The sequence below is a fragment of the Artemia franciscana genome, unplaced genomic scaffold (genome assembly GCF_032884065.1).
Source record: "Artemia franciscana unplaced genomic scaffold, ASM3288406v1 Scaffold_289, whole genome shotgun sequence".
Taxonomy (NCBI): Eukaryota; Metazoa; Arthropoda; class Branchiopoda; order Anostraca; family Artemiidae; genus Artemia; species Artemia franciscana.
Window position 1 is genome coordinate 521107 of NW_027063627.1, and position 144179 is coordinate 665285.

At 35.4% G+C, this 144179-nt stretch overlaps 4 protein-coding genes and 1 long non-coding RNA gene across 6 annotated transcripts in view; 3 read left to right on the top strand and 2 right to left on the bottom strand.

The window, feature by feature from the left end:
• Positions 1–393: 393 nt before the first annotated feature.
• On the bottom strand, positions 394–47864 carry LOC136043072 (U3 small nucleolar RNA-associated protein 14 homolog A-like). The gene is made up of 9 exons (XM_065727994.1): positions 47687–47864; positions 21795–21987; positions 16663–16893; positions 10271–10416; positions 7150–7351; positions 5586–6141; positions 2496–2667; positions 1048–1264; positions 394–631 (listed from the first exon to the last, which is right to left on the bottom strand). The coding sequence occupies exons 1-9, from the start codon at positions 47821–47823 to the stop codon at positions 413–415; spliced, it is 2073 nt and encodes a 690-aa protein (XP_065584066.1). The 5' UTR covers positions 47824–47864; the 3' UTR covers positions 394–412.
• Positions 47865–55413: 7549 nt separating this feature from the next.
• Positions 55414–74243, top strand: LOC136043079 (uncharacterized). The gene is made up of 2 exons (XR_010621545.1): positions 55414–55565; positions 73748–74243. It is a non-coding gene; the product is annotated as an uncharacterized LOC136043079 (long non-coding RNA).
• Positions 74244–85979: 11736 nt separating this feature from the next.
• On the top strand, positions 85980–113193 carry LOC136043073 (uncharacterized). Its single transcript, XM_065727995.1, has 5 exons — positions 85980–86118; positions 97589–97789; positions 105831–108014; positions 110409–110530; positions 112924–113193. Exons 1-5 carry the CDS (start codon positions 86091–86093, stop codon positions 113104–113106), a joined length of 2718 nt encoding a protein of 905 aa, XP_065584067.1. The 5' UTR covers positions 85980–86090; the 3' UTR covers positions 113107–113193.
• Positions 113194–125438: 12245 nt separating this feature from the next.
• LOC136043075 (probable serine hydrolase) lies at positions 125439–140955 on the bottom strand. 2 transcript variants are annotated; one of them, XM_065727998.1, is made up of 2 exons: positions 140767–140955; positions 125439–130911 (listed from the first exon to the last, which is right to left on the bottom strand). In XM_065727998.1, exons 1-2 carry the CDS (start codon positions 140879–140881, stop codon positions 130064–130066), a joined length of 963 nt encoding a protein of 320 aa, XP_065584070.1. In that variant the 5' UTR covers positions 140882–140955; the 3' UTR covers positions 125439–130063. The 2 variants fall into 2 exon arrangements, with proteins under 2 accessions (XP_065584070.1, XP_065584071.1); XM_065727999.1 differs by lacking the exon at positions 140767–140955 and adding an exon at positions 139606–139669.
• Positions 140855–144179, top strand: part of LOC136043077 (solute carrier family 25 member 35-like) — a 20425-nt gene continuing 17100 nt past the window's right edge. The window contains exon 1 of the mRNA XM_065728000.1: positions 140855–141061. Coding sequence (XP_065584072.1) covers positions 140897–141061 — 165 coding nt within the window. The 5' untranslated portion in view covers positions 140855–140896. The remainder of the gene's footprint in view (positions 141062–144179) is intronic.

Genomic DNA, 144179 nt, shown 5'->3' on the forward strand with positions numbered 1-144179 from the left:
CATGGGGGTGATTGGCCCTACTCAAGTACTTTTTTCTCGTTTTGAGTTTGACCCGGTTACTTATTGTAATTTCTGTCGGTTTTGGGTTTCATTTATTTATCTATGGTGATTTGTGATAATTTTACGCTTGGAAGATTATTTGACTTTATTTTTGCTCATTATCGGCTTAATGGAGATCTTTATTTTTTTAAACTTGTTTTGTGGAAAGTTTTTGTCCTAGAAAATTGGAATATGGCTCATTCAAACAAAAAATAAAGTTCTAGTTCCCTTTCAAAGTGACCAAAAATACTCGAGGACAAGTAGCCACTCTTCCATGCCCCTTTTTCTCCATAAACATGTCAAGACATGTTACTGTCAAGAAACTTTTGAAAGAGTAAATATGTATAGAGCAAGTAACAATATAACTTTATTCTTATTCATTACTAAAGTCAATATCCTTCTTTTTCACTTTTTTGTTCTTTGGTAAAGACCGTTCGTCCATTGGCTTGATGACACTTCCTAGTTTTGTCACAACCTTGGGCTCAATCAGTTTCTTATGAGCTGTCTCAGGAACAAAAGTTCTGGTGATTGGTGCTCGAATACTGGATTCAAAATCTTCAACGTTAGTATACGGGAAGGGTAGCTCGTTTACCTATAAAGCATACAAATTTCCGTAGTTTCAAGTAATTTAAAGAGGAGAAAAGAGAAAGAGATAACAATATAAAGGGCGAGGGAGAGAGAGTGCAAGAGAGAGAGAGAGAGAGAGAGAGAGAGAGAGAGAGAGAGAGAGAGAGAGAGAGAGGAGAGAGAGAGAGAGAGAGAGAGAGAGAGAGAGGAGAGAGAGAGAGAGAGAGAGAGAGAGAGAGAGAGAGAGAGAGAGAGAGAGAGAGAGAGATTCTTAAAAATCCAAGATTCAACCTTGGCTTCTATTGAGACTTATAAGGACTTACTTCATGAGTTAATCAAGTATCTGGAATTAGACATGGACATTATTCGATACAGCTTGAAAGAGAGACACGACACGTAAACAGACACAACCAAAAAAAAGAAGAAGAAATGCTTATTTACCTGGTGTGAACGAACACTATCATTCTTCTCTTCGTTGATTATTAAATTTCCTGTATTGTGATCCTTTCTTGGAGGAGCAGGAGGGGCTTTGATCATGTAACGTTTCCGCTTCCGTTGGTTGATCTTTATACCCTTGCCTCCCCAATTCCCCCAGCCAGGAAGAAATAAATCAATATTCTTTGATTTTGAAGAACTAAGAGCATCCTTTTTTTCCTCACTAGAAACAAAAATGTTTTAATTACTATCACATGTGTAAACTTCATTCTATTAAATATGGAGGCTAACCATTTTCTCTCAATTCAATTTACTTTAGAAGACAATAAATTAATCTTCAGCTATCAAAAGTATCCCCAGAGAATACAAAAAAAAAAAAAAAAAAAAAAGTCCAGGCCAGTGTCAAATCCCCGTATTTCCCAATAAAAGAAAATCATTTGCTTTATAAGTAAAACGAAGAAGTAATTAGATTTTATTAATCCTCTTGAATTCAAATAAAAAAAAAAAAAAAAAAAAAAAAAAAAAAAAAAAGAGTTCGGCAGCTAATTATAATTCTTTTCAATACACAAGGCAGTGCAACGATTGTTGAAGCCCTTTGAGAATAAAAGTTTGCACAAAAGCTGTTCTGATACGAGTTCCAAACTCCAATAAATAAACCATTCTTTCAAAAAATAACTAATTCAAAAATAAAAAAAAAAGTATTTTTTTCTAATTTTTACTATTTCTTTTTATTTTATCTTAAGCAGGAAAGTTTACATCTTTTCATAGACAGTGCAATAGCGCTACCTATGTAAAGAGCGAAGTGGGTACAACGTATTAATATATAATTTTTTTTTTTACCAAGGCACTTCGCATACAAAGAGTTTTGATAGAAACTTCGGAAGGAGCTCATTCGATTGGAAATTGAACGTTCTAGTTCCCTTTTTCAGAGTCAAAATGCCGCACCTATCAACTCCCCAAACACATCCAATCGAAATTTTTAGATAGCCATTTTGTTTAACATTTCAATAATCAGGCAATCCCCAAAATCTGACAAAATGACACTTTGGCTCAGAAGAAGCATAGCCAAACCTGGAAACCAAACATGCATCCACCTCTCGGACAGCCTACCAAAACGGAGGAAAAAGTGCACTTTAAAGTAAATGTTGTTTCTATGTTATAAAGATATTCAGACAAATTTAAGTGAGGGGAGGGGGATCTACCTCCTTGAATGCAGGAGTGGATACAGATGGGTATTTTTTATATTATTCATCCTGTTGTGAGAAAATTAATAGAAGCAATTACCTGCGGTATGGCATTTGTGTGTATTTTGATTCTCAGAATCCGTCCACCCCTCCCCTCTAACTAGGCCAATAGAGATAATTACAGGAATGTATACAACTTCAAAAGCACAAAATTTGACATGCGTTAATTGCCAGGAAAATTCAGTTTAGAAAAGATGAAATATATACTACCTAAACTCAGCAATAACATCATCGTCTGCAAATGCTTCAGCTATTGTCATTCGTTGATCACCCATACCAATTTCCTCCTCGTCTTCTCCATCTTCTAGAGTTATATTTACTGAAGATTTAATCTTTTTAGACTCAATGACTATGAACTTACTTGGGTCTATTTCAACTGGTCCTAGAAAAAGAAAGAAAACATTAGTTGCAAGATCATAGTTGAGCATAAACTAATATTATTAGAAAAACATTACATTCTGGATTGGGATGATCAGAATCAGTACTCCCCATCTACAGATCTAGTCATAATGCAAATCAATTTGACAACTATAAAAAATACGACAATTATAAAAAAAAGTAAAAAGGCAATGCCATTTTGGTGAAATATCGTTAAATAAGGTATTTTGCGGTAGAGGCAACTATATACAATTTTAAAGCAAGCCCACGTTGTCCTCCTAACGAGGCATTCAGCCCCCACCCCAAAGAATAGGTAGCTTCTATCTGCTCGTAACTTTGTCGAGAAAATTTTCACTGTCGAAAAAGTTACTTTCCAGTAGCTCTCAAAGAGGGGATTGAAATTAGTTTTCAGACGAAATTACATAACCTATTATGAATCACCAAAACAAATCTTCGAATCCTATGAGAGACACACATCAACAAGAGACTTTTTTTTCGCCCAATGCTTGGTTTACTAAATGTCAAATATTTTTACTTTACAGAATACACCATGCCTTTTAGGTAGTAGAAATTTCGTAATATGCCAGTTTAAAAGTTATCACTTAGTATAAACAGTTAAGCAAAGGCTTTAATATCTCCTAGTGTAAAAAAAAAAAAAAACAGCAGACTGGTTTAGCTTAGTCTCCTCTCCCATAAAGATGGAACTACACAACACCGTATCCTGAGCATTTTGACCCCAACTATAGACCTCAGCTGATATCTCCCTTTTGCCCTAAAAAAAAAGAAAAAAAAAGAAAAGAAAAAAAAAGTTCAAAGTATTCATTTAGATTTTATACCCTGAAAATCATCTGTTCTCTATTCAACCAGATTCCACCAGGTTTAATTAAAAAATAATCAGGAAATAAAAAATATAAAATACACTGCCTTGGGACAAAACATGTAAATGCATGCATTAGTTTCTTAATGACGCTATGGTCACAAGAGAATTTCCATTCCATAGCCTGGATGTGCTGTAGAAAGGAGAGGTTCTAGTCCAGTCATATACCCAGATGCCTCATAAAACCTGCTCTGACCGCCTGATCGTTCCTATGGCCCTAATTGTAATGATTTCTGGATGAAGGTGATTTACGGACGCGATTTGTCAATATTTATAGCAAAATCATTTTTTTGGGGGGGATGGAATAATCCTGCCACAATAAAAATGAAAAGGTTTCAGGAGCCAATGCTCTACTACAGCGGTATAATGTTGCTCTCCGTGCCAACTAAACTGTTTCCAATGACTCTCCACAAATGTGCTCCAACATACTACGGAGAAATCGAAGAAATGAAAAAGCGAGATTCATGCCAGGCCGTTTCAAAAGCAAATAGGTATTAACTCTCTGGAAAGTAATGGAACTGACAAGGAAGGTTTGACAGAAGCCTTTCATAGCCTTCGTCGACTTCAAAGCCGCTTTTGACTCTGTGGACAGGAAGTCACTGCTGTTCATACTCAGGACAATTGATCTGCCCCAGATGTACTGCTCTGTCTTCAGGAAACTATATGAACAAACGACAAGCTGTGACAACGTCAACAGAAAGTCTAGACTTTCCTCTAGATATTCGATGTTTGCGCAGGAGTTCGGTGATCATTTGCCGTTGCTCCCAAATTATTTAACATACACTTGTAGGCTCAGTCCCAGCATACAGCTCAGAAACTAGACCAACAGGCCTTTAAAAGGTAAAGGGACTCGACTGGTATGGCATTATCAGCAACCCCATTTTCTTTAATCGTACGGTGCAGTTTCAATTTTCCCTCCAAGCAGAATTGCGAACGCTTAGATGGCACAGCCATCTCCACCGAAGAAACCACCTGTCGCAACGTTTAACATTTGAGCCTCGTGGCCACCATGTGGATACAACAATATAGCCGTTCAAGGATGAGATGGCCTGATAGCCCCTAATCAAGGCATAGAGGCAATAGGCATTGAAGGCCTGAGCCTCGACCCACTGATACTTAGGTCCCTCTCCTAATAATAATAAGCAACACAGGAATCAGACCTGAAGATGTACCATGGGCCTCTAACCCCATAAGAGTTAGAAGACGGAGGATAGCAGAAAAGAACCCAAGGGGAGGCTGATGGTCCTCCAGTAGCTTTCAGCCTTTAAAAATGGCACTAAAACTTTCAGTTTGCAATCTAATTAGCCCCTCTTAAGTTTTTAAGATAGCCGTTTCTATTTGATGATGATGGAAAAAAGTTTTTGGCACCTTTGTGGCATTTTTTTGCGTTGTCTTTTTGAGGGAATCAATATTTTTGTTTATTTTCCTTCTGCATTGAGTCCCCTTACCCTAAGGTTTTATACAAGTTTCAGGTAAATCACAAAATTTCGGTTCTTTCTTGAAGCCCTTTTGTTAGAGGATGGACAAATTTTTAAAGAATCAATCCTTTGAATGATTTTTTTCTACACTAGTCCCGAAATTTGGACTACACTTGGCCCAGAAATTTACTGCTATAAATTCCAAACTGATCAGATATAAAAATCTTGCAGAAATAGGAAAAAATAAATAAAACAAAAATTCATAAATGAATACTATAGGTATTCTACACCTATATTTGGAATGGAATTTGATTATTCTAAAATTACTTTTCTTTTCTTCATCATTTTTATTTGTCATACTTTCATACGGGGGAGGGAAGGAGAGGAATTTCCAGGGAAAATAACCAGGAACCCAGCGTAAACTGAACGGAATTTATTTATAACCCATTGTAAACACAATACCAAACAGAGTATAAGAGAAGAAAAGAAAAATAAAGAAAACAGAAAAGAGAAAGACCGAAATTAATTATGGCTGAAGCAGAAATAGAAATTGAACCCCAGGTAAATCCTCGTTTCCGAAATCTTTTCTACAACTAGCATTTAAAACAGCAGAAAAAACGGGCTTACCAGTTTTTTGGTCGTGCGGTTGTTCCAAACTCTTAGACAAGGTCTTTGGGATTCTTGATTCTTTAATAAGACTTTCCTTCTGGCCAGCTTGCTCGTCAAGTTCTTCATTACTCCGTATCCTTACATATTTTCCATCACCACGAAGAGGTCGAATAACATCTGCATCCCCAAACTTAGCTTCAGCTTGTGCCTCTACAAATTCTTCTTCCTTTTCACTTGAGCTACTTTCGTCTCTTTCTATCTCATCCTTCATTGGGGCCTCATCGTCACTTAGGCTTACTTTTTCAGTGTCTTCGGTTGCTTTAGCCTTTTCTCTTTCGGCATTGACCTTAGCCCAAAATTTTCTATAATTCGGAGTGTCTTCTCCCTCTTCTATTTCCAGAGCAATGGTGGGTTTTGCTTGTACTAGCCATGGGTTCTTCGATTCTCGGAATTTAGAGCCGGCTGCAAACAAAATTGGAGCTTCTTCCTCTTCCTCTGATGAAAAATCACTTTCTTTTACCTTTTCTTTCAATCGACGCCCAATTTCAAGCTGCTCAGATAGAGCCTGTTTTGCCTAAAAAAGGAAGCAATCGGGCTTTCTAGCTTCTACTGGAAACACAAAAAAATACTGACACCCATTAAATTATTCTAAGCTTGGGGGGGGGGGAGAATGGGAACCTTGCATGAATCTCTAGAGCGGAAAATTTTTCTAAAACACATTTTTCGCCAAAAAAGAGCATCTTCTTTCATGAGCTACAACAAATTATAGTTTTTGTGAGTTTTTAATCCCCCAAGAAAAGAGAAGGGACAACTCTCACCTTTGCAATTACCATTGAAAATAGCTGACACTACAAATAAAGAATATATATTATACTTCCTAACAAAATATTAGCAAAAAACTATAACGCATATTGCTAAGCCTTGAAGGGATTCATAAAAAGGTTTCTTATGTCCACTGATGAGTCGCTAACAACTATTTAGCTTTAAAGACTAAGGATTAAATATATATATACTTATGGTATGCTCAGAATCTCGCAGATTTGCGCTTATGTATTAATTTAACTGAAAATCAAATTAAACACACAGTCACGCCGACAAGAAAAACAAAGACCCCAACAGACACACACAGAAACACATAGATATGTCTGTTTTATCACTATTTAAGCGACCACCAAGAATAGATATAAAGCCAAAAATAGGGCCCACAACAATATCTCGTAGTTTCTACTTCCAATCCTTGCCTATCTGTAATTCTTAGACAATTCATCGAAGATGAATCGTCCTTATGACAATTTAAAATTTTCTCTCAGAATTCAGTACAAGTTGTGCAAGTCCAGATTACCAAAGCCTTCGGTCCTGAAAACCTGAGAATCTAAACAAAGTTCTATATTTTTAAGGCTAGCAAGTAGGGAGGAGTTGTGTAAAAAGTTAAAACACCTTACCAGGAACCAGTTTGACTAGTAACTGCAGATACATTCATGAGGTTTCACTGACCTGAAACAACTGGAACATTATCTCGAAATGCCCTATACCTTCAATAACTAAGAAAGAAAAAGAACAGAATGAAAGAAAAATGCCCTACCTCAGTATTATATTTTGAACGAATCGCCTGAGTTTTCGCCCATTTCCCGCTGTTTTTGTGCCGAAGATTAGCTCTTTCTTCGATTCTTTGAAGTTCCATTTCCTGTAATTTCTCCAGAGCAGCACCTGGGTTTGTTTTTTGGAGCTCTTCAAATTCCTTTAGCTGCTTTTTCAATTTTTCCCTTTTTAAGAGTCGATGATACCTTGGAAGAAACATTATTTACAGTCAAGCGAATGCTATTACTACAACCCGTTGAACTTTCACTCTTTCTAACAAGTCCCAGGAGAAAATGGTTTCACTAGTTCTAATTTCTTTTCATTTAACTGACGCTCAATTGAACTAATAGACATAAAGAAAAAGTCTTACAACTGGTAGGAGAAACATTGTGATATGTTATTGAGGCTGTGCTCATCAAAATCAAAAGCGTAATGCTTTTCACGGTGATTACAGGGATGTAAGACTTATTAAACCAAAAATTACTCGTCAAAAGCTATTATCCTTGGAAAATAAGCGTTCAGAAAAAGGGATAAAACTCTTCTAAAAAATGGAGGAGATCTTGAAGAAAATTATATCTTTAAATTTGGCATGTCGAAAATAAACTTAAGCAGAAATTTCTATTACCTATGCACAGTTCAATTACAAAAAAAAAAAAATTTCAATGAAAGTAAACAAAAAAAGACAAAGGTGAAACGTATTTTTAAATTGTTAGTGGTTAAGTTCAAGTTCCTTTTATTGTCGATATCCATCCATTAATAAACAAAAATATCCCAAAGTGCTCAATGACCCTTTGACCTGTACGTAAGGAGCGGCTTGTGCTAATGATAACAGAAAATCTAAGAAGAACAAAATTTGGTAACAAAATATGCATAAAAAGAAATTCTCCTTTTATGGTGATTCTAAAAATATAAAATTTAAGTTACCCACCAAAGTTACGAGCCCATTTTTTTATCTGGTTTTGAAAAAAGAGCAAAATATCCGCAAAGGGGCGAGTGATCTAGATAAAAGTTGCACAATCAGATTCAGCATTGAAAACAGCCTTTTTGAAGAAGTTTGAAGCCTCTATCTATAGATATGCGAAACTTATCACAGAGCTACGAATTGGTTTCCTGTTTTTTTTTCGAAGGGGTGATAGTACCGACTCAATGGTCCTAGAGAATAGGGAGAGGGTCCTAAAATAACAGAAAAGAGGAACTAGCGAAACTCAAATTTCTAGATCCCTTTTTAAGCAGCAAAATTTTTTTAGTCATAACGAAGTGTAATTTTGTGGCAAAAAGCAATGATTTTGCTTCAAAGATAGAGAAAAAGCCATCGAATGAAAACCCCTAAACAGTAAATCGATACAAAATTATCAGAGTTATATATGAAGCATCCCAGTTTCAGACATATTAATGGCGTGCGGTGGCACACTCGCTCTTTAAGACACGTTTCGTCCACAAAAAATAAACGGTTTGTATAGATGTTAATTTCAAAGTTAGCTTCATTTAAATAACTTGGTTCATTTGAAGCTAGATAAAATTACGAACAGTGACGTATTATAGCAAATCAGCTATTACTGAGAAGCGCTAGTGGATCCTTGTATAGGGGGGGGGGGGGCACTGAGATATGGTATTCCTAAAGCCTAACAGAGTATTTTTATGTTTAAATTTCTTAAATCTTCATGGAACATCAGATAAAAGCAGGAGAGCCTTTTTCTAAGGGGGGGAAGGGGGAAATAATATCTCTTCGATTACAGGAATACGTTTGGATTAGGCCTGTAATATTGGTGCTGTGGGCAGATAGATCCTATGTTATTGAGGAAGTTTCTTTTTCTTTGCAACATAAGAGACAAGATTCTTATACTTAACCGCAAAAGGGCGAAGAGGCAGATGGAGGAGGGATGAGCGCCGCCAGGATATTTCACTAAATGTCTTCTTGTTGCCCAGGAGATACTATTCTCTCCCATACCAATATCAATGGAGCACACAGCAGTAAAAAAAAAGAAAAAAGTTAAGACTTTTAGGCCACTAGCTACCAATCTGGCCATATTCAAATTAGTAGTGACACACTTCTTAAGACGCGTTTTGTTCAAACAAAATAACGATTAGTATAGATATTAATTTTGAAGTTACCTTCATTTAACAAACTTGGTTCATTTGAACCTCGACAAAATTCCGAACAGTGACGTATTATTGTAAATTAATTATTACCGAGAAGCGCCAGTGGTTCCTTGTATAGGGGAAGGGGGCATTGGGATATGGTTTTACCAAATTTAACCAAATCAAATACCAAATTAAATTTAATTAAATAAAAATAATGTAAGTGTTTTCAAGCTGTCAAAGAGCGTAGACGGATTTTTTTGCGAATGAAATCAAGTTTTCTATATATAATCAACTAGAGGAGGTTTGAAACTAAATTAAGCACTACTATTTGTGTGAAGATTTTTGAAAGTTTGTATATTGCTAAAAATTACTGAAAAATTTTCTCTAGCAAATAAATAGCACGACAAACTATAACGTCTTAAAAAACGAAAAGATATATACTATTATTTTCTTTTTCCCTGAAAAGACTATGTCAATATAAACAAAAAGAAATTAATTAAAAAAAAATTTCCACGAAATATGTTTTTCAAAGAAAAGTAAAGAATTCCATTATCAAAAATGAGCAAGAATAAAATCAAATAATCTACCAAGCGTAAAACTACCACAAGTCAGCATCGATGAAGCCAAAACGAACAGAAATTACAACAAATAACCGAGTCGAACTCAAGAGGAGCAGAAATTAATATGAGCAGGGCTCAAAACCCCTATGCCTTCCCAAGACCGGAACATAATTTGCAATTTACTCAAAAACAAATTAAATGTTTTTACTTTTATAACTTTAATAAATCAAATATTATTTGCATTTTGATTAATAAATATCAGTATATGTACATTAAACTGATAAAGCATATTTATTTGTATTTAAACAGTAAAGTGCAAATTATGTTCTGGCCTTGGGGGATTTGTCCTCCTCCAAAAAGAAAAAGGAAAATAGACCCAACAATATTATAAAGAATTCAATTCTTGGTATTAATCTATTATTAAAACATATTCCTATTCGTACCAACAAGGTATCTCCTCCAGCTGTGAACTACAATACTTACTTTTTGCTTTTAATTTTATTTTGTCTCCTAGCCTTAGCTTCCTGATGAGCTTGGAGGGCACGAATTCTTCCGAGTTCACGACGTCGTTCTAAAGCTTCCTTAAGAGACATAGAAGAAAGAGCTAGTTTCTCAGCTTCTGTCAATTCCTGTAATTTGAAGCAAACGTTAAAAACAATCACAACTGACAGACATACAGTATGATTGCTAAGAGATTTGTAATAATACTGAACAAAATGAAGAGCAAGTTGTGTAACCAAACAATTATTTTACTCACGGCCAAACTCGCCTTGAGATGAGGCAAATATGCAGAATAAGGTGTCTTTTATTCTTCATTTCCTGTATTAAAAAGAAAAAGAAAAAAAAAGAAATGACAAACACCGAACAATTTATTTTTAAAGACTTTATTAAATTGCAATACAAAGTACGGTGAATCTTTATGTATGTCAAGAAAATAAAAATTATGAATAAATTCAGTCTTTTGAATGTATTTCAAAATGTATTCAAAAGAATATGTCTTTAAGAATATGTCAGTATTTCTACATAGATTGCAAAGAGTTGAAGTGAATCTCTATTTATTTTCCTTGCTTCAGGATTTTGGTTAGTAAATCATTCTGGGAAACCAAACGTTCTCCAATTTACGTCATACTTCATTAAAAAAAAAAAAAAAAAAAAAAAAAAAAAAAAAAAAAAAAAAAAAAAAAAAAAAAAAAAAAAAAATTAGTAATTAATTTCACAAATCATATGAAATTATTTTTACTTACTATTTAGTACAATTTTTAAAGCATTGAAATATAGATTTCTGAAACGATTTTTTTGCGGTTTAGTTAACTTTATTTGAACTTTTTGTTTTTTATGTTTTACATTCTTAGTCGCAATAGACTGGAAATAATTTTTCAAAAAGCGGCGTAGCTTATTAATAATACAAATTTTATTTGTTCACGGGTATAAAACGAACATAGTGTATGAGGGGGAAACTATATAGGGTCAGGTGCTTTTCATTCTTCATCTTCTGCATTGCGGTAAAACTTGTAAAAAGCAGCAACAAACAAACAAACAAACAAAAATTTTTTGATCAGAACTTCATCAAATGACGCCTAAAGCTTCAACTAATTTATTGACTTTCGTGAAAATAATTATTAACAGATACGGTCTTGTCGATGAACTTTTTTCCAAAGTTGGAACGAATTGGGGCGCATTGCTTTTCGTATTCCCGTCATATCGATTATAGTTGGTCAATCCTGCTGGGAAACCCATTGTTTTCCAGTTTATGTAGCATATATTAAAATAATAAATAAAGCCTATCAAGCTATTATTTTAATAAACCATGCAAAAATTAATTTTTCAGCGTAACTTTAACACCCTGAAATATAGGCTTTTAACCTCAATTGTGTGTTTTTAGTTAACTTTATTTGTACCTTTGCTTATGTTTTATCTTCATAGTCATACAAAACTTGACACTAGATAGATGTTGGAAGCACAACGCGAAATGCTGCAATTTTTGGTTACCAAAACCGACAAAATGTTGCAAGAACAACACTTTGATTTCGTTTCTTCGCCATGGACTAAAAAACAAAGTTCAAAACCCCTTAAAAATCTAAAATATTATATCCATAGAAGTATTTATTTTTAAGGAAAATAATGATACGTAGCCTAAAGACCGTCTAAAAATCCACCATTCCACAAAATCAACTTGATTCTCTACTTTCAGACATCCAGTCAATGGTGTTAGTTCTAAAATGCACCATCTACACAAGCTAATGCTTTATCACTCTTCTCCAAAACACAAGACAAAACACAATTTATGTTGTTATTTCTAAAATTATAGCATCTAAAAACTAAGGCCACGTTACTGTGCCTCCGGTTACAACACAAGTTAATCGTTTCCTATGTGCTTTATGATAAAACGATTCGATGCTATTTCTATCACCAAGCGATTACCATATGAATATTTTACTAATAATTATAAACCTATGTGGATGCGTCGCAACATCATTCATAATCATAAAGTATCCAATCAAATAAAGACAACTTTTCCAACCCTAAAATGTATTAGGAACCAACAAGATGTAAGACCCATTAACAGAAGTATTTAATCCCTTGTCCTTGAAAACGAACCACTTTTAAGATTCTTTTCTGCAAGTCACAGTGGAAATGGAGCTGAAATCCCCAAAGAACTAAGCTTTGAAGCTTGCTAGTGCCTGAGCTTTAAAGTTTATAATGTCCCATTTCTTGATTAACGTCTCCTTGGCTGTAGATGCCCTCCAACTGATTTTCCAAAACATCCAGAAACTTTGAGAGGAAGGTAGATGAAGCTCATAAAGTGTGAACATTTCTGAATATCCCTCCGTACTGTTTATTTATTTCAAAATTACTTGCCACATAAATTTAGAGTGGATAGGAGGTCATAGAAACAGAATACGCCACTGGAAATTATCACCCTTAACTCCCATTTCTCCAGGGTATTTCCCAGTGAATTTCAACTCAATTGGTGAATAAAAAAAATCACTGTTTCCGCTGAGAAAAAAGTAATAGGAGGTAGTCTTCCACTTAGTGCCTCAAATCATATAAATAGAAAATTCTTGCATGATTCCACTTCAAAACAGGGCGCAACATGCCTAATTTTCAACTCAAAAGCCAGTGGTGACAGACTTTTCGAGAGGCCGTGGCACCACTAATTTCCTAAATTCGAATATTTTGAAAATCAAAGCACAGTTTCGATTCAATTAAAAGTTGGAGCTGGGAGAACCAGGTGGAGGGTGGGGGACTGTCTTACTTTGCTTCTTTAATCATATGGATCAAAAGCCCCTGTGTGATTTCAGTTCAAACAAGGTGCACCGTGCATAAAGTTCTGCTAAAAATTCAAATAAAGTGCAATGCGTCTACTTTACTGCTAAAGAGCTGATTGCAAGTTTCAGCGTGATTCTGCATTAGACAGGGCTCAATATTTAGGCTAAGAATTAGGTGGGAGTATTTGAAGGAATTTCCAGTCCCTCGAAATTGTATTTCTTTCAGCTTAAAGTTTGATTTTCTTGCCGTGGGCTAAATTTTAAAGATAACTAGTAACAAAGGAGCAAATATAAGCTTCTAATTTTTTTAGCAATAAAAGAACTATCAAATTTAGGCAACATATGTGGCAACATCCTCTGCCTCAGTCTGAACCACACAAATGAATGAATGAATGAATGAATGAACTTTATTACCCGTAAAGTATAAAAAAACACAAAGTACGGAGTATTATAAATAAATATAAATAAATAAACAAAAACAAATACGATAAACAGTGAAGAAAAACAAAATTCAAACTAACAAAAGACAATATGGACTAATCAACCAGTATCAATATGGAACAAAGGCTGCAGAGGGTCATAAACGTGAATAAAGTTGACAGTCTTTTTACATAAATCATCACTGGAAGACCGAATCCGAGAAGGCAGATCTACTAAACCAAATCGAGCAATTATTTTTTTGTTTCGGTGCCATCTAGGAAGCCGGAGGAGGAATTTGCAATATCTGAAATAAGCCGTACGTAGAGTATGTCGATCTTTCTTACGGAACAGATGAGCCATGCCTGATAAAAACAAAAGCACAGGGGCGCAATAAGCGTTATAAATCATGCACAAACCGTTGCGGTTGTAACGGCTTTTGTTTGGGGATATTTTTCCGTAAGCGACGCGTAGGTTTTTCACGGCTTGATTCACTAGGGATGAACAGGTAGCGGAAAGTGTTGGGCCGAAACACAGACCAAGCCAACTAACTAAAGAAGAACATGGTAGAACTGCAGTCCCAGTAACGAATGGAGCGACCGCATAAGGGCTATTAAAACAAATAAACTCGCATTTAGACGCATTAACTGACAGTCCAATCTTAGGTAGTTCATTGGTTAATATAGTAAAATTAGAAAGCAATCCACGGCGAGTCCGGGCAACAAAAAGAACGTCATCTGCATATGCAATAGAAGACAAACCAGTATTACCGTAAAAAACAGAACTTCTAAGGGGACGCAGGCACGATGCAAGCACGCATTTAAATATACTAGGAGACAATACGGCACCTTGCCGAACTCCCTTATTAATTTTTACCGGGTCAGATATTTGGCCATTCCAGGTAACTTGAATTTTAGACTTTGAATACCAAGAAGACAATAAACTTAGTACGGAAGGATTAACACCTGAAGACGCAAGGGAAAATAGAGCCTGAGAGTGCACAATATTGTCGAAAGCTCCAGAAATATCAACAGTAAGACAGTATAAAGACATTTTAGCTTTTACGGCATCTTTCATGAGTCGGCTTAAAACATGATGTGCATGGGAGCAACCGAAACTTTTCCGAAAACCAAATTGAAAAGGCGTAAAATCACAATTCGACTCAATTTCTGGTAGTAACAAATGTTCAAGCAACTTACTTAAGAAACACGATACTATAATGGGACGATAATTCACACATGATGTGGGGTCCTTGCCCCGCTTTTGAATAGACGTTACACGGCCACAAAGGAAACTATCAGGAACAAGCGACTGTGCTAAGCAAGACTGGAAAAATATTTGTAGATGGTTAAGTAGAGCAGGACAATCATAAGCAAAAAATCGGTAAGAAAGGCCGTCACCATCAAGGCTATTTGAACGCTTAATTTTTCTTAAAGCCCGGGGAATTTCAGATATTGCTACAGGCTGGACATGAACCTGCAGGAGACGGTATGGTAAAAGCGGTTTAAGCAACTTATAATAAAAAGACTGAAGAAAACTATTAAATACACTGAACACACGCTTATAATGATCAACAAAATTAACTAGCTGGAGACAAGATAGGGTAGATGGGGAACATTTCTCACTATTAATAACCTTATTCCAGGAGGCCTTATCGGTGGGGACATCAGTTTGACAATGAAATGTCAAACTTGACCTAAATCACAAAAAGAGATAGATTTATAAAAGTAGATTATACCACTTTTGGAGCCACAAGGAAATGATCCTTTTTGTAAATGTGGAACTTGTTCTATTTATTGTTCTAAGAATATATTTTATCAACGGGGCCAGGGAATCATTGCGTATCTTATGACCTTTTAATTATTAGTTTAACTTCAATTTGAAACTGCTGATGTTATTTAACAACTTAAATGGAGTTTTGCATAGAGAACCAGAAACATAGCTTGAAGAAACAGAAGCTTAGTAGAACAATTTGATATAGTATCTTCTGGTACAGACTACACCATTCATATTGTGGGTAAGGGTAAGTGAAAACCCTTTTTTTAGCCACAAGTATCAGTTATATGCAGTTTTTCAAATTATACAGTCATATTCATCACCCAGCTTCAGCTCCACACTTATTCATAAGAACACGGAAGTTATATCCTTATCCCTTTCAAACATGACAAGACCAAAGTATTAGTCCGGCGACACCACTATCGTCTCCAAAAAGATTTGAATTGCATTATGATTCATAGTATCCCTTTCTACACTAATCCTTCTATCGCAAAGATTTTTCTAAAGTGTTCAAGAACTACATTTCTTTTTTACTATAGCTAAAGGATAAATTAAATGTTGCCTTCCACTTTTTAATGAAACTTAAATATTCAATGTGTTAGCAAATAGGATGGCTAGGTAAAAAAAAATTATGTCACCAATGCCCAAAAATCCAAATTATAGGGTCTTGGGCCTCTAAAAATTTCTTTTCCATTCAAGAGGATTCCGCATGGGGTTATTAGCCTGTTGATTTACTACTATTAATTCCTGTTGATACTTAGTTAATTAAAAAAAAAAAAAAATTAGGAAGCAATTTATTTCACTTTCTTCCAAAGTCTATTTGAAAGAGTGTGCATATAACAACATACTTCAAATGGTTATCTACAAAGAATTGTTGCGCTTAAACAATATTTCGATATGGCGTCAAAATCTTCAACAAGCACATCCCTCACCTCACATCATTGAGCTGTCTATCTTTCTACAACCGTCTAACAAGCCCGAAAGACAATCACACAGCTCCTGCAGAAGTAATTGCCTATGGCCTGCAGAAGTAATTGGCTAGGACTAAGTACTTACAGGAATACTTTAATTGATCTGGAGGAGCTTCCCTGATGGTAATGTAATATACATGTAAAATCTATTTTTCAAGTTCTTGTTTAAGGACTCATAACAGTAAAAGTAGCACATAGCTAAATACAAATTCCCTTCTATACGCTTCTAGTTTCTCACTTATCATTTTATTTATCTTACTACATAAATTATGCAATAAACTAGAAGTTGATCCTCAGATACTCAAAGGACATCACTCGTCTTTCTCCCTCTTCCAGCAGACGACTGGAATTCACAGGGTTATTGTTTAAACGCTCAAATAATTAAAAGACACAAGGAATGTTAAGATTATACTAAGAAACTGAAAACTATGAAACAACTCACCTCTCCGTTTTTCATAACGTTCTTGCTTCCATGCAGAAGTGCAGTGATTTGCTCTTCTAAGGGAGTTTTAGGCTTAAATTTCTTGGCAAACGCGTTGCCATCTATGAGCCTACTGTCTGGCTGATAAAGGGGAAACTCTTGGACAGCAGTCCCCAGTCTGTTCTGGTATACAACAGGATCCCATTTACCCACTTCGTTCTTTGCTTTGTCATAGGCAGCAACACGAATTATCTTAAATAAGAAACAAGTGGCACATTTGAAATAAGACCCTATAAAATCCCTTCACATGCCAAACTAATAAACTTTTCCTTTAAAATTTTTTCTAACCTTAGCATCAAAGCAACTGAATGACACTTAACTCTACATATTGGCATGGGAATTATCAAAACAGCAGGATCGATACCTACAGTAGCGAAGAATATTCATGCTGTACAATAAGACCTAAGTTTCTTACAGCAAGTATGACCAGCTCCATCCAAAAATCCACTTAAAAGCAGGAGCTTCAACCATCCCAAAAGAATCTCCTGCAAAAATATCTCAAACATGGCTGCATAATAATTATGCTACCTTAGCTATACCTAAATTTCCTGCAACTTTTCAGAAGTCAAATGCTAGCGATTCCACAATTTATGGAATAGGTTCAAATGTTCAAGCATTATAAAAATAAGATTTCCAGGTTCCATCAGATCCACTGAAAACTTCTCAAATCAGAATAAGATTAATAATAGTAAGATAAGTCTAAGATTTCCAATCCACATAAAACAGAACAAGATCAAATACACCAAAAGAAAAGTAAAAAATAGATGGGAAAACAGAAAACATAACACAGATTTTAAAAACAACATCATAGCAAGGAAATATATTAAATGACTAAATAACAAAAACATAACACAAACAAATTAAAAACAAAGATCAAGACAAACTACAATTACTTGCCTTTAGAGTTGACTAACACTAGTACTTTTTGAAGTGGCTCCTCAAGAGTCAGGTTATTCTTTTGCAACTGACCTCAAATAAAAACAAAAGTAACTGCTAATTAATAGCAACTGAATAGCGATTTTAATTAGTTGTAATTGCAAGATAAATCCTGAGGATTATGGATATGACTTTGGATTTAGAAGAACTTCAATTAAAATGCTTTATAAGAAAGATGATAAGAGTGAGTGTGGTAATAACAGAGGCATTAGCTGGATTTCTGTAGGAAGCAAATTAGGTACCTTGATACTTATTAGACTAAGAGCGACTGTAGACAAAAGTCGCGTCAAAAGAAGTGTCTGAGTCATCAGACCCCTTTAGTTCTCAGTTTTATGAATTGTGGAGAGGCGCTTGAATCAGTATAGAAACGCTTTGGTGAAGGTCCTTTGCTTCTATGATATACCAGGCGAGTACATTACAGAGACTAATGCTATGTGTAACAGCAATATTGCTGTGTTAAGGTAGGAAGTGAGGTTAGAAGCTGGTTTTCTGTTGAATCAGGAGTTGAGTAAATTTGTATTATTTTGAACGTCTTTCTCCTAAGGAGCACAGCAAAGGCTATCGGAGAGTGAGAAGTCATGTAAGACGCAAAAATTCTCCTAGACTAAGATTTTGCAGATGGTTGGAGGAAGAAAATTTTGAGAGTTCAAAGTACAAAAACAGACAAAAAAATTAACGTTAAGACGACTAAGTTGCTTAGACTAGGAATAAATGAAGGTGGGGAGATAATGATGGGTAATGAGAAGATTGATCAAGTCAATAGATTTACTTATTTGGGTAGTAAGACCTGGGTTAACTTAGAGTGATAACCTACAAAGACCAAGACTCATGGGTTTTTTTCACAATTGAAAAAAGTTGGAATAATAGGAAGGTAAGTCTCCAAACCCAGATTCGAATATCTGAAGCTATGTTAATGACAGTAATCAAGAATAGTTCACAGGTATGGGCGCTTTAACAGACAGAGGAAGATATATTAAATGTTTTTCAGAAAAGTTGTAAGCTTATTTTTATTGATCCATTTGACTAACCATATACAAAACAGCATACTGTATGAAAAAAACGTGGTTCAACCCCACTTTCTAAGACTATAACAAAAAGAAGGTTGAGATGACTCTGACATGATTTACAAATAAATGATGACAGATTGAATAAGACTGTGCTTTTTGGTCAGCATCATCTCATTAATCATAGGCAGCGCAATAGTGCTGCCTAAGCGAAGAGCAATGTAGGCAAAATGTATTATTTATATATATTTTTTAGCCCAGGGCACTTTGTATACAAGTTGTCGTAGAAACTTTGAAAGGGGCTCAATCGATAGACAACTGAAAGTTCAAGTGCTCTTTTTAATATTGCTTGTTTTGGGGGATGTCGAACTAACCAAAAGAAAATAACTGCATCCTAATGCTACTACTTCTACTCGTACTGCTGCTACTGCTACTATTATAACTAGTTCTACTACTACTACTGACACTTAAGATAAAGCTACTGTTATTAATTCTATTCCTACTACTACTACTGCTATTGCTAAAACTAAGGGTATTAAGGGAACAAATTTGGAGAATATTAAAACTGTATGGAATTAAATGAAAACACACTATGCCCACACAGGTTGTCAGTAGGACTTACCAGAAAAGTTTCAGAAATGGTTGATGGTATGAAGCTTAAACTTTCAGTGTGTGTTGAAGGGGATGTTGATGAGGTGCTATGTGCATACTGCCACTAATGCTACAACAACTACTGCTACAATGAAAGCTAAGGGTATTAATGTGAAGTTTTCAAGGAATATTTAGGTGGATGTCAAACTAATTCAAAAAGTTCCGCTGCCCTTTTTAAGAGTCAAAAAGACATTGGAGGGCAAGCAGCCCTCCTTCCAAACAGATTTATTTTTCAAACACATTCTGTCAAAATTTTGAGACAGCCATTTTGTTCAGAATAGAATAATGGTCCAGTAGCTACGTCTCTACCAATACTGAATATGTTAACCCCACACAATTATGTAATTAGCCCATAATACTTTAAAACTAAATCAAAATGCAAAGTGTGCATAGTTGCCAATACAACACCTCAGCAATATATAAAAAATGACTAGGGGTGTTAATTTGAACTTTCAGGGATGCTACTATTACTACTTCTGCTCTTTCAATTTAGATAAATCAAAAGAATGTAAGTGTATCCAGGGTGTCAAATAGCTTAGAAAGATTTTTTTGGAAACAATGTAATGTTTTCAGGTCAACTTGAGGAGGTATAAAATTCAATCATACAATACTATTTCTGTCAGGATTAAACATTGGTGAAAAAACTTCTACAACATACAAATAGCAAGGCAAATTACAGATTCTCATAGACAAAAACCAATAAGATATAAACTAATTTTGTTCCATGAAAGACTATGTCAATGAAAAACGAAGAGAAATTATATAAATCACTTTTTCACAAAACAAGATTTCCAAAGAAAAGTAAAAAGCTCCATTAAACCATTTTTATTATTTTTTTTTTTTTTAGACCAGGAAACTTCATATAGGAATTGTCATAGACACTTTGAAAGGGGGTCATTCAATTGAAACTTGCAAGTTTTAGTGCCCTTTTTAATAGTCAGAATTGGTTGGAGGTTGAACAGCCCCCCCATGCCCATCATTTCCCCAAACAAATCTAGTCAAAATTTTCAGATGGCCATTTTGTGCAGCGCAGTTGAAAGGTCCAGTAATTATGTCTTTAAGGATGATATCCCCCCCACACACACAGCCCTCAGGCCAAAGGTTGCAAGTTATGCCCTGGGGAAATACAAGGTTTTTGTGGAAAGGATGGTTGTATAAACTTTAGAGATGACTCATTAGATTGGAAAGCAGAAGTTCTAGTACCCTTTTTAAGAGTCAAAGTGATGAGAGGGCAATTGACCCCCTGCCCCCAATGTCCCATTTTCCCCAAATACATCAAACAGAAATTTTGAGATAGCCATTCGTTCAAAAACAGCCTGAAGATCACACTACAAAACATTTCGGGCTGACAAAACCCCCATCATCTAGGGACAAGCTTTGTAAGTTATGCCACAGTGGCATAATAATATTTTTTTACGGAGGGGTGGTTGTGTGAACTTTAGAGAAGGCTCATTTGATTTGAAATTAAAATTCTAGTTTCCTTTCAAAAGTCGACAGTGATGGAGTGAAATTAGCCTCCCCCCTCTCCTGGCAGCCTCTTTTCTCTAAACATTTCAAATCAAAATTGCGAGATAGCCATTTTGTTCACAATAGTCCAAAAAGCATATAACAATACCTTAAGGTTGGACATAACCCCCAGAGCCCAAAAACAAGGGTTGTAAGTTATGCCTTGGGGTATAGAAGGTTTTTCAAGGGACAAGTGGTCATTTAAACTTTGGATCAGATGGGGATCATGTGATTGGAAGTCAGAAGTTCTAGTGCCCTTTTTAAGAATCAATAGTGAATGCAAGGCAGCCAGCCTCTCTGCCACAAACCTATCATTCCATGAAACATGTGCAATCAAAATCTTAAGAGCTATCCTGTTCAGTACTGTTGAAAGGTCCAGTAATTATGTTTTTGGAGATGTCAACATCCCCACAGTCCTCAGGGTAGCAAGTTTGGCAATTTTTCCATTGTTTTTATATAGTAAATGTTACTAAGAAAGGTATGCAATATTGACATAAAGGCACTTTACTGATAAAGAAACAACAAATGAATGTGGACTGTCAGTTTAATATACATATACTAATTTTTGTTCCTTAATGTTTTATTTGTTTTTATTTACTAAAGCAAAAAAGTGAGAACGTTTAAAATGTATTTTGTTTTCAGTTAATTGAAAATTATGTTAAAACCTTGAGAAGGCATGGGGGCTGTCAGCCCTACTCATGTTAATCTTTGCCTACTTGTTTTGAGTCTGACTTGGTTATTTATTGTAATTTCTTTATTGTAATTTGCGTTTATTTTTGGTTGAATGGATCTCTTCACTTTTCTCTAAAAAAATTGCTTTATGGAGAAATTTTTTTCAAGTTAATTGTAATAATAAAACTGATATCCAAACCTATGCTAAACACTATCCGCCTAATTTTGGGCTGCGTTGAACACAGGTACTATCAAAAATAATAGCAGGACAAAAGGAGCATGATACACCATAAAAACTGTGGTAGGAAAGGAACTTTGACTTACCTTTTCACTTTGAGGTCTTTCCAAGGGTGCAGGCAAAGTTTTAAAATGTTTTGTATCCTTTGAAACAGCCTTTTTTATATTAGCATGCAGAGCTTTGTCTGTCAGAGTTTTCAGAAGGTTGCCAACAGTAACAGCCTTTGCATTGCTAGAAACCACATGTTCAGTTGCAGTTTTTACTGGTATGATGTTTTTTCTAGAAAAGCAAAAAAGAAAAAATCAGAATAGCTGACAAGATATTGCTGGGGGATTTTCTGCCTTTAGACAGGAGTACAGTGCATGGTTGGTGACAAATCATCCAAAACTTCCCATCCCCCACCCCAAATTTCTGCAGGTACCCATTTAGAGCTAGGTTAACTCTGACTGAGCTTACATATTCACGCCATTGACCCCTGGATCTTGGATATGGCTCCAAAACAAAAAGCACAATCCCAGTTTTATTTGTAGCTATTGGTAGGAGGGTAGCTCTATATTCTGTCAGTTGTTTCGATCTCCTTGTTTTCCACTTTCGTTGGATTTGAACAACAATTGACAATTTTTAAATTTTTTTGAACAAATGAACAATGTCAGCTGGATCAGATATTTCTCACAACAATCACATAAGTGAAAAAAAAGTTATTTTAAGCCTAGGCAAAAATATGGACTCGAATCTCTTTTTTTTTAATTTTGGACCAATGTTACTCCATAGAACAAAAGTAACCCTATTCTATAGTATTGCAAATCTATTGATAAAAATCATTTTTCATATTTGAAAGCTCTGTTCTGTATAAAATCAAGTGAAATTGCATTATAACAAAATGATTAAGAAACATGGTAGTCAGAACATATTTTATCAACAGGCTAAATAGCCAGATTGGAACCTGATTTCATCAATTATGTTCTGTTTGTTGTCTGCTAGAACCGCCAAGACGCACAGTGGACTAAAATTTCTGTACCAGTAGGCATCTGGATGTAACATTTCTATAGTACAAACATTTTTTTGGAGAAACATTTAATTACCACAGGGCATTGAACACATTTATGCATTTAGCATTTAATATACAGTAAGGAAGCTAAAGGTTTGATTCTAATCCATTACCTAAATTGTAAAAGTAAAATTTGAATAGTGTAATATGTATTTTCCTTTCAATGTTGTAATAACTGGAAAAAAATATTTGAAATATAATTCGCTTTCAGTGAAGAACCAATGATACAGTAGGCTTTAGATTTTTAAAGTTAGGAAAGGAGGCAGTAGCTAAATTCTTGTTTGTAGTGAAACTAAATTTGTTGTGAGTGGTCTTGGGAAGAAATAAGGTTAAACTAAATATTTGATATATAATGATGTGAACTGATGAAAAGCCAATCATTCCAAAATTCAATTTTACTGAAATTTAATTTTTATTTTCAATGTTGTAATAAGTATGTAAGAAAGTGTTTGTAATAAAGCACCATTTTCAGTAAAGCTCTAATGACACAGTAGGTTTTAGACTTTTACAGATAGGGAAGGAGGCAGTACCCATATTCTTCTTTGAATTGATTTTTGTTTGTTTCAATCTTGATTCGCATATTTAATTAAACCTTTATTTGTTTTAAGGTTTATTTATTCATTTATGTTAGCACATGTTATATGTTTGTTTGCTATGACTGTTAAATTAGTTTCTGTTTGTTTTGGGCTTCATTTATGCTATAGTAGTAAATATTTCTGTTCGTTTTTAGCTTGATTTGCATATAAAATTTTAGCTGAACTCGTTTTAAGATTTATTAATTCATTTATATTAGTACAACAAAAGAACAAAACGAAAGCAATACAAAACCAGAAGAATCGAACAACAAGAACAGTGCAAGAAGAGATAAGAAAACTAGAAACAATATAAAAAAAAGAAAAGCAAAAACAATTGACCCCCCTCCCACACAAAAAATTAAATCAAATGTTTTTAAGCAATTCCGACCCCATCCAGGTAAAAGACTCCATCCTAATGCAGGTTAGATTTTAATTACTTTTAGTTTTATTGACAAGTAATTCTGATTTCCCCTTGTCTTCTTCACTTGATCAGTAGCAATCCATTTTTCTTATTATTAGACATTGCTGTTCTTTTCTGGTTTTTATCGATACTGAGGATGCCTCATTTGACACATCTGAAGATATTAGCAGTCTTTTTTATCTTTCCTTGTCCTTTTTCAGTGGGCGGTGTTTACCCCCTCCCCTGGAAAATACACCCCGCGGATAATACCCCCCCCAGAAAAAACACAAAAAATAGCCACAGCATTGAATTAGAGCCACGCCAACTTCTTTTCATGTCTCAACTGAAGGAGAAGTCTTCATCAATCAGAAAATCAAGTTTGCTAACTGTCATGCAGAAGAAAACCAGACAATTCTTTTCTACATGTGGAAGATTGGTTCCAGTTCAGATGTCTTCCTTTCTTCACTTCTGGATTTTCAGAAATTTTAATCAAAAATATCCTGGCTAAAATATTTCTATCAATTTCATTGAAAATGATGGGAAGTCCCTATACATGAAGAATGTTTACACAATACATGCAATACTTTAAAAAATTGTCCTTACAATAAACTTTCTTTGCTTCAGTTTGCACCAGAGTCTGTTGTAATCAGTTTGGTGATAGGTGGAGCTACAGATTATATGAATAGTTTTTGAAGCTTTGGAATAGAGCACTCTTTCAAAACGCTCATAAAGCACTTTTGAGAGGATTTGGTCTCTAGATGCCCAACTAGGGAAATCTCTATTAATAAGGACGCTTATGACGATTTCCTTAACATGTTGCATATAGCCAACAATCAACACCTGTTCCCAGAAATTTCCTAAAGCCTGATGTAGATATTAGAAAATGGATAGTCCAGGACATAGACAAATTTATCAAAAATATTATCAAGCCAAAAGAAAACGCCAGATGAGTGAACAAGGACACTAAAGTGTAACAAGTCATAGAATTTGTCAAAGAGGAAAACTAAGACCTTGAAAAGGTTTGGGATGTCCTTCTTCTTCCATGTGAGGAAATACAATACAGATTGTGGATGAATTTGGATCAGAAAAAGTGGCTACCATCAGAAGCATGAACTTTCCAAAAAATCATTAGGAATCATTAGCATCAAGGTTTGGCAATACATATATTTCATTCACCCAGGTGCTCTTGATCCTCAGTACTAAGATTTAAGTCCAATTCCTTTGACTTGGGGGACAACCAGAGTGGAGATTTGCTCTTATTTAAAAGACAGAAAAGGTGATAAGGTGCAAAATAATGGATGGCTCAATATTCAATGAACTCTGATTGCCATATGTGTCTATTTTAATATGTTTATTGCACCATATATGCAAGTATTACTCTGCACTTGCTATTTTTATTGTAGAAAAATTTTTAATTTTTTTTTAAAAATTTTTCCATAAAAATTTTAAATGGATGATTTGTTCTTTAGATGTAGGATAGTTTGGATGCATAGAGAAACTCCATGGGTAAATTCCAACCCTTAACCGCAGTGAGGTCAACCTTGGTTCTCACTGCAGTTCTGTTAAAGGGATAAACAGACCCAATCACTAAAGGTTAATGCATGAATATAAGGTTAACAAATGTTGCCTTCTTACTTTAAAATTTTAATTGTTATTAATCATTTATTTACACACTAATTTATTAATATTGTTTCTATATTCATATTCTAATAATATTTATATTAGAAAATTATCTATTATAACAATATTATTGCATAAACATTACATATAATATTATTATCTTTATACTATTATGCAAAAATTGATTATTTACCATACTATTTAGAGATTTGTTTAAGGATCTGATCACACTTATGTAGAGAAACAGAACTCACAAGAATGTTATTTAAATTAATAAGAAAAAATATAGCAACAACAACAGTCAACAGTTTGTGGTAACAAACTGTCAGTAAGGAGGAACTTGGCTCAATAGTAACCAAAACTCTAAAAAATGGATTTTTAATATCAGTAGATACATCAAAAGAATCAAATTATTATGCTGATTTCAGATATATAAGATTCAAAAAGTTTTAGTGTTATCCATCAAAAATTACAGGCCTGAGGAAATTTACCAAATTTTTGAAATAGGTGGGGAATAGCTCCAAAAATTCAAGGATCCTTAATGAAAATCACACCATCAGATTCAGGATATCAGAGAACCCTACTGTAGAAGTTTCAAGGTCCTATCTGTAACAAGAGCTAAGAGCTCATATGGAACCTGTGATGAGGTTGAAGGAGCCAAGAGCTCATATGGCATGAGCTCTAGCAAGTTTCTAAGAATCAATAGATTGATTTAAAAGGAAAATCAGAGGCTTAATACCAGTCGAGATTTAAAATAAGAGCTTTGAGACACGAGATCCTTCTAAATATCAAAACTCATTAAGATCTGATCACCCACTCGTAAGTAAAAAATACTTCATTTTTTTCTAATTTTTCCTCTCCCTTCAGTGCTCCAGATGGTTGAATCGGAAAAAAAAAATTCATCAAGTCAATTTGTGCAGGTCTCTGACACACCTACAAATTTTCATCGTCCTAGCACGTCCAGAAGCACAAAACTCGCCAAAGCACTGACCCCCCTACCTGGAGAGTGGATCCAGTCCGTTAACGTCAATCACATATCTACGACACTTGCTAATTCTACACACCAAGTTTCATCCCGATCTCTCCACTCTAAGCGTTTTCCAAGATTTCCAGTTTCCCCCTCCAGCTCCCCCCAATGTCACCAGATCTGGTCGGAATTTAAAGTAAAAGCTCTGAGACATGAGTTCCTTCTAAACATCAAATTTCATTAAGATACGATAATCAATTCTTAAGTTAAAAAACATCAATTTTTCTGAATTAACACCCCCCAACTCCCCCAAAGAGCCTGCATTCACTCCAGTTATGTCAATCACGTACCTGAGACTGTTATGATCCCAATCTCTCCAATCTAAGCGTTTTCCAAGATTTTCTGTTTCCCCCTCCAACTCCCCCAATATCACCAGATACGTCAGGATTCAAAATAAGAGCTCTGAGACACAAGGTCCTTCTAAATATCAAATTTCATTAAGATCTGATCACCCATTCATAAGTTAAAAATACCTCAAATTTTTTTCAATTTTTCCTCCAGCCCCCCAGCCCCCCCAGATGGTCGAAGCAGGGAAACGAGTGTTATCAAGTCAATTTTTGCAGGTCCCTGACATGCCTACCAATTTTCAATGTCCTAGCATGTCCAGAAGCACCGAACTCGCCAAAGCACTGGAAATCCCCCTGAACTCCCCCAAAGAGTGGATCCATTCTAATTATATCTGAGACATAAGATATTTCTATATAACAAGTTTCATTAAGATCTGATCAGCCATTTGTAAGAAAAGGATACCTTAATGTTCACGTTTTCCAAGATTTCCGGTTTCCCCCTCCAACTCCCCCCCCCCTACGTCACCAGTCGGGATTTAAAATGAGAGCTCTAAAGCACAAGATCCTTCCAAATATTAAATTTCATTAAAATCTGATCACCTGTTTGTAAGTTACAAACACCTTGTTTTTTCTAATTTTTCCCAATTACTCCCCCCAACTCCCCCAAAGAGAGCAGATCCCGTCTTGTTATGTCAGTCACACATCTTGGACTTGTGCTTATTCTTCCCGCCAAGTTTTATCCTGATCTGTCTGCTTTAAGCATTTTCCAAGATTCCTCCCCCCCCCCAACTCCCCATGATGACACTGGATCCAGTCAGGATTTAAAATAAGAGATCTGAATTAGGAGGTTCTTCTAAATATGGAATTTCATTAAGATCTGATCACTCTTTTGTAAGTTAAAAATACCTCATTTTTTAATTTTTCAGAATTAAGCCTCCCCCCAACTCCCCCAAAGAGAGCGGATCCGTTCCAGTTATGTCAGTCATGTATCTAGGACTTCTGCTTATTTTTCCCACCAATCTTCATCCTGATCCCTCCACTCTGAGCATTTTCCAAGATTTTAGGTTCCCCCCAACCCCCCTCCCCCCAATGTCATTGGATCCAATCGAGATTTAAGATAAGAGCTCTGAGACACAATATTAATCTAACTATCGAATTTCATTAACATCCAATCATCTGTTCATTAAGTTAAAAATACTTCATTTTTTCTAATTTTTCTGAATTAACCCCCCCCCCCAGATGGTCAAATTGGGATAACGACTATTTCTAACTTAATCAAGTCTGGTCCCTGATATGCCTGCCAAATTTCATTGTCCTAGCTTATCTGGAAGTTCCTAAACCAGCAAAACCAGGACAGACAGACCAACAGAACTTGCAATTGCTATATGTCACTTGGTAAATATCAAGTGCCATAAAAACGTGGAATTTTGCTATTTTGCCAGAAGACAGACCACAGATGGCTGTTTATTTATTGTTTTTTTTTTCAGGGGCATTGCATTGAAATAATGGTCCTAGAAGATTGGGAGAGGGTTTTCAAGACCAGTTGAATACTAAACTAAAGAGTTTAAAATCTGAAATGGCGGAAGACAGATGGAATAATTCTTAAAGAGCATTTACTGAGACCCAAGGGCCACTTGATTAGAATAGGAAGCTTTTTAAAAGTGCTAACAGCTTTAACACAAAAAACAAGGTAATAAGGAGGGGGCAAAAATTTTGTTTTAAATTTTCCTGTATGGTGAGCCAAATTTGAACCAGCATTAGTTGAAAAGTGTTGAGAAATTAAATTAAAAAAACAAGTTTTTGTACTGATAGTAAGGAGTGACATTAAAACTGAAAATGAACAGAAATTATTCTGTATATAAAAGGGGCTGTCCCCTCCTCAATACCTTGCTCTTTATGCTAAAGTTTTCATTGTTTTAAAAAAGAAGTTGTGACAAAGAGTCAAGCTATAGTGTAAAGAGCAAGACATTGAGGAGAAAACAACCCCTATCATATACAGAATAATTTCTGTCTGCTTAAGTTTTAGTATTGCTCCTTACCTTCATTTAAAAAAACTTGTTTTTTATTTAATTCAAAAAAGAAAAGTCTATTGCTTATTGCTTATGCATAGCACTCATTATTGGGAAGTAAACAGACATTTTTTGGAGAGGCAAATTTTCTCTGGGGGAATTTTCAGTGGTGGGATATAAAGAATGCCCCCTCCTAAATACTTTGCTCTTTATACTAAAGTATGACTTTGTATCCCAATCCTTTACAAACAACAAGTGAAACACAAGGTCCATTAAATTGGAATGAGATGCTTTTTGAAAATTCTAAATAACTTTAGCATGAAGTGCAAGATATTGCAGAGGGAGTATCTTCCTCACAGTTTTAGGCATTCCCCCCCTCCCCTGCAGAAAATTCCCCTAAAAAACACCAGTCCCCATGGAAACAAGGCTTTCCAAATTTGAAAACTTTATTTGAGTTTTCTTTTTTTCTGTAGGGGGAAGGATTCTTGGTACTTGTGTATTATGTGCCACTCACTCAGGTACACTGTGTAAAATTTGAGAACAAACCTGTGTCTTTGTTAGTTCCTTTTAGCTTGGCACAAGACAAGACAAAGACAAGTAACAATAGATGGGAAATATACAATTTGGGCTATATATTTGCACATGAGGGGGGGGGAGTATTTGGACAATTGAAGTCAGAAACATATTCTTACTTTATAACATGCAGAATAATTGTGCCTAACACATTTTGCATGGAGACCCACTATACTTTACCCCCCCCCTCTAATGTGCAACATTAGATAGCCAACATTTTTCAAAGGTCTCAGGCAGTTTTTAGCTGCAATGAGTTGTGAGTAGTAGTAGTAGCAGCATTGAATACTATAATAACAAACATTGAATTATTGTAAACACCAGTTCCAGCCCATAAGCATTATGGTTTCTGCCAATTTTTCATGTAGAGATGTTTGGGCAGAATTATCCAGAGGCTATTTTCTGTGTGTTTTGATTTCCAGGAAATAATTTTCACAGAAGGGGGCATTTCTGGAATGATTAAAAAACCAATTAGAGATTAAAGTCTTATTTAAATGAAAGAATGCTAAGGAGAACTTTTCAGGCTGAATTGTCTGCAAGCACTTTTACAGGGAGGGGGATTCTCAGCAAGTAAGGAACTGTCTGGAGGGAATTTGACAGGAAATTTCACCAAAGGAGATTTCTGTGTGGGGAGGGTTGGCCCCTCCATATATGAAATGTGTCTCCCTTGTTAATACTTTGCCCTTTAGGCTGAAAAATTTGACTGTGTGTCCTAATTTTTTTAGAGCATTTACTGAAAAACCAGGGCTTTTAAATTAGAATAGGAAATTTTTCTAAAAATACTAAAAGTTTTAGCATAAACAGTAAGGTAATGAGGAGGGGGCAGCCCTCCATATAAGGAATAAATATTCCAAAATTAATTTGCAAATTTGGTTTTAATTTTCCAAATTTGAACATGCATAAGTTGAAAAACAATCAGAAATTAAATACAAAAAACAAGTTTTTTTTAACTGAAAGTGAGGAACAGCATTAAAATTAAAAACAAACAGAAATATTTCCATATATCAAAAAGGGTTGTCCCCTCCTCACACCTAACTCTTTATAAAGTTTTTATTGTTTAAAGAGTAGAGTCATAACAAAGAGTCAAACTCAAGTGTAAAGAGCAAGGCATTGAGAAGGGAACATCACCTTTCATATATGGAATAATTTCTGTTTGTTTTAAATTTTAGTGTCATTCCTTACTTTCAGTTAAAAACCTTGTTTTGTTTCATTTAATTCAAAAATGAAAAGTCTATTCCCTATTGCTTACAAATAGCATTTGCTATTGGGATGTAAACAGACCTTTTTCGGGTGGCAAATTTTCAGTGGTGGGATGTGGGGGGTGACTCCTCTTAAATACTTTGCTCTTTATGCTAAAGCATTATTTTGTATCCCAATCCTTTACAAACAAAAAGTGAAACACAATGTTTGTTAAATTATAATAAGATAACTCCTGAACATTTTAAATAATGTTAGCATGAAGAGTGAGGAACTGTGGAGGGGCTATCTTCTCTATATTGTAATAATTTCTGTTCAATGTTGATCCTTACCTTCAGTTGAAAAAACCTGTTTTTTGTTTAATCACTCAAAGGTACAAACAATTCTCATGGGAAAACAATGAAATGCTGCCTATTTCATGCTTTGGATGCATGAGCTAATTGCATATAGTCAGCTAGATTGCCTTTGCATTTCCTTTGTCAACATAGCATTAATCAGCTATGCAAGAGTGGAATGTGACATAAAATATGCAAATAAGGTACAAAATTTTCCTGGGTTTTAACCATAGGGTAAACCCACCGGTTGTCGGTCACAGACTAAATCCCGGGCAGAATCTTTGATTGGATTGCAACATGCCCAATACTCGGTCTCTCGAGCACCCGATACTCGGTCTCTCAAGTCAGAGACTTGCTTTTTCTGAGTCACTTCCGAAAAACCTGTTTAGATATTCTTTGCTGAGATCTATGACTCAGGCTCTTTGTCTGGTTATTAGACATTTTAATGTCTTGAAATTTGTTATTTTAAATTCGATTTTCAGAGAGAAAATAGTGGATCCAGGATTTTCTTTGGGGGAGGGCATAATGGGTTGCTTAGATAAACTTGCAAACAAAAAAATGCCCGCAAAATAAAGGGAACCTCAACAATTATGCGTTGTAGGGTAGAGGAAATAGTCTAAAGTATTAAAGAGTTTGGCCTTTATTTTAATGTTTTAAGATGAACAGAGGAGGTGATATGTTGTATAATGCGGAGCTTTGATTAGATGAAAATAGGCAGTAAAGTGGCCATCATTTCTCACAAAAACTTAAATTTATAAATTTTGCGCTTCTCATGCATTTATTTTCTATTATACAAATTCGCTAAAAAAAACTACTAGGCTGTGTTGTAAAAGCCATCCCTCTTTGCAAAACAAGCAAACCCAAAAAACCAAAACAGACTACCAAAAAAGTAATGATAGGCCTATCAATTTCTTTGCCTTAGTGCCATAGCAAGACAGACTCAAAAACAAATTTTTGACAGTAAAAAGAAGTTATGATTTTAATTTCTCCTCCTTGTTACTACAAAATGAAGATCTTCGCCTTGCAGTTGGCTTTTGCAGTAATACGGACAGATTCCGTTGATAAACCTAAATTTAATTAAATAATTTTTGGCGGTATGCGACATTAGTAAAACTTAACAAAGACTGCACAAAGTGACTAAAATCTTCTTTCAAACTGGTTTACAAAAAAAAACAGTCTTAATATTGAAAAATTTATGAAAAACTCAACTATTAAAAATCAATTACAAAGAAAAATTACTTTCGTCCAGGCCCAAACCAGAGCAAGCTGTCCCAACCAAAAATACAACATCATGTCATGGGAGGGGTGCTCCCGTGCCCTCCTTGGATCCGCCCCTTTTCTGAATGAAAGATTTAGCTGTCATTTGAAGACTGGGCTGCTTTGAGGTGAAGACGCTCACATGAGTGAATTTCAAATGCTTAAAACAAATTTAATCAAACAGTTTATGGTAACAAATTGTAGTAAGGAGCGACCCGGCTCAATAATAACCGAAACTCTTAAAAACGGAATTTTATATAGCAGTAGTTACAACGAAATAATCGAATTTTAATGCTGATTTTAAATATATAAGTTTCATCAAATTTAGTTATACCCATCAAAAGTTACGAGACTGAGAAAATTTGCCTTATTTTAGAAAATAGGGGAAAACACCCCTTAAGAGTGATAGAATCTTAACAAAAATCACACCATCAGATTCAACGTATCAGAGAACCCTATAGTAGAAGTTTCAAGCTACTATCTACAAAAATGTTGAATTTCGTTTTTTTTTTTGCCGTATTTTTTCCAGGGGTGATCGTATCGACCCAGTGGTCCGAGAATGTCGCCAGAGGACTCATTCTGACGGAAATTAAAAGTTCTAGGGCCTTTTTTAAGTGACCAAAAAAATGGAGGGCACCTAGGCCTCCTCCCACGCTCATTTTTTTCCTAAATTCACCGCATCAAAATTCTGAGATAGCCATTTTATCCAACTTAGTCGAAAAACCTAATAACTATGTCTTTGAGGACGACTTACTCCCCCATAGTCCCCGTGGGAGGGACTGTAAGTTACAAACTTTGACCAGTGTTTACATGTAGTAATGGTTTTTGGGAAGTGTATTGATGCTTTCAGGTGAATTTTTTGGTTGGGGGAGGTTGAGCGATTGTGGGGAAAAGTTTCCATGGGGGAAGAGAATTTCCATGAAGGGGGCGCAGAATTTTCCAGCGTTTAAAAAATATGAAAAACTTTTCAACTGAAAGTAATGAGGAGCATTAAAACTTAAAACGAACAGAAATTATTACGCATATGAGGGGTTCACTTCCTTCTAATACCCCGCTCTTTACGCTAAAGTATTTTTAGTATTTTCAACTATTTATTCTACGGTCTTTGTGATTCAGGGGCCATTCTTAAGGAATTGGGACACAATATAAGCTTTAGTATGAAGAGCGAGGTATTCACGAGGGGGCGAACCCCCTCATATAAGTAGTAAAGACATAAGAATATAGAAGTTCGTTACGTAAGTTACAAAAACGTTCGTAAATAATTAAAAGTTCTAGTTGCCTTTTTAAGTAGCCGCAAATTGGAGGGTAACTAGGCCTCCTCTGCTCCTTTTTCTCTAAAATTATCCGATCAAAACTATGAGAAAAACATTTAGCCAAAAAAAAAAATATAGGCAAATTTCGTTTTAATTATTCCAGTGTGGAGAGCCAAAATCAAAACATGCTTTAATTCAAAAACGTTCAGAAATTAAATAAATAAAAAACAAGTTTTTTTAACCAAAAGTAAGGAGCGACATTAAAACTTAAAACGGACAGAAATTACTCCGTATATGAAAGGGGCTGTTCTCTCTTCAACACCCCGCTCTTTACGCTAAAGTTTTTTAATGTTTTAAAAAATGGAGTGGAGAGAAAGCGTCAAACTTTAGCGTAAAGAGCGGGATATTGAAGAGAGAACCCTTTCATATATGGAGTAATTTCTGTTCGTTTTAAGTTTTAATGTCGCTCCTTACTTTCAGTAAAAAAAAATGTTTTTTTATTTAATATATCTTAAAACCATATAACAAATGTATCTTCACAAATTTAGGAAACATCCAATGCGCTAATTCAGCCACATCAAGGAGTTCTCACCACCTGCCAATGATCTATCTTGAAGATGCAATTAAAGAGATTTAAACGAGAAATAAAACCTAGTAAGAGCTGGCTCGACAACTTATGGTTGATAGTATATCTTCCAACTTAAAAAGAACAGAAAATATTCTGTATATGAAAGGGATTGTCCCTCCCTCATCGCCCTGCTTTTTACGGTAAAACTTCGTATAAGAATTCTAGCAAATTCCCTTGGTGTTAAATTTCTCCTGAAAATTTCACCCCCTAGAAACTTCCCTCTCATTGGAAATTCTCCCCGTGAAAAATTTTACTAGCAGAAAATCTCCCCCACTCATAAAATGTATGTATACTTCCCTATAAAAGACTACGTAAGCAACAGACAAAATGTATGACTTAGACATATTCCCAGGAGGATCGTGGTGTTACGGCAAAACTTCGTGTAAGAATTCTAGCAAATTCCCCTGGTGTAAAATTTGTCATGAGAAATTTACCCCCTAGTAACTTACCTGCCATGGGAAATTCTCCTCGTAAAAAATTTCACTTGCAGAAAATACTCCCGCATTCAAAAAATGTATGTATACTTCCCTGTAATAGGCTACGTAAGCGACGGGCAAATTTAATAACTTAGACCTATTCCCAGAAGGATCGTGGTATCTCGAAAGGTATAATTGTTCGGCCTTTCAACTATTCTGAACAAAAAAATACTTCTACTACTAACAAATTACTGCAGCACCAAGCCCTCTGAGGCCAACACGGCTAAGCTCAGTCCTCTTCCAATTCAATATATTCAAAACTTCCCTCTTTACACTCTCCCAGAAAATTCCCCTTTCATTTAAAGCTTTCTTTATGAAATCCTCCCACCCCAACCGTGGATGACCAGCTTTCTGCTTAGCCCTAGACCGCCGGTCAAAAAGGACAATCGTCGGTAATCTGTCATCCTTCATCCGCAAAGCGTGCCCTAGCCATCTTAACCTTTCTCTCATTAGAGCCATAGAAAGCAGGATGCTATCTCAAAATTTTTATTGGACTATTCAGATAAAAAAAATTCTAGTTGTGGATTCCTTCCAGAATTCTTTTTGCATAGGCTACGAATCCACCTCAAAAATAGCCTACTTATATTTGAAGAAAGATCTGTTTTCACTCAAGTTAATTACCCTATTTATTTATCTGACGGTTCAATGAGAGCTGGGATGTTTTGACATTAAAATGCACTGTTGTGAATCATCTTCCTGTCTAAGTACGAAACAATCAGATAACTAATCGCCTCGCGGGTGATATGCTATTGAATATTTTAAACCCAACAAGGAACCAAATAATTGCACATGAAACGACAACAGTAGCTTGTTGTCATTTCCTAGGTTAATTGAAATTCATTTGTTTAGCCTGAAACTTTGTGAAATTTTTAATTTCCCAATGGTTTCTTAGGATTTCTGGCAAAAATAGGAGGTTTATTAAGAATTAGATACATTTGTGAAGCCTTTTTTGGGGGATTTTACAGCATGCAATTATCCGGTCAAGTCACTGCCCAATTATTAATACGTTTTCTGTCCAACTTTTTACCCTCTTTGAAGTAATTAGCAATTGTACTGTTGTTGTTTTTTTGTAAAGAGAGTTTGCTTTCCTCGGCAAAATAGAATTATCCTTGATACTAGGGCGTTTATCCCCCCTTTTCAGGATAAAGTACAGCTTTTATGGATCAATTTTGGAAACTATTATTTTTCATTAAAATCTACGTTTTTGCATTAGGAGAACTACCCCCTGCAACACCCATATCGCACTGTTAACCCTAAAATTTCCCTTTCAGTGGGATATAATAGATTAATCACTGATTCTATATCGCTATGAACACAACCTGAGCCTAAAACGTACTTTTGAGGCTCCAGTCTTCTTCCCCCATCCGCTACAATACTACAAATTAAAGTTAATCTGTATTTTCCGATATACGTGCTTTTTGCATTACTAAATAAAAAATTGCTACTTTATATCTGCTGTTTCGAGGTTCCTCCCCCCGAAAAAAAATTTCTTGCGTACGTGCCTGCTATATATATATATATATATATATATATATATATATATATATATATATATATATATATATATATATATATATATATATATATATATATATATATATATATATATATATATATATATATAATCCTCCCCATATTCTCCATGAATCCCCATATTTCTTCATGAAATCCTCCCACACCAACCGCGGATGATCAGCTTTCTGTTTAGCCCTAGACGGCCAGCCAAAAAGGACTGTATTTGGTAATAATTCATCCTTTTTCCACAAAGCCTGCCCTAGCCATCTTAACCTTTCTCTCATTACAGCCATAGAAAGCAGGATGCTATCTCAAATTTTGGATTGAAACATTCTGATAAAAAAAAATCTAGCTGTTAATTCCTTCCATATTTTTTTTTGCATAGGCTACGATTCCAACTCAAACATAGGCTACTCTTGTAGCATACTTATATTTGAAGAAAGATCTGTTTTCACTTAAGTTGTGATCCTTTTTAAGATCATGAGGGATCCCAACGTGCGACAAATATTTTCGGGAAATCGGAAAATCAGAAAATCCGATATATATATAAATATATATATATGTATATTTTTCTATTCATTTTTACAAGCTAGAAACAAAAATTTCTTAGAAAAACAAGTTAGAAAAACAGTCCCCTCCCCCCAAAAATTTCTCCAACACAAAGACGTTTAAAGTATAAAACGTGTGAGATCCAACGTTTAATGTATAAAAAATTTTATGGTCAGGGGAAGTGGGATACGTGAGAGGATGTTTCTATGGGTGAATTTACCACAGGGAAGAGCATTTTCATGAAGAGTTGCTGGATTTTACAGCATTATTTAAAAAAAAAAACATTTTTGGTTACTTTTTAAGTAACCAAAAAAAAATCGGAGGGAATCTAGGCCCCCTTCCACGCTCATTTTTCTCCCAAAGTCAACGGATAAAAATTTTGAGATAGCCATTTTGTTCCGCATAGTCGAAAACCATAATAACTATGTCTTTGGGGATGACTTACCATATCTACGTCTTTGGGGAGGGGCTGCAAGTTACAAACTTTGACCAATGTTTACATACAGTAATGGTTATTGGGAAGTGTACCGACATTTTCAGGGGAATTTTTTTGGTTTGGGTGTGGGGTTCAGGGGAGGGGGCTATATAGGAGGATCTTTCCTTGGAGGAATATTTCATTGGGGAAGAAAGATTCAATGAAAATGGCGCATTATTCTCTAGCATTACTATTAAAAAAAAACAACAATGAAAATATAAACATGAAAATTTTTTTTCAATTGAAAGTAAGGAGAAGCATTAAAACTTAAAACGAACAGAGATTATTACGCATATTAGGGGTTCTAAAAATACTTTAGCACAAAGAGCGAGGTATTTAGGAGGAGATAAATACTTCGCTCTTTATGCTAAATTATTTTTAGTAATTTCAACTATTTATTCTACGGCCTTTCTGATTCAGGGGTTATTCTTAAAGAATTGGGACAAAACTTAAGATTTAGAGTGAAGAGCGAGGTATTAACGAGGGGACACATCCCCTCATATATATAATCAAAAATATAAGAATATAAAAGTTTGTTACGTAAGTTAATTTTTAAGTTACGTATATGTTCTACAAATAAAAACGTTCGTTAAAAATTAAAAGTTCTAGTTGCCTTTTTAAGTAACCGAAAAATTGGAGGGCAACTAGGCCTCCTTCCCCATCCCTCATTTCTCAAAATCGTCTGATCAAAACTAAGAGAAAGCCATTTAGCAAAAAAAAAAAATTAATATGCAAATTATATTTTAATAATTTATGTATGGAGAGCCAAATTCAGACATGCATCAATTCAAAACTTTCAGAAATTAAATAAAAAAAAATAAGTTTTTTGAAATGAAAGTAAGGAGCGACATTAAAACTTAAAACGAACAGAAATTACTCCGTATATGAAAGGGACTTTTCCTCCTCAACGCCCCGCTCTTTACGCTAAGGTTTCTTACTGTTTTAAAAAGTAGAGTTAAGAGAAAGGGTCAAACTTCAGCGTAAAGAGCGAGGCATTGAGGAGAAAAAGCCCTTTCATATGCGGAGTAATTTCTGTTCGTTTTAAGTTTTAATGTCGCTCCTTACTTACCGTTACAATAAACTTTTTTTTTTTTTAATTTAATATTCAATGAGATCCCAGTGGTCGATTCTTCTCGGCGAGTTTATTTATATTTGGTTATATTGATGTTAATGATAGTCGAAGATCACCCCTTTTCACAATGTCAAGTCTATTGCGATCTTTTGATAACATTTGAGAAACACGACTAAATGCCGCTTCAACAAGATAAGACGTAGGAAAAGCAATAACGTAGAACTGCGCTTTATCCCAGAGCAAAGGGTACTTTGTAGCAATGTCGGTTGTTTTCCATATATTGTACTTTTCACCTTTGAATTTTGCATGCATTATTTCATCACTTTGTATTTCGTTGAGGGGCTCATGCAAAGATATGTCTATAAGGAGCAGCATTAAAACCTCGTTATACCTCACTCTTTCCGCTAAAGTATTTTTAGTAATTTCAACTATTTATTCTACGGCCTTTGTGTTTCAGAGGTCATTCTTAAGGAATTGGGACACAATCTAAGCTTTAGTGTAAAGAGCGAGGTATCGACGAGTGTTGAACCCCCTCATATACGCAATTAAAACATACGAATATAGAAGTTTGTTACGTAAGTTAATTCGCAAGTTACGTATATTTTTTACCAATTAAAACGTTTGTAAAAAATTAAAAGTTCTAGTTGCTTTTTTGAGTAGTCAAAAACTTGGAGGGCAACTAGGCCTTCTCCAACGCTCATTTTTTCCCCAAAGTCAACGGATCAAAATTTTGAGATAGCCAATTCGATCAGCATAGTCGAAAACCTTAATAAATATGTCTTTGGGATGACTTACTCCCCCTCAGTCCCCAGGAGAGGGGCTGCAAGTTACAAACTTTGACCAGTGTTTATACACAGTAATGGTTATTGGGAAGTGTACAGTTTTTCAGGGGGACTATTTTGGGTTGGGGGGAGGTCGAGGGGAGGGGGATATGCGAGAGGATCTTTCTTTGGAGGAATATGTCACAGGGGAAGAGAAATTCAATGAAGGGGGCGCAGGATTTTCTAGCATTATTATAAAAAATCAATGAAAAAATAAATATGAAGAAGTTTTTTCAACTGAAAGTAAGGGATAGCATTAAAACTTAAAACGAACAGAGATTATTACATATATGAGGGGTTCATCTCCTCCTAGATACCTCGCTCTTTACGCTAAAGTATTTTTAGTAATTCCAACTATTTATTTTACGGCCTTTCTGATTCAGGGGTCATTCTTAAAGAGTTGGGACAAAATTTAAGCTTTAGTGTAAAGAGTGAGGTATTAACGAAGGGATAAACCCCCTCATATACGGAATAAAAATATAAGAATATAAAAGTTCATTATGCAAGTTAATTCTTAAGTTACGTATATTTTTTACTAATAAAAATGTTCGATAAAAATTAAAAGTTCTAGTTGCCAAAAAATTGGAGGGTAATTAGGCCTCCTCCCCCACCCCTTATTTCTCAAAATTGTCTGATCAAAACTAAGAGAAAGCCATTTAGCCAAAAAAAGAATTAATATGCAAATTTCATTTTCATAATTTATGTGCGGAGAGCCAAAATCAAACATGCATTAATTCAAAAATGTTCAGAAATTAAATATAAAAAACTAGTTTGTTCCCTTCTCAACGCCCCGCTCTTTACGCTAAAGTTTTTTACTGTTTAATAAAGCAGAATTGAGAGAAAGAGTCAAACTTTAGCGTAAAGAGCGGGGCGTTGAGAAGGGAACAGCCCCTGTTATTCACGGACTAATTTCTGCTCGTTTTAACTTTTAATGTGGCTCCTTACTTTCAGTTACTAAAAAATAGTTTTTTTTAATTTAATTAACTTGCAATTCAAATCAAAATATGGCTCATTCTTTTTTATATTTTTTTGGCAGGCCACACGACTCTACGCAACTGCTCATTTATTTCATTTAACTGCATAATTACACCATGTGCATCTTTTTCATTGTCCTCTAACGCTTTCAACTTATTTTTTACATGCGATTCCAAGAGCTCTCTTTTAAATGCCTCAATATCTTATCTGTTAAATAATTTCTAATTCGTTTTTCTAAACCTACTTTTCTAAACCCCACATTGTAGAAATTTCTTACTCGTGGGACGCGGTCCTGAAACTGCCCAACCTTCAGCTGAAGCTTAATAGCTCTACGATCAGATCTAACTAAAGCTAATGTTCCCATATTAATTGATTCAGGTACAAATTGCGTTTTAATTAGCGCATAATCTACAACACTAGGAGTTGGTCCCGAAAGGCAAGTAATCATCAGATCATGTTCCCCACAAAGCGCCAGGAGCTTTCTTCACCATATATTTATTTTTGTTTTTTCATCCTTGTTACTTCGTGGTATTCTACAACAAACTGGGACAAAATCACCTAAATCTGGGATCAACACATCTAAGATCTCAGCCTCCATACCGGTATTCGCATTAAAATCCCCCATCAACACGCACTCCAGATCTCTCTAACTTTCTTGTATTAACGATAATTTTTCTTCAATAATTTCCCTAGTATTTTCTCGACTGTACGAACTATTCCGTGCACGTAAATTAATTGCTTTGGGAGTAAACCCAAAATTAATTGCTTCCCATATTCAAAACAATTACACAGTCAAAGCGTTTTCAGATCTACTATTAATTCTCTCACAACTTTCAATAGCAGGTGCTTTGACCAAACCCGAAATGCCACCCTAATATTTATTATTTCTTGATACATTACGCACAAACTTTATTCGTTATCTTTCCGGTCTTGTCGGTTTAAAACCATAACCTGTCATCGGATCTCAAAATGCAATTTAGAAGTCTATTAAAAGTTTAAAAAAAAACTTGGGTTGGTTTATTTTAACTTTAATACCATTTAAGGCTTGCTGGGGGGAGGGGTTGCAAAAAGAAACCTTAAAAAACAAATGTATTTTTAATACGTCTCTAAATAGTAGCCGAAACTAAAAAACTGAATTTTTATAACAATAGTTACATCAAAAGAATTGCATTTTAATGCTGATTTTAAATACATAAGTTTTATCAAGTTTAGACTTACCCATCAAAAGTTACGAGTTTGAGAAAATTTACTTTATTTTAGAAAATAGGGGGAAGTACCACTTAAAAGTCATAGAATCTTAACGAAAATCAAACCATCAGATTTAGCGTATCAGAAAACCCTACAGAAGAAGTTTCAAGCTCCTACCTACAAAATGTGGAATTTTGTATATTTTGCCACAAGACAGATCACGGACGCGTGTTTCTCTTTTTTTTTCTTTTTTTTCCCCAGGGGTGATCGTATCGACCCAGAAGTCCTAGAATGTTGCGAGAGGGCTCATTCTAACGGAAATTAAATTCTAACGGAATTAAGTGACCAAAAATATCGGAGGACACCTAGGCTCCCTCCCACGCGAACTTACCTTGGAGTAATTTTTCATGGTGGAAGAAAATTTCCATGAAGGAATTTTTGCATTAAAAAAGAAAAAATAAATATGAAAAAGTTGTTTCAACTGAAAGTAAGGACCAGCATTAAAACTTAAAATGTTTATGTTAAATTGTAAATGTAAATGTAAAATTGTAAAATTAATTACTTCAAAATAATGTAAAATTAATTAATGTCTTAAAATGTAAAATTATTACGCACATGAGGGGTTCACTTTCTCCTAATACCTTGCTCTTTACGCTAAAGTAATCAACTATTTATTCTACGGCCTTTGTGACTCAGGGGTCATTCTTAAGGAATTGGGACAAAATTTAAGCTTTAGTGTAAAGAGAGAGGTATTGACGAGTGGGCGAACGCCCTCATATACGTATACGAATATAGAAGCTCGTTTCGTAAGTTAATTCGTAAGTTACGAATATTTTTACTAATAAAAATGTTCGTAAAATTAAAAGTTCTAGTTGCCTTTTTAAGTAACCTAAAAACTGGAGGGTAACTAGGTGTACTCCCCCGCTCCTTTCTTCTCAGAATAGTCCAATCAAAACTATGAGAAAATCATTTAGCCAAAAATAAAAATTAATATGCAAATTTGTTCTAATTATTCATGTGCGGAGAGCCAAAACCAAAACATGCATTAATTCAAAAACGTTCAGAAATTAAATAAAAAATAAGTTATTTTTAACTGAAAGTAAGGAGCGACATTAAAACTTAAAACGAATAGAAATTACTCCGTACATGAAAGGGGCTGTTCCCTGCTCAACACCCCACTCTTTACGTTAAAGTTTTTTTTTACTGTTTTAAAAAATGGAGCTGAGAGAAAGTCAAACTTCTGAAGTTTATTCATGTAAGCCTCCTCGCCTCAAAGCTGCTCAGTCTTCAAATGAGAGCTATATCTTTCAATCTGAACAGGGGCGGATCCAAGGAGGTTACGGGGGTGCAACCCCCATGCCATGGTGTTGGATCTGTGGTTGGAACTGCTTGCTCTAGTTTGGATCTGGACGAAAGTGATTTTTTTTTTGAAATTGATTTTTAATAGTTGAGTTTTTCATAAATTTGTCAATATTAAGACTGTTTCTTTTTGCAAACAAGTTTGAAACAAGATATTAATCACTTTGTATGGTCTCTGTTAGATTTCACTATTGTTGTATACCCTCAAAAAGTCTTTAATTAAATTTGCGGGTTTTGCGTATTACCGCAAAACCCAACTGCGAGGCAAAAATCTTCATTTCGTAATAACAAGGAGAAATTTAAAATCCTAACTTCTTTAGGCTGTCAAAATGATATTTCAGGATTGTGCTGTCACAACGGGACTGAAAAGCAAAATATTTTCTTCTTTTTATTGTCAAAAATTTGTTTTCGAGTCTTGCTATGGCACTGAGGCAAAGAAATTGATAGGCCTATCATTACTTTTTTGGCAGTCTGTTTTGGATTTTTGGGTTTGCTTTCGTGTGAAGTGTGGTGGCTTTTAAAACAGAGCCTAGTTGTTTTTTAGGGGATTTGTATAATAGAAAGTAAATGCATGAGAAGTACAAAAATTATTAATTTTAGTTTTGGATTTTTGTGAGGAAATGGTGGCCACTTTACTGCCTATTTTCATCCAATTAAAGATCTGCATTATATGACATATTACCTCCTCTGTTCATCCTAAAACATTAAAATAAAGGCGAAACTCGTTTAGCACTTCAGACCATTTCCAATACCTACGACGCATAATTGTCGAGGTTCGCTTTAAATTGCGAGTATTTCTTTGTTCGCAAGTTTATCTAAGTGATCGTAGACCTCTTGAAATGAAACAGATTAACAATAGCTCGTTGTCATTCCCGTTCATTCTACTGAGTTATAGATCTTATTATAAATTCATTTGTTTTGCTGGCTAGCAACTGAAAACAATCTTTTTTAATTTTAGTGTTGTCTGAGTAATTAATTAAATTTTAGTGATTGCAATTCAAACTTACAATTTGAAAGAGAGAACGGAGAACAATTTTTTCAAAAGGAAGTAAGGACCAACATTGGATTTTAAAACGAACATATATTAGCATATTATGTGAGGGGGGTTGCTCCAAATTGCTCCCTTATAGGGGGGTTGCTCCTAATAGGCTAATAAGCCTAAGCGTTTCTGAAAGTGTTTAAACAATGATTCTATTTTCTGTTCGGGGGGGGGGGGGAGTATTTACACCCAGAAATTACTTCCATGACTCATAGATCTCCAATCACTTTTGACTTTGTTCTTCATAAAATTTTCAATAGAGAAAATTTCTGTGAGAGAAATTTTTCATTGGGGAGAGGGGGATTTCCCGAAAATATTTGCCACACATTGGGGTCCCTCGTGATCTTAAAAAGGGTCATAACTTAAGTGAAAACAGGTATTTCTTCAAATATAAGTATGCAAAAGGAGTAGGCTATTTTGAGGTGGAATCGTAGCTTATGCAAAAAAAAAATTCTGGAAGAAATCCAACCCTAGAATTTTTTTTATAAGAATGGTCCAATCAAAATTTCGAGAATATTATCCTGCTTTCTATGGCTGTAATGAAAGATTAAGATGGCTAGGGCACGCTTTGCGGAAGAAGGATGACATATTACCGAAGATTGTTATTTTTGACCGACCGTCTAGGGCTAAACAGAAAGCTGGTCATCTGCGGGTGGGATGGGAGATTTCATAAAGACATATTTAAATGAAATGGGAATTTTCTGGGAGAGTGTAAAGAGGGAAGGTTTGAATAGATTGGGATGGAAGAGGACTGAGCTTAGGCGTGTCGACCTAAGGCGGCTTGGTGCTGCGGTAATTTGTTAGTAATAGAAGTATTATTCTGTTCAGAATAGTTGAAAAGCCAAACAATTATACCTTTCAAGATACCCCGATCCTCCTGGGAATTGGTCTAAGTTACAAAATTTGCCTTTTTGCCTACGTTGTCTATTATAGGGAAGTATACATACATTTTTTGAGTAGGGAGATTTTCTGCTAGTGAAATTTTTCACGGGGAGAATTTCCCATGTGAGGCAAGTTTCTAGGGGGTAAATTTCTCATGAGAAATTTATTTGCTAGAATTCTCATACAAAGTTTAACCATAAAGAGCGGGGCGTTGAGGGAGGGACAATCCCTTTCATATACATGTTATATGGTTTTAAGATATATTAATTTTGTTTTAAGCATCTGAAATTCATTCATGTAAGCATCTTCACCTCAAAGCAGCCCAGTCTTCAAATAACAGCTAGATTTTTCAATCTGAACAGGGGCGGATCCAATAAGGGCGAGGGGCGCACCCCCATGACATGGTGTTGAATTTGTGGTTGGGACTGCTTGCTCTGGTTTTGGTCAGGACGAAAGTAAATTTTCTTTGTAATTGATTTTTAATAGTTGAGTTTTTCACAAATTTTTCAATATTAAGACCGTTTCTTTTTGAAAAAAAGTTTGAAACAAAACTTTAGTCACTTTTTGTGGTCTTTGTTAGATTCTACTAATGTCACATACCGCCAAAAAGTATTTAATTAAATTTAGGTTTATCAACAGAATCTGTTCCTATTACCGCAAAAGCCAACTGCAAGGCGAAAATCTTCATTTCATAATAACAAGGAGGAGAAATCTAAAATCCTAACTTCTTTAGGCTGTCAAAATGATATTTCAGGATTGTGCTGTCACAATGGGACTGAAAAGGAAAATATTTAGTTCTTTTTACTGTCAAAAAATTTTGTTTTTGAGTCTTGGCACTGAGAAAAAGAAATTGATAGGCCTATCATTACTTTTTTGGCAGTCTGTTTTGGTTTTTTGTGTTGCTTTTTTTTTTGCCAAGAGGGGTGGCTTTTACAACATAACCTAGTTGTTTTTAGGGGATTTGTATAATAGAAAGTAATTGTATGAGAAGTGCAAAAATTATTAATTTAAGTTTTGAATTTTTGTGAGGAAATGGTGGCCACTTTACTGCCTATTTTCATCCAATTAAAGCCCTGCATTATATGACATATCACCTCCTCTTTTCATCCTAAAACATTAAAATAAAGGCGAAACTCTTTAGTACTTTAGACCATTTCCACTACCTACCTACAACGCATAATTGTCGATGTTATTTTTAAATTGTGGGTATTTCTTTGTATGCAAGTTTATCCAAGCAACCTATTATGCGCCCCCTCCCCCTCCAAAGAAAATCCTGGATCCACTATTTTTTCTCGGAAAATCCAATTTTAAATAGCAAATTTCAAGACATGAAAATGTCTAATCAAACAGTTTGCGGTAACGAACTGTAGTAAGGAGCGACCCGGCTCAATAGAAACCAAAACTCTAAAAAATGCAATTTTGATACCAATAGCTACATCAAAAGAATCGCATTTTAATACTGATTTTAAATATTAACGAGACAAAGAGCCTGAGTCATAGCCAAGATAACAGCGGGGACTGACAGGACGAGAATATGTATTATTGCATAATAACTTTGTCACTAATTTTTCGTATCAACATTTTTATACCATCTTACTTTCAACAGATTTATTTGAACTTTATCCCTCACCCGATTTTAGATTAAATTTACGACCATTTCCACTGCCTACCACAACTCACAATTGTTGAGGCTCCCTTTAAATTGAGGGTATTTCTTTGGGTAGTACCTTTCTTTGTTTATCCAAGCAGCCTATTATGCGCCCCCCCGCCCCAAAAAAAATTTCCTGAATCCACTATTTTTTCTCTAAAAATCCAATTTAAAATAACATATTTCTCAAATTTATCCAAAAATAATTAACCTTTTAAAAATTAATATGTATTGAGACAAAGAGCTGATGCATTGAGCAGTTTGAACGGTTTGTATTAAATAATGTATTAAATATAACCGGTTGTATTAAAATAAAGGCCAAACTCCTTACCACTTTAGACCATTTCCACTACCTAGGCCTATGTATGACGCATAATTGTCAAGATTCCCTTTTAATTGCAGGTATTTCTTTGTTCGCAAGTTTATCAAAGCACCTATTATGTGCCCCATCCCCCCAAAGAAAATCCTGGATCCACTATTTTCGCTCTGAAAATCCAATTTGAAATAACAAATTTCAAAACATTAAAATGTCTAATAACGAGACAAAGGGCCTGAGTCATAGATCTCAGCAAAGAATGTCTAAACGGGTTTTTTGGAAGTGACCAAGAAATAGCAAGGCTCTGACTTAGATACTGTATTATTGCGTAATATCTTTGTCAATAGGAGAAACTATATGACGAGTATTAGCTGAACTGATAGCTTTTGCTAAATTCAAAAATATGTAGCGCTGTATAAGCAAAACTATTCAAATTAATGACCTACTTGTTCAAAAAACAGAGACAATTGTAACTGTAGAAAAATCAAATTTCTAGGTGGTATAATAAAGTAGTTATAGTAGATTGAATGTCAAAAAGTGTGAAGAGTGAACAAAGTGACCGAGTACCGGTCGTCTTACCCTAGCTGATGGATGAAAAACTAAGAAAGAATGTTTATGTAACCTAACTACCCAAAACTTGCTTTATATGATAGCCTAACATAAAAGTTCTATTACTCAAGATCTTGTATTTACCTGAGGCTATGAGTGGGACCATTAGGTGGAGGGGAGGATGAATTGTCAAAAATACAATTGTAAATGTTAGATATAGCATAATAGGCCCTATCAGAAGAAATCCTACTGTTCTTTAGGTTCTCAATGTTTCCTTCAAAAGAGCCCCTCTACTCTGGTGTCCCCTAGGCTAATGAATAATAAATCTTTTCAAGGCAAAAAAAGTGCAAAAATTGGCTTGGAACCAGAATGTAAGAAGTTCCTGGGACCATCAGTTGAATGGAGGCATTGTGTCTCTATCAGGTAGGCATAGGCTATCTTAGTCACCACCTGGTATTCTATGCTTGGCAATGATATTCCATCACCTAGGGTTGATGTCTTATACAAGCAATCTTAAGCTTGTTACCTATGACTCATTATTAGATTAATGTCAACATTATACTACAATGTGGAGGCAGTCTATAATAGGCTAGGTGACATAGATAGGAAGAGGTTATTTTAGCTTAACAAGCCAACCAAAAAAATAAAACCCAGAAAAGAATATCCTTTGGGCTAATTCATATCTAGTGCTATAGGCCTAATTTCTAGCCTGCTGACAATAATTTCCAACCTAAATTCTCTCCTATAGCTTACTTTTGATTTACAGAGAAATCTTGCACTAACATTACCTCTAACTCTATGATAGCATCTGATCAATTTATTTTTGCAAAAAGAAAGTTTGACCAAGGCCTACAAGCCTCAGCCTGCTTCATAGCAGCTTGATTATAGGCCTAGACTCTATAACTTACTTTGATTTGCTTTTCTCTTTACCAATGTTTGCAATAGCTGACAGTAGTTTGGAATGTCTGTTATCATCATCTTCATTTTCACTTTCTTCTTCAAAGTTATCTTCAAGGAACTCCACACCTTCTGTTTGCATGTCCATTGCATTAAAGTTTCTGCCAGATAATTTCTTCCTCTAGAAAATATTTGCAATGTAAGGCTGCTATATAGTAATTTTCGGAGCGAGCAAAAATTGACCCCTAAAGAGAGAATTAAAAGGAATGGTAAAGCGGAAACAAGCATGTTTTTTTTTGTTCTCAAGCTGGTGTCTAGTCCTAGCTGGATATTTTTCTACCAGATGCCTTTTTGTTTCCACAGTGGCCATCTCGCATTTCGTGCGTAATAGGGATTCGCCCCTCCTTATTCGGGAGAGATATAACCGAAATTTCCAATCCCTATTAGGGCTTCTGTAACCATTCTCGTCTCGGACAATTCTCGACGTATAGGAAATCAGAATTTCTAGTGTCTTTTTCAAAATTTGGAAGCGATCAGAGGGCTAACAGCCCCCACGCCCATTATTCCACAAATGAATTTGATCACAATTTTCAGATAGCCATTTTGTTCAAAATTATTCAAAATTTAAATAACTATGTCTCTGGGGTTGAAAAAAACTTAAAAAGATCCTGGGGCAAGGGCTTTATGTTATGCCAGTTGTCTTTTCTTAGCGCATAAGGTTTCAACGGAAGGGGTGGTCGTATAAACTTTGGAGAAGGCTCATTCGATTGAAAATCAGAATTTCTGGTTCCTTTTTTAAGAGCCAAAAGAAATTGGAAGGCAACCTCTGCACTTTTCCCCCGAATACATTTCATAAAAACTTTAAGATTGCTATTTTGTACAAAAAGTGCAAAAATCAAATAAAGATACCTCCTAGGTTGAAAAAAACTCCGCAGACCCTGGTGTAAAGTCTGTAAGTTATGCAAGTTGTCCATTGTCAGAATGTTTTTTGTAGAAGGGGTGGTCATATAAAAACTTTGGAGGGAATAAAATCAGGTGAAAATCGAAAGTTCCAGTACCCTTTTTAGGAGTCAAGAGTAATCGGAAGACCGCCCAAGCCCTTTTACCCCAAATGTATCCAATCAGAAGTTGAACATTTTTAATATATAAGGATCTATTTCGGAAAAGAGAGCCCGTTTGATCATTGGTCTTCAAATAAGCCTGGAATATTAAGTTGAGACTTCAAGGAAATGTTGAAAGGGATTTTTAATACCATCAAAACACAATGAGCTTGCTGTCTGTGAAAAGGGAACATCAGCATTATCTAAAGAACCACTGCGGGTATTAAGTTGAAACTTTCAAGGTATGTTGAGAAAATGATAAAGAGAGTTTGTAGGGCAGCCAGCCTTACCCCATTTATATCTCTTTCTTCTAAACACTGATTGAAATTTTGAAAACGTCCAATAGATATACTTCCACGGAGCTAAGCCCCCCCCCATAGCCCCGGAGCAAGGATTCTAATGTAGTGCCATTTACCTGTTGTTTGCATGCAATACATACCATTAATGCAGGGGAAATTTATGATTCTAGGTGTATCCAAAAGGGCCAAATTTATTAAGGTGAAACTTTGGAAAATGTCGAGGAGAATGTTATACTAAGTCAAAAGGCACTATGTGTATCCATTTTTTTCAAAAGGATGAAATGCAATATTTTAGGAACGTCTGAAGATGTTAAGTTAAAACCTTATGGACATGTTAAGAAAGATGTTGAAAATTGTTGGTAGGACTGACAGCCCCTCTTCTGCCCATTTCAGTTGCCCTCCCTCCAAAAGGATTTGATTAAAATTTTACAATAGACTTGTTGTTCAAAATAGTCTTATGCTGAAATAACCATGTCTATGGGGATGATAAAACCTCCCCCCCTCATGACTTTGGAGAGGGGTGCAGGACACAATAAAACGCATTATGTGCTTGGTAGTTGTCAGAAGGGCGTATCATCAATATCGAATGAAAAACAGAGGACAATAAATTGAAATTATCAATGAAAATATTGAGGGGGATGTTGAATGGCTATCAGAGGGCAACTCTGATCTGAGAACACTGTTCATTTACATGCCTCCTTCACTTATCATTGATAAAAATTTCTAAGAAGTGACTTATTCTAATCAGCCAAAAGATCTAGCCTCCAGGGATGCAATCCCCCTACAGTCCCAGGGTACAAATCTTAATTTATACAATTTGCCCTTTTCTATATGCCAGATTTATTATAAGGAAAACAGAGGATGTTTGATTTTAGGTATGGTTCAAAAGGTATTAAGGTAAAAGTTCGGGGATTGCGGCGCATGTTAAACTAAATAAAAAGATAACATACGCCTCTAGTTTATCAACAAAAAGTAAAGTAAATAAGACGGGTCGACTCTGGCTGAGCTTACAGAGTCACGCCACTGACCCCCATCCCAAACTAAATGGCTTGGTACAATTGGGACTGAACCCATGCCCCTTGGGCACAGTAGTCCTACGCGAGCACGCCAACCACTCAGCCAGGACGGCTTCATCAACAAGGCGTATTTGCAATATCCCAAGAGTGGTTGAGGGCATTAAGTTTAAACATTCAGATCAGTTTAAGGAGGATTTAAAAAGGCGCTGGGGAGCAACCAATTCCCCTATCGTCCTTCTTTTAGGTGCCCTCCCTCCAAAGATATCCGATCAAAATTTTTGAATAGCTATTCCAATGGTTATTTATTGGAATAGACATGTTGAGACGGATGTTAAACAATGAACGAAGGGCAACCAGCCTACTTTCCAACCAGTTTTAACTTTCCGTTAAAAATGGTGGAGATTTTATAGCGCCATTTTATTCAAAATAGTCACGCCTCTGGGGATGTCAAGTCCCCAAAGTTCTGGGAAAAAAAATGTAAATTATACAATTTGTTTATTTTTCACAAGCAACAACTATGATTGGGAAAGGACAAATGAAATATCTTCTATTATATTTACAGTGGAAAACAGGGCAGTAGCTGTGGTGTTTTTATTGGTGGGCAAGAGGGGTCCACATCCGGACAGTTAATGGGCATGGGCTATCCTTCGTGTGAAAGCAGTGGTGTTTCTGGCCTCTTCAATTTGCTTATGCTTACAGTAAGCATTATGTATTATTATATAAGTATTAAAGTTTACTGCCAACTACAATCACTACATCATTTTAATAAAGGTAAACTACAAAGTAATAAACTACAAAATAATACTATATTTTAGACTATTTATTTTTAGTTTGTACCCCTAAAAGTTACGAATGGGGTGAGTGCCCCGCCAACCTCACTTCTCTAAAACCACTTGTGGGGGAAAAGGTGTTAGAAAACACGTGAAAAACACAAGCCTAAATGTTTTTTAAAGATTCTGAAAATTCTGATGATTCTTTTCCGAAAATTCTTCCGTTAGTCTAAGGGAAATTCAAGTCTCTGTGTTGCTAGGGGCCATTACAAATATGAGCCAAAGCCAAGGTAACAGGAATAATCCTTACCGTATCTGTGTCAATTTTTTTTAGCTGGTTAAAAGTAATATTTAGAAAACTAAAGGTAGCGAGATGTTAGCATGGTATTGTACATAGGGGCAGTTCTAAATTTATGGGTTAGTGTTTGAATTAAAAACGCAAGGTATATGACTTTGTCAGCACTCATTAGGTGTTTCAATTACAAATAAGAGAATTTGGGGATATATCGAACTTTTGATTTAAATATTGGAAGTAAAAATTGGAACAATTAAATAAATTCTGGACTTGATCCCTCCCTCCTGCTAATTTCTATGACTAAGTTACAACTGACTTGACCTATCTAGGTGCAATACGAATATTATTATAAAATCACTAAGTCTTATATTCTTTTTTGATATTTTCTTTTCGTGTTTTTCAATAAAAAATTCTTATTTTCAATGATTTCTTGTTTTTCAGTGATTTCTTATTTGCCCTATTGTACAGGATGTACAGGGTCCATTTTTGAAAGTTTTAAAACAAGAAAATCTTATGTTGAACTAATGAAGTAAAAGACATATATCTATCAGGGTAAACAATTTGACTTGAGCAAACTTGGTGAGACAAAAAATATAGTATATTTTTGCAATTTTGCCATTAAATAGGTTCACCTATTTACTTGATGGTAAGGTTCCAAAGGTGGTATATTTGTATAAATTTTAATGTAGAATACATTAGGAAGTTTAGTCCCTGTTTTTCGTTTTTTGTTGTTTTTCTTTGTATTAAGAAAGAGGATGGAATAATAAAAAAAATGTCTGCTTATAGTAAAAAACGAAGTTGAAACTTAGAATGAGCAACAGTTTTAAAGTTATTTAATAATTTGTTTTGTATTTTTTTTGTGTGGGGGGGATAAACCTCTTTTCATGAAAAATTAATCATATAATTTAACTTGCTTGCTAGATCTTCATCTTCAGAATGTGTTTTCTTTTTCTTTTTTTTTTGCAGATTTGTTTTATTCTCTTTCTTGTGAGCATGTCGATTTTAGGTATGGTGTCCGGACTTCAATGATGGGGATAAGATAAGGCAACTTACAACATTAATTTATGTTAAGGAATAATTTTTTTGAACTGCTCCTGTCTACTCCCCACTCAAAAAAATTCTTAATTTTAGTTTTGTGACTAATTAAATAGCAAATGGCCTAATAGAGCTTTCGTGTAATTAATTTGTCTATTTATTTATTTTAACTAAATAGCTAATTTGGTTGAAATGGGATGAATGAAAGATTTAAAAGCAATTTAGACAAGGAAAAGATCCTTGGGATCAGGGGGGGGGATGAACCTTCCCCCAAGATATTTCTGGCGGCCTTATTCTGTCCTTTTTTCTGTTTTTAATCTTTTTAAAATAAAATTCTTAATTTGGTGCCCAGCTCGGGTCACATTGGCGCCCTTTGTCTAGTGGTTCCCTTACCCAAGATTTTGCTCTTGATCTGCTAGAGATTCAGACATGAAACTGCTCACACGATCAGTTTACGAATCATTTCGTCATAAAAATACAAGATAAACATCGTTTTCAGGAAAAATTAATCATATAATTAAACTTGCTTGCTAGATCTTCATTTTCAGATTGTGTTTTCTTTTTTTTGGCCGATTTTTTTATTCTCTGTCTTAAGAGTCTATGGATTTAGAGTACGGGTTCTGGGAATTAGTGATAGGGGTTTGATAAAGATGGGTCATGGGAGGAGAGACACATTATAAAGGGGGTTTTAGAGAAATGTTTTGGACATTCGAGTTTGCCGAGTGGAATTTGGGAGAGCTAATTCACATACCCTATCTTATTCGGCTGCCTGACTGTAGTAAGATGCAGGATAGAATACTATCTTTCTAGGATGAAGTCCTTTTGGAATGTCTTCTATGTTATCCGAACGTAATGTTGAAGTTATAAACTACCCAGATTGATAAGGTCGACGTAAGCTGGCTGATTCACAAGTATCAATTATCTCAAGCTCTATCATCCCTGCAAGACAATTAAATTTAAAAAAAACTAATGTTTTTAGATGAAAGTAAGGAGCAACATTAAAACTTAAAACGAACAGAAATTACTCCGTATATGAAATGGGTTGTCCCCTTCGCAATCCCTCGCTCTTTACGCTAAAGCTTTTAATTGTTTTAAAAAGTAGAATTGTGGCAAAGAGTTAAACTTTAGCGTAAAGAGCGAGGGATTGCGGAGGGGACAACCCATTTCATATAAGGAGTAATTTCTGTTCGTTCAAGTTTTAATGTCGCTCCTTACTTTCAGCTAAAAAAATTAGTTTTTTTAAACTTAATTTCTGAACGTTTTTGAATTAATGCATGTTTGGTTTTGGCTCTCCGCACATAAATTATTAAAATGAAATTTGTATATTAATTCTTTTTTTGGCTAAATGGCTTTCTCTTAGTTTTGATCAGACGATTTTGAGAAATAAGGGGTGGAAAAGGAGGCATTGTTGCCCTCCAATTTTTCGGTTACTTAAAAAGGCAAGTAGAACTTTTAATTTTTAACGAACGTTTTTATTAGTAAAAAATATACATAACTTAAGAATTAACTTACGTAACAAACTTTCATAGTCTTATATTTTTATTATGTATACGAGGGGGTTTGTACCCTCGTTAATACCTCGCTCTTTACACTAAATCGTAAGTTTTGTCCCAATTCTTTAAGAATGACCCCTGAATCAGAAAGGCCGTAGAATAAATAGTTGAGATTACTAAAAATACTTTAGCATAAAGAGCGAGTTATTTATCTCCTCCTAAATACCACGCTCTTTATGCTAAAGTATTTTTAGAACCCCTCATATGCGTAATAATCTCTGTTCCTTTTAAGTTTCAATGCTACTCCTTCCTTTCATTTGAAAAAAACGTTTTCATGGTTATATTTCATTGTTTTCTTATAGTAATGCTAGGACTTTGGGAAAAAATGAGCGTGGGAGGGGGCCTAGATGCCCTCTAATTTTTTGGTCAGTTAAAAATGGCACTAGAAATTTTCATTTCGGTTAGAATGAGCCCTCTTGCGACATTCTAGGACCACTTGGTCGATACGATGACCCTTGGGAAAAAAACAAACAAATGAACACGCACCCGTGATTTGTCTTCAGGTAAAAAATACAAAATTCCACATTTTTGTAGATAGAAGCTTGATACTTCTACAATAGGGTTCTCTGATACGCTGAATCTGATGGTGTCATTTTTGTTAAGATTCTACGACTTTTAGGGGGTGCTTCCCCCTATTTTCTTAAATAAGGCAAATTTTCTTAGGCTCGTAACTTTTGATGGGTATGACTAAACTTGATGAAACTTATATATTTATAATCAGCATTAAAATTCAATTCTTTTGATGTAGCTATTGATATCAAAATTCAATTTTTTAGAGCTTTGGTTACTATTGAGCCGGGTCACTCCTTACTACAGTTTGTTACCACGAACTGTTTGATTTGGAAGACTATTGATTTTCCTTTATTGCCCTTGTCTCCCTCCCTTTCGTCATTGACTACCCCGACATTACCCCCCATATTTTGTTTATTATTACCCCGAAATAATGGGGGATAAACAGATAATGACCATATCAAAAGGTACTGTAAGTATGGGTGCCAATAAGAACTGCAGCAATATATCAAGAACGACAGGGACATTTAATTTGAAACTTTCTCGACTACTATTACTACTTCTGCTCTTACAATTTAAATAAATAAAAGAGTGTAAGTGTCTCCTGGTTGCGTAATTGTCAAAAATTCCAGGTTCTCAAAAATTCTTTGGCAATGATAATAAATTTTATTTTCCCCATTAATTGATTTTTTATCCAACTCTAAAGGAAAAAAATTAGTATGGTCTACTCATTCAAAAAGCCTCAATGAAGCCATAGTAATTTATTTATCAAAGAATCTGCTTGCGTCTGCTGTTAATACGCATTTTACTGCTATGGGAAATTATTATTGGCTTTCAAAGAGGTTTCTTTGTCATTTTACATCAGCTCCAACCAGATTCAAAAAACCAAACTGGTCTAACGAAAGCGTTATATACCCCCCTATCATTACGCTCGAATCATATTGGAATCCCTGATCCAGTGACCCCCCCCCAAAGATTTTTCCTTAGATCCACCCCTGTCTGAGAGCTTTAAGGTCTTCATTATTTGACCATAGTGAGTAGTTAAGTAAGTTTAAAACGGAGATGAATGTTATATTTGCATTCAGGATGAGGTTCTGAGTCCAAAGGTATGTCTGTTTGTTAACTCAGTTTCTTAATTAGTTCACCGAAAAACTTACGAGAAATTGAAAAAAAAAAAAATTGGACAAGGAAAAATACCTTTAGTCGGGCTCCTTCAAATTCAAAAATAAAAGCAAAATAATTTAAAAACTACCAGCATTGATTCATACAATCTGGTGTTTGAAGAAGGATCTTAATCAACGAAAACCTAGAGGTTATCATCATACCTAGTATTTATTATATTTAGTTTGCCTTTTTTTGATGCTTTTGTGTTTATGCACTACCTTTTTTTACATTAGCCACTATAAATCCCTTGTTAGGAATTGACAATTTGGAATGTGTTTCAAAGCCCAAATGAAAGCTCAAGAAAGTGACTTGAAGGTCCTAAATTGATCTTTTTCCTAGTATGCTTTAGACTAAAGTTTGATGGACAAATTTTACTATTTTTTGGTGTCTTGATTAATCTGCTAGGCCTAGCTAAAAGATCTATCAAATCACTATCACTCATTATGCCTAAATCTATCACTCATTATGCCACTCTTTACATAAAGGTTAGACTCTCTTTACAGAGTCTTAGACTCTCTTTACGCTCTTTACATCCCACTCTTTACATAAAAGTTTGACTCTTTCTCTCAACTCTGCTTTTCAAAACAGTAAAAAAAAAAACAGCCCCTTTCATATACGGATTAATTTCTGTTTGTTTTAAGTTTTAATGTTGCTCCTTAATTTCAGTTAGAAAAACTTGTTTTTTTTATTTAATTTCTGAATGTTTTTGAATTTCAGTATCCACCTAAATATTCCTTGAAAGCTTCACCTTAATACCATTAGCTTCTGTATTATTAGTATGCACATAACACCTTTTTTTCAGCATCCTCTTCAACACACAATGAATATTTTAACTTAATCAACCAGTCCTGAAGCAATGCTGATGTGTCCTCTTTACAACCTATGTGGGCATAGTGTTTTTCAATTTATTTCAATACAGTTATAATATATCTCAAAATTTTCACCTTAATACCATTGGGTTTATTAGTAGTAGTAGTAGTTGCACTAGTAGTTATAGTAGTAGTAGTAGAAGTTAATAGTAGTCTTTGCTTTAGTATTAGTAGTAGTAGTTGCAATAATAATAATAATAGTAGTAGTAGTTGTAGCAGTAGAAGCAGTAGTATTATGATGCAAGTATTGTCTTTTGGTTAGTTCAAGATCCCCCACAACAAGCATTGTAAGTTTTAATTTCACACACAAAACTGTTCCTAAGGTTTTGCTGATATGCCCTTTTGATAACCTGCATACAGATGGCAGGTTGTCATCCATACAACATAAATTTTCAGGAATATTCTCTGAAAATTTCACCTTCATACCCTTATATTTGTAATAGTAGTCATAGTAGTATGACTACTCAACTTAACACAGTTAGCCATTGCTATGATATTGTTGATTTGCTCTTTTGATAACCTGTACATTCATATAGTTCTTTAAATTTTCATCATAGTGCTTTTAACCTTATAAGTAGTTGTGATAGAAACAGTGGTTAGAGCAATAGTAATAGTAGTTGTAGAACTAGTAAGTTTTGCAGTAGTGTCAGTAGTAGTGTGCCTTTTGTTCAATTGATCTTCCCCTTTAAGTAGTCTCGGAGAGTTCCAGCTTAATACATAAATCAATTCTTAAGATACACTATTTTGACAATTGAAATGCACATAGTGTGTTTTGTTAGTTCAGATTTGAAGAGTACTTTATCATCAAGGAAACTCTGACCATATAAAAAGCTGCTGATCTTGTTTCCTTTGGTCAGCTAGCCTACATTTATACAAAAAAAACAAAAAAAACAAAAAAAACATAAGTTCATAAGGGAAAAATTAAAACATTACCTACAGCAGTGAACCAAACTGGTCTGTCAAATAAAATGAGTACAATGAATAAAACAAATAAAAATGAGTACTTTAGTACACAAACATAAGCACACAAGTAAATGTAAGTAATATAAGTAAAATGAACAAAAATGAGGGCATAAGTAAACTATAAAAAACATACAGCAATGAATCCAACTTGCCTGTTAAATAAAACTGAAACTAAGAAGCCAAAACATTAACAATACAAATGATGCATTAACATGATGCATCAAATTTTTTTATTTATTTATGATTTCAACAAACACTGGCACAAAATTTCTGCTGTAATGCTCAGTTCTTGCATTAATATGATCAAACAATTTGTGGTAACAAACTGTAGTAAGGAGCAACATTGCTCAATAGTAATAAACTGTAGTAAGGAGCAACCTGGCTCAATAGTAACCAAAACTTTAAAAAATGGAAGTTTGAAAAGAATCGAATTTTAATGCTGATTTTAAATATATAAGTTTCATCAATTTTAGTCTTATCCATCAAAAGTTACGAGCCTGAGAAAATTTGCCTTATTTCGGAAAATAGGGGGAAACGCACCCTAAAAGTAATAGAATCTTAACAAAAATCACACCATCAGATTCAGCATATCAGAGAACCCTATTGTAGAAGTTTCAAGCTCCTATCTACAAAAATGTGGAATTTTGTATTTTTTGCCAGAAGGCAGATCATGGATGTGTTTTTATTTGTTTGTTTGTTTTTTTATTTTTTTGTTTTTTTCCCCAGGGGTGATTGTATCAATCCAGTAATGATTGTATCGACCCAATGGTCCTAGAATCTTGCGAGAGCGCTCATTCTAATGGAAATGAAAAGTTCTAGTGCCCTTTTCAAGTGACCAAGAAAATTGGAGGGAACCTAGGCCCCCTCCCACGCTAATTATTTTTCCAAAGTCAATGGATCAAAATTCTGAGATAGTCATTTTATTCAGCGTAGTCGAAAAACCCTATAACTATGTCTTTGGGGATGACTTACTCCCCCACAGTCCCCATGGGAGGGGCTACAAGTTACAAACTTTGACCAGTGCTTACATATAGTAATGGTTATTGGGAAGTGTACAGACATTTTCAGGGGGATTTTCTGGTTGGGGCGAGGGGTTGACAAGAGGGGGATATGTTGGGGAACTTTCCATTAAGGGAGCACAGGATTATCTAGCATTATTTAAAAAAAAACAATGAACAAATAGATATGAAAAGTTTTTTCAACTGGAAATAAGGAGCAGCATTAAAACTTAAAGCAAACAGAAATTATTACGCATACAAGGGGCTCATCTCCTCCTAATACCTTGCTCTTTACACTAAAGTATTTTTAGTGATCTCAACTATTTATTATACAGCTTTTGTGATTCAGGGGTCATTCTTAATGAATCGGGACAAAACTTGATCTTTAGTGTAAAGAGCGAGGTACTGACAAGGGGTGAACACCTCATATATGTAATAAAAAATGAGATTTCTCATAAAAAATGAGAAAAGTTCATTATGTAAGCTAATTTATAAGTTATGTTTATCTTTTACTAATAAAAAATTTGTAAAAAATTAAAAGTTCTAGTTGCCTTTTTGAGTAGCCAAAAAATCGTAGGGCAACTGGGCTTCCTCCACTGTTCCCTTTTTTCTCAAAATCATTCAATCAAAACTATGAGAATACCATTTAGCCAAAAAAAAACTTGCAAATTTCATGTTAATTATTCCTCTGTGGAGAGCCAAAATCAAAACATGCATTGATTTAAAAACGTTCAGAAATTAAATAAAAAAAACAAGTTTTTTTAGCTGAAAGTAAGGAGCAACATTAAAACTTAAAACAAACAGGAATTACTTCATATATGAAAGGGGCTGCTTCCTCTTCAACGCCCCGCTCTTTACACTAAAGTTTTTTACTGTTTTAAAAAGCAGAGTTGAGAGATAGAGTCAACTTTAAATCAGTGAAAGTTTTAAAACCAGGATTCCCTGTGGTTTTGATTGGGATAAACAGGGCTGGAGGGCAATAAGGGGCTAGGAGTATACATTGAAAGCATGGATTACAACACAGACAATTTCCAAAATCGGTACAAAGAGTAACACATGGGGCTGCCAAGGTAGGGAGGCAGAATTCCTTGTGGAGGAGAATGCAAGACACTTTGCCCTGACCCTAAATAATTCTCAGGGCTCTCTTCCAGATAATTTCTAGCCTATTGGTCTGATCCATCATAAGACCTAACTGCTCAACTAGGCAAGCATTCTCTGGCTGTGGGCAGATAAAAGATATATAAAAAGGCAGGTGGTATGTGCTTTTAGGCATGAAAATTTAGCAAATAGCTTAAGCAGAAACTGAGATGTACTAGCCGGTTTAACAATATAGTAAATGTGGGCCTCTCATTTCAGATTGCTAGTTCGTGTAACCCCTTAAGAGTTTAGTTTTTTTGCAATTATTGCGTTAGGTATTGGGATTATAAATGAAGGCTTTGATTTAAGAAAACTAAAAGTCATAATATACAGTTTATGGAAGTTCACTTTCATTTTTGACTATGGTGCTTCACTTGCAACGTCTTCAAGAATTTCCATTGCACCACTCTTAATATTTCTTCTGCATTTTCTGAGCAACAACATATTATCCATAAACTAACATTGATCGGCTGATTTATTAGCAAAATTGTTAATCATTACCGAAAATAGCCAAGGACCAAAAAGCGTACCCTGTGGAACTGCACAAGAAATAGGGAGTGAATCAGAATAAGCATTTTTGTACTTAACAACTTGACTCCTATTTGACAGAAAAGATGCAATAATATTGACTAGAAAATAGGACAAATTCAATTAATTCATCAATTTTTCAACTAAAATATTATGACTAACCAGATCAAAAGTCTTTTGGAGGTCAGTTAAAAGGAGACTGAGCCAGGTATCTGGCTCGTCAAGTAATTTATATACGGTATTGAGGAGACTGACCAGGTAATGTGCTGTGCTGTTGATAAACCATTCATGTTTCCGAATTGTTGTTCATCAATAACTATAAGGATCATCTTTTTTAGCTACTCAGTTGCAAAACTCTCATACAGTTTAGAGAATATTAGTGTTAAGGTAATTGGTCGGATTCCATAAAAATCCAATTTCTTCTTCTGTATGGGTGTAATGTATCCTTTTTCAAGCACTTAGGGAATGAACCACCTCTAGTTATTGTATTAAAAATATTTGATAAAGGCTTTGATAAAGGCTGCTGATACTCCTGTGTCAGCAATCTGTATACAGATAGTGAGTTTTGATTTAGGTCAACTGTCCCCTCAACATTTCGTCAGCCTTAATAGTACTCACTACAGAAATAGTAGTTTTAGTGATAGTAGTGGTAGTAGTAATGTTACTTTTGGTAGCAGTAGAAGTAGCAGCAGTTTTAGTTGTAATAGCATGCAACTATTGCCTTTTTGGTCAATTGATCATTTCTCTTATTGTTACCTGAAAATTCCAAATTAATATATACAGTTATTCCTGCATTACACTCTTTTGACAACCCATGTACACATAACATGTTACTATTTAGTTTAACACTCCCCTTAACATTCCCTGAAAAACTCATCTTGATGCCCTTTGCATTTTGGGAAAGTAGAATTCAAACATGCACACTACCTGTAAGTGGAATCAAAGCTGACAAAATCAAACAGTTTGTGGTAACAAACTGTAGTAAGGAGCGACCCGGCTCAATAGTAAACAAAACTCTAAAAAACGGAATTTCAGTGCTAAAAGATATATCAAAAGAATCGGATTTTTATGCTGTTTTTAAATATATAAGTTTCATCAAATTTAGTCAAATTTGTCATCAAAAGTTACGAGCCTGAGAAAATTTTCCTTATTTTGAAAAATAGGGGGAAACGCCCCCTAAAAGTCATAGGATCGTAAAGAAAATCACACCATCGCATTCAGCCTATCAGAGAACCCCATAGATAAAATTTCAAGGTCCAATCTACAAAAATGTGGGATTTCGTATTTTTTGCCAAAAGACAAATCATGGGTGCGTGTTTATTTGTTTGTTTTTTTTTTTTTTTTGTTTTTTTTTGTTTTTTTTTCCCAGGGGTCATCGTATCAACCAAGAGGTTCTAGAGTGTTGCAAGAAGGCTCATTCTAACGGAAATGAAAAGTTCTAGTGCCCTTTTTAAGTGACCAAAAAATTGGAGGGCACCTAGGCCCCCTCCCACGCTCATGTTTTCCCAAAGTCAACGGATCAACATTTTGAGATAGCCATTTTGCTCCGCATATTCGAAAACCATAATAACTATGTCTTTGAGGATGACTTACCCCCCCACAGTCCCTGGGGGAGGGGCTGCAAGTTACAAACTTTGACCAATGTTTACATACAGTAATGGTTATTGGGAAGTGTACCGACGTTTTCAGGGGGATTTTCTTGGTTTGGGTGTGGGGTTCAGGGGAGGGGGGCTATATGGGAGGATCTTTCCTTGGAGGAATATTTCATGGGGGAAGAGAAATTCAATGAAAAGGGCGCAGAATTTTCTAGCATTACTATTAAAAAAACAAAAAAAAAACAATGAAAATATAAACATGAAAAAGTTTTTTTCAATTGAAAGTAAAGAGAAGCATTAAAACTTAAAATAATGGTAAATTTGGTGGGGGCGGAGTGGGGATATTCACTGGATTACCCAAATTTGGAGGTGACTCATTGGATTGGAAATCAAAAGTTCTATTACCCTTTGCACGAGTCAAAGTGATAGGAGGGCAGCTAGTCTCCCCTCACCTTCTATTTTCCTCAAATGCATGCAATAGAAATTTTTAGATAGCCATTTGTTCAGAAAATAGTCCAAAAGTCTCATAATAAGGCCTTCTGGGTTGACACAAACTGCCTGTGTCTAGGGAAAAGGATTGTAAGTTATGCCCTGGGGGCATTTACGGTTTTTATGGATGGGGTGGTTGTGTAAACTTTAGGAGAGGCTCATTTGATTGGAAATTTAAAGTTCTAGTTCCCTTTTTAAGAGTCAAAACTACTACTACTACTACTAATAACTCACTACAGCACCAAGCCGCCTGAGGCCAACACAGCTACGCACGCTCCTCCTCCAACCTAATCTATTTAAAGCCTCCCTCTTTACACCCTCCCAGGAAGTTCCCATTTCATTTAAATCTTTATGTATGACATCCTCCCAACCCAGACAAGGACGACCTGCTTTCCGTGTAGCCCCAGACGGTTGGCCAAAAAGGACAATCTTCGGTAATCTGTCATCCTTCATTCGTAGAACGTGGCCTAGCCATCTCAACCTTTCTTTCATTATAACTCCAGAAAGCGGGATTGAACCACACATTTCATACAACCTACTGTTTGAAATACGGTCAGTCAGCCGGGTTCCCAGAACAATCTTTAGGCAATTTCTCTGGAAAACATCTAGTAAATTTTCATCTGCTTTTCGGAGTGCCCATGCTTCAGAGCCATATTTGACCACTGTCATCACTGTAGCTTCCAATATTCTAATCTTGGTTTGTAGACTTATCTTTCTATTCTTCCAAACTTTTTTTAACTGTGAAAAAACAACCTGGGCCTTAGCTATTCTACTTTTAACATCTTCACTGCTCCCACCATCTTTACTAATAATACTACCAAGGTAACTGAAGCTCCCAACCTGATCAATCTTTTCATTACCTAATGTCACCTGTTCATCTTCACTTATTCCTAGCCTTAGTGACTTAGTCTTCTTAACATTAATTTTCAAGCCTATTTTAGCACCCTGAACTCGTAAAATCTCAAAAAATTCGTTCATTTTGCTCACACTTTCATCTAATATGCTTAAATCATCAGCATAATCTAAGTCCAGGAGCGTTCTTCCTCCCCATTTGATTCCATGGTCTCCAATTGCCTTTCCTGTGCTCCTTAAGACGAAGTCAATCAAAATGATCCATATAAAGGGGGATAGAACACAACCCTGCTTAACTCCTGATTTAATACAAAACCAGTTGCTAACCTCATTTCCTACCTTAACGGCAGCAGTATTATTCTCTTACATAGCGCAAATCACTTTAATGTATTTTTCAGGTTTACCATATAACGACAAGACCTTTGTTAACGCTGTTCTATCAACAGAATCGAAAGCTTGCTCATAATCGATAAAACTGAGGACCAAAGGTGTTTGACAATGAAGGGACTTCTCAATTATTAACCTAAGAGTGAAAGCATGGTCGACACATCCTCTACCTTTTCTAAAACCGCATTGTTCTTCCCTTAAAACTTTGTCTACTGCATGTCTCAGTCTAAAAAGTATCATATTACTCAGTAATTTGCTACCTACAGAGACCAGACTAATGCCTCGATAATTACGACACTCACTCTTGTCACCTTTCTTATACAGTAGTTTAATTAAGGTTTTCCTAAAATCTCGGGTACTTCTCCTTTTTCAAAAATCATGTTTATAATCTTCAGTAGCTTATTCCTAACCTCAGAGCCACCATATTTAAGAAACTCATTAATAATACTATCAGCACCTGGGGCCTTATTATTTTTTAATCCTTTTAGTACTGTCGCTAATTCTTCCTCACTAAACAAATCTTCCTTCACATCCAAGGTATCACAAACTTTTTCATTTTCATCTATATCTTTTCCTGCAACTGTATCTCGGTTTAGCACATTCTCAAAATGTTCCACCCATCTTTCTTTAACTTTTTCCTTATCACTAATTGTGGCCCCATTTCTACCTTTAACTGGGACTAGTCCGGATTGGCTACTCCCTTTCAATTTATTAACATGCTAGTATAATATTTTACTGTTATGCCGTCTAGCCGCATCTTCCAGATCTTCAGCAATTTTATCCATCGCCTCCACTTCACATCTCCTTAGTTCATATTTTAATGCTTTCTCCACTTTCTTTACATTCCTTTTGTTTTCATACGACCTATCACTCAGATAATTCTTATACAAACCCCTTCTACTCTCTATTAAACCTAACGCTTTTTCACTAATATTCCTAGTTGTAGTCTTAGCACTCTTCCCTAGGACACCATCAGCAACTTGACAAATTGTTTTTCTGAAATTATTCCGTCCATCTTCCACATTGTCAAATTTTAAACTCTCAAGTTTAGTACTCAACTGTTCCTGGAATTGTTTTCTCAAATTTTCATCCTGAAGTCTACCAACATCATAACTTTCCGGGAGGGAGTTACCCTTCCGAAATTTCAGCTTTAAATTAACCTTAGACACTACTAGATGGTGATCTTTACTTTTAACATCAATAACGGCACTACTATGCACCCTAGTATCTTGTATTGATCCTGCTAGTCTTCTGTTTACAATAACATAATCAATAAGGTTTGCTGTCTCACCATCACGTGAATACCATGTCAACTTATGGGCCATTTTGTGACCAAACACCGTATTGGTTATAACTAGGTTGTTATACCTACAAAATTGCAAAAGCCTATAGCCATTACTGTTTTCTTTTCCTACACCAAATTTACCTAGGCTAGGATACGATCTATCCCTATTTCTACCAACCTGGGCATTAAAATCTCCTAGCAAAAACACCATATTTCTACCTGGTACCCTGTCTATTTGCTCCTGTAACTGTAAGTAAAATTCATCTGAGTCACTAGTATCTCCATCAGTTGGTTCAATGGGGGTATATACTACTATAACTGATACTCTAAACTTTTTAGTCATGAAATGAGCAATTAGTATTCTATTATTAATACCTTCCCAGCCTAAACAAGACTTAGCAGCTTCCTTATTCATCATGAGCCCTACTCCCTGTCTATGTGCCACATCCTTCCTGCCTGAGTAAACAAATTCTATGTCACCTAATTTCATGCTTCCTACCCCTGGGATATGAGTTTCTGAAACTTCTAATAAATCCAGTTCAAACCGTCTGAATTCGTCAGTCAAAATATCGACGCGATATTCATTTTTTAACGTCGTAACATTCCAAGTTCCAATTTTCATGTTCTTTAAATCTTTGTAATTATTTTGGCCTCATGAAAAGCAGTGATCCCGGATACCAGTGCAGGATGGGGACCAACATATCTTCTCAAGTCTACACCGAAGCGCTTAAGCCGGCTTAGAACCGGACAGCAAGAAGTCCCTGGGACCTCCAGTAAGTTGGAGGCTTTGTGCAATCCTGGGCCCATCTTGGTCACAACATGGTTTTCAGCACTTGGCGATGCTCTTCTATCAACAAGAGTCGAAATCCTGTACAGACAGTCCCAAGCCTATTACCTCCGACTCATTATATATTCATGCCTACAAATATTATGCCACTACGGGGAGGCAGCCCATAGTAGATAAATTAGCTAGGAAGAGGTTTTTCAACCCGAAAACGCCCATCAAAACAAACCAAGCCCAGAAAAATATCCAGTAATCAGAATCCCGTACGAGTGCTGTGTTGTTTACTAGGCTATAATTTCCTCGAGGGGTGCCACTCTTCAAGTGGGAAAAAGTGACCTCAAGTTTCCCAGTCTTGCAGGTACCCCGAAAGGGTCGAGGCAGCCCTTTACAGAGGCCGTTGTCCATAAATCCGGATCTTAAGCCCTGCCGCAGTTGTCCTCCTATAAAGGATCCTCCCACGATGGTGTTCTGCTTCACCATGCAATTTAACCCATTACTGACAGAAGGTTTGTAACTCATCTGACGTGTAAACACGGCAGTGGGCCCTGTTGAGTGTACATTTGAGGGGCCTTCTTCCTCCTCCACCTGTAATTATGACCCCCAGGGGAGGGTTTCCCAGTTTCTATTATAGACCCCACTGGGAAAAGGTCCTACTTAGTCTAAGCCTCCTATGGAGCTACTCTACCTATCTGTAGGGCATTCCCCTATCTGTTGTCCTCTACCAAAACCTAGCATGATTATCTAATAATTAACTAACTAATGCAACTAATTAGGTTGGGGCAATAAGTATATCGCCCCAGCATTGACACATTGACAGATTAACTCAAAACAGTAGAAAAAGGAAACACATTTTGAAATGGGAGGGCCAAATTCCTTAGTAAATAAGAGAAAAAGAAAGGTCACTACTACATACCGATGCTCCAAGAACGATGAAGACATGGGGCATGGACTCTTCAAATCGCTCAGAGTTAGACATGTGAGTTGAACGAAGCGATCTACGGATCAAATCCAGACTATCTTGAGGACATGATGTCCGGGAACATCAATTTGATCGGAACATATCCAATCAAAATTGTGAGATAGCTTTTTTGTTCAAAATAGTCCAAAGAGCATATAACAATGCCTCCAGGGTGGGCACCTCCCATTACCCAGGGACAAGGGTTGTAAGTTATGCCCTGGGGCATATAGGGTTTTTATGGAATGGATGGATGTATAAATGTTGATTGGAAGTCAAAAGTTCTAGTGCCATTTTTAAGAATCAAAAGTGAATAGAGGGCAAGCAACCCCCCCCCCCAATCTCATTATTCTCAAAAACATCTGATCAAAATATTAAGAGAGCTGTTTAGTTTAGTATTTATGAAAGGTCCAGTAATTATTTCTTTGGGGATGTCAACCTCCCCACAGTCCTTAGGACAAGGGCTGTAAATTAGGCAATTTGTCCATTGTTTACATATAATATATGCTATTGAGAAAGATATACATGTTTGACCTTAACTATCCAAAAAGACGATTCAGGTAAGCCTTTCAGAGAACATTAAGGGGAGTGTTGAACTAAATCTAAACCCGTTATGTTTTTACGGATTGTCAAAAGGGCATAACATAGGAATGACTGAGTGTATTAGTTTGGAACTTTCAGGGAATGATAAAGGAGATGATAAAAAAAGGCAATATTTGCATGCTACTACTACTACTACAGCTACCACCACTAATTCTACTATCACTACTACCGCACTACTCCATTTACAATATCGAGGGAAAATTTGAACTAAATCAAAAGGCATTGTATGCACACACAGTGTCAAAAGAGCATATCTCAAGAAAAGATGTGGGTATTAAGTTGGAACTTTCAGAGAATGCTGAAAGGGGAAGATCATTCGACCAAAAGGTAATATGTGCATGCCGCTACTAATACTACTATCACGGCTATATATACTAATACTAATATACTAATACTAATGTCATTGTAATGACTTACCGTATTAAATTTAAAATTTCAGGACTGGATGAGAGGGATGTTCAACTGACCGAAAGGCAAATGTATTAGTGCTATTGCTGGTTCTAGTACTACTGCTGTTACTATTAATACTACTGCTGGCAATACCAATAGTACTACTGTGACTACTATTGCAACTAAGCCTAAGAGTACGAAGGTGAAATTTTTAGGAGGAAGATAAACTGAATTACAATACGCCTTATGTATGCAGGCTATTAAAAAGATGTAACAGCAATACCTCAGGAACAGTTTGGTGTGTGAAGTAAAAACTAACAAGGTTTGTTTTGGGAGATCTTTGACTAACGAAAAGAAATTATTTGCATCTTAATGCTACTGATTCTACTCATACTAAAATTATTGCTACTATTATTACTACTTCTACTACTACTGCCACTTAAGCTAAGGCTAATACTATTGATTCTACTGCTACTGCTATTGCTGCTGGTACTACTGCTGCTGCTATTAAAACTAGGGTATTAAGTGAAAAATTTGGGAAATATTGAAACTGTATGGAACTAAATCAAAACACACTATGCCCACATAGTTTGTCAAGAGGACATATCAGAAATGCTTCAATGGTGGTTTTTGGTATTAAGTTAAAACTTGCAGTGTGTGTTGAAGGGGATGTTGAAAAATTGCGCATACTGCTACTAATGTTATTACAACTATATCTACTAGGAAAGCTAAGAGTATTAAGCTGAAACTTTCAAGGAATATTTTGACCAATATAGGATGAAATTAAATTAAACTATGAGCAGGTAGATTTTTAAAAAGGTGACAAAGCAATATGTCAAGAAGGCCTTACATTATTGGATGAGACCTTTGAGGGTAAGTTGTGGTGGATGTTGAACAAGCCAGAAGGCATTACATGCATACTTTTAGCACTACCATTACATTTTCTGTAACTAATGAAGCTAAGGGTATTAAGGTGAAAATTTTAGGGAACGTTTAGGGAGAGTTTAAATTAAACGAAAAAATTACATGCATGAAGGTTTTCAAAAGGGCATATAAGCAATATCATACGCAATACCGTTCTGTAATAGCTATGAATAACATCGGAACTTTTAAAGGAGCTACTTTGATTGGAAATTAAAAGTTCTAGTTCTCTTTTTAAGATTCAATAAAGATCGGAGGGCAAGAAGCCCTCCTCCCAAGCCCATTGCTTTTCTAAACACATCCAGTCAAAATTTTGAGACCGCCATTTTGTTCATTATGGTAGAATGGTGCAGTAACTATGTCTCTAGGTATATTGGGTATTTAAACCCTCCAAAATTATGTAATTGGTCCACTATGCTTTAAAATTAAAATGTTGCCTTAAAACTAAATCAAAAGGCACTGAGTGTATGGTTGCCAATAAAACCCCTCAGCAACATTTATTTATTTATTTCCCTAAAATTGAGGAGTATATAAAGTACAAAAATGAAATACATCAATAAACGAAACAAAACAACTGGTTTTAAATGTTCCTAATAATATAACTGAATAGATACGACAGAAAAAAAAAAAAAAAATCAAACATCAAAACAAACGTATCAAAACAATGATTTTAACTGAGCTTAATAATTCTAAATTTTGAATTCAGTATACTAACACAAATTGGACAACTAAGTAAATACTTACAGAATTTAAAATAACAAACGAGAATTGAAGAAAAATCGCAGATATTAAAATCTTGAAAAAGAAGTGCAAGATACAGAACATGCGAGAGCGCAACTGCGTTAAAAAGAAGACCTAAAATATCACGACAGTAGAGACCTTGAAGCCGTTTTGTCAAGCCAAATGCCTTTCTAATTTTTTCTTGAATATTTAAAATTAGCATTGGCTTCGAACTTTGAGCGATAAGGTAATTCGAAGTGCGATAAGGTAACCCCAGATCAAGAACTGTATCAGAAACTGGAAATGAAGTACTCCTGTTCCAAATTAGTTCAGCTCTGTCATTGTCTTTAATTGGAAAATATTGATATTTTTAAAACTAATAGAAATGCCTCAAACTTTAAGCTTTCTGGAAAGGGTATTAAAATTATCGATTGAACTAGCTTTAGAACGACTAAAAAAAAGATATCATCAGGATATGCAATAAAAGATACATCTCGCCCCTGAGAGATACAAATTGTGGATAGTGAAGGAAGACACTGCGCCAAACATCTATTAGAAATATAAGGGGATAAAACTCCACCTTGTCTAACTCCACGACTAAGAGAAATTGGATTAGAAAAAAAAATCAGAAGCAGTAATTTTTATACTAAGCCTCCAATACCAGGATCTAAGAACTCTAGCCACAGAAAGGGGATCCCACTGCTAATTAGAGCTGAAAGAGCAGAAGCATGTGAAATGTTTCAGATGCTCCTTTTATATCAATCTAAAGTGTATAAAGAGGGGAACTAGAAGACCTTGACTTGTTAATAATTGTATCAAAAGTTGCATGGGCATGTTCACAGCCCATTCCACTTTTGAAGCCTACTTGATTAAGACATCGAATTGTTCAAAAAGGCCCTTTATACATAATTCGAAAAAGCTTACCAATTATAGAAGTCTTTGTTACTGGTCTATAAAATTCAAACAGTCAGATATCTCTTTTACCGGATTTTGGAATATGAGTTACCACATCCACCTTGAAAGATGAAGAAACATTAGAACTGGGGGTATTAAGTTAAAACTTTTGGGGCTACTACTATTGCTATATCTTCCCCTACAATTTAAGTAAATAATAAGAGTGTATATGTATACAGGTTGTCAAAGAGCATAGATAAAATATTTTGGGAATGTACTTACTTACTTGTACTAGTGGCGGGAGTCAGGCGTTTCCGCCTCGCTCGGCATCCAGGATCCTAGCAACCTCTTTGGACCAGGTTTCGCGATCTGCTGCCAATTGCTCTGTGACCGGGAGCCACTGGGCTGACCATCTATGTCCAAATTTCTGAGAGCCACCAATGTTATACATGTCAGACTTTTATCAGGGTCTACCTGTTCTTTATATGTCGTCCTTGATGTCTCTTCGAAGAGCCGTTGGGCTCAACTAGAAGGATTTGACGGGGCAGGTATTCTGGTGGTCTCCGCAGGACGTGACCCAGCCATTCTAAGCGGCACTTTTTAACAGTGGTAGTGACATCTCTTCTAATCTCGCAGAGTTGGCGAATTTCGGAGTTAGATATACGATCTTGCTGGCGAATTCTAAGTATTTGGGTGTAATCATCCATATTCGAAGACAGCTAGTGCTCTCTCGCGTTGAAGCTTCAAGAACCAAGTTTTGTACCCGTAGCACCCAATAGCATGGTTCGGACCATGGCCGTATAGATTCGACTTTTAGTCAGAATAGATATTTCTCGGCAGTTCCAAAGGGGTTTTTGAAGGGGTGCGAATGCAAACTGCGTCTTATGCATTCTTTGCTGGATGTCTAAGTCTGAAGATCCATCAGTGCAAAGTATGGAGCCTAGGTAGGTAAAGCACTCAACCCTTCAACCTGAGTTTAGTTTACAACCAAAGATATTTGGGTCGGATGTTTCATGATAATGAATTTAGTTTTCTCTGCGCTTACTTAAGTCCAATCAGATTTGACCATTTGACTATATCATCCATCTAGCATCTTTTGAGCATATTCAGGATTAGAATGGAGTTCGATATCATCAGCGTAATCCAAGTTGGCTCAGGCAACTTGACAACTTCTGACTCTGCTGCCTTTTTTCCTGTAGTTTCTTTGAGAATCTGATAAAGTTTCCGGCTGTCATGAGCTGTGGCTGCTTTTTCCATTGAGGTGGTGGCTTCTTCCCACATCTTTTGACGATCCAGTCGTGACAAGCATTTTATTTGCTTACGAAGGTCTTTGATTGGTTCTACGGGCCGATCAGATTCCTCATTTGCTCAACTAAGGAAAGAGTTTTGGCAGAGATCCCGTGTTGTCTTTTCGCTTTTGTGTTTCCCAGAAACTTCCTAACTGTCACCGACATAATTGTCTTGAACGGTCCCCGTTTATCCTCAAGGCTTAATGAATCACAATCTAGTGCATCAAAGCGGTTAGTCAGTTCTAAGCCGAGGGCATGTTTGACAGTCTCATCTTTGAATTTATTATTATCAATGCGAGGTTTTGTTTTATTCTTTCTGCGTGCTGCAAGACGGAGGAGAATTATTGTGATGATCAGTTTGTGATCTAACCTAGATTTTAATCCTTTATCTGCTCCCTTGCAATAACGTGAATCTTGAACAGAGCTTCTCCACCGCTGTTGGATGAGTACGTAGTCAATATAGGCGTTGGTAACGCCGTCGTTGGAATGCCAAATTAATAGGTGGCTTGGCTTATACTGGAAAAGAGTATTGGAAACAGTCAGCTGATTCATCGGGGCATAATTGACTAACCTTTCACCATTTTCGCATCGTTGACCTAACCCAAAGTATTCTGACCTAATCCAAAGTATATTTTGAGAATGGTATTAAGTTTTATCTTTCAGGTCAGCTTAAGGAGCTATAAAATTAAATTACACAATATTATTTGTTTCAGGAATAATCATTGTTGGAGAAGTTTCTCTAACGTACAAATAGCAAGCCAAACTATGGATTCCTAAAGATAAAACCGAACAGACTTGAAATGTTGATGAGGAGTGCCTTTTTCTTTACATGAGGAAGAAATTGGAATTCAAGCCAGTTTATAAAGAGATCAGATGTCATCCACCCTTTCTTGGTAGATGAGTAAGATGCACCAGGGTAAGCTCCATCTACAGGTATCCAGGAGGCCCAGGTATTCTTTGCAGAGAAAACTATTACAGGTGGCAGTTTTTCTCCGTCTGCACTGATACAAGCCACAAGATAGTTGACTCTCACGTCTATTACCACGTGTTTTACGGGTGGCTGGTGAGCCTTTGGCTCCAGAAACTTTCATCTTGCCAGGATCTCTGCAGAAAAATATCTCGTCCAAATTGAACCAGCACTGGGGCTTGTCAAGAATATCCATCGCCGTGTTAGTTTCATGCAACAGCTCATTTAAACTTTACATTATGACGGGGTCAGATTGCTGCAAAAGTCCTTTGTTTTCTAGTATTTCTTGTTTCTTTAGTGAAATTTTGTTTCGGCACTTGAACCCTACCCACCAATCATGACCAGGTCGGTTGTCCTTAAATCTTATTTGAACTTTGTTCTTGATGAGACAGTCTTGGACATGGCCAAGAAATTCCTGCTTGCCAAGACTCATGCCTTACTTTTCAAGCATTCGGAGGCCCTGAGCAATATCCTTTTCTATTTCACCTGAAATTTCTTGGCTCCTCTCCACCACAAACTGGCTTTTTGACTTCTGTCTTCTTGATAAAATGGTCATGCAAGGTAGTGCGCAGTACCTGAAAAACTTTGGAAGCTTGTAGTGTAGACATTCTCTTTGAATATATCTCTGCTAGCGCGTTTTGTAGCTGAGTTGCATCACTTGTTCCTCCAACCCCGCGTTGCGTTTTCTGAACATAATTTCTAGGCATCTAGAAAAGACAAAGGAATTATGAATGAATGGATGAATGTATTCGAAGGGGAATTATGAGTGAATGGATGAATTTACTCAAAAACGCGTCACAAGTAAAGGTTAAGACGCAAAAACAATGAAAAGGGAAAAAGATGGACGAGAGCAGGCACAGAAGTACAATACATGAATCTTCAACACAACACTACCTTCCACTGCATTAGTAGAGCCATTTAAGGATGGTCATTGGCTTCAACCCTTATTATCTAAAGTTTAGAATCTGTTCTACCATTTAAAATATCGATCTTTGGTAACATGAGGTAAGTCCAATACCCCTGACAAAATTCCCCCATAGGGGGTAAGTCCGACATGTCCTCAGATTTGCTTTTTCGGGGGTAAGACCGACACCCCTCTTATCTCTTAAACTAATAATATTAGTTTGTTTAAAAAATTCAGGAAGATGCCCCTGCTCATCTAGTTTCTAAGAAAGGAAAAAGACAATTCTCTATCTCTGTTTACTTTTTAATCTGCACAAGTTAAAGTAGTCAATTACCTGTGTTCCTAAAAAATCGCCGTCCAAAAAACTTCCAAAACCTTCCGACTGGAAGGCGTGCCAACTCTGCCGGAAGTTGATGGCACTTTTGCCTACTGCTACTAATGTGGAAGAAAATATGAAAGCCTCCCACAGATACAATGGACCATAGACGAATTAGAGGTCGATGTCGAACCTACCCCAGTGTCGGACTTTCCTTGATTCACTCTATGCCTATAATTTTCAAGATACTGCTTTTTTTAATACATTTTCTAAAAGTTTTGGAATAGTAGGAGGCCTAGTTCCCCTTCTCCTGGTCCCTTCCAAAGTAATTCTTCTTGTACTGAAACGCTGGCTATTTCTTGTGTCTTAATGAACTGTATTTACTGAACACGTATTTAGCCTAAAGTGTCTTCTTTTCGTATTAGTTAATACCCTTGCTCGTCTTAATGGTGAATGATTACTTACAGTAAAGTTTTGTTGACAGGAAAAATGATGAGAAGACCACCAACCAGAATTGAACTAAAATTGGATGATTTGCAAGACCTTGAAGACATGAAAAGAGAACACGAAGCCTCCAAAGAAAGAAACGCAAGTCCCGCTCTTTGCGGGAATCATCCTAAACCAAGGAAAATCGTTGTCCAAGAACGAATTGGATTCAATCCTCAAGCTAGAGCTCCTCTATAGCTATGATTTTCTGGATTGCTTGGATTATTTTTAACTATCACAGAATTTACCTTTTTAATTATTGTTGTGTTCTTGATAAATGGTTCAATAGCCGGGCTCTAATTTAAAAGGTCTGTGTCTCTAGTTCGTAAAGTGATTATTGTGGTCAGAAGTTCTCATAGTTTTTTACTTCCGAATGCAAATTTTTTAAAGCAATTAAATGTGCTAAATTTAACCTTCGAGTGTCGTCTGTGCTATTAAAACAAGTTGTTTTTTTTATTCTCCTATTTTCTGAAATGAAAAAAACAGTTCTTTTGTTTGACTGTCAGGTTTGAGAAACGTCTCAGTTGCGGTTGAGGTCTACGTAGCCTAAATGTATTTTTGTTTCCTCCTTGGCCTAAATTTATTTACAGGCTATGAGCATTTACATGTACTGCTTACCATTGTTCGTTTATGATAATTTTTATATAGCGAATTTTTTCTTTTTTTTAATTTAGAGAAATGAAACTTTCTCTTAGCTTTGAATATCCGTCAAGTACTTTGTTGCCTCTCCCTCCTTTTAATTTCCAGTTTGATCACTCTTTTGATTGGCCTTGAAACTTTTCAAAATGGTTTGCCGTTTTTCAAGCAAGGCTATTATTATTTTATTGTTATTGTTATGAGCGGAAGCACTCTAGGCTCTGGCCATTAAGACCCATCGCCTCCAATTCCAAAAAGGAAATAAAAGCTAAAGCCGCTGGGCTCTTGGTACCCCCTTGGGCTGGTATTTTTTGCCTACGACTACCCATGAACGTGCATAGGGGGCCGTGCACCCCTTTGAAACCGTAAATATTCCCGAATTGGGGGACATTTCTTAATAAAATGATTCAATAAAATTTGTTTTGTTATTGTTTTTGTTCTGAAAAAATCCCTGTCCGTGTCTTCCGTATCTCTTTTCCCTCATATCTTGATAGTGTCAAGATGTCTGCAGTTGTTTTCCACCATGCCAAAAACCCCACATGCTAGTTTCAGACGGGCTTGGGCAGGAAATACTCGTTCCTCAAAATACAGGGAGAGTCACCCAGCTCTCGCCAACCGTTAGCGGTAAGCTGCACGTGATTCTCAGAACCGGTAGTAGTAAGGTAATAGATTTCTCATACATTGGATTGCTTCTTAAGGTATTTTTTCTTGTGCCATGGTCAGTGGTTGATATGTTCAGGTGGATGGAGAATCCAGGCATGATTATGCCAGCCGTTCCTGGCATAAATTTATCTAATCGGGGCAGTTAATTCCAAAAAAATCCCCCTTCGTGGTAAGATACTGGTCAGGAAGGCAAGTGACTGGACGGCGAGAGAAATCCTGATTAGTCGGCTGTTATTTGTGCCTATGACTCTCGGGGGCACCACGAGGAGGCTTTCATCACTACCACCGTGCAGCACGGCTGATGAACTCGAGTTTTCAATCTGTATAATTTGATGAGGGGGCCCATGCTCACTCTTATCCCCCCCCCCGTCACATTGCCAACTTTGTAATAGCAAGTCAGGCATATTGTGCCTTGTTTAAACTGGTATCAAGTAGGATTTTTAATCTGCATGATTGGTCAACCATAGTAGCCCATGCCCCTCTAGAGACCAACTTTGTTGCAGAAAGGTACTTCTGCAATTTTTGGGCGACCATAGTGGGTGAATGTTTACGCCACTACCACCATTACCACCCCTCTGTACTTACAACTGTTTAGCAGAAAGGTAGGCATGTTGCATCATGTTTAAATAGAAAACGCTCCATGGTTTTCAACCCTCAAAATTTGAGACACAAAGTGGGTCCTTAGCCCCTCCAACAAACCGAGCCATCTTCCCCATTTGACTTTTTTTTGCCAAAAAGTAGGCATATTTTTGCTTGTTGAATTGGAATTATGATAGGATTTTCACGGTGTATAAATGGAGGAAAATCCCCCTCCCCTTTGTATCGTCTAATAGCAAGTTTTTAGCAGAGCCATCCTTATGTTGCACCTTTATTTGAACCAAAATCTTATAAGGATTTTCAATTTGTAAGATTGCAGAACCAAAGTGAGCCAGTTTCTCATTCAACACAGCCCGACCCTCCCAGCTTCAACTTTCTTGTAAGAATGTAGGCATGCAGCGTCTTGTTTAAATCGAAATGGGCAATATTTTTCATATATGTGTGACTTGATGCACATTGAGGACCCCTGACCTCTTCAACATCCCCTCCTCTTCCCGTCCAGTTTTTAGAAGAAAAAGAGTATGTTGCACCTTGTTTGAAGGGGAATCACGCAATAGTTTCAATCTTTATGACTGGAGGCAGGAAGTTGGACCATGGCCCCTCCAGTTATACCCCTCACCACCAAATTTTCAGTAAAAAGATTAAATAATTAATTTGTTTTTCATTAATCAGATTTAAATCCATGGGACCAATAACATGATCTAATGAGATATGAGATTGGTGATGTATAGATGCGCAGTCTCATTCTCCAACCTTTCCACAAATGTAATTGAAATCACTTAGCACGTACCTTCATCTAAAGAGATATTTAAGCAAACAACACAAAATCCTAGATGATAATCATTCCTTCAAAAACGTGTTTGAATGCGAATTAAGGTAATTTATCTTCCCTATGTCACTGAGGAACCTTACCGATATGTATATGCGATATGATCTATACTAATTCAGCGTTTAAACCTAAAGGATTATGTGTAATAGTCCTCTTAGGTTTAAAATTTTTTTTTTTAAGTTTTAAAAACTTTTTTGAAAGAAAAAAATATCTGCCTCTAAAGCTTTTGAGAATGGGATAGTTTAGAATAACGTTTTCCAGATATTTTTCTTCTTCTACTACTACTACTACTACTAACGGCTGACTACAGCACTAAGTCGCGTGAGGCCAACACGGCTGCGCAAGCTCTTCCTCCATCCCAATATATTTAAAGCCCCTCCCACACCCTCCTTTTTAAACCCCCAAGAAGTTCCTATTTTTCTTAAATCTTTCGTTACGACATTTCCCCCCCCCCCCCTATTCGGGGAGGATCTGCTTTTTGTTTGGCTCTAGATGGTTGGATGACAAGGACTTTGGCAATCTGTCATCCTTCATCTGCACAACATGTACTAGCTATCTCAATATTTCTTTTATTGTTAGTGTTGGGTGATATTTCGATTAAACGACATATAAATGTTTTTACTTTCGATAATTGATATATCGATTTCGATATTTCTGATAAGTCTTTTGGTCCGATTTACTTAGGGTTTGTCAAAATTTAATAACGAAATTTGCAATTAAAGAGTATTTTGCACCTTATTCCAAATTTTGAATACAATCCGTTACATGAATGAACATTACAAAAACCCTGATTTGAAATATCTCGGGCTCAGGAAAAAGAAAAATAAGCTACTGGTTATGTTTGGCTATTCAAATCAGGAACATGTCGATATTTTCCCCTGAGGATTGGGTCCGCCTTTCAGTGATTAAATAAAAAAAAAATCATTTTTTCTCAGCTGAAAACATGGAGCAACATTAAAACTTAAAAGAGCATAGATTTTCCTGTATATAAGGGGGAAAAACCCTCTTCAATACCTCGGTCTTCATGCAAGTTTCTTTTTGTATTTCCAAAACCTCCTGACTCTAATTAAACGGCTCCTATGTTTCACGAGTTGTTTTTAAATAATGGGACAAAAGTTAAAATTAGTTAAAAAAAAAGTTAAAAAAAACCTTCATATACGGGATGATTTCTGTTTGGTTTATTGTTCCTCATTACTTTTAGTTGAAAAAATCGTTTTTTGTTTGATTTCTGAACGTTTTTTAAATAACGCAAGAAAATAAACCTTTTCTTTCTATGAACAATCTCCCCCCCAAGAAAATTCCTCCTTGGAAATTTTCTGCTGCGTAAGATCCTCCTTCCCCTAAACAATTCTATCCCTGCTAAAAAGTCCCCATAAAAAACTTACTGCGGACAATTCCCCCAGGAAAATTATTTTTAGCCTATTTTCGTTTGGAATAAAAGACTTGTTGTCCTTTTAATTTCTAATCGTTTTTCAAATCATGCCGGAATCCTCCCTCCGCGGAAATTGTTTTCCTGGAAATTCTACCCTCCCAATGTCTCAACGGAAGATTTTTCCCGCGTGAAGTTCCATCATGGAGAATACCTCCTGTGGAAAATCCCACCCACCACGGCAATATCTACCTGGCAACTTCAACTCCTTTCAAAATTTTACCTGGGCTATTTCCAAGGAACATCTTCAAATATTGAACTGGCTAAAGAAAGTAGGTAAAATAAAAGAATTTCGTATAAGAATTCCGGTAAATTCCCCCGAGTAACGTTCCCCTTCGAAAGTTCATCCCTGGATACTTCCCTCCCCATGGTAAATTATCCCGCCGGAAAAAAACCCCTACCCCGTGGAAAATTCTCCCCACAGAAAAATCACCCTCCACAAAAAATATCTTTTTACATCCCAATAATTAGTACTATATGTAAACACAGGACAAATTTCAAACTTACAGCCCTTTCTCCAGGGATTTGCAGGGTCTTGTCAACCCCAGAGGCATGATTACTTGACCTTTCAACTATGCTGATCAAAATGGTTATCTCAAATTTTTGACCAGATGGCTTTGGGGAAAAGGAGCGTGGGAGCCTTGCAAAAAAAGAAAGAAACGAAAAAAAAACAGAACTATTGAACACGCATCCGTGATCGATCTTCTGACAAAAATTTCACATTTTTGCAGACAAAAAATAGAAACCCTTACAGTATGATTTTTTTTTCTATGCCGAATCTGATGGTGCGGTTTTTATTAAGATGCTTTGGCTTTTTAGTGGTAGTCTCACCCTGTCTAAAATAGTTATATGCAAATTTTCTCAGGCTCACAGCTTTTGATGGGTACATGAAACTTGATGAATTTTATATGTCTGCTGTCGGCATAAAAAAAAACAATTCATTCGATATATCTATTTATATCAAAATTCCGAGTTTTAAAGCTTCGGTTGTTACTGGGCTGAGTTACTCCTTACTTACAATTTGTTACCACGAACTATTTGGTTAACTGATCAGGTTTGAATCCACTTTCAGACAGGACATTGGTGGCGAGAATACATTAATTTTATGGCAAGTCCGTAAAGGTACTTCTAAGACCCGTATCACAAGACCTTTACGACTTGAACTGAATGTAAAGCGCATAGTTGAAACTAAAAACGAACAAAAATTATTTATCTTCAGCCGGTTCAGTATTCATATCTGCAATTTTTGATTGCTGCAAAGATTTCTACGAACATGGAACTTTCCCCTATTTCACGAAAATGGAAACACCTGTTGAAGGTAAAGGGGTATCTTCAACACATTTCACAAATGTGGTAACACAGTTATAGTTATTTGCCTATTCACAATGGCATGTTGAAAAGTAGCCTTGTAGCTAAAAGTTCAAAATGAATAAAAGTTAAAAATCTGGACACGAGCATAGAATGGATAAGAGACGAAGACTCATGGCTGAATGTGCAAGGGATCGAAGGATATTTCCAGATATTTTGGTAAAATATGCGAATATACCTGGAAATCGAAAGGTAAGGTTTGATTTATAATAAACCCCTTCCACCCTTAAAAAATCCTTAATTTTAGTTTTGTGACTAATTAAATAGCGAATGGCCCAATAGGGCTTTCGTGTGAATAAATCTATCTATTTATTTTAACTAAATAGCTAATTTGGTTGAAATTAGATGAATGAAATAATTAAAAGCAATTTAGGCCAGGAACAGACACATGAGGTCGGATGGAGCGACCCTCCACCTAATACACTTTTGGCGCACTTATTTCGTACTATATTCTTTTTTAATCTTTTTTAAAATAAACTTTTTAATTTGGTGCCCACCTCGAGTCACATTGCCGCCTTTGGTCCAGTGGCCCCCTTACCCAAGATTCTGCCCTTGATCTGCCAGAGATTCAGACATGAAACTGCTCGCACGATCAGTTTACAGAATCATTTTGTCATAAAATTACAAGGTAAACCTCGTTTTCATGAAAAAATAATCATATAATTAAACTTGCTTGCTAGATCTTCATCTTCAGAATGTGTTTTCTTCTTTTCTTTTTTTGGCAGATTTGTTTGAAATCACAGAAATCACAAGATTTCTTGTGAGCCCGTCAATTTAGGATATGGTGTCTGTGTTTCAATGATGGGGATATGACAAGGCAACTTACAACATTAATTTATGTTAAGAAGTAATTTTTTTGAACTGACCCTGTCCACTCCCCACTCAAAAAAATATTAATTTTAGTTTTGTGACTAATTAAATAGCGAATGGCCCAATAGGGCTTTCGTGTGATAAATCTATCTATATATTTATTTTAACTATGTCGCTAATTTGGTTGAAATTAGATGAATGAAAGAGTTAAAAGCAATTTAGGCCAGGAATAGATCCATGGGGCCGAGGAGGTGACCCTTCCCCCAAGATGTTTCTGGCGCCCTTATTCTGTTCTTTTTTCTTTTTTTAATCTTTTTTAAAATAAACTTTTTAATTTGGTGCCCACCTCGAGTCACATTACCGCCCTTGGACCAGTGGCCCCCCCCCAAGGTTTTTCTCTAGATCCGCCCCTGCTTAAGACTCCCTACTGAAAATCTGGAAAGCCGTGGTAAATGCAGCTTCTGACGAAGCTTGCATTGACTGCTGAAACTCCGTCATGTCATCCCCCCAAAATGGTTTGATTCATAATGGCTGAATCACAGGGACTTGATTTAGCACATGCATCTGTTGACACAGATTTCAGTAAGGCCCAATCCAAGTCCCCTGCTATTTTATTCTCAACTTAGAGATGATCGTGTGGGATAATATGCAATTTCTAGAAAGCAGATTGAGGTATTTGGCAACAGTGACAGATGTGAACTGAGCAGGGTCTCTAAGCTTAGACGATATTTTATTTTCCCAAGCCTTTCGGAGGTTCTCAGCGACAATTGAGAGTCCACCCTCACTAAAAATAGTTAGAGATCAGGCTATACCAACTTATGGATACAAGTGTACATGCTGTGTATCAGCATATATGAGTTAGTGGATTGAATGTTGTTTTTCCTGTTGGCCATCTGCGAAACAGTTTTCCCTGTTGATCTTTTCTGCTGGACTTTCACCGGTTGATACCAGAAAAAGCCGTAATAATATCGTTTTCAAAATCGATATTTGGTCCGATATATCGATATCTAATATCGCCCATCACTACTAATTATAGCCCTAAAAAATGGGATTGAACCAAATTTTTAGTATAGCTTAGTGTTCGAGATACGGTCAGTTAGTCGGGTGCCCAAAACAGTCCCTAGGCCAGTGGTTCCCAAATTATGGGTTGTGACCCAACAGCGGGTCGTGGTCACGAGAATTAATATTGGTAATGCTCAAATTGGGTAGTCGTGAGTTGTGAAATTTATTTGTTCTAATTGAAAAAAAAAAAAAATTACAAGTGTTTTTTACAAGTAGCTATATGGGTGAAAGACTATTAAATTAAGAAACATGACTTCAACAGTTTCTCCTATCGCTTACATAACTACGCCTGCAATATTTTTTACAAAGTTATTTCAGTGGGAAGAATGTACTTGTTTCCGATTTTTTTTTTTGCTCGGCTATTTATTGTAATTTCTGTTCGTTTTGAGTTTCATTGATTTATTCATAGTGATTTGTAGTTGCTTTACGCTTGGAAGGTTATTTGACTTCATTTCTACTCATTTTTGGCGTAGTGGAGCTTTTTACTTTTCTTTGAAAAATTTGTTTATGGAATTTTTTTAACTAATTTTTTTATTGACATAGTCTTTTCCATTAAGAAAAATACTATTTTATGTCTTTACGGTTTTCTTAGAAACAACAATATAGCGTTGTAAATGTCATATTAAACTTAGGACAAGAAGAAATAAAAATGTACAATAACTCAAACTCAAAACGACCAGAAATTACTACTAAGAAGAAATGAAGTCCAAAACGAACAGAAATTAAATAAACAGTCATACCAAAAACAAAATAAAATAGGCATTAATATAAATGAATAAATAAATCTTAAAACAAGTAAAGGTTCAATTAAATATGCAAATCAAGCTAGCACTTTACTCAAAACGGATTGTATCACAAATATGTTCTCTTGTACTAATTAAAACACTGAAAATAAAAATTACAGTAAAATTAAATTTTGAACTGATGAGCTTCTAAAAACTTCCTTATTGTAATTAAACGGTCTTTGCGTTTCAGGAGTCGTTTTTAAAAACATTAGCACAATCAGCTGAACTTTAGCATAAAAAGAGTGAATGAGGGGGAGGGATAACCTCATTATATAAGGAATAATTTCATTTCCTTTTAAGTTTCAATGTTACTCCTCACTTTCAGTTGAAAAACATTGTTTTTTATTATTTAATAACCTAGAGAATCATCGTAGGCCTATCTCGTCCATCACAAGCTGTTTTAGTATGTTTGGCCAAACAATTTAAAATTGATTGCGTGGTCTTGCAGTCTTGCTATAGCTTGTAGAGCTTGGGTAAGATATCCGAGTAAAAGACAAAGAACCGAAAGCCGGCACCTACTTTCCCATAAATCTTGGAAAAAACATTTGGTTCTCCTATTTTGTGTCAGAGACAGTGTTTTGTGATTAGGTTATCATGAGATTTACATCATCGGAATTTTTTCGTTTTAAAATTCAGGAATGAATGGGCAATTCCTAAAAGTGTTCTAGTATACTTGTTAGAAAAACTCTAAAGTCAGCTTAAAGGAAATACGATTAGAGCAATTTGGTAGCTTTGAGAGTTTCCTGTGGTAATACCAGTTTCGAATGAAAACCATACCGACACATAAGATGTGAATTTTATTGTCTTTTGAATCAGATTTTATAGTCAAGATACAAATTCTTAGTAGCTCGTGATGTGGGCTAGTCTCCTGGGAGAATTCACTAATGGCTTAGAGTAAGTAAGGAGCAACATTGAAACTTAAAAGGAAGCTAAATTATTTCTTATATGATGGGGCTATCCCTCCCCTCATTCACTCTTTTTACGCTAAAATTCAGCTGATTGTGCTAATTTTTTAAAAACGACTCCTGAACACAAAGACAGTTTAATTAAAATAAGGAACTTTTTAAAAGCTCATCAGTTCAAAATTTAATTTTACTGTAATTTTTATTTTTATTTTCAGTGTTTTAATTAGTACAAAAGAAAATATTTGTGATATAATCCGTTTTGAGTAAAATGCCAATGACACAGTAGGTTCTAGCTTGATTTGCATATTTAATTAAACCTTTACTTGTTTTAAAATTTATTTATTCATTTATATTAGTGCCTGTTTTATTTTTGTTTTTGATATGACTGTTTATTTAATTTCTGTTCGTTTTGGATTTCATTTATTCTTTAATAGTAATCTCTGGTCGTTTCGAGTTTGAGCTATTGTACATTTTTATTTCTTCTTGTCCTAATTTTAATATGACATTTACAACGCTATATTGCTGTTTCTAAGAAAACCGTAAAGATTTAAAATATCTTTTTTTTCAATGGAAAAGAGTATGCAAATAAAAAAAAATTAATTTAAAAAATTCCATAAAACAAGTTTTTCAAAGAAAAGTAAAAAGATTCACTAGGCCAAAAATGAGTAGAAATAAAGTCAAATAACCTTCCAAGCGTAAAACAACTTCAAATCACCATGAATAAGTCAATGAAACTCAAAACAAACAGAAATTACAATAAATAGCCGAGCAAAACTAAAAACGACGAAAAATTAACATGAGTAGAGCTGACAACCCCCATGCCTCCTCAAGACCAGAACACAATTTACAGTTTACTGAAATCACAATAAATTTAAGATGTCTTTACTTGTTTTACTTTGATAAATAAAAATTATTAAAACTTTAAGGAATAAATATCAGTATATCCATATTAAATTGACAGTCAACGGTTATTTTTTTTCCAATAAAGTGCAAATTATTTTCTGGTCTTAAGAAGGCATGGGGCTTGTCAGCCCTACTCATGTTAATTTTTTCTCGTTTTGAGTTTGGCTCGACTGTTTATTGTAATTTCTATTCGTTTTGACTTTCAATTATTTATTCATGATGATTTGTGGTAAGTTTTACTCTTGGAAGATTATTTGACTTCATTTCTGCTGATTTTTTCCTTAGAGCTATTGGAGCTTTTTACTTGTCTTTGAAAACTTATTTTGCGGAAAAAGTGTTTTAGATTAATCAAACAGTTCGTGGTAACGAACTGTAGTAAGGAGCGACCCGGCTCAATAGTAACCAAAACTCTAAAATATAGCTACATCAAAAGAATCGCATTTTAATGCTGATTTTAAATATATAAGTTTCATCAAGTTTAGTCTTACCCATCAAAAGTTACGAGCCTGAGAAAAGTTTCCTTATTTTAGAAAATAGGAGGAAACACCCCCTAAAAATCATATAATCATAATGAAAATCCAACCATCAGATTCAGCGTATCACAGAACCCTATTGTACAAGTTTCAAGCTCCTATCTACAAAAATGTGGAATTTTGTATTTTTCGCCAGAAGGCAGATCACAGATGCGTGTTTATTTGTTTGTTTGTTTGTTGCTTTTTTTCCCAGGGGTGATCGTATCGACCCAGTGGCCCTTGCGAGAGGCCTCATTCTAACAGAAATGAAAAGTTCTGGTGCCCTTTTTTAGTGACCAAAAAAATTGGAGGGCACCTAGGCCCCCTCCCAAGCTAATTATTTTCCCAAAGTCAATGGATCAAAATTATGAGATAGCCAGTTTATTCACCGTAGTTGAAAAACATTATAACTATGTCTTTGGGGACGACTTACTCCCCCACAGTCCCCGTGGGAGGGGCTACAAGTCACAAACTTTAACCAGTGCTCACATATAGTAATGCTTATTTAGAAGTGTACAGACGTTTTCAGGGGGATTTTTTGGTTGGGGGGGACAAGAGGAGAATTGTTGGGGGAACTTTGTCATGGGGGAAGAAAATTTCATGAAGGGAGCGCAGGATTTTCAACTGGAAGTAAGGAACAGCATTAAACCTTAAAACGAATAGAAATTATTACGCATATGAGGGGCTCACCTCCTCCTAATACCTCGTTCTTTACGCTAAAGAGTTTTTAGTGATTTCAACTATTTATTCTACGGCTTTTGTGATTCAGGGATCATTCTGAATGAATTGGGACAAAATTTAATCTTTAGTGTAAAGAGTGAGGTACTGACGAGGGGGTGGACCCCTCATATATGTAATAAAAATATGAGATTACAAAAGTTCGTTACGTAAGCTAATTTATAAGTTACGTTTATCTTTTACTAATAAAAACATTCGTAAAAAATTAAAAGTTCTAGTTGCTTTTTAAGTAACCAAAAAATCGCAGGGCAGCTAGGCTTCCTCCACCGTTCCTTTTTTTCTCAAAATCATTCGATCAAAACTATGAGAAAGCCATTTAGGCAAAAAAAAAAGTTGCAATTTTTTTTTGCCTAAGTGGCTTTCTCATAGTTTTGATCGAACAGAAATTACTTCGTATATGAAAGAGGCTGCTTCCTCATCAACGCCCCGCTCTTTACGCTAAATTTTTTTACTGTTTTAAAAAGCAGAGTTGAGAGAAAGAGTCAAACTTTAGCGCAAAGAGCGGGGCGTTGATGAGGAAACAGCCCCTTTCATATACGAAGTAATTTCTGTTCGTTTTAATGTCGCTTCTTACTTTCAGCTAAAAAAACGTGTTTTTTTATTTAATTACTATTATAAGCCGATTCTTTTGATGTATCTATTCTGTTTCGTTTTTTTAGAAACGAATAGATACATTTCGTTTTTTTATGAAACCAAATAGTATGTATTCCTCTTTTTAGTGTGGCAAAACAGTTACATGAGAGAAAAGTAACTGGTGTGATCCTGGGGGTTTTGTTGCTAGATTATTGATGAAAGCCACCGAATCACTGAGCGTGAAATTTTGGTTATAATTTGTTTGATTCTCTTTTTGCGGCAAATTATCTGATTGGCCGATTTCTGTACTGGCCAATGGTCGGATGAGAATGCCAGAGGCTAAATCTGATCTGGTGTGAGAAGTAAAAAAAAGAAGGTGGGATTTTTTTTTTTTATTCCAACTAATTAATAGCAAGGTCATCTTTTAAGGAAATACATCTCAGAGATAAACTAGATGAAAATCAGTATTAATGCAAAGTAGTTTGAGATTTAACACAACATCTGAAACTGGCATAGAATTGGTGCAGGAATATGGAACATTTCATTTTAATTATTGCAGGTGACTTTTTTAAATATTTCGTCAATCTTTTTCATTTTGTAGTCGTATAAATGTCTATTTGTACTCATGCCATTTATGTATAATCTGGCATTCTGTAACTTATTTTGCAGTAAGAAAGGAGAGATTCATCGAAACTGCCGAAGAAAAAATATCATAAGATTCCCTAGAATAATTAACTAAGAAATTAAACCAACAAAATGACCTTGTACCATCAAATATGCTCATATGTAGCTACTCGAGAAAACTCATATCCTCGAAAAAAAAAATCCTCAGAAGCGAGCACAAAGCTAATTTCTGAAAAAAGATAGTAATTTACCCCTCTCCGGGTGGCCAGTAGAGCCCCTCTCCTCTTTACGACAAATCTATTGTCGTCTACATTTTAATGCTGATTTTGAATATATAAGTTTCGTCAAGATCAGTCTTACCCGTCAAAAGTTACGATCCTGAGAAGATTTGCCTCATTTTAGAAAATAGGGAGAAATACCCCCTAATAGTCATACGATCTTAACGAAAATCACACCATCAGATTCAGCGTATCAGAGAATCTTACTGTAGAAGTTTCAAGCCCCTATCTACAAAAATGTGGAATTTAGCATGTTTTGCCAGAAGACAAATCACGGATGCGTGTTTATTTGTTTTGTTTTGTTTTTTTCCCCCAGGGGTTATCTTGTCGACTCAGTGGTCCTAGAATGTCGCAAAAGGGCTCGTTCTAACGGAAATTAAAAGTTCTAGTGCCCTTTTTAAGTGACCAAAAAAATTGGAGGGCACCTAGGCCCCCTCCCACGCTCATTTTTCCCCCAAAGTCACCGGATCAAAATTCTGAGAAAACCATTTTATTCACCATAGTCGAATAACCTAATAACTATGTCTTTGGGGACAACTTACTCCCCCACAGTTGCCGTGGGAGGGGCTGCAAGTTACAAACTTTGACCTGTGTTTACATATAGTAATGGTTACTGGGAAGTGTACAGACGTTTTCAGGAGGATTTTTTTGGTTTGGGGAGAGAGTTGAAGGGGGGTTACGTGGGATGATCTTTCAATGGGGGAATGTTTTATTGGGGAAGAGACTTTCAATGGAGGGGGTGCAGGATTGTCTAGCATTATTTAAAAAAACTACTGAAAAAATAAATATGAAAAGTTTTTCTACTGAAAGTGAGGAGCAGCATTAAAACTTAAAACGAACAGAAATTATTACGCATATGAGGGGTTTACCTCCTCGTAATACCTCGCTCTTTACGCTAAAGTATTTTTAGTAATTTCAACTATTCTACGGCCTTTGTGATTCAGGGGTCATTCTTAAGGAAATGGGACAAAAATTAAGCTTTAATGTAAAGAGCGAGGTATCGATGAGGGGTGAGCCCCCTCATATACGCAATAAAAACATACGAATAAAGAATTTCGCTACGTAAGTTAATTCGTAAGTTACGTATATTTTTTACTTTTGAAAACCTTCGTAAAAAATTAAAAGTTATAGTTGCCTTTTTAAGTAATCAAAAAATTGGAGGGCAACTAGGCCTCCTCTGTCGCTCCTTTTTTTTTCAAAATCTTCCGATTAAAACTATGAAAAAGCCATTTAGCCCAAAAAAATTAGTATGCAAATTTCGTTTTAATTATTTATGCGTGGAGAGCCAAGATAAAAAAAATGCATTAATTAAAAAACGTCCTGAAATTAAACAAAAAAAAACAAGTTTTTTTTTTTAAATGAAAGTAAGGAGCGACATTAAAACTTAAAACGAACAAAAATTACTCCGTATATGAAAGGGGCTTTTCCTCCTCAACGCCCCGCTCTTTACGCTAAAGTTTGACTTTTTCTCTTAACTCTAAATTTTAAAACAGTAAAAAACTTTAGCGTAAAGAGCGGGGCGTTGAGGAGGAAAAGCCCCTTTCATATACGGAGTAATTTTTGTTCGTTTTAAGTTTTAATGTCGCTCCTTACTTTCATTTAAAAAAAAAACTTGTTTTTTTGTTTAATTTCAGGACGTTTTTTAATTAATGCATTTTTTTTTTTATCTTGGCTCTCCACGCATAAATAATTAAAACGAAATTTGCATACTAATTTTTTTGGGCTAAATGGCTTTTTCATAGTTTTAATCGGAAGATTTTGAAAAAAAAGGAGCGAGAGAGGAGGCCTAGTTGCCCTCCAATTTTTTGATTACTTAAAAAGGCAACTATAACTTTTAATTTTTTACGAACGTTTTCAAAAGTAAAAAATATACGTAACTTACGAACGCCCCGCTCTTTACGCTAAAGTTTTTTACTGTTTTAAAATTTAGAGTTAAGAGAAAAAGTCAAACTTTAGCGTAAAGAGCGAGGCGTTGAGGAGGAAAAGCCCCTTTCATATACGGAGTAATTTTTGTTCGTTTAAAGTTTTAATGTCGTAAAATTTTAATGTGTATAGCTGTGTCCCCCGGTTTAAAAGGTTGTCTGTGTGACTTAGGTCTCTTATTATCAGAACGAATTGCCTGTACGGGAATTCTTAATGTAATTATAAATTACATTAATTAATGTAATTATAATTGCCTGTATGGGTAAAGGCAGTTATAATTTTAAAATGGTAGAAAATATTAGCTGAAATAAAATTAAATTAGTTTTGTGAACTGTTAAGGACAGAAAGGGCTGCAAGCAGGATTGACAAAGAATAACTAAAATAATACAACTGAATTGCCGATAAAAATGAGGGCAATGTTAGCCAGCAGACAAAAAAGAGCGAAAATGACAGAGGTGGATATATCGTCAGGAATTTCCGCCCAGCCGTCTTCAGCTCTAAAAAAAAGAAAGACCTTTTGACCTTTTGAATCTACTCTAACTTAGCAGAAGAAAGACTGAATCAAGCAAACATAGCCAGAATAAATGAAAGACTACTCACCAATTGGATTGGGCAATAATTCTCTGCTTAGTGATTGACTCAGCTTGTCTACCGACCTGATTTTATTAAAAGTACGGTCAGATGATCTTAAACTGAACTGAACAAAAATATTATTTAAACATTTTAATATTAAGCTATTGTAAACTGAGTTTATAGGAATATCTACAGCATATCGATTTAAAGCAAGGTATATTTATGGATTTTTCTTTATTTCAATTACCTTCCTAGAAGAGTGTGGGAAGCCATTCGCTTCATATATTAAGGTTGCCTCATCAAAGAGAACTACATCATCTGGATGTTCAACGATAAGGAGGGCCAAAACAGAATGAATATCCTCGTTTTTATTTTAAATTTCACATCTCAGAGAAATCTTGTAATTATCATGTCTTTTCCCCGGAAACCGGCATTAACCATACACCCCCCATCCTGGAAAATATCCACCTCCCCCATGGACAAGTGCCCTCTGTTTTTCCCTTGGAAAATTTCAGATTTTCATTCGAAGGGAAATGGAAATTTCTGCTCTCCTTTTTAAGTCAGGGGCAATCGCATTGCATTACCTATGGCAATAACCCATAAGGGTTCAATGTATTAATATTTGTTCATTTATTTTTTCCCAGAGGCACTTCATGGGAAAGAGGTGGTCAAAAAACTTCGGAGGGTGATCAGTAAATTGGAAATTGGAAGTACTAGTTGTCTTTTCTAAGATTTAGCCGGCCTTTCAACCAATTGCTACCTAGTGAGTTGCTACTGACTACAGTGTCTAGAAGAAATTTTATTCTAATTTAACGGCCAATGCGTTTCAGAAGCGTTTTGAAAAAAAAATCTTCAGGTAGATACAGATTAGCTCTAAGGAAGAGACGATGGGAGGGTGGAGGTAGAAATTGATATATAATCATCAGGACCATATCCAGGAGGGGGGCTTCGAGACAGGCACGGTCAAATAAATCAGAATCTAATTCTGAAGGTGAAAAGTTAGATTTGCAAGTGAATCCTGTTTAAGACAGTCTTAATGACTGAATGTGAATGAATATTCCGCTCAAATGATCTATTGCTCTGTTAATCAAAGTCATCAAAGTGTTACAAACCCCTTTTATTAATAAATGAAAAAATCATGTATATGATATGAAAAATGTGACTGAACATGACTATTCAAATATGCAAGACGGTTAGGGTAACATTTCTTAAGTTTAAATCTTGAGAATATAACCAATATGATTTTACTCGCAAATAATGGTAAATTTAATTTATTTATTGAATTTTTTATTAATTTTTATTTTTAGAAAATGGACATTGGATTTTTTAAGCACAGAAAAATCAGAATAAATGAAAAATTTTCATTAAAAGCTGTATGTGATGCTTAAAAAGAAATGCTCAACTGGTCTTGTAGCTAGAGGGCAAATTCAAAACACCGATTATACCCTTTATTTCCTAGACGGTACCTTATTTTACCAATTTATCTTACCGATTTTCCATTTTATGGTAAAATTAGAACACTAACTCCACAACTCTACTTTTTAAGGATATAAAAAACTCTAGCGTAAACAGCATGGCGTTGATGACGGGACAGCCCCTTTCATATACAGAATAATTTCTGTTCGTTTTAAGTTTTAATGTCACTGCTTACTTTCAGTTAAAAAAAATATATTTTTTCATTTAATTTCTGAACGTTTTTCAATTAATGCAGGTTCGAACTTGGATCACTGTACAAGAAAAATTAAAACAAAGTTTGTATATTAATGTTGGCAGATTTATTCCGTATATAAAGGGTTGTCCCTCCTCAATACCTTGCTCTTTATGCTATAGATGTTATTACTTTTAAAAAAAGATTCTTATTCTAATTAATCCGCCCCCCGTGTTTCAGTTGCCGCTCATAAAAAATTGGGACAAACAGTCAAACTTTATTGTAAAAAGCAAGGTATTGAGGAGGGAACAGCCCCTTATATATGGAATAATTTCTGTCTATTTTTCAAATAATATCAGTAAGTCTGGCTCACCTTCTATGAAATATACCCCTCCCTCTCACTCGCTTTCATCCAACGTAAAGTGTACTTCTCCCTACGTCAAAATTCCCTTCAGACAGTTCCATCGTCGCTGAGAATCTCCCTCCCTGTAAAATTCCTTGTGGAGGATTCAGCCTGAAAATCTTTCATTTGAATAGGACTTTAATCTCTAATTGGTTTCTCAATCACTCAAGAAATCTCTGCCGTGAAAATGATTTCCCGAAAATCAAAACACGCGTAAAATGTAAAATAGTACCTGGATAATTTGCGCTTTTCTAAAAAAAAAAAAAAAAAAAAAAAAAAGAGCAAAGAGCTCATATGGCACTTGTGACGAGGCGAGAAGAGCTAAGAGCCAAGAGATCATACGGTATGAGCTCTAACAAAATTCTATGAATCAATAGATTGATTTAAAAAGGAAAATAAGAGGCTTAATGCCGGTCAGGATTTAAAATAAGCGCTCTGAGTCACGATGTCCTTCTAAATATCAAAATTCGTTAAGATCCGATCACCCACTCGTAAGTTATAAATACCTAATTTTTTCTAATTTTTCCTCTCCCTTTAGCCCCCCCCCCCCAGATGGTCGAATCTGGGAAAACGACTTTATCAAGTCAAATTGTGCAGCTCCCTGACACGCCTACCAATTTTCATCGTCCTAGCACGTCCAGAAGCACCAAACTCGCCAAATCACTGAACCCTTCTCCCCAACTCCCCCAAAGAGAGCGAATCCAGTACGATTCTGTCAATCACGTATCAAGGACATTTGTTTATTCTATCCACCAAGTTTCATCCCGATTCCTCCACTCCAAGTGTTTTTCCAAGATTTCCCCTCCAACTCCCCCCAGTGTCAAACGATCTGGTCGGGATTTGAAATAAGTGCTCTGAGACATGAATTCCTTCTAAAAATCAAATTTCATTAAGATCCGATCATCTATTCGTAAGATAAAAATACCCCAATTTTCACGTTTTCCAAGAATTCCGGTTTTCCCCTCCAACTCCTCCCTATGTCTCAGGATCTGGTCAGAATTTAAAATTAGAACTTTAAAGCACAAGATCCTTCTAAATATCGAATTTCATTAAGATCTGGTCACCCTTTCGTAAGTTACAAATACATCAATTTTCAAAATTACCCCCCCCCCAACTCAACCAAAGAGAGCAGATCCGGTCCGGTTATGTCAGTCACGTATCTTAGAAAGGTTTTTATTCTTCCCATCCAGTTTCATTCTGATCTCACCGCTTTAAGTATTTTCTAAGATTTCCGGTCCCTCCAACTGCCCCCCCCCCAATTACGCTTGATCCGGTTGAGATTTAAAATCAGAGAGCTGAGTTACGAGGTCCTTCTAAATATGAAGTTTCATGAAGATCCGATCACTCCTTCGTAAGTTAAAAATACGTCATTTTTTCTTTTTTTCAGAATTACCCCCCCCCCCCAATCGAGCGGATCCGTTCCAATTATGTAAATCACGTATGTAAGACTTCTGCTTATTTTTCCCACCAAGTTTCATCCCGATCCCTCCAATCTAAGCGTTTTCCATGATTTTAGGTTCCCCCACCCCAAACTTCCCCCAATGTCACCAGATCCGGTCAGGATTTAAAATAAGAGCTTTGAGACACGATATCCTTCTAAATATAAAATTTCATTGAGATTCGATCAACCATTCGTAAGTTAAAAATACCTCATTTTTTCTAATTTTTCAGAATTAACTCCTCCACTGGAAATTTCATCCAAAGTAAAGTGTACTTCTGTTATTTGTGGTAACTTTACGACTGGAAGATTATTTGACTTGATTACTGCTCATTTTGGGCTTATTTTTGCTCATTTGGACTTTTCTTTGAAAAACTTGTTTTGTGAAAAAAGTTTTGTAAGCTAATTCCTGCTTGTTTTTTATTGAAAAACTTTTTCATGGAAAAAAAATTAATACTTCATATCTTTTCGTTTTTTTTATGGTACTTGGTATTAACCAAGTGACATGTAGCAATCGCAAATTCTGTCGGTCTGTCTTTCTGTCGGTCCCGGTTTTGCTACTTTAGGCACTTCCAGGTAAGCTAGGACGATGAAATTTGGCAGGCATATCAGGGACCGTTACAGATAGAATTAGAAATAGTCTTTTTACCGATTTGACTATCTGCGGGGGGAATGGGGGGCCGGTTAATTCGGAAAAAATAGAAAAAATGAAGTATTCTTAACTTACGAACGGTTGATCAAATCTTAATAAAATTTGATGTTTGGAAGGATATCGTGTCTCAAAGCTCTTATTTTTAATCCCGACCGGATCTGGTGACATTGGGGGGAGTTGGGAGGGGAAAACCTAAAATCTTGGCAAAAACTTAGAGTGGAGGGGTCGAGATGAAACTTGGTGGGAAAATATGCACAAGTCCTAGATACATGATTGACATAACCGGAAAGGATCTGATCTTTTTGGGGTAGTTTTTAATTCTGAAAAATTAGAAAAAATGAGGTATTTTTAGCTTACGAACGGGTTATCGGATCTCAATGAAATTTGATATTTAGAAGGAAATCGTGTCTCGAAGCTCTTTTTTAAATCCAGATCGGATCTGGTGACATTGGGAGAAGTTTGGGGGGAGGGACCTAAAATCATGGAAAACGCTTTAGAGTGGAGGGATCGGGATGAAACTTGGTGGGAAAAATGAGCAAACGTCTTTACGTGATTGACATAATTGGAACGGATTCGCTTTATTTGGGGGGGGATTGGGGTGGGGGGTAATTCTGAAAAATTAGAAAAAATGACTATTTTCAACTTAAGAAGGAGTGATCGGATCTTCATGATACTTCTTATTCAGAAAGAACCTCGTAACTCAGATCTCTTATTTTAAATCTCAACCGGATCCAGTATCATTGGGGGTGGGGGCAGTTTGGGGGGACCGGAAATCTTAGAAAATACTTTAAGCGGAGAGACCAGGATGAAACTGGATGGGAAGAATAAAAACAAGTCTAAGATACGTGACTGACATAACCGGATCAGATCTGATCTCTTTGGTGAAGTTGGGGGGATCAGATCTTAATGAAATTTGATATTTAGAAGGATCTTGTGCTTTAAAGCTCTTGTTTTAAATTCCGACCTGATCCTGTGACATTCGGGGAGTTGGATGGGGAAACCGGAGTTCTTGGAAAACGTGAAAATTGAGGTATCTTTATCTTACGAATGTGTGATCGGATCTTTATGAAACTTCCTATACAATTTCATATTGTCTCTTCAAAACCTGAGTAAAATTTCCGTATCTCTCACAAGTTTTTGGGAAATGACATCGCAAATCGTAATTTCTAAACTGAAGTTCCGATTTTTTAAATTTTTACTAAAATTACGCTTTGTGATATTTATTATGTTTTTGGTGTTTACTGCCATGTAAAGCAGGCAAGGAGATATTTACTTTTCTATGTCAAATGATTTGTACACTAAGAAATACTTTCTAAATTTGTCATCCCGCATCGAATTCCTTACAATCGAAGAGGTAGTTTTTTTTTTTTTTTTGACAAGGTAGAATTGTTTCCTCTATATCAATATGCAGATCTTGATCTTCTAAGAAGTGTAGCTTGTATTAAGTGTCCATCAATAAGCTTCCTTTTCTTGCTTTTTCTTTCTAATGATTTCCTATATTCCGTCCAAGTAAAATACCCTAGCTTCGAAGCATAGCTTTTTTTTTTAGAAATTAAATGTTATTGAATACTTTTAGAACTTCAACAATCTAAGCAAAATTTCCATATCTCATAAGTTTTAGGAAATAATATCAGAAATCCTGAATTCAAAAATGAAGTTGTGTTGTTAAATTAAATTTTGAATAGTAAACAAAAAGACAAGCACTATTCTATATCAACCCAGTGGTCCGAGAATATCAGGAGAGGGCTCATTCAAACGGAAATTAAAAGTTCTAATGCCCTTTTAAGTGACCAAAAAGATTGAAGGGCAACTATGCCCCCTTCCACGCCTATTTGTCTCAAAGTCGTTCGATCAAAATTTTGAGAAAGCCGTTTTGTTCAGCTTAGTCGAAAGGCCGAATAACTATGCCTTTGGAGATATCATGAACCCCCATAGCCTTTGGGGAAAGGTTTAAAATTATAAATTTTGCCCATTATTTATGTATAGCATTTGTTATTGGGAAATATTCATACATTATTCGAGAGAGGGGGACGAATTTTCTGCTGGGGAGATTTTTCCCTGGGAAAATTTTTCATGGGAAGGGAAGTTTCATGGGGGTGAATTTTTTAGAGGAAATTTTACACTGGGGGACTGCCAGAATTCCTATATGAAATTTTTTTATGTCTTGCTTTCTTTTTGCTGGCACAATTTTACGCGTGGAGATGTTAGGGGTAATTGTCCGGGGTCAATTTTCACCAGGATCGAATTGCCTAGAGAATATATTCATGGGGAGGAGGGATTTTTACGTGGAGGTGTAGCCAGATTTCCTGGCGTTATTTAGAAAACGATCAGAAATTAAGTGCTCCTCCTAAACACCTCGCTCTTTGCGCTAAATTTTGAATTTTGTCCCAAGTCCTTAGGAACGACACCGAAACACAAGGTTTGTTTGATTAGAACAATAAGAAGTTTTTTTTTAATATTACTGAAAACTTTAACGTAAAGAGCGAGGTGTTGTTGAGTAGTAACCCCCTAAAATACGTAATAATTTCTGTTCGTTTTAAGTTTTAATATTGCTCCTTACTTGCAGTTGAAAAAATCGGTTTTCTATTTAATATATACTAAATTTCGAAGCTTCAACTAATTACTGCCATGTCATTCAGCCGATCTGTTTCGTGGCAAACTAGCTAATTAATTAAGTAGAGCCGTTTTGCGCTAATTTCTGCATACAAACTTTGATTTTGCTAATTTTTCTAGAAGAAGTGAGTCGAGGAAAATTTTCGCAGGATAAAACTTGAACAGGTTAAGGGTGAAATGGGATTAATGCCAAAATGTGACAGAAAAATTCAGATTACACCAAAAATATTACAAATGTACCACTTTGTACCAAGATCCCTTAATAGTACCAAAAACGGTAGAACTGTAGAGCGTTTGCAACGTTGTGCGGAGTGATGGTTTAAAGATTCAAATTGGCTAGACACCTATAAGCATTATGGACTCAATTAAAAAGACTTTCCGGCCCCATTTGTGCCGGAAAAGCAGCTCCAGACCAAAGTTCTAACAAATTTATTTATAAACTGCACTAATTTTTTACTAGAATTTGAACCTTATATCTGACTATGAAGCATTAATTATTGTTTAAGTCTGGAATGAATAGTCCTTGCCAAATTTATTTATTTTCTAAGACTGACTAAATATAAAGTTAAGTCTTTACAGGCACTTACTTAGGAATTGTTTTAGGGGGGATATAAAAGTTTAACAAAGCGAAAATTTGGACAATTGCATTTTAATTATAAGAAATGATGTACGCAACCCATAGCCTTCTCCTAAATGCGCACATGGATGTCTCCATATGCTGTGTACGGCCCGTGCGCCATCCCAAGCAATGACCAACCAGGGTGAACTGTGGTGGTTCTGGGCCAGCCCCTAGCTATGTCGGTCCATCTTGAAGTACCATTGGCTTACATTGTACTTGTCGCCATAAAGATTTAATTGATGTCCTGAAGTACGCTGTAGTTCAAATAAGAATGAAGTCAACTAAACTGAACTCGTACAACGAAAATCGTAGTTGTGTAACATACCGGCAGACAGGATGGGTGTCCATACGGTACAGCTCTTAAAGCTGAGAATGGTTGGAAAAGTTAACTTCTTCATTCTTGATCACCTTCCCCTGAGGCAAAGGTGATCAAGATTTAACAAAGTTAATTTGCCTCTTAGCTCTTTGGTGGGAGGGTGATCGGCTCCCATCAAAGAGTGATATTATCCATCTCCACCTTTGTTTGAAGCTGGGAAAGGAGATTGGGACTCCCAAAACTTCTTTGTGTCTCCAGTCATAAAATAGGAGAGGTCGGGGTTGCCCAAGAACACAGGGTTGATGAAGACACTCAAGTATGAACTCCTAGTAGCTAAGCCAAAATTTTCAAAAAACCAAAAGGCGCACCTTCTATTACCCTATTATCGTGCTAGTTTGGATCTATATACGCGTAGCCATTCGTATCCTATTTTGCAAAAAGTGTTTTTTACCGTTTTTTTTTGCAAGGATTTTTGTTTGGAATTTAATAGAGTACCTTCGGTCGCTGGATTAGCAAATAGTATTTTTTTTCAAAAAAAAGGAGCTCACACAGAAAAATTTTAAACTAGACGATTGGATGTCATGTATTTAAAAAAAAGTCACTTTAATGTCGCGGGATGACTGATGGAGTTGGGAAATTGCTTATGGCAATTGGGAGTTGGTTTGGACATTTTAAAGTAAATCTGAACGAACCCTGTCTGTAAAAGTTAGGTATTTAAGATTAAAACACACTGATAAATCCTTGACATTAAGTATTTTCTACTCTGTAAAAATGAAATGCGTTTGCTTTTAACAAGATTACAGCTATAGCATTTTCGCACTGGGTCGTAATTGCAGATTTGAGGAGTGAGCATAATTTGAGCCCTAATATAAAATTTTTGGTGTATCTAGCTTTGACATGATTTTACAGCTACGCAATTTTCATTTCCTTCGTCATTTCTAGGAGTTTCTTGTCTGGCGAAAATTGGCGTTTGTGATTTGGATGCAGTTGAGTCTGTTTATTTCTCGGTTATGGAGCCCGAAACAATAGAAAAACTGATAAAGAAGCCAAGAAAAAAGGTGGAAACACAAGAAGAATTTTTTTATACACCAGAATCTACCACTGAGCTGTCTCCTAGAAAAAATGTTACTCCTTATTATAAAGGTAAGAAAGCTCACTAACAGCAGTCTCTTTACTAGTATTGTTTCTGTTTTCTATGGCATATAACAAAATTCCATTGCTTCATCTTAGGCGACAAACTACCGATCTTAAAGTACGAAGGACTTTAAAAAGAAAACATCTTTGACCTCTGGGCCAACCTTAGGCGTATTTATACCTAAATATCGGAATACAGTGTCTTAGTTTATTGTTACAGAATAATGAACGTTGGAAATCGAGCGCATAGATTTACTATTTTACCACTCCAAACCATGGAAATTTGCCACCCTATGACATAATAACAAAGAATAACACGATAGCAATGCTAATCGACAATTTACATATTTCTGAGGATTTATGCAGGGGAACATACATGGTTGTTGCTGATTTATATAACAAGATAATTAAAGCAAAAGTGTAATTACTAGAGAAAAGCTGAAAAGGAAATTTTAGTATCTATGACGTCATTCTAAGCTATACAAAATGATAAATGAATTCGGAGAGCCAAGCAAAAGGTATGGCAAAAAAAATGTCTAAGTTAATTAGGAACGAAAATGAAGCACAGCAATATAAGTTTTTTGCTTCTTGAAAATTTGTCAGGGTAGCCATCATAGTTACAGTCCAAAACAAAGTCTAGGCTCCGTTGTCCATGTCCTAATCTCCTATCTCACAGAGCATAGAGAACCGCTGTTCTAAGATGATAAATCGTGAACAATTTGAATCTTCATTCTTGAATACGTAGACTCGACCCAGACCTAGAACGATTGTTATAAAAAAAGTATTACAATAAAGATAAATTGAAGGGTCAGGCATGTCATTAAATAAAATATTTTTTGGGTATGTAACCCAGAGGGAAGTCTCCTTCCTCTGTCTCCTTGGGTCAGTTTATATGGGATAGCCAGTAGATACGGGTGGCTGAACCCAATCTCGTTGCAGTAATTCGATAGCTTTTCGTAATTCGCTGAATCCAAATCACAGTTTTTCAATATACGTTTTTGAATTGCTGTTTATATCTTGGCTAGTGTGATTGTTTTGTTGTTTATTTTTCTTTTTCCGTGTGCTTTACACTGTAGCATTTTTATGTTTCTAGTGGGTAATAAAAACAATTATTGTTATTACTACTATTAAACTTGTTCTTTTCAGTTATTAATGAACTAAGTTGTACTTACTGAACCAGATTTAGCTTTATCGGTTCCCCCCGGTAAGAAGACGGGCAACAACAAGCGTCACAACAAATCACCAATGAGAATGGTACACAACGAAATCTGCGGTTAGAAGACAAGCAACAGTGAGGATCATATTGAATCGTAAAACAAATCTGGGGCTAGAAAACAATCAACAGCGAGAAGCATTACGAATCTTGTGAGAATACAAACGATACAGATGTATAATTATGTGAAGCGTAAACAGGAAGGAGGAATTGAATTAAAGCCAGAAAGTTTAATTAAGTTATATACATTCATATATATATATATATATATATATATATATATATATATATATATATATATATATATATATATATATATATATATATATATATATATATATATATATATATATATATATATATATATATATATATATATATATATATATATATATATATATATATATATATATATACATACATACATACATACATACATACATACATACATATATATATATATATATATATATATATATATATATATATATATATATATATGTATATATATATATATATATACATATCAAACAGTTCGTAGTAACGAACTGTAGTAAGGAGCGACCCGGCTCAATAGTTAACAAAAATCTATAAAAAACGAAATTTTGATGCTAAAAGATACATCAGAAGAATCGGATTTTTACGCTGATTTTAAATATATAAGTTTCATCAAATTTAGTCTTTGTCATCAAAAGTTACGAGCCTGATCAAATTTGCCTTATTTTGCAAAATAGAGGGGAAAATCCCCTGAAAGTCATAGAATCTTAGCGAAAATCACACCATCGCATTTAGCGTATCAGAGAACCCTGTAGCCAAAATTTCAAGCTCCTATCTACAATTAAATATAAAAAAAACAAGTTTTTTTTAACGGGAAGTAAGGAGCGACATTAAAACTTAAAACGAACAGAAATTACTTCGTATATGAAAGGGCTGCTTCCTCATCAGCATCCCGCTCTTTACGCTAAAGTTTGACTCTTTCTCTTAATTCTACTTTTTAAAACAATAAAAAACTTTAGCGTAAAGAGCGGGGCGTTTATGAGGAAGCAGCCCTTTCATATATATGGAGCAGATGGTGATAGAATATGGAGCAGAGATATGGGGTGGAGTAACGGTGCAGCAACTGGAGTCCCTTCAGCTCCAGTATTATAAAGGAGTGTTTGGTCTACATCAGACAACTCATTCACAGATTCTGAAAGGTGATATGGGCCTGTTTTCTTTAAAGCTACGTAGGTATATTTTAATGCTTAGATTCTGGTTGAAGTTAACTAAGAGTAATGAAGATAGACTAGTAAGAGTGGCATATGAAGAGATGTTGAAATGTGGTTTAAAAACCTCGTGGCCATCCCAAATTAAATCATTACTAGAAAAAGTAGGAATACCTTATTTATGGAATAATGGTCTTTGCTCTCGTGATGTACCAACAAATTTAGAAAGCCAAGTACGATTTATAATAGAGAGTCAGGAAATTCAGCATTGGCAAGGGCTGGTTTTTGATTCTACAACCCTACAACATTATAATCAGGCAAAACCTAGTTTTGGGGAGGAAGTTTATTTTAAATTTAACTTACCGGCTATGATTCTACGTCGTTGGATTCAGCTTAGGGCAAATAGTCTTCCAATCCAGAACAGGCAAAAAACGCTCGACAAAAATAAAATGATAATTGGTTCTGATAGGCGGTATGTTTGTCCCCTTTGTAAAGATGATGCTGAAGACTTGGATCATTTCTCCGGAAATGCCCGGTGCTCAGGATTTACGGGAAATTTATTTGCATGAGATTAATTTGATGCTTCCGGGTATTCTACAAAATAGTAACCCAACCACAATATTTCGAGTGGGAGTATATATAGATAAATCTTTAATAAAAGAAAAAGTTTTATATGATTAATTTCTTTTGTAGTTAGATTAGGTACTTTTTGCGTTGAAATTCGTTTTTTTTTTTTGTGCGTGTTCGTACTGTTGTTAATTTCCTTGCTTGTTTGTTATTTATTTATATTTTTGTGTGTATATGGCCCACGGGTTTTCGAAGTACACTTATCTATCTATCTATCTATATGAAGTAATTTCTGTTCGTTTTAAGTTTTAATGTCGCTCCTTACTTCCCGTTTTTGAATCAATGCATGTTTTGATTTTGGCTCTCCGCAGAGGAATAATTAAAACGAAATTTGCATATTTTTTTTTTTTTGCTAAATGGCTTGCTCATAATTTTGATCGAATGATTTTCAGAAAAAAAGAGCGGGAGAGGAAGCCTAGTTGCCCTCCGATTTTTTGGTTACTTAGAAAGGCAGCTAGAACTTTTAATTTTTTACGAATCTTTTTATTAGTAAAAGATATACATAACTTATAAATTAGCTTACGTAAAGAACTTTTGTATTCTCATGTTTTTATTACATATATGAGGGGGTTTGCCCCCTCGTCAGTACCTCGCTCTTTACACTAAAGCTTAAATTTTGTCCCAATTCATTAAGAATGACCCTGAATCACAAATGCCGTAGAATAAATAGTTGAAATTACTAAAAATACTTTAGCGTAAAGAGCGAGGTATTAGGAGGAGGTGAGCCTCTCATATGGGTAATAGTTTCTGTTTGTTTTAAGTTTTAATGCTGCTCCTTACTTCCCGCTGAAAAAAACTTTCATATTTATTTTTTCATTATTTTTTTTAAATAATGCTAGTAAATCCTGCGCTCCCTTCATAGAAATTTTCTTCCCCCATTACAAATTCCTCGATGGAAAGTTCCCCCAGCATATCCCCCTCTTCTCAAACCCTCCCCCAACCAAAAAATCCTCCTGAAAACGCATGTACACTTCCCAATAACCATTACTATATGTAAGCACTGGTCAAAGTTTGTAACTTGTTGCACCTCCCACGGGGACTGTGGGGGAGTAAGTCGTCCCAAAGACATAGTTATAAGGGTTTTTCGACTACGCTGAATAAAATGGCTATCTCAGAATTTTGATCCGTTTGCTTTGGGAAAATAATTAGCGTGGAAGGGGGCCTAGGTGCCCTCCAATTTTTTTGGTCACTTAAAAAGGGCCCTAGAACTTTTCATTTACGTTAGAAAGAGCCCTCTCGCAACATTCTAGGACATCTGGGTCGATACGATCACCCCTCGGGGAAAAACAAAACAAAAAACAAACAAACAAATAAACACGCATCCGTGATCTGCCTTCTGGCAAAAAATACAAAATTCCACATTTTTGTAGATAGCGGCTTGAAACTTCTACAGTAGGGTTCTCTGATACGCTGAATCTGATGGTGTGATTTTCGTTAAGATTCTGTGACTTTTAGGGAGTGTTTCCCCCTATTTTCTAAAATAACGCAAATTTTCTCAGGCTCGTAACTTTTGATGGGTAAGATTAAACTTGATGAAACTTATATATTTAAAATCAGCATTAAAATTCGATTCTTTTGATGTAGCTATTGGTATCAAAATTGCATTTTTTAGAGTTTTGGTTACTATTGAGCCAGGTCGCTCCTTACTACAGTTGGTTACCACGAACTGTTTGAAAATGTGGAATTTCGTAGTTTTTGCCAGAAGACAGATCACGGGTGCGTGTTTATTTGTTTATTTTTCTCTTCCCCAGGGGTCATCGTATCGACCAAGTGGTCCTAGAATGTCGCAAGAGGGCTCATTATAACGGAAATGAAAAGTTCTAGTGCCCTTTTCAAGTGACCAAAAAAATTGGAGGGCTCCTAGGCCCCCTCCCACGCTCATTTTTTCCCAAAGTCAACGGATCAAAATTTTGAGATAGCCATTTTGTTCCAAATAGTCAAAAATCATGAAACCAAGTCTTTGGGGATGACTTACTCCCCCACAGTCCCTGGGGGTGGGGCTGCAAGATACAAACTTTGACTATTGTTTACGTAGAGTAATGGTTATTGGGAAGTGTACATACGTTTTCAGGGGATTTTTTTTGGTTTGGGGGTGGGGTTGAGGGGAGGGGGCTATGTGAGAGGATCTTTCCTTGGAGAAATATGTCATGGGGGAAGAGAAATTCAGTGAAAAGGGCGCAGGATTTTCTTGCATTACTATAAAAAAAATGAAAAAATAAACATGAAAAAGTTTTTCAATTGAAAGTAAGGAGTAACATTAAAACTTAAAACGGACAGATAATATTACGCATATGAGGGGTTCTAAAAATACTTTAGCATAAAGAGCGAGGTATTTAGGAGGAGATAAATATCTCGCTTTTTAGGCTAAAGTATTTTTAGTAATTTCAACGATTTATTCTATTGCCTTTCTGATTCAGGGGTCATTCTTAAAGAATTGGGACAAAATTTAAGATTTAGTGTAAAGAGCGAGGTATTGACGAGGAGACAAACCTCCTCATATACATTAATAAAAATATAAGAATATAAAAGTTTGTTACGTAAGTTAATTCTAAGTTACGTATATTTTTTACTAACAAAAACGTTCGTTAAAAAATTGAAAGTTGTAGTTGCCTTTTTAAGTAGCCGAAAAATTGGAGGGCAACTAGGCCTCCTTCCCCACCTCTTATTTCTCAAAATCGTCTGATCAAAACTAAGAGAAAGCCATTTAGCCAAAAAAAGAATTAATATGAAATTTTTTTTTCATAAATTATGTGCGGAGAGCCAAAATCAAACATGCATTAATTCAAAAACGTTCAGAAATGAAATAAAAAAAAAAAAAAAAATTTTTAACTGAAAGTAAGGAGCGACATTGAAAATTAAAACGAACAGAAATTACTCCGTATATGAAATGAGTTGTCCCCTCCGCAATCCCTCGCTCTTTACGCTAAAGTTTGAATCTTTGCCACAATTCTACTATCTAAAACAATCAAAAACTTTAGCGTAAAGAGCGAGGGATTGCGGAGAGGACAACTCATTTCATATACGCAGTAATTTCTGTTCGTTTTAATTTTCAATGTCGCTCCTTACTTTCAGTAAAAAAAAACTAGTTTTTTTATTTAATATATATATATATATATATATATATATATATATATATATGTATATATATATATATATATATATATATATATATATATATATATATATATATATATATATATATATATATATATATATATATATATATATATATATATAATCCTTTTATGTACTTATTGACCTACATATTAAAGATATTGCACGGACATTATTAATTCAGCAAGTTTTTTATGTTAAGATACGTATCATGTTACAATAAGAATTATAGTAACTTGCACCATGATTATTGATTGTGGAGCGAGCACTTGCTGCATAAGCGATGACCGGCTCTATTTTTGTGTGCCCGGTTTTGAACTTTTTAAAATGGCATATAGCGACAGAAAAGGATTCAATCATTGAAACTGCTGCAAAGTTTTTTAGAAAAGATGTAATTAAGCATCTTTTCAAAGATATTATATCTCTGTTACCCTTAGCGATCTCTGAGGTTGTTTTTTTTATAGCTAATCTCATACTCAGAAGTAGAAACTTCCTTCTTTTATTATAAAGCCCATATATAAATAATGTGTGACTTTATTACAGCTGTCTTACTTAACTTACATAACTTACAGCTGTCAATCCATGGGCGGCCAAAATACTTCATCCATGGAGGTATAATCATTGGACCTCTCAACTCATTCCGATACAATGGCTCTCCCAAAATTTTGGTATAACATCTTTTGGGGTTAGGTGAGGGCGAGTTAGGTGTAGTTCCTTAAGGGGACTACTAGAATTTTTAATATTTAATTGAAAGCCCGTTCCGAAGTTTCTAAGATACTCCTTCTAAACATAGTGGCCTGGTGAAATACTAAATAAAGAATACAGGAAAGTCATAATATGCTTTACATTATCAGTGTTACTGCGAAAACAAATTATTTCATTGCAATGCAAAATAATGATTATTCTTTGCATGAAGGTAGAGAGAAATTCTGTAACTTAAAACGTACAGAATTTTGAATTTTGGGTACCTACTAGCAAGGGCGCATCCGTGATTAATCTTCTTTTTTGGAGGGGGAACTGTCAAAACGCATCATAAGCTTGTTTACATGCGTTTTTATTACGTTTCTACGAGTCGGACAAAGATTTCGAGGGAGAGACCTCAAATCCTGTAGCCCTCCCTGAACAAGGCCTTACTGCTGGCCGTGTTAACTCCCTGTTATATTTATGAAGTTTACTTAATTTTGGAAAAAATCATGATAACCATACACTAAGCCTAAGTTAAACTTTAGCCGAAAAAGTCGAGAAACTGGAAGAAAAAACCGAGAGAATCACAAGAGTCTTATCACATTTTTTATAAATTTTCGTTTCATTTCCAGTTTTGAAGTGATTTTTGACTTCCTGATAAAAAAAAATGTCTTTTAAGTAAACATATCGGCACTTTTAAGTTCGTTTATCGCAAATAAATTAAGGATCGTAATTCTACTACTTTCTTTGACTGTCGTTTTCGGAACAAAACTCTGCCATCACTATTGTATTGAAGGAGAATTGATTCGAAGTCAAGCTGTTATTGTTATACGAAGTCTACATAATTTTTATTTTCTGGTGGATCTACTGCGATAAAATAAAAGCTGTAAAAGTAAAAGAGCGTAATGTTACCTTAAAAATATATATTTTTCTCTGTTTTCCCTAATAAGTCATTTTTTTACCCAGACGCCCTTCTCTCCTACACTAAAATCCTCCTCCACTCTGAAACAGTTCTAAAAATGTTGGACATTATTTTGTTACAGCTGGTTTTCAACGAATACGGGTATATTTTATACCCCTATAGGGGTCAATTTTTGGAGTCTACCTGATACTGACTGATATGCAGGACCGAGAATAGAATAATTCCATTCGTATATCATCTATATTTTGTATTTCGCAAAAGTTAAAAACTCATCTTTCATTTTAGTTGATTTCGGGAAACTACCACTAAGCGTCATTGAACCCATTGGTCGTCAGCTTGATGGAATGAAAAGGAAGAGAAAGAAAATAAAGAAACCAAAGTACTTAGTTTATGAAGAACATTACCCAGATATATATTCAGAAAACAGCCAAAAAACGTTTAACGATAAGGATGCTGAGGTTAGTTCAATTACTAGTGACATTAAAGATAAGACAGTTGTTGAAGCTCCAGCGGTTTTGGAAAAACCCCCCATTGACAAGTTTGAAGAACAAATCATCGAAACCAACCCTGAGAACTTGGCTGAGGACACTATAGCCTTATTTTTCGTCGATGACAAGAAAGGCAGCATCCCACCATTACTTTCTAGTCAAGATAATAGACAGACTAGGCTGAGGGAAAGGCCTAAATCTATCGATTCAATAACAAAAAGTACGGAAGGGTTGCATTCTGGTTTTCAGCACAACAATACACGAAAGCTAATACACAACGGCCTAAGTAGACTAAAGCCAGATGGAAATCATCTTAAATACGACGCCTCTGGTAGAAATTCTAGCTCTGCGACTGGTTATACCTTTTTTGTAGAAGGAACTACATTAAGTCCAAGTCGAGTTAACTTTACAAACCCTCTTAATAGCATAACCCAAAATAAAGAACTTGATCAGAATGTCCAGATCCATAAGACCACAGTTCCTTACGAAAGAAATCCAGGCTTTGAAAAAAAACCTAACAATTATCAAATAAGTTTTGATGAAGACAATATTAAAAATAATATATCGCATCCTGAACGTAAAAAAGCTAATAGGAACTTCAGAATCAAATCTAACAGGACGAAAACTCTTAGAGTGGAAGGAAAAACCCAGGCCAAATCACCTGATAACACCTATAAAATCATGCTTCATTACAATACTAAACCAGAACCTAATTATCCATCAAACGGTTACGAGAACAAGAAAGAAGCTTTTAATATAGATTGGTCGAAAAGTTTTAACGTAAAAGACCCAAAACCTGGAGATATAATTTCAAACTCAACACCTCGTATAAATGTGCCTGTAAACACTTATAGCCCTTCCAATAGGAAAGATCACTATCATAAGGAAAGTTATAAAGATATAGGAAGTGAATATGAGAATATATATTCCTCTTCAGTCTCAAATATCACTGATGTGGGTAAACTCCACAGGGATATTGAATCTTACGATAGAAAAGAGTCAGCTTTAGAGAATATAAATTATGGTAACCGGGATTCAAATAACTATGATGAAGGTTCACACTACTCTCTAGTTGGGAATACTGATTATTTGCGTCCGCCAAATACATTTTACGGAAAAGTGAACTCCGATCAACCACCACACGATTACCAGGGGTATTCTCTGGGCTACGACGATAATGCATATAAAATTGATACGACCAGCATAAAGAACAATCCAACTGTACATAATTTGCCTTTTCCATCTTTATCTGGCAACAGTGAGGTTATAAATGGATACTCGCATGCACCATATATAAATGATGAGGGTATGAACAGTGAGGCATTGCTTTCATTTTATGAAGACCAAAGAGAAGATTCTAAAGCATACAAACCAAAAGTAAAAGCAATTGCCCAAACAAACAGCCCGCTAGAAGAGGAATATAACATTGATGTGCGATTTGAGCAGCGTCACCAGACACCATCTGTAGAAGTCGAAGGTGTTTATGGTGATCGTGTAATTGACGTCAATATCAGGGACAAAAGTCCATATTACCTTAGTAATCCTTACTACCATAATAGTAATAAAAAGGACGAAAATCTGGCAAATCAAGGTTATGTACCTACCCGTGACAGAAGTCATGATTTAGCCCCATCGAACAGGGAAAATGAGCAACTGAAGGCTTGGAATCTTAAAGAAAATTATATTTATAACCATTATAGCAACCAACCACATGTTCCCCAACCAAACATAGGATATGGGAACAACAAAAATGAGAATTTTCATTATGGTACAAAACTTAATAACGGTTTTGAATCCCAAGTAGACTATTACAGCCAAAAAGGCTACGACACATTTCCTTTAAGCATAATCGAAACTACCGAGAAAGCATATGTAACTCACAAAAAAGACGAGAATGATTTTAAATTGGATGAAAACAACTGGGAAGTGGATCAGAAAACTGAAGATAGAATGAAAGAATCGTATCAGGATTTTTCAGACCGTAAGTAAGACCCTATTCTAATCTTATTTGGTTGCAAAAGCTGATGTATTTTCCGATATTTTAATAGGCTCTTTCAAATAACCGCAGAGCTACATAAGTTGACAAGCTGTTCTTTGAAATATATATTTTTGTCAACAATTTTACCTCATAAGATAGTTTTCAAGAGACATATAAAACAAAACTACAATTATTAATGCCATGTTAATAGCATCTGTTATTACTTTAATTTCAGAATATGTGACTTACATATCTAGTTTTTTTTATTCCTTCTGGCTTTCGTTTATTCCTTGAGAGTAATTGACTTTTCTTTCAAGATTAAATTATTACAGGACCTTATTCCTGCTTGTACTAGGTTATATGGGCCTTCACTTTTCTTTGAAAAAATTCTTTATGAGAAAATGTTTCATTTTATTAATGTTGTCTATTTTTATTGCTACATTTATTATTTGTTAGCATTCTGGTTTACCATCAAACGGTATTGACTGTACTCTAAATAACAAACCACAAGAAGCGCAACACGCGCTAAAATTTTACCAGAATTATTATTGTTAATTTATTTCCTTCAAAATGAAGAGCATCTAAAAAGAAAAAGATGTCGCCAATGTAATACATAATAACCTAATCCTTTTTTATCCATCTTACAAATTGTCAGATCGTCTCTACGAACCAGAACATATAATGTATCGGAATTTCTAGATTCTGGGTTTTCTGGATAGTAAAGCAGTCCAAAAACAGGAGAGCCCCAGAAAATTTTTCATTCCCAATTTCTAGCACTTTTCAGACCTTCTACAGTCATTTTGTTTTCATGTTTAATCCAAGTCAATTTTAATTTTTATTCTGTTTCTTCCAACATTAAATTTTTTTTTTTTATCGCAAAAGGTCCCAGAAATCTGGAAGCTCAAATTCCCCTTTTTCCGGATTCGTCTGGGGTGTATTGGTCTGGCTTCATATTCCAGATTGCAAGCGAAGAAAACGTAAGACAGATCCCGGAAACTAAGCTTCTGGATATTCAGTGACTTCAAAGTTCAAAGTCACAAAGAAGAGAAAGACAAGTCGCGAGGCATCGGCATTTTTGTAACAATGAACAATGAGAGTCCTAATTCCGGTTATTGAAAAGAAAAACACTGAATTTTGTAGCAAGTGTACTGAATTTGTACCAATTTGGTAAAATAGTACCGAATTTTCGACTTGAAGAAAAAGTTGTAAAGATGTACAGATCGAGGGAAAATGTACTAAATTTGGTATTTAGTCTATCACAACACTGGTCGTTGACCTGTTCTTTTTCTACATAGCAATCATTGGATATAAAAAAATGAAACAGTTATTCGTCATTAGAAATGAATTATTTTACTTCACTTCTGCATGAACAGATACTGCAAAACTCAGGTTAAAACTGCAACCAAAACCGGTCACCTATGTTATCTTTGTTAAGGCTAAACTCCTGGGTGTAGAATTAAATTTTCTTATTATTTTGACGGGGCAGTGGCGTGACTCTGTAAGCTCAGCCAGAGTCGACCCAGCTCTAAATGGTTACCTGGAGAAATCTGGTGAAGGTAAACAGGAAGTGTGTGCGACTGCACAGGATAGCTGCCACCCAACGGCCCATTGCGCTTCCTGGCTGAAGGGTCAAGAAACGGAGCTCAGCACCGCCGTTTTGGACCTTGAGAATCTATAATTGTCATACTTTTTTTTTTACTTCTAATGTAACTACAATAAAAATGACAACAAAATTCTGATTTCAATAATATAAAAGAAATTGTATTTGTATGGTTACTACATTCTATTGTAGTTGCCTTAGACCCCCTTCCCAAATACCTGGAAATTGCTAAACATACCTGGTAAACGGCATTGCTAAACGACATTTCCAATTGTCTCGTTTATAGCTTTTTTTTAAGTTTCTGAAAATTGAAACATGGTGTAATACAAGTTAGTTTACGATTATATTTCGAGCTTCTTTTCTTATTGCTGAAGCATTGTGTAAGATTCATCTGTAATACCAGGCTAAGGAATCAGCGTTCCCCTAAATAGCCCTAGAAAGTTCAACTTATTACCCTTAGCTATTTGTGAGACATTTTATATATTTGGAGCAGGCAAAAAGGATGCACTTAATATCTTGTGAGTTAGCTCAGTATCCTCCCGACATTATATTAAAGGTTTTATGTATTACCCCTTTCCGTGCCTGATATACTCCATTTTGACAATCTAGATGCAGAATTTCTTGGGATTTTATTCCCCTCAATATTCTCTGAAAGTTTCAACTTAATACCCATAAATGTTCGTGAAGAATTGCAGGTAGGTCATTTTGTCAACTAAGATTATGTTCAGTTTTACTTGAAGTCTTTATAATTTTTTCAAGCTTGGACATATTTATTCAGTTAATTTATATTTTTATAGGTAATCTCATTGAAGAAAATGGTAGTAAAGACAAACATAAGCTAGAACAAATGGCTTCAAATTTCAGTTGCAGTGACTATGAACGAGCTGGAATTTATGCAGATGTCAGCACGGGCTGCAAGGTAAATTGCCTAAATATATATATTGTGGCAATATTAAAATGTTTCATTATAGAATAATCCACAAAAGGTATTACGATGCCATTCATACAGTTCAAGCGAACATGGAACGAATGAATCTTTACAACTTACCTCCTCTCAAGATAGTTTCGTACTTTTTCTATTTGTTAAAAATTAAAGCCTAGGACAGGGGAAGGCTGAAGCCCGTCCTGCGCCTCTGAAAAATATTGCACGAAAATATGTATCTTCCTGCTGTTTGATAACTGTAAAAAATCTATCAGAATTTCAAGAACTAAAATAATTATATCTTAAGCAAGATATTATTCTCATTAGTCAGGTATACAGTAACTTCATATCCAGACTTTCTTCCTTTTAAGAAAATTCCAGTCAACTAGACTCAAAAGGAAAGTTTTGACAAAATGTATCAATTTAAAACAGAAAAAAAGGAAATTGAAAGCCACAAAAATAAATATTCTAGTAAATGTTTTTTCTTCACCTTTTCTTTAATCTTGGTTATTATCATTCTATTTCTCTGTCGTTTGCTTTTTGAAAAATGGAAACCATCCAGCTCAAAACAAGTGTGGCTTATTGTAAAGCAGAATGAATTTTCTGGGCTTTATAGGGTTTGATGGTACGTAGCTCAACTCTTATTTGTAGAATTTTTTGTTCAATTTAAGCTGGTCTTGATAATTCATTTTAATTTCTTTCTGTTACAGTAACCAATAATTATTTCCTGTTTCCGAGCTTGAAAAAGAAAACTCATCAAAAATTAATTTAATTCCTAAAATTTATTCATTATTGAAGAAAACGTTGATTTTGAAGGATTGGAGAACGCCATTTTTCGACAGGATCTAAAAATCAGGAAATATTGAACCAAATGAAACTATGGATACATTAAGATCGACCTAAGACTCAAAATCACTGTGATTGTATTTTATCGAAAAACACAATGAAATTTTCCCTCAAAAGATTTTTTTCCCAGGGTTATGTACTCATCGGACTCCCCCAGCTTTAATATGTCCTTGTTTTAATGTATAGTGACTTAAAAAATTGATTTCAGTTTTTCAAGTTGACATCCTAATAGTTTAGTTTCATTGGAGTAGTCTGAATAATCTCTTTTCAGTAGCATTTATAGGAATTTATGACAGTATTGCAAAATTATTTTTTCGTTTTTTTCAGGTTGTCTGCCAAAGAAAAAAAAAAAATTAAAAATGGCTCGGTGATTAAACAGTGTTCACCCTGTACTTTAATGTTTAGTCAATTGAAATTACTTGTAAAAAGAGTTGAATAGCGTTGGTTCTTTTTCTGTTGACTACCCTGCAATATTCCAAATTTGATATTTGTTTAAGAGAATTTGTCCAAGATGGAGTAGTTTCTTCTCAAATATAATGGCTAAAGAAGTTTCAAGTTTTCCTTATAATAATTATAATAATTTATTTTTTACCCGCTTGTTTTGACAATTTAAGCGGAGTAAAAATGTTAAGGAAAGAAAAACAAAATAACACAAACAATACAATCAATACAGTCTAATCAAAGGGTGGTAAGGACCCAAGCGTTGACAGGCCTCAGCACCTAATCTAGCATAGAGTTTTTTATAAACAAAAAATAATATCAGTGGCATAAAACTTTCTAATAGTCTTCTGATTTCTATAAGAACGCGGCAGATACAATAAATAATTGCAATAACGAAAACACAGAACTCTCATACCTTGCAAATCTTGATTATTAAAAAAAGGGCGCAAACCGGAAAGAAACAGTATAGAATGATCACAATATGTAGAATAAAGTCTGGATAAAGCCTTTCGTGAAAATATGCCTCGGTTTGGGACAAGTAAGCTATAGGAAAATAGGAAAGTAAGTTGGTTTATTAGCTTATTGTTTTTTTCTTCAGATTTTACATTCTGACTGTGCTTGACACACTGTGCACTATTACATCTTTAGAAATGCCGGAAAAGTGAAAAAAGAAAGAAAAGAAAGTCATGCATAACATTTCTGAAATTTAACTCTGGCGAATAATTTATATTACTGATTGAGTGCATACTGTAACATAAAATTGGAAACACCAGTAATCCTGGTGTATGGCCCAAATAGGGTCAACACACCCCTACTGCTGTACATTTTCTGAGGAATTCAAATTTTTAAATTTGTCTTTTTAAAAAAAAGTCTTTTTACCAGGACTTATCAGTTTCTACAAAGAAAAATAATAAAAATAAAAAATCAACAAAGATTCGTAGTTTAAATTTCGTGCAGACAAAATGGAACTTTACCATCATTATATCAAATTACACCTGCTTTGAATCATTGGCTAAGATTGCCGTAAAATGAAGAGTAAATAAAGCACAAGGTGGGCCATATTTTCATATATTGTAACACTAAAAGGAAACTTTTAATTTTAGGTGTACCATATTTGCGAATCCAGCGGAAGATCACATTCGTTTGAGTGCCCCACAGGAACACTGTTTGATCAGCGATTTCTTGTGTGTACCTGGGAGTACACAACGTCTTGTTTCAAGGCCAAGGCTTATTATAGAAGAAATGAAGAAATATACACTGGAAAGGAACAGCATGTATATATTTAAGAGTTCATTATTTTTAATATAGAATTAATCATAGTCTATTTTTATACTTTATTTTATACACTAATAAAATACGTAAGTTTTTGTTCAGTTCAGTTTACAGTCATAACATACTTAATCTCTCGTCTCTATGCAAAAAGTGCATGCTGAGTCCCATATAACCTCAAAAATAAATACGCACTATGGCTCTCCCTCCACTTCTCAATACAACCATGGCCCCTACAAAAAAAAAACATCCTTACAAGTCCCCACCTCTTCATCCAGGAGCAAACCACTCCAACCCCCACAAAAAACTCAATAATAGCTAAAATCACTTTTCTAATTAGATTCTTTATTCAAATTAAACTAATTCAAAACAAGATGATTTTTTATTCTCTTTTTGAAAGAACCAAAGGAGCTCCTATCTCTCAGGTCAAGCGGTAGGGTATTGTAAGCCTTAGCACAGACGATGTCAGGCGAAAAATCCGACCTCACTGTTGGCGTATTTCGAATATGGATCTGTGCAGATAGTCTTGTAATTGGAAGACGCTGTTCGGATACCAAACGGAATAGATTCCTAAAAGGCGGTGGAAGCAAGCCGGAGAGAAATCTGAAAGCAAAAACCAAGCAGGAAATCTCAAACAGCGATTTCAGCGAGAGATAATCTTCTGTGTGTTTGATGATCTTCAAGGCATTCTTGTGGATGGAATCCAGTTTTTTCAGATGGGATTTGAATGTTGATTGCCATACCATTGCGCAATACTGTAAGTGGGGTCTAATGAGTGCATTGTAGAGAAGGGTAAGGATTTTATGTGGGAATGTTTGCTTCAGTTTCTTCATGATACCCAGATTCCTTGAAAGCTTTAATTCTACAGCATGGATGTGAGGAAGGAAAGAAAGGTTTTCATCTACTATTACTCCTAAATATTTTGCACATCCATTTACTGGTCGTTGAACCTTTCCACGAGACGTCACAATTCCTGTCATTTCTGGGTGAAGGGTTCCTACCCTAGAAAATAGCAGGATGCAAGATTTTTCTACATTGATGACAAGTTTGTTGGCATCCATCCACAGATAGGTCTCTTCTATGATGTTTTCAAGCTTCCGCTGGAGTGAAGGCATATCAAGTCCGCAGCAGGTAATTGTAGTGTCGTCAGCGAATGCTATAAGTTCATCTTGCTCGTTAGTAATGTCCTCAGATGTTTGATCAAGGCATAGGTTACAGCATTTTTGGTCGTCATGATTCGGATTAAGGATACGAGTTAGGTCATTTACATGGACTAAAAACAAAAGAGGACCGAGGATTGATCCTTGAGGCACACCGAATTTCACAGTAGTGTCGTTTCTTGGGTCGTCACCAATGTAGATGCACGTATTTTGAAGGTAAGATTCAAACCATTGAAGGGCTATCCCTCTCACTCCAATATGTTGCAGCTTTCCCAGTAAGATTGTATGATCCATGCTGTTAAATGCTTTCTTGATGTCAATCAATATAGCAGCTGGCAGAAGACCTGAGTCAAGTGCTCTGTTGATGAATAAGCTTAAGGATGCCAGAGCATCTTCTGTTGAATGACCAGGTCTGAAGCCGAACTGACGACTATTAAAAAATCCTTTTTTTTTCGAGAAACTGGTAAAGTAGTCTTTGTAAGGGTTTTTCAAAAACTTTTGAAAAAACAGATAATATGGATATGGGTCGGAAGTTTGATGGATCGTCATGAGGGTCACCTTTATGCAGAGGGATTATTCTTGCTTTTTTTAGTATCGAAGGAAAAACACCACTTCTTAGAGACAGGTTTATCAAATAAGTTAATGGCTCTAGGATAGAAGGGAGGACTGCTTTCAGGGCTTTCGTTGTATCCGGTCAAATCCAGATGCTGATGTGCCTTTCAAGGTCTTCACAATTAGCTCTACTTCAGTTGATGTCACAGGAATTATTGCCATTGATTTGGTGCATGCTGAGCCAAGGTAATGCTTGTAGGGTTTGTGGGGACTTTTCGCAGAATTAGATGTAATTCCTCCTATCCTTGCGAAAAATGTACTGAGTTCTTCTGCAACCTGAGTGGGTTCCGTAACAGCCTCCCCGTTGACAAAAAGTCTGGAAGGCAATTCTACTTTCTTATCATTTGGTCGCAAAACCGAATTAATGACCTTCCAGACTTTTCGTCCATCCTTCCCACTTTCAGATATTTTATTATTCACATAAATTCTTTTTGCTTTCCTCAGAACTGAATGAAGGCATTTCTTATACGTCTCATATCTCTCTAGGTTTTCTCGGTTTGGGTGGTTTCTGTAATTTGCCCATAACTTATTTTTCCTATTTATGCATATGAGTAAGCTTTCGTTAACCCATGGACATATTGGGGTATTTTTTCTTCCACGGTTTCTTGGTTTCTCTTTAAAACAGCATGCTTTATATGCAACTACAAACGCATTGTGGAAAATTTCAAAACCTTCGTTCACATCTTCATTTGCTAGGACACTGTCCCAAGAAACTTTTTTAACTCATCATTTAACAGTTTAAGATTCTCCTCTTTAGGATTAATTACTTGTAGACCCTGGTTAGTTCTTACGAGTGGAGTTGGCATCCTCGCCGTGTTGAAGGCATTGTGTATAGGAAAATGATCAGATGTGTTGCTGGTGATGACTGATACCTTCGCCGGACATAATGTAGAAAAAATGTTGTCAATCAGTGAGTGTGTACTTTCTGTTACTCTGGTTGGAATTGTAATTGAAGGGTAAAGATTAGACCCTGACATAATAGTGAGAAGATCCACTGAGCTATTTCTTAGAGGAAAGGCTAGATTAATGTTAAAATCACCCATGATGATCACATCTTGGTTCTGGTTTCCTATCAGCTGTAAAATCTGAGTTAGTATATCCATAAAAGCAGAAACAGAACCAGAGGGTGAGCGATATTTTCTCCAATCAATATCTTTTTCTTAGAAGGCCCATATAGCTCAAGGAAAAGTGATTCAAAAATGCCTTCAACATTCCGGCTCAGTTGATTGTTAATATGCACAGCATATTCATTCCTCGCATAAATAGCCAATCCTCCTCTGCGAGCTTCTTTTCTATGTAGAAAATTTGATTTATAGCCTGGGATATCTAGGAGGCTATCTGTTTGTCCTGTAAGGAATGTCTCACATAATCCAATTATGTTGGGTTGCAGTTGGTGGCACATTGAAGTTATTTCCATAAACGACGAACATAATCCTTGACAGTTAAGGTGGAGCACAGAGAACTGAGATTCAGAGTGCCCCTTGGTTAAATCTATTAAATCAACATATTTACTTCTAGGATAATTACTTTCACTAAATAACGGCAAATCATCTTCATTACTTATTTTTTCATCAAAAATTTTCTCTAAGCCCAAAAAAGAATTCTCTAACTTTTTTAACCGGTTATAATTTTTTGGCAATGACGAAGTGATTAGCCCCCGGGATGAAGGATAGGAACTCATTACTTACCTAGTAGTTTGCAGGGGACAAGGCCATATCTCGAAGTGAAGCAAAAGCCATGAGACATACACACACCCGTAGGAACTTTATTTGAACTCTGAAAGAGAAAAACAAAACAAAGAAAATGGAATATCATGGATAAAAAAAAAGCACTGAAATACACGTTTTAGACAGAAAAATGTAAGCAAGCGGCAATCAACTTGTAATGACAACTACATATAAAGGAGAAAAATATAAAATATATAGAAAAATTAAGGAATGTTCAAGAACTTAATCAACATCCGACCGTGGCAAGGATGGGGGAAAATCAACATAGAAATCTAATCAATTGGCAATCAACTTATACTGACAAAACTTATGAATGAAAGGAACACACACAATTATGACTCTGAGTCTAATTCCTCGGGTTGGATAGTTGGCACTTTAACTGGGTCAAAGCATTCATCTAGATATTTCGCCCACTGTGAAGTTTTAGACTTTTTAACATCCAACCACATTCTGACGCCTCGTTGGACAAGACGAGTTTCTGCAACTTTCTCAGCTGTCACCTTAGATGTTTTTAGCTTATACCCTAATGACAAAAGTTCCTTTCTTCTTTTACCAAGCTCCGCTGGTAGGTCCGTCGATATACTGAACCCCGTTTTCTTAAATTTTCCACACTCCTTCATGATCATCGACCGGTCAAAGCCATCTAGGCTTACACAAATAGGCTCTACAACCTTTTTTCGCTGTGTCCCATTTCAGAGGCTCAGAACACTCTCTGGGTTCTGGTCGACTAGATTTCTTTGAAATATGATAAATGGCACTCATACGTATTTGGTTAGCGTTGGATATTCCAAGCTTAGCCTCAAAAAATGAGGCTACAGTCTGCCGAAGATTTTCTGAGCCTTGCGGCGCTTCAATTCCGTGTATAATGATATTATTTTTTCTTATATATAGTTCTGTTCGTAAGGTAGAAGTCTTCACTTGGACGAGCTCAGTCTTGAGCAATTTATTTTCTGCTCTGAGTAGTTTATTTTCAGTCTGTAACTGCGAAATTAACTGTAGCATTTCGTCCATCCTCCGGTCAAAATGCTCTTTTGTCACTGCCATTACTAATTTCTGACGACAATGTCGCTTTGCCTATCTAATATACTAAAATATCATCGAGTGAAACTTATTCGCAAGGGCCCCGTTTTGTAATAAAGCCAGTTATTACTAGGGCCCGCTTTCATCAAATGCAAATCTGAAATCCTATTCAATCGAGCTTGTTCTCAGTGAAAAAACACTGTATCTTAGGGGCGTGGCTATAGCAAATTCACTTTGCACAGCGGAGAACCACACTGCTGCGGGGCACCTGGGAGAATGACCTTAAATAAAATAAAGAATCAGCTAGACTTACGTTGCATAACCAAAGTGAAGTGTTGCAGCACCCTTTGTCGGCTTCAAGTGTTGCAGGAGCAACACTCTGGTCAGGAATATAAGGAAGGAATCTATAAATTCTCATATTGATTTTTTAGCCAATTGAACATTAAGTGTAAATGTTACCGTGAATGTCCGGAATCTGGTTAATGTCCAGATTCAGCAGTGACTGTCCGAAATTTCTTTTTCTCCAATTTTATTAGTTTTCAATTTGTTTTGCGAGTCAGCTTTTTCAGTCATATGCAAGCTATGATGGTAAAATTTAAAGTTAGATTAGATGATTCTTGTTTAGGTTAGATTTGTTTCTAAATATCGGAAATGGGTTAAAAACGTAACCTAAGCTAACCTAACCAAAGGTTAGCCAAGTGGCCATATACATTTCAGAGGTGGCTCAATCAATTGGAAATCGGAAGTTCTAAGCCCTTTTTAAGAGTCAAAAGTGTTCAGAGGGCAACTAGCCCTCCTCATGCCCTCTTTTCCCTAAATACATCCAATTGAAATTTTGGGATAGCCATTTCGTTGAAATTAATCAATAATTCAAATTGTTCAAATTAAGAATATATCCGGATTGACATAACACCCCCTCTTTTCCCAAATGCATCCGATCGAATATATCCATTTTGTTCAAAATAGTCCGAAGATCATATAACAATGAGTTCGCGGTTGAGATAATCCTCCAAAGCCCGAGGCAAGGCTTATAAGTTAAACCCCAGGGACATGTAAGGTTTTTATGGAAGGGATGGCATAATAAACTTTGGAGTAGCTTCGCTTGATTGGAAATAGACAGTTCTAGTTTCATTATTGCAACTAGAAGTTCTAACGCCAATTTTAGAGTGAAAAGAGATTGGACGGCCACCTCAAGCAGGGCTGTAAGTTGGGCGATTCGTTCATTGCTTCCAAATACTATATGTCGATGAGAAAGATGGGCGTGTTTGACCTTTACTTTCGAAACTGACGAAGGGCATTCAGGTGAGCTTTTCAGAGTATGACAAGGGGAGCGCTGAACTAAATCAGAACACGTTATTCACATACGGGTTGTCAAAAGGGCTTAGCTCAGGAATGATTGAGTATTTTAATATGGAAGTTTCAGGAAATGATAAGGGTGATGATCACTACTACTACTACTAGTAGGACTATTGCCACTACTACAACAGCTACCACTAATACCACTGCTACCAGTACTACTATTACTACTACTACCACTATTACCACTAAAACTACTGCTTCTTTCGAAAGTACTACCAAGGCTGATGACATTGAAATAGACATCTGAGGAAATGTTGAGGGGAAAGTTGAACTAAATCAAAACGTATTATTTGCATACAGATTGTCAAAACGACATATCACCAATATTTTTGGAACGAATTATCCAATAAAGGTAAAACTTACGGGGCATCACGAGGGGGATGTTCAACTCTCCAAAAGGCAGCATATTGATGCTATTATTGCTGTTAATACTGCTGCTTATATTGTTACTACTACCACTAGTACAACACTGTTACTGCTACTACTTCTCATACAATTTCTCCTACTAGTATGATTCTAGTACTATTCGTATGAAGCTGAAATTTGAGAGAATATTGAGGAGGAAATTGAACTAAATCAAAACACACTATGTGCATTCAAAGCGTGCGTAGCTGTGTTGGCCTCAGACGGCTTGGTGCTGCAGTGAGTTGTTGGCAGTAGTAGTAGTACCATGTGGAAGCAGATCGCCAAAATGGAGAATATCAAGAATGGATTTGAGTGATAAGTTGGAACTTTCAGATAATGCTTAAAGGGGACAATTAATTGACCAAAATACAATAGGCGCACGCTACTACTAATAATACTATCATTGCTACTTTTACTACTACTACTACCACTATAATTACTACTTCTATTGCAACTACTTGTAAGACTAAAAGTATTAAGAGGAAAATTTCAGGAAGAATATGTATATACAGTCGATCCAACGGGAATATCGGCAGTGGCTTAGCAATGGTTAATTGTATCAGGTTGAAACTTCAAGGACTTGATGAGAGGGATGTTCAACTGACCAAAAGCAATGTGGTAATATTACTGCTGCAACTAGAACTAGTAGTATTACTGTTGTTACTACTAATAGTATTAATACTACAGATGGGGAGTGAACAGAATCACAATACGCCGTCTATATGAAGGTTATCGAAAGGGCGTATCAGCAATATCTTAGGAACGGTTTGGTGTGTGAAGTTGAAACTTGCACATCTTTTTGTAGGGGACATTGAACTAACCAAAAGAACATATTTGCATCCTAAAACTACAGCTTCCACTCGTACTACTACTGCTAATACTATTACTACTTCTACTACTACAGTACTGGTATTAAAGCTAAGACTACTATTATTAATTCTACTGCTACTACTTCTACTATTACTACTAAAACTAAGGGTATTAAAGACAAAAATTTGAGAAATTTCGAAATAGTATTGACCTAAATCAAAACGCAATATGCATATACAGGTTGTCAAGAGGATGTATCAGCAATGATTCAGGAACGTTTTATGGTATTAATCTGAGACTTTCAGAGTGTGTTGAGTATTATAGGCCACGCAGCAATATCATAGATATTAATATGATAGAAACTTTTAAAGGAGCAAATTCTATTGGAATTTAAGTTCTAGTGTCCTTTTCAATAGCTAAAAGTGATTGGAGGACAAGCAGCCCTCCTCCAAAGCACATTAATTTTACAAACACACGCTATCAAAACTTTGATTTAACCATTTTGTTCAGCATAGTTGAGCGATCCACTAACTGGGTCTCAAGGGATAGTGAGTATGTCAACCCTGCACTCTTACGCAATTTGCCCATTATGCTTTAAAACTAATTGTTGCTTTAAAATTAAATTAAAAGGCTCTGTGTGTATTTTGGTTGCTAATAAGACATCTCAGCAATATCCCATGAACGACTCAGTATTAAGTTGAAATTTTTAGGACTACTACTATTACTACTTATGCTCTTACAGTGTAAGCAAATCAAAAGAATTTAAGTGTATATAGGTTGCCAAAGAGCACAGATACAATTTTTTTTGGAATATTATTAAGTTTTCTGGTCAACTTGAGGAGGTAAATACTGAATTAAGCAATACTATGCGTGTCCAGATTTTATAATGGGTATATGTTGTTAAAAACTTTTTGAAAAATTTCCTAAAACGAACAAATAGTAAGCCCAACTTTGGAGTCTTATAACAAAAAAAAAAAAAAAAAAAAAGATTAAAAATATTATTTTATTTTTCCATGAAAGAGACTATGTCTATAGAAAACGAATAGAAATTAATTTTCAAGGAGCAATAAGTTATTCAAGGAAAAGTGAAGGGGTTCCATTAAACCCAAAATGAGGAAAAATAAATTCAAATAATCTTCCAAGCATAAAACTACCACAAATCCTCAGAAATGAATTAATGAAACCTAAAACGAACAGAGATTACAATAAACAACCGAGTTCACTCAAAACGAGATGAAATTAACATGAGTAAGACTGACATCCCCCATGACTTCTGAAGACAAGAACAAAATTTGCAATTTAATAATAAAAAAAATGAATGGGGTTGAAAGTTTAATAAACATTTAGTGATATTTATTCCTTAAAGTCTTAATATCTTTTTATTTATTTAAATTAAAAAGTGAAAAAATTTGAAACATATTTTGTTTTCAGTCTTCTATCGTTTTTCATGGGCTTGTTTTTCTTTTTTAATAATTTTTTTTTTTACAGAAATATCATCGACTTTTGAAAATTCTAGTATAAGCCGTAGTTTTCTTGTGTGACACCGAACCAGTATTTTGACTCAAAAAGTACTAAACAAAATTCTAAACACGCTAATATTCTACATAAAACAACATTGACCAGTGTTTACTCTGTGTGGCGCATGACACCCACGAACGAGTATGACATACAGTAAGCAGATATCACTTATAAATTGGGCATAACTAAATGAGTAGGGGATCAGTTTAAAACTTCTTATGAAATTTCACCACTCTATGATGAGTAATAGTTAAGTTATAGTTCACAGCTCAGTCCCCATCTGAAATTTCGATTGTTCTATTTATTTTTATTTTTTTCATTTGGAGCTATGCTCTTCTAAAACCTGCATGGTATATTTACCAATATTGCCGCATCTCTTACCCGTCCTGGTACTGGATACAGGGAAATACACTGGAATTTTAAATCTTGGGTCACTGATAAAATAAATCTAAAAGGTTTATAATTTATTATTAAAAGGGGTTAGGCGAAAAGCCCGCAGGACTTTTCCAAAAATTAATTACATAAAATTATCCGAAAAAGAAGTTTTTTAAAGAAAAGTCAGGCCCATATTAAGCCACCAGCAGAAATAAATTCCTATTTAAGAATAAAGGAAACCCAAAACGAACAGGAATTGAAATAAACCATCATAGAATACAGAGATAGAAGGTCTTAATATAGATGCTTAAATAAGTCTTAAAAACTAGTGAAAATTAAATTGAATGTTCAAGTCAAGCTTAAAAAAAAAAAAATATTACAAAAGGGATTTTGGATACTGCCCTATTGCCCCCTTCCCTAACCGTAAAAGTCTAGAGTTTATTGCATCGTTTTCGTTTTATTGAAAACTATATGCATCTTGAACATTATGCTTTTGTTTTTCATAGCATCACCGACAAATAAATATAAAATCACAGTATCAATCAAGATGACTAGAAAGAAGTAACAAAAATAAACTGAATTCTTAACATATAATAATATTAGTTCCTGGAAACTGAGCAATTCAAAATTTTATTTCGCAGTCATTTCCACTTTTATTTTCCAATGTTTTAAATATAAAAGAAAATATTTGTGATATATTTCGTTTCAGAAAAGCGCAAATGACGCAACCAGCTTTAGACTTTTACGGTAAGGGAAAGAGGGAAAAAGCAGTAGCCAAACTCGTGTTTGTAGCGATTTTTGTTCGTTTTAAGTTTGACCTGAAAATTCAATTTAATTTTTTCTCATTTTCAGATTCGTTTATTAATCTATCTCGAGAGACATGGCTATTAGATCTTGTGACTATTCTGAATCAAATGATTTTTTTTTTAGATTTCATTCAATGCAAAGGAGGACATCCAAAAACGGAGGAGGGATGCTTGTTGCTCTACGTTACTTTTTCAACTTCCCTTAAAATGTGATGTTAAAGTTCCAACTTAATACCCTTAGACATTCCTTAGATATTGCTATTGTAGTCTTTTGACAACTCTTCCGTAGATAGTGTGTTTTGATTTTGTACGACATCCTCCTCAATAATTGCTAAAGGTTTTTATCTTAATACCTTTAGTCTTTTTAGAAAGACTAGTCTTTCTTAGACTAGTCTTAGTAAGTCTTAGAAAGACTTAGTCTTTTCATCCATGGACATAGTTATTCCAATGTTCGACTAATTTGAACAGAACCAATTTGAAAAATTTTGAATATTCAAAAATTTTGTTCAGATTTTTTTGGGTTGATTGCAGCTAAAAAAGGCATGAGTAAGGACTGGTTACCCTCAGATCATTTTTCGACTTTCCCCTCAGCATGCCCTGAAACTTTGAACTTAATACCCTCAGCAGTTCTGGAGCAGTTTTTACTAACGATAATTCCTGTAATTAAAAAGGATAAATTGTATAATTTACATTCATTGCCCTTGGGTTTTGGGAGGCATTGCATCCCCAGAGGCATAGTTACTAGACCGTTTGAACAAAATCACTTCTTCAGAATTTTTATCAGTATTGAGAGGAGGGAGCATGTAAAAAGGGCAACGGGGCTTGTGAACCTCTAACCACTGTTCAACATCCCCTGTAAGTGTCAACTTAATATCCTCAGCCGTTCTTAGACATTGCTGATACACCCTTTTGACAGCCAGCAGGCACATAGTATGTTTTGATTGAGTTCGGTATTCCTTTCCAAAGCTGTGGAGGGTTATATCATCCTCATAGACATAATTACTTTACCTTTAGACTTTTTTTTCAACAAGATTGTTATTTCAAAACTTTAATCGAATGTATTTAGAGACAGATCAGCTAAAAAGGACACGAGAGGAGGCTGGCAAGCCTTCAACCACTTTAAACATCCCCCTAGACACGTCCTAAAAGTTTCAACTCAATACCCTCAGCCGTTCATAAGATATTGTAGATCCGCCTTTGAGACAAAACTGGATGAACACAGTGGCTTTTGATTTAGTTTAAGATACCCCTCAAAATTCTCTTAAGTTTTGGAAGTTTCATTTTAATACACTTGACCTTTTCAGATACATCCAGAATAAAAACGTCCTTGTTTTCTTAACGATAAATCCTGCATGTAAATAATAGATACATTGCATAGCTTAAAATACTTGCCCCAGACTATGGAGGTGAGGCATCCCTGGAGGTATAGCTATTAGACTGTAGCAAGAGGGGGCACATAAAAAGGGGTAAGGACGGGGAGGAGCTGTTCACCCTCTAATTTCTCTTTAACATCCCCTCAACATACCTTGAGAGTTTCAACTTAACACTCTCAGCCTTTTTTTTAGATATTGCTCATATTCTCCTTTCACAACCAGCAAGGACAAAGCGTGTTTGACATCCCTCTCAACATTTCATTGAGATAGTACCTCTAACATACCCTCTTTTAATAAAAGCTTATTTGTTATTAATTAAAAGCTTATTTGTTTGCCATAGACAACTTGCATAACTTACAGCCCTTGAACCGGTGGCAGGAGAAGGAGGGGGATTGTGAACAGCAGAGGTATACTTTTTTTCTTTGGACTATTTTGAAAAAAGGACTATTTTAAAATTTTGATCGGATGCAATTGGGGAAAAAAAGGGCGTGGAACAGTTGCCTTCTGATCACTTAGACTCTTAAAAAGGGCACGGGAGCTTTCAATTTCCGATCGAATGAGCTCCCTCAAAAATTCCGAAGTCTATACGACCACTCTTCTATAGAACTTTATATATTAACAATGGTTAACTTGCAAAACATACAGCTTTTGCCCAGGGGTTGATAACCTCAGAGGCATGGTTATTTGAGCTTTGGACTATTTCAAACAAAAGGCAATCTTGAAATTTTGACCGGATGTATTTGGATAAAAGGGAGAATACAGAGAGGGGGGGGGGCTGGTTGCCCTCCAGCCATTTTTGATTCTTAAAAAGGGAAATAGAACTTTCGATCTCCTCCGAAGTTTTCTCCGAGATTTATACAATCACCCTTTCCATTAAAACGTTGTACGTTGACAATGGGCAACTTTAATATCTTACAACCCTTTCCCCGGTGACTGTGGTGTTTTTTCAGCCCTGGAGACAAAGTCTTTTGTCCTTTGGACTATTCTGAACAAGACACCTCTCAAAACTTTGACCTGATTCTTTTGGGGAATATATTGCTAGGTATATACTGCATCAATTGTCGGCACATTTCGGCAAAAATTATTTACGTGCCTTCTTAATTAGCTTTGGTCGAATATTGCTTCTTCTTAAAAACAATTGTGTAAAAAACTCGGCAGTTGATTAATATAATCCCACAGGAAAATCATACAAAAGATAAATTTTATTTTCAAATCATACTTAAAATGACCTATTGTAAAATGATAAAATACCAAAAATTATTAACGTGCCTTAATTAGCCCTGGTCGAATATTGCTTCTTCCTAAAAACTTTTTTGTAAAAAACCCGGCAGTTGATTAAGATAATTCCACAGGAAAATTATACAAAAGTTAAACTTTATTTTCAAATCATACTTAAATGACAAAACGGCAAAAATAATTTACGTGCCTTAATAGCTTTGGTCGAATATTGCTTCTTCCTAAAAACATTTGTGTAAAAAATTCGGCAGTTGATAAAGATAATCCCAAAGGAAAATTATACAAAAGATAAACTTTACTTTCAAATCATACTTAAATGACAAATTGTAAAATGACCAAACGGCAAAAATAATTTACGTGTCTTAATTAGCTTTGGTCGAATATTGCTACTTCCTAAAAAACATTTAAAATCATACTTAAAATGACAAAAACATTTTCAAATCATACTTAAAATGACAAATTGAAAAATGACAAATTATCAAAATCTATTTACGTGCCTTATTTATTTAGAGATTATTTAGGAAGAATATTGCTTCTTCCTAAGAACATTTGCGTAAAAAACTTGGCAATTGACAAAGATAATTCCACAGGAAAATTATATAAAAGCTAAAATTTATTTTCAGATCGTACTTAAAATGACAAATTGTAAAATGACACAATATACAAGAATTATTTACGTGCCTTAATTAGCTTTGGTCGAATATTGCTTCTTCCTAAAAACATTTGTGTAAAAAATTCGGCAGTTGATTACAGTAAAAACTTTAGCGTAAAGAGTGGGGCGTTGAGGAGGAAAAGCCCCTTTCATATATGGAGTAATTTCTGTTCATTTTAAGTTTTAATGTCGCTTCTTACTTTCATTTAAAAAAACTTGTTTTTTTTGTTTAATTTCTGGACGTTTTTGAATTAATGCATGTTTTGATCTTGGCTCTCCGCACATAAATAATTAAAACGAAATTTGCATATTAATTTTTTTTTTGGCTAAATGGCTTTTTCATAGTTTTAATTGGAAGATTTTGAGAAAAAAGGAGCAAGGGAGGAGGCATAGTTGCCCTCCAATTTTTTGATTACTTAAAAAGGCATTAACTTTAAATTTTTTACGAACGTTTTCATAAGTAAAAAATATACGTAACTTACGAATTAACTTACGTAGCGAACTAGCGTATTCGTATGTTTTTATTGCGTATATGAGGGGGCTCGCCTCTCGTCGATACCTCGCTCTTTACACTAAAGCTTAAATTTTGTCCCAATTCCTTAAGAATGACCCCTGAATCTCAAAGGCCGTAAAATAAGTAGTTGTAATTACTAAAAACGCTTTAGCGTAAAGAGCGAGGTATTACGAAGAGGTAAACCCCTCATATGCGTTATAATGTCTGTTCGTTTTCAGTTTTAATGCTGCTCCTCACTTTCAGTAGAAAAAAACTTTTCATATTTATTTTTTCATTGTTTTTTTTAAATGATGCTAGAAAATCCTGCGCCCCCTCCATTGAAAGTCTCTTCCCCATGAGAAGTTCCTCCATGGAAAGATCCTCCCACGTAACCCCTCCCCTCAAATCCCCCCCAACCAAAAAATCCCCCTGAAAACGTCTGTACACTTCCCAGTAACCATTACTATATGTAAACACTGGTCAAAGTTTGTAACTTTCAGCCCCTCCCACGGGGACTGCGGAGGAGTAAGTCGTCCCTAAAGACATAGTTATTAGGTTTTTCGACTATAGTGAATAAAATGGCTATCTCAGAATTTTGATCCGGTGACTTTGGGGAAAAAATGAGCGTGGGAGGGAGCCTAGGTGCCCTCCAATTTTTTTGGTTACTTAAAAAGGCACTAGAACTTTTAGTTTCCGTTAGAATGAGCCCTTTCGCGACATTCTAGGGCCACTGAGTCGATACGATCACCCCCTAAAAAAAAAACAAAAAAAAAACATGCATCCGTGGTTTGTCTTCTGGCAAAAAATGCGAAATTCCACATTTTTGTAGATAGGGGCTTGAAACTCCTACAACAGGGTTCTCTGATACGCTGAATCTGATGGTGTGATTTTCGTTAAGATCGTATAACTTTTAGGGGGTGTTTCCCCCTATTCTCTAAAATGGGGCAAATTTTCTCAGGCCGTTAACTTTTGATGGGTAAGACTAATCTTGATGAAACTTATATATTTAAAATCAGCATTAAAATGCGATTCTTTTGATGTAACTATTGGTATCAAAATTTCATTTTTTAGAGTTTCGGTTACTATTAAGCCGGGTCGCTACCTATTACTATTACTACCTTACTATTAAGCCGGGTCGTTACCACGAACTGTTTGATCATACTTAATATGACAAATTAGCAAAAATTATCTACGTGCTTTATTTATTTCGGGATTATTTAGGAAGAATATTGCTTCTTCCTAAAGACATTTGTGCAAAAAACTCGGCAGTTGATTAAGATAATTCCACAGAAAATTATACAAATAATAAACTTTATTTTCAAATCATACTTAAAATGACAAATTGTAAAATGACAAAATAGCAAAAATTATTTACGTGGATTAATTAGCTTTGGTCGAATATTGCTTCTTCCTAAAGACATTTGTGTAAAAAACTCGGCAGTTGATTAAGATAATTCCACAGGAAAATTATGCAAAAGATAGATTTTATTTCCAAATCATACTTAAAATGTAAAATTGTATATCCAGTATATAAACAGGTGGCGACAAAAATCCGTCACCATTAGTCAGGTTCGTTGAGGCCAAAACCTGCTTTATCATCGATATTTATCAATATTGTGTCTTAGCATCGGTGTTTAGGGTCTTAAGGCATTACTTGTGTGAATACCTGACAATTCCCATAGTTTATAGCCCCCCAAAAAATCCTGACATAAACTCCGGTGACATCCATGCCCAAACATGACGTCAAATCAAAATAAAATGTAGAACATTGAAATTACCCTAGTTTAAGACCCTTCACAGAGACTTGCAGTCCCCCTCTTGACAAACAAGGGACAGCACATTGATGGATGCCCAGCACTGATTTTTTTGCTTTTTCCCCCTAGCTCCAACAAACTACAGTAAGGTGTTACAGGGACGACAAAGGATTCGAATGAAAATTAATGTTAATTCCCACGTATTTGAATAGACTGACACTAATGATACCCCGTTTGAGGATCATATGCCAATCGCAGAATAGAGAGTTAGGCAATTCTTCTTGAGAAAACTGTTATTAATAGAAATTGCTTAAATAAATGCAAATTCTATTGGTCCCTGGGTAATTTTTTTCTAAATATTATAATAGAATGATTAAAGAAATAATATTTCAGCCTGGATGGCAGAATAAAATTCAAAACGCATTCGATAGGTAAGGGCAATCCTCATCTCCACTTTTTTCTAAAAAGAAGAATGCGAAACTCAAACATTTACGTTGATAGATATTAAAAGATCTTGTTTTAATCATTTTGATGGAAATTGATAATTTTCCTTTTCTCATTAAAAGAATTTTAATAGTCATTCGCAACGGTTTAACTTTATCCATAATATGCCGCGTAGACATTAGAGCATATTTCATTTTAGGACGTTTGGATTGCAACAAACAGTTTAACGGAGTAGAATATAGGCTATATCACACGAAAGAAAAACGTTTAAAATGCCAGCAAAGAGGCGAAAAGTTTAATTCTGTGTATTATGCCACTTCTCACAAAGGATCTCTTATAATATGCCGCTAATCCCACGGAATTCTTACGCGTAATCTCTATGAAATTCTTATCTATAATAGCTGAGGCACATTCATTTTTAGGAAAGCTGGAACAAGGTCAAAAGCGTAAAGTTAAAAAAGAACTTCCTAAATGGGTTATCGTTTATTAAAAAAAAATGTAAAGACTAAAATTGAAACTTAAAACCCCATAAAATCATGGACTGTAGAATTATTTTCTTATTCGTTTCTACTTAAACCAAACATTTTACTAATTTAAGCAAAAAAAAAAAGGTGCAATTAGGCACCTACTGTAATACACAAGACAGAGGCGTAAAATTACATTTCTAAAATTGACACATACCACCAGTCATCACTGATAATCACTGTTTGTGATAAGAGTCAGGTTTCATATAGATTATAATCTCTTTTAAATTCATAGAAGCCCCCATCCCCTTAAAACAACAAACCAATAGTTTCAATTCTGCAATGCTATCTCTCATAGAGTCTATTAAAGAAAAATACGCCTCGATTTCTACTTCTGAAGTGAAAGTGAAGTAAAATTTTACAAAGATGTCTCTGATATACATTTGCGGTAAGAGGTTCACCCCTGGTTTTCATTTATGCCAAGATTGAGCCTCTAAGTCAACAAAATCCACAAATCTCTATTCTCCAAGCTACTGCTACACCCACCATACTAAATACCATGTAATCTTATTTGGAAAAATAACAGGAACAGCACTGGTTTTAACAAACTCCGGCAAACTGAGCCCTTAGTGCGAAATTATTAGTGCTTCTCAGATTGTCAGTGATGATTCTTTACTACAGCCTGCCTACTATCAAGTTTCTTCAGACTATACCGTCTACTCACAAAAAGAAAGAAAGAAAGGCTTGTATGAAAATAAGTACTATTTCAGAAATCTAGTAAACTATTCAAAAACTCGTTTATATACGGTGCAACTCTCTCTGGGTGCTCAAGATGAACCCAGTGTCCCCCATCTACTTCTAAATAATTAAAACTTTTGCAATATTTAGGGTAAAGGTCTCTAAATTCACGGTAAACTTCGTCTGGTTCATAACTTGGCGCATTTTTTGACTTAATTAGCAATAACTCACATCTGATATTCTTCAGTAGTTTCTGTTGTTCTGCTATAGAAAACCTTTGGATACTTGCGGTATTTTGCCGCAAGTCTCTAGTAAAATAATATCCTTTTCCATTGGGCGCCTTAGCTGCGCCTCTTTTCAATAAAACTCTAGCACCCTCAGATGATAAATTACCAAGGGTTCCTTCAACGTATCTTTTAACCAAAGTTTCCATAGGTACAGCTTGAGGTTTAGAATTGAGCATTTTATGCTCGGCTAATAAATTTTCTTCAATTGCTTCTCCGATATCTTGCGTGTGCCACGCAAGCGGCACTGTTACTGGCTTTACCATATCTAAACTCACTAGCTTTTCAACTTTCGCTGGAAATACAGAAGCGTAAACAAGACCAAAACCACCTCCCATACTGTGTCCTATCATCGAGAATTTGTCTAAATTAAAATATTGAGCTATTCGGTGGTATTGAACTACTAAATCCCAAACGTTGTACAACATTCCTGGTGGATAAGGTGTAGAAAATCCATGTCCTGCAACGTCAAGAGCGATGTATCGGAATTTCTTGTTGAGAAGTGGAATAAGTCGATCGAAAGTTCCAGCATTGTCCTGCCATCCATGGTAGCACAGAATGGGATTTCCCAACGGATTGCCCCATTCTTTAGCTATAACAAAAGATACCAGTAAATAAATATAACTGACACGCTGTTTTTAAATGATCATTGCTAGTGTATTGTTAATAATCTAAAAACCATACGACGCAAAACTAGAAGCTATAAAAAAAAACAGACAAAATTTTTAAAAACAGAAAATAAAAACGTTTTACTATAGATTGAGATTTTACCATATAAACAGTTGACTCTCAAAATGCAATTCAGAGTAGCCCCCATTCAAATTAAGACAGTTAATACGGTGCACCAGCTTACCAATACCCCATAAATAAAGCTTTGTCGCCTAACACTTCAACCATTTCTCTTAAAATGGATGTTAAGTCAAGCACATACGCAGGTAGGAGGCTGGATTCAGACCCATACACCCTCCCAAATTCCAAGATTCCTGTAATTTCTTGTATTTTCCCATATCATTTACCAATTGTTTGTATTTTCAAATATCTTTCAAACTCTCTCGAAAGTCCTGTACCCCCATTTTGTCTAAGCGTTCTCCCACTCAGTGCCTATTTAACTACGGTGGCTAAAAGCTCTCTTTGTTTGCATAGAAAAAATACAACGGAAAAAAGACCTTCTTAAAAACTACCCACCGAAAAACTTGTTCCTGGAAAAGTAGGACCAGGAAAAGTCATTCCCACTGAAATATAATACATGGACAACTGACCACAAGAAAAACTTCTACTACAAAGGCTGTCTCCATGGAAAAATAACCCTTGCAAAACTTATACAAAAAAAGGTCTATTTGGATACATACTCTGATTAAAGAAGATACCTTTTTGCCAAAGCAAAATTGTTTTCCTTTGCCAATCAATTATTTTTCAGGTAAGATAAGATTCATTCGTCATGAAATACACATACAATATTACATTTTACTATTCCCCCAAAGGTTCTTTGGCCTGTAAAGAAGGGGGAAGACAAACAAGTCACTTACTCAGAGAAGAAAAACATTAAAATAATCACTTACTCACAGAGAGAAGAGTAAATATATATATATATATATATATATATATATATATATATATATATATATATATATATATATATATATATATATATATATATATATACATATATATGAGTGATAGGTCGTATGAAAACAAAAGGAATGTAAAGAAAGTGGAGAAAGCATTAAAATATGAACTAAGGAGATGTGAAGTGGAGGCCATGGATAAAATTGCTAAGGATCTGGAAGATGCGGCTAGACAGCATAATAGTAAAATATTATACTGGCATGTTAATAAATTGAAAGGGAGTAGTCAATCCTGACTAGTCCCAGTTAAAGATAGAAATAGGGCCACAATTAGTGATAAAGAAAAAGTTAAAGAAAAATGGGTGGAACATTTTGAGAATGTGCTAAACCGAGATACAGTTGCAGGAAAAGATATAGATGAAAATGAAAAAGTTTGTGATACCTTGGATGTGAAGGAAGATTTGTTTAGTGAGGAAGAATTAGCGACGGTACTAATAGGATTAAAAAATAATAAGGCTCCAGGTGCTGATAGTGTGATAAATCAGTTTCTTAAATATTGTGGCTCTGAGGTTAGGAACAAGCTACTGAAGATTATGACCATGATTTTTGAAAAAGGGGAAATACCTAATGATTTTAGGAAAACCTTAATTAAACCACTGTATAAGAAAGGCGACAGGAGTGAGTGTCGTAATTATCGAGGCATTAGTCTGGTCTCTGTAGGTAGCAAATTACTGAGTAATATGATACTTTTTAGACTGAGAGATGCTGTAGACAAAGCTTTAAGGGAAGAACAGTGCGGTTTTAGAAAAGGTAGAAGGTGTGTCGACCAAGTTTTCACTCTTAGGTTAATAATTGAGAAGTCCCTTCGTTGTCAAACACCTTTGGTCCTTAGTTTTATCGATTAAGCTTTCGATTCTGTTGACAGAAGAGCGTTAGCAAAGGTCTTATCCTTATATGGTATACGAGAAAAATACATTAAAGTGATTTGTGCTATGTACGAGAAAAATACTGCTGCGGTTAAGGTAGGAAATGAGGTTAGCAACTGGTTTTGTATTAAATCAGGAGTTAAGCAGGGTTGTGTTTTATCCCCCTTTACATGGATTATTTTGATGGACTTCGTCTTAAGGAGCACAGGAAAGGCAATTGGAGACCACGGAATCAAATAGGGAGGAGAAACGCTCCTGGACTTAGATTATCCTGATGATTTAAGCATATTAGATGAAAGTTTGAGCAAAATGGATGAAATTTTAGAGGTTTTGCGAGTTCAGGGTGCTAGAATACGCTTGAAAATTAATGTGAAGAAGACTAAGTCACTAAGGCTAGGAATAAGTGAAGATGAAAAGGTGACGTTGGGTAACGAAAAGATTGATTAGGTTGGCAGCTTCACTTACCTTGGTAGTATTATTAGTAAGGACGGTGAGAGCAGTGAAAATGTTAAAAGTAGAATAGCTACTAAATTTCTGACACCCCATATGACACCTACTAAAATTTCTGACACCCCATATTACGAGACTAGAGTGGATCAGTTTTTATTCGAAATATAGACTCTATTAAATGTCTGTAGAGCAGCAATAAATTCAACAGCTGGCTAAGCATGTTTGGCATTGAATACTAAAACTTCGGCATTTGAACCCCACAAACTATCTTGATTCTGTTGTGGCTGAATCCCAGTGACTGTCACAATACTTGCATCTACTGATACAGATTGAGAAGGCAGCATGGCCATGTCCATATCTCAGGATATTGGATATCGTCAGGGGAGACATATATTCTTTTCAATCGTAGTTCATGGTATGTGGCAATCCTGACGGGCGTGACCCGACTAAGGCCTACAAACCTATAGGATACTTTAGCCAAAAATGGTATTCATAGTTCTTCAGCAATATTTTAGAACCCACCCTGACTAAAAGTAATTTTAGCTTGAGTTTGAGAGCAGGCTGTCCCAATTTATAGATAAAGGTATGCACACTATGTATTAATATGTGTGATTCAATCGATTGAATACGTTATTCTTCTTCATCTCAGCCATTTTCTAAAAAAATTGTATACTACTACTACTACTAACAATTCACTGCAGCACCAAGTCGCCTGAGGTCAACATTTCTAGGGACGTTCCTCCTCCATCTCAATAAAAGCCTCCTACTTTACACCCTCTCAAGAAGATCTGATTTTTATAAATCTTTCTTTGCGACATCCTTCATCCGGGTTACAGTGTCAGCTAGCAATCCGGGTCGCAGCGGTAGCTAGCAATCTAGTAAGAGACGATCACGTCCCATGCTAAAAAATACAATAGCCCATAACTCCTAAAAAGAAAACCAGATCGAAACACAAATTATGGGATTAGAATCACCTTCTTCGAAATCCCTAAGTATGAAACTTACAGGTCCCTGGCTTGAATAAGAGGAAAATCCATAGGCTTGAAAAACAAGACAAGTTGCATGAACTACGATATTCAACATCGACGGTACCTCTTTTTTATTCTTCCCTCACGATGGCTGGGCATTGGAACATGATAGAGAGCTGTTTAATGGATCATTTGAAAAAAAACTGCCTTAAAATACTTTTTTACTAAAAAAAAAACTGCATTTGCATGTACAAGCTTGATGAACGACATCATAATCGTAGGCTGTAACCATATATAACGTTCATAATCGTAGGCTGTAACCATATATAACGTAGTAAGTAAATGCAATATTTATAGACGCTTATCTTTCGACAAGCTAATATAAGAAATAAATTAAAGATTGGAATAGTTCATTGTAAATGGGGACTATGTAAATTTCATCGGATATAGCTGAAACCTAGTAAGAACAAACCACGGCACATAGTAACTAAAAGTTCAGATAGTAAAAACATGTCTGGATTATAGTGTCATACTGAAAATCGTCTATTACTATTCCAACTAAGATCACGCCATAGGCTTTTTCCTGCTTATAATCCAGGTTGCAGCGGTAGCTAGCAACCTAGTAATTATAGTAAAGAGCGAACTCTACCACCCGTAACTGGAATATCAAATTAAAATACAATCGAGGAACTGTTTAAGCCCTTATCAGTAAAATTCTGGTTGTAACGGTAGCTGCAACCTAGCAAGACACGGAACACGTCCCATAATAGTTACATAAAAGATCGATATAGTTCTTTATAAATTGGGACTATGTAAGTTTCGTCGGATATAGCTGAAACCTAGTAAAGATCAAGTCACGTCATATAGTAGCTTAAGTAAAAAACGATGCTTTGATAGAAACGATAAGGTTTTGATAGAAAGGGTTGTTGTATTGGCTATACAATTTAAAATTCTAGTTCTTTTTTAAGCGTCAAATGTGACGGAAGGCATTTTACCCCCCTCCCTTACAACCCCTATTTTCACCAAACAAATCTGTTTGAAATTATGATATAGCAATTAAATTAAAGGTAGTTCAAAGAACATATAATAATGTCTCTAGGTGTAAAACAGCCCCCCTGCGCCCAAGGTTGTAAGTTAGGGTTGTAAGTTATACCATGTGGGCATATAAGGTTTTAATGGAATTGGCAGTCGCATAAACTTCAGATGGGGCATATTTGATTTTAAATTGGAAGTTAGAGTGACCTTCTTAAGAGTCAAAGTGATTTGAGAGCGACCAGCCCCCCCCTCTCCATGCTCATTATTTCCCGTAACACCTCCAAAGAAAATTTAGAGATAACAATTATAATCATAACTGTTTAAGGTTTCAGAAATTATTACTGTGAGGAGGATACCCCCCCTTCCCTACATCCCTCAGGGAGAGGTTCGTAAGTTATGCCCTGGGGAAATATAAGGTTCTTATAAAAAAGGGGGGCCGCATACACTTTGGACGGGAATCATTGGCTTGGTAATCAGAAGTTCTAGTGCCTTTTTTAAGAATCAAAGTAATCAGAGCAAAGCTACCCCCCCCTCACAAACACAAACACGTTGTTTTTTCCCGAGGTGTATTCAATAGATATTTTTAGACGGTCCTTTTATTCAAAAAAAAAGTCCAAATATCTTATAACAAGGCTTTTGATACAAACCACCAGAGCCTGAGGACGAGGGTTGTATGTTATGCACCTAGTGCATTTAAGGCTCTTATCGAAGGAGCCGTAGTATAAACTTTACAGGTGGCTCAATTTTTTGAAATTGGAAGTTCTAGTTCTCTTTTAAGAGCCAATAGTGATAGAGGTGAAGTAGCCCCCCTGACCCAACTACCCCTCTTTTCACCAAAGCATCTGATTGAAATTGTGTGATGGCAATTTTGTTTAAATAGTCATAACAATACCTGCAGAGTTGGAAAAACCCCCCAAGAGCCCTGGGGCATGGACCTGAAGTTATGCTCTGGAGGCATATAAGGTTTTAATGGAATGGGTGGTTTTTCCCTATTTTATTTTTCCCTGAAAAAGACTATCAAACAGTTCGTGGTGACGAACTGCAGTAAGGAGCGACCCGGCTCAATATTGATCAAAACTCTAAAAAAATGGAATTTTGATACCAATAGCTACATCAAAAGAATCGCATTTTAATGCTGATTTCAAATATATAAGTTTTATCAAGTTTAGTCTTACCCATCAAAAGTTTCGAGCCTGAGAAAATTTGCCTTATTTTAGAAAATAGGGGGAAATCACGAGAATCACACCATCAGATTCAGTGTATCAGAGAACCCTGTTGTAAAAGTTTCAAGCTCCTATCTACAAAAATGTAGAATTTTTTATTTTTTGCCAGAAGGCAGATCACGGATGCGTGTTTATTTGTTTGTTTGTTTGTTTTTTTTTTCCCAGGGGTGATCGTGTCGACCCAGTGGTCCTAGAATGTTACGAGAGGGTTCATTCTAACAGAAATGAAAAGTTCAAGTGCCCTTTTTAAGCGACCAAAAAAATTGGAGGGCACCTAGGCCATCTCCCACGCTAATTATTTTCCCAAAGTCAACGGATCAATATTCTGAGACAGCCATTTTATTCAGCGTTCAGTAAAAGTAAAAGTTTTCAGTAAAGTGCAAATTATATTCTGGCTTTTACAAAGTATAGGGGGTTTTAAACCCTACTCATGTTAATTTCTGCTCGTTTTGAGTTCGGCTCGGTTATTTATTGTAATTCCTGTCCGTTTTGGTTTTGATTTATTTATTGATGCTGATTTGTGGTATTTGTATGCTTGGTAGATTATTTGATTCTTTTCTGTTCATTTTTGGTTTAATGGAGTTTTTTGGTTTTTTGAAAAACTTATTTTGTGGAATTTTTTTTTAATTAATTTACATAAAGGATCGACATAGTTCATTACAAATGGGGAGTACGCAAGTTTAATTGGAGATAGTTGAAACCTAGTAAGGAAAAAACCACTTCACATAGTGACTAAAAACTAACCACGGTTACAGGGGTAGCTAGAAACCAAGCAAGGAACGATCACATCACGTCCCATAGTAAAAAATAAAATAGCCCAAAGCTCCTAAAAAATGGTGTTAGATCCCAACATAGTGTACCTTACAAGAATCGCCAAAGAAAAGTGGGTGACGCCAAGATATTCTGCATTAACTATCTTTTTTTGTTTTTTTCCTCTGCAGCTATTGGGGCACTGAAATATCATAGAGATCTGTTTAATGGCTCATTATAAAAAAATCGATGGATTTAAAACCATCCATAATTAACAAAAATAATTTTTAAAATAGAGTCAATTACATAATCAAAAAAATTAGCTGATTTCGTTGTACTCAAACGTATTTTTTTATACTCAGTCAGCAGCTAAATCACTTGGAATTGATCAACTAGCTGGTTTTGTTTTATTCAAAAGTGCTTTTATTAAATTTTTAGACCCAGTCGGTAACTAAGACAAGCGGAATTTATCAACTAGCTGAATTTGTTGTACTCAAAAGTGCTTTCATTAAATTTTGTTAGTCAGTCAGCAACTAAAACACTCAGAACTTACCAACAAGCTGTGTTTGTTGTGCTCAAAAGTGCTTTCAATAAAATTTTAATATCCAGTCAGCAACTAAATTAATGGGAAGTAACCAACTAGTTGAGTTTGTTGCACTCAAAGGTGCTTTCTTTAAGTTTTTTGGTACTCAGACAGAAACCAAAACAGTAAGAATTCATCAAATAGCTGAGTTTGTTGTACTCATAAGTGCTTTTATTAAATTTTTTGATATCCAGTCGGTAACTATAGCACTCGGAATTGACCAACTACCTGAGTTTGTTGTAATCAAGAGGGCTTTTGTTAAATTTTTTTACCGAGTCGGTAACTAAAACACATGGAATTTATCAACTAGCTGAGATTGTTGTACTCAAAGTGCTTTTATTAAATTTTTGATGCTCAGCCTGTTTGTTGTACTGAAGAGTGCTTACATTAATTTGTTTACTCAATGAGCAACTAAAACACTCGGAATATAACAACTAGCTGAGTTTGTTGTACCAACTCAGCTAGTTTGTTGTCTAAGACTTTTACCAATTTAACAACCAATTGACATATGTCCCCCTTCCAAAAATATTCACTTGACAGAACCATTTGCTAATAACCTCTCAAATTTAAGTATCAATCATTTCAAATTGTTTATTTCAACCTCATTGCCAGCATATCTGGTCCAACTCCGAAATGAACATCTTACGATGCCACTTTAAGACATGAAAAAAAGCTGAAAAACTACTGAGTTACAAAAATGGGGCGAAAAGTGGGGGTGGGGGCGCTGGAGGCCCTTAGAGGTGGTACATGGATGACAATAAGTTCCCTTAAGAAAATGCCATAATAATTGATTCATTGGTGACAAAGGTTCGCTGGTTTACTTTATCAAAGCGCGCGTCATAAGAAAAAGGGGTAGCACACATGACGCTTTTGATTCATTAAACTTCTGTTCTTATTGTAAAATGCATTTAAAATCCCGCCAAAATATATTTAAAATCCAGAAAACAGAATATTAAGTATATCTGTACCTATGCTAATATAAGTGGTGAAGTAAAGTTCAATACTATATCATAAATTCTAGTAGTCCATTTAAAATCAAATAAAACAGATCAATCCAAATTTTCCAAAAGGCTTATGGTGGATATGCAATCAGTCAAACAAGTGCTTAAGACTATCCGTCAACATTTCCCCTGGAAAAGACCTAACATGTCTTCCTCAGTCTTTTGATACACCTACTATTCAGCGCCATTCTTGTCAGTTCGGTGGCTTCCAATTTTCTAGTCTTAGTCTATAAACCTATCTTACAATGCTTTCAAACTTTTTCGTACAGGAAAAAAAAACACCCAGTGCCTCTTTTATTTACATCTTCACTGTTTTTTTTCCAGACCTTAACTGCATCTGCAATCTTTGTTTAAAAATAAAGTGACCAGGTGAGTGAAACTATCTTCTTGATCTATTTTGTTGGTAATTAACAATCACTTCTTTGTCCTATATTACTTGTAATTTGAGCAGCTTAGCTTGACGAATATTATCTTTCAAACCTAATGAGCCCTCAAACTTAAAAAAAGGTCATTTGATCAACTAGCATTTTATCAAGGACACTCAAATCATGTGCCTAATCTAAGTCTAGGAGAGTCTTACCCTCCTATTTGGTACCATATTTTCCCAAAGCCTTTATTTTGTTTTTGAGGGCAAAGTGTACAAAATAATCCACAAGAAACATTGACAGGACTCCGCCCAGCTTAACATCTACTTCCTTACTGAATGAACTATCAACCTCACTATCTACCTTGACTATAGCAATATTATTATAATACATAGCTTAGCACTAATAAATTGTACGTACTTATCTGGTATACCGTACAAAGGTATGCCATTTGATGGATAGCCATCACAAAGAGTGTGTGAGCTTTGGAGTCTAAAATAAAATGAGGAATGTTGGAAACATGGTCAAACCCAGGTTCACACACTCGCAATTTTATGCAACAATAAAAATTAAAGTTCTTTTTGATGATTATCATAGTTCTGATCAAATTTTATAGTTAATTTTGATGATAGTTCAAAAATATGGCTAAGTTGAGTAACTTTTTATTCAATGATAAATTGTAGGTTCAAGCTCAAAAGAAAAATTATATAAAAGTATTTACAATAAAGATGAACATTGGAGTATTAATAAAGACTGTAAGATAACATACACTAATTTAGTTAAAGAATCAGAAGCAGCATAAAAGCATATTCATATCCAAGAAAGCTGGGAGGAGGGAATAGGTAAAGTAGAAGTGTGTTGGAATGTCAGCTATGTGATTTGGATTAATAAGCAACACGAAAACAATCTTTTTCCTAATTTGCTTATTAAAAGGGTAACTTCTTTATAATAGCCTAACTTATGCTCTTCAGTCTGAAGCTTTTGTTAGGTTCCATAGGATTAAAGTAGATCCTAATCTTAAGAATTCAATCTTTTTGGCTACAGTTCAAAAGTGCTACAACAATAGTTGGATGTGAATTTAAAATACTTTCTTGCGAAATGCCATGATTTATGTCAAAGTCAAACGAATAATAATCGCCAAAAGAAATTGCAGAAGAGTGAAAGCGGGGCTAAACCACATTCATAAGTGTAGCAATCAGAATATTTGGAAAACCCAAAAACTTATGTAAAACAGACATACAACTATATTGATCAATTTGGTATTTGCACCTGGCTATCCTCAGTTACGAAAATGTTTTCAGTACGTGTTGCTTAGTCCAATCAGGGCTATTGAAATACTCATCATTATAATAGAAGTTCAAAATATTAATGTGGATAATATCAATTTCAATCCTATCACCATTTAAGCAAATATTGAAAATTTACATGATAAGGGCAAAGTATCATTTACTTTCCGTCTGTCATTTGGCATCTGCGCTAAAAGACATATCTGTCGGCAAATTCCTTTCTTAGCAAGTGCAGTTATTTGAATATGGACAAATTCACCCAATAAAGAAAAAGTTAAAAAGGGTTTTAACTTACCAGCTATATATCCCCAAGGCATAGGTATCCGAATTTCTTTTGGAGCATCTGAAAATAGACGCACAAACCCATTGACTTTTCTAGAATATTTTATCTGTGGTCGTATAACATACATTCCAAATTACAATAAATGGAATTTTTGACTGGGGGTGTTTCTGCTTGTGGGGCCTGCTTATTCACAAATCCTCTAGAAGTAGTGAAGATCCGAATGCAATTACAAGGCGAACTTGCAAGCCAAGGTGTATATCAGATTCACTACAAAAACCCTTTTCATGCTATTTTCCAAATTGCTAAGGTAACTTTTCTCATTTTCATCGCAGGGCAAAATGTTTGAATATGCCGGACATGATATTCTTTCTATCTTAGGAAGTGATTAAGTTAGGATAAAATTTCAGGAATCAATTAAATGCTCTAAAATATACACTAGGAAGGTATTGCCAACCCACCATATCCACCCTTTCCTTCTTTATAGGGCAGTAAAGATAGCATGCATAGTAGATCTGTACCCATCTATATTGTGGTAAAAACAATGTTTTACAATAGATTGAATTTTCAATGTGTTTTTATTTGCTCTTTTCAAAAATTTAATTTCATAGAATTAAGGTATTATTTTAAGCATTATCAAGGGTTTTTCTCCTAATATAAGAGTATGTTCAGAAATTTGTGAAATTTTATAAGTTGAGATTGAGTGAAGCTATGGTGCTTAAAATGCTCTCTATTGTCTCATTTGAGCAAAAGATAATTTATCTACCACAAAGATTATAGAAGGTTTCCAAAGATGAGGACCCTTTGGAGAGAAAGCAGATGAAAAAGATTTCAAAATGGCTTCCCATGGAATATCTTAGACTGTGGATTTATTAATGAAACTTACATTGATCTAACTCCAGTACTTTTCAAGACAGCAAGAAGCTTCAAATCTAGCATTCTCCCCTTAGCAAATTTCTAGTTAAGAGTCATCTTATAAACTTGGAAAGCAGCTTTCAGTGATGAATCCAGGGTCAAAATTTATTCCTTGGAAGATGTTATTATGCTGATATCTCTACCCTTTTTATGCTAGGCTATGTCTTAAGAGATTAGCCTTAGTAGGCTAGATTTCAAGTTTAGGTAAAATTCTGCATGAGTTACTTCTTGCTATCTTGGGAAGGGGTTTGGTTAGGAAAATAAAACTTTCAAATGAATCCAGGGCCAAAAACATGTAAATATAGTTCATACAAAACATAGTTCATGAATATAGTTCATTTTATTGACCTACAAATAAAGTGAACATACCACTAGATAGCCTTTTTTACACTCTTTCTGAATATTATAATTGCTTTCCTTGCAAATTCAATTTTAAGCACTCTTAGCTGTTCAGCACCTGATGGTACTGAACAACTTTAAGTAAGTTTGGACCCTTAAAAAATAATCCATTCAATATATTTTGAATATACTACTACTACTACTACTAATAACTCACTGCAGCACCAAGCCGCCTGAGGCCAACACAGCTATGCACGCTCCTACTCCAACCTAATCTATTTAAAGCCTCCCTCTTTACACCCTCCCAGGAAGTTCCCATTTCCTTTAAATCTTTATTTATGACGTCCTCCCAACCCAGACAAGGGCAACCTGCTTTCTGTGTAGCCCCAGATGGTTGGCCAAAAAGGACAATCTTTGGTAATCTGTCATCCTTCATCCATAGAATGTGGCCTAGCTGTCTCAACCTTTCTTTCATTGTAGCCCCAGAAAGCAGGATTGAACCACACTTTTTGTACAACCTAGTGTTTGAAAATGGTCAGTCAGCTGGGTACCCAGAACAATCCATAGGCAATTTCCCTGGAAAACATCTAGTAAATTTTCATCTGCTTTTTGGAGTGCCCATGCTTCAGAGCCATATTTGACCACTGTCATCACTATAGCTTCCAATATTCTAATCTTGGTTTGTGGACTTATCTTTCTATTCATCCAAACTTTTTTTAACTGTGAAAAAACACCCTGAGCCTTAGCTATTCTACTTTTAACATCTTCACTGCTCCCACCATCTTTACTAATAATACTACCAAGGTAACTAAAGCTCCCAACCTGATCAATCTTTTTGTTACCTAATCCAAATTGTTATTTTAGCTTTAGAGATAACATAATCATCATTGGTAGCAACTTTCATACCAACACATTACCTAGCATATATATTTTTGACACTTGAACAACTGATCAATGATTTTGCTGCTGCACACTATAAAATAAATGAGATTGTGGACCAGAGTTGAAAGTATAAAATGCTGAAACCCTATAAGCAAGTGTGTATTCTCCTTGCAAGCCCTTGTGTTTGGTTGTTGCCTCTGAATTGTTTGTCCTTTTTTTTTACTGTTTTTAATATTTGGTAAATGACAACTTATACTTACTTACAACACGACTGCCTGTCCATGGATTATTCTTTATGGTTGATTGTGTATGGCTATGCTGTTTGACCTATGTAATTGTATGGATGAGTAGGGCTAAGGCCTCATTCAAGTACAGATCTATATTAATTACTAATGTAGGAAAACAGTCTTCTTTTTCTCTTTCTGTCTTTTTTTTATGTGTTTGTGCTGTTGCATTGGTGATTTCTTTTTTCATTATAATAAACATTGGGAGCTGCAAGAATAAAATACTCTACACTCCTCCTTGTATCAATCAGAATATCAGTAATAAAAATTACTTTATTTTGCTAAAACTTTCATCTATATGCTTAAATCATCAGCATAAATTAGGTCTTGGAGAGTTTTACTTCCCAAATTGATTCTCTGTTCTCCCATTGACTTTGCTGTTTTCCTTAGGACTAAGTCCATCAAAATTATCCATGTAAATAAGAATAGAATGCAACCCTGTTTAACTTGGGACCATAGGCAGCATAATAGCATTGCCTAAGTAGGCTAAAGAGCAATTTGGCACAATGTATCATTTTTTGTTTTAATTTTTGTTTTAGACCAGGGCACTGTGTGTCAAAGGAGCTGTCTTTTAAGCTTTGAAAAGGACTCATTCAATTGGAAATTGAAGAAGCTAGTGCCCTTTTTAATAGTCGGAATTGATCAGGGGGTAACTAACCCCCCTTCCATGCCCACCACTTTCCCAAACATATCCAATCAAAATTTTGAGATAGCCATTTTGTTCAATATTGTTGAAAGGTCTGGAAACTATGTATTTCAGGATAACAACCCTCAGAGCAAGGGTTGTAAGTTATGCCCATGGGGACAAATAAGGTATATATATATAGAAATGGTAATTGTATAAACTTTGGAAGGGGCTCATTTGATTGCTATCAGAAGTTCTAGTGTGATTTCTAAGATTCAGAGTGATCAGAGGGTGTATACCCCTCCACACCACATATTTTCCAGAAATGCATCTGATAGAAATTTTGAGTTGGCCATTTGTTGTCTTAGAAACTCCAAAAAGAG

Coding starts and splice junctions, on each gene's coding strand:
- LOC136043072 (XM_065727994.1), bottom strand. CDS start 47,823: ATGGACATGCAAACAGAAGGTGTGGAGTTCCTTGAAGATAACTTTGAA. Junction 21,988..47,686: donor AAAGAGAAAAGCAAATCAAA/GTAAGTTATAGA, acceptor TTGCTTTTCTAG/AAAAAACATCATACCAGTAA. Junction 1,265..2,495: donor GATGTTATTGCTGAGTTTAG/GTAGTATATATT, acceptor TTTTGTTTCTAG/TGAGGAAAAAAAGGATGCTC.
- LOC136043073 (XM_065727995.1), top strand. CDS start 86,091: ATGGAACATTTCATTTTAATTATTGCAG. Junction 108,015..110,408: donor GTATCAGGATTTTTCAGACC/GTAAGTAAGACC, acceptor ATATTTTTATAG/GTAATCTCATTGAAGAAAAT. Junction 110,531..112,923: donor ATGTCAGCACGGGCTGCAAG/GTAAATTGCCTA, acceptor TTTTAATTTTAG/GTGTACCATATTTGCGAATC.
- LOC136043075 (XM_065727998.1), bottom strand. CDS start 140,881: ATGTATGTTATACGACCACAGATAAAATATTCTAGAAAAGTCAATGGG. Junction 130,912..140,766: donor GCCTTGGGGATATATAGCTG/GTAAGTTAAAAC, acceptor CTTTTGTTATAG/CTAAAGAATGGGGCAATCCG.